At 43.1% G+C, this 102,948-nt stretch overlaps 3 protein-coding genes and 1 long non-coding RNA gene across 8 annotated transcripts; 3 read left to right on the forward strand and 1 right to left on the reverse strand.

Moving 5' to 3' along the window:
* Window positions 1-880: 880 nt before the first annotated feature.
* FAM13B (family with sequence similarity 13 member B) lies at window positions 881-53,032 on the reverse strand. 5 transcript variants are annotated; one of them, XM_064458374.1, is made up of 26 exons: window positions 50,805-52,409; window positions 43,840-43,960; window positions 42,283-42,449; window positions 41,128-41,318; window positions 40,456-40,668; window positions 35,766-35,940; window positions 34,998-35,142; window positions 32,208-32,365; window positions 25,447-25,488; window positions 24,294-24,449; window positions 21,521-21,656; window positions 21,260-21,283; window positions 17,611-17,678; window positions 16,784-16,838; window positions 16,234-16,381; window positions 13,600-13,665; window positions 12,310-12,520; window positions 10,416-10,545; window positions 9,851-9,932; window positions 9,345-9,574; window positions 8,924-9,007; window positions 7,656-7,751; window positions 5,202-5,285; window positions 4,933-5,105; window positions 4,405-4,506; window positions 881-3,209 (listed from the first exon to the last, which is right to left on the reverse strand). In XM_064458374.1, exons 4-26 carry the CDS (start codon window positions 41,282-41,284, stop codon window positions 3,086-3,088), a joined length of 2,859 nt encoding a protein of 952 aa, XP_064314444.1. In that variant the 5' UTR covers window positions 41,285-41,318; window positions 42,283-42,449; window positions 43,840-43,960; window positions 50,805-52,409; the 3' UTR covers window positions 881-3,085. The 5 variants fall into 5 exon arrangements, with proteins under 5 accessions (XP_064314444.1, XP_064314442.1, XP_064314443.1 ...); XM_064458372.1 differs by lacking the exons at window positions 43,840-43,960; window positions 50,805-52,409 and adding an exon at window positions 52,924-53,032; XM_064458373.1 differs by lacking the exon at window positions 43,840-43,960.
* Window positions 53,033-53,052: 20 nt separating this feature from the next.
* Window positions 53,053-56,964, forward strand: LOC135314655 (uncharacterized). The gene is made up of 3 exons (XR_010374155.1): window positions 53,053-53,142; window positions 53,666-54,787; window positions 56,602-56,964. It is a non-coding gene; the product is annotated as an uncharacterized LOC135314655 (long non-coding RNA).
* A 6,707-nt stretch (window positions 56,965-63,671) lies between these two features.
* LOC104050991 (thymosin beta 4 X-linked) lies at window positions 63,672-66,074 on the forward strand. The gene is made up of 3 exons (XM_009511945.2): window positions 63,672-63,717; window positions 64,623-64,730; window positions 65,743-66,074. Exons 2-3 carry the CDS (start codon window positions 64,631-64,633, stop codon window positions 65,778-65,780), a joined length of 138 nt encoding a protein of 45 aa, XP_009510240.1. The 5' UTR covers window positions 63,672-63,717; window positions 64,623-64,630; the 3' UTR covers window positions 65,781-66,074.
* A 14,791-nt stretch (window positions 66,075-80,865) lies between these two features.
* On the forward strand, window positions 80,866-84,253 carry WNT8A (Wnt family member 8A). The gene is made up of 6 exons (XM_064458111.1): window positions 80,866-80,936; window positions 81,026-81,059; window positions 81,274-81,412; window positions 82,248-82,373; window positions 82,499-82,641; window positions 83,690-84,253. Exons 1-6 carry the CDS (start codon window positions 80,866-80,868, stop codon window positions 84,251-84,253), a joined length of 1,077 nt encoding a protein of 358 aa, XP_064314181.1.
* Window positions 84,254-102,948: the final 18,695 nt, after the last annotated feature.

Genomic DNA, 102,948 nt, shown 5'->3' on the forward strand with positions numbered 1-102,948 from the left:
CGTGATCACAGGGAAGGTTATTCTGTCCCACCCTAAAGAACGCACTGACGCCTGCCTGCCTTGTCTCCTCTCCCTCACCTGCTCCCTCAACTTCCCAGTTTTTCTTCTTCCCATTTACCTGCACTGCCACACATCCACAAGCAGAGTCTCCACCTTCAGGAGTGCTTCTGTCCCCTGCCAGGCCTTAGGCTGAAGAAAGGCGGATTTACACAAAATACAACACAAGAGTCAGTGTGAGAGACCTCAGTCACTTTTCAAATGAACTTACACCAGTGTACTACAGAAAAAAAAAAATCTATTTGGTCCAGAGGAAAAGCATCCTCTTGTGTTCACAGAGGTGTGTGCAGTAACAGTGTTTTCTGGCCACAAACACAGCAGTAACTGCTGTGATACTGATTTTAAGGCTGAGAGATCATTATTGATGTAGTGACAATCAAATACTGCTCTCTAGCTGAAGGTGCATTCACTGGCAGTCAATTAATTAGCCCAGTAGTGGCTGATCAGCTCTCTGCCCCATCTACTCCCAGAGTTGCTGCTGCTGGACTCGGTTTGCTCCTGCATCACCACACAGCCGGCTGGCACCCCAGCAGCGGCCGAAGCACCACCATAAGCCAGGCTGTCAGTTCACCTTCCCGCTGTCTCTGCTGGGAGGCACAGTCTAAACAGGTAAAGTAAGGCTTAAACCGCTGTAGCTTCATCAAGGGCTGTCTCGGCACCTGCGCCACCGCCAGCGCTGGTGGCCCTGCTGGCAGGCTGCGGAATTCGGACCTGCCTCAGCAACACCCGGAAACTACAAAACCACACGGGAATAGCGAAGGACTCAGCAGCTGTTTTTAAGAGATGGCAGTGGAGGAAAAAAGCATGATGAGAAACAGAGATATATGACAATAAAGGTTAAGGTACTTTTATTATAAAAGTCTATACAATGAGCACCAGACATAGCAATGCAATTATATCTGGTTTAGTTATATATATTCCATATCTATATATCCATATAGATATATAGGTTTTGCTTTTACCAAAGTAAAACTGTTATATCACAAAATGCCTAGTCCTACCATTTATTTATTGCTCAACAAGGATGGCACAAAACACACTCAGCATAACTGTTGCCATGCTTATCTACTATACGGAATAAACAGCCAAACACTGCATAACAAACACAAAGCAGCTGTTAATTCTGAATTGGAACCAGTCTGATCACTCACTCACTTATAAAAATATTGGAATCATATAGATTTAAGCATTATAAAGGAGGAATATATTATTTAAAACATTTAAATAGTGCATATTGACATTTTGCATGTGGTATATAAAACACAAACATTCATGTACAACACTATACAGTACACATTAGTTTCAATGTTTGGATACACCCGTGTCTGCAGACTGATAGAAAAGTAACTGAAGTGTACATTGCACAATGGAACTGAATAAAATTGATAAATGGTCTCAAGACTAGTTTAACCTCATAATTCTCTAAGGTCCCAGATGATTTCGCAGTTAAAAAAAAGGCATACCACCAGTGCTCAATAGTTTTAGTGCTTTTTTTTTTCTGAATTCCAAAATTACATGCCTACAAGCAGAGTAAAACAAAACAAGAAGTATTCTACAGTACACAGATGAAATCTGAGCACTAAAAATCCTACTTCATATGCTTCATGACAGAACAGCAAGTCTATGAGGTTACGTGCTAGCCATTTCTTACGGTGTGAGAAAGTTCATTTTTGGTCTTCCATAAAGCAGTGTGAATAATAGCTATGTTGACATTAGCCAGTCATAGAAACATGCAGTGAGAGCAGGTGCATGCAAAACATGGCCACAATCAAACTGATACACTGAAGAGAAAAAAAAAAGTTGATAAAGCACCAGTCAAAATGAACACTTAGATTTTGCCAGATCAAAACCAGCTGCTGATGGCTGTTGCAGAGCATAAAACTAGTAGCTAAATCGTCATTCAGCACAGAAGATGTGATACTCAAACATTGTTTAGTTTCACCTCTGAAGCTAAATCATGCAAGGCCCATAAACTGTTTTGCTTACATCATAAGGGTTAGATAACCTATTTTTATTCTCCAACTGTAAAACAAAATCGTAATAAACAGCAGTAATTTTTTCACTCAAAACCAACAGTTCACCCTGCGGCGCGCATTAACTACACTGATTTTAGCCCTTGATACCATACTTATTTCAGGTATGGTGGAATTTTAACTGTCCTAATCCAGCTCTTTTCTGCTGGAGCTACGCAAGTCTGAGCGCCATCAGATTTCCCACACACCGAAATGTTCATTATGTTCCTCAAATCTTCCGGAAGTGGAGCTGCAGTATCCAATTCAGACAAAACACTATGTCAACCACTGGTTGATAAACAATAACCAATCAAATGATAAAATGAACAACAGTAACGTAAGTCCCGTAGGCAGCATGTGATATAACTTTGCAGTTTCCCAAGTTTTAAAAAGACACTAAGCAAGGTCACTTTCTGGTTTGTCCACTGTCATCTTTATCAAGGAGGAAACGTGACCGCTAATGAGCAAAATCCATAGCTGTTAATTATTACTGTGTTATAGGTGCAATTTAGAATACCAAAAATTAAAGTTGCTCCGCAGCAGTCCTTTGAAAGGAATTTCAGTCTGCTTTTTAAAATGTTCCAGGAGAAAGCTGTACATTTAATTTGCTGACTTTTTTCCCCCATAATAAAAAATAGGCAAGAGGAGTAGTTCAGTGTAGCATTATGATATTAATAATTTCTTCAATAATGCAAGAAGTCAGTAATAACAAAAGTCTCAAAGTTATTGAATGCTAAAAAAAGCTATGGTTGTTTTGGAACAAGATGGATGCATCTGTAATATAAAACTTTGATGGAAACTGTGTTTGCTAAGTTGGATAGAGCAGTCTCAACCTTAGAAATCTTACTTGCTCTCTAAACAGGACCTACTTACGCTTCAAACATGTTATAGTGGCACCACAATAAAGTGCACAAACTGGATTCTTTCAACAGTGCATGACAAATGAACACAAGCACCCAATAAGTACAGTGGTTGTATACGGAAACATGTTATTCAATGGTTTGGAGGAACATAATTTAAATTGATTTTGAAGAATCTTGTTTGCTGATAAGGACTTCTAACAGCCTAAGTTTGGCTTTAATTTTCTTGTACTCCCTGTACTCATCAAGCATCGGAACCCGATCTTCTTTCTGTACGTTCCTGTAAAAAGAAGCACACGTAAGTTTCAAGGAAATCCTCCCTACTGCAGCAAGTCAAACACTAAAGCAGCAACGTGCAGTTATCTTATGGCAGGAAAAAACACTTTGGCAGCTGGTTCACCAATAACAGACACATTGTTGTATTTTAGCTCCGTGTAGTTAAAATTGCCATCACCTAAAAAAATGAACAGAAAACCCAGCAGCATTTACACAGCACAACTGTTGCAGCGGTGTTTATAAATCATTCTCTTAAGTTCTTCTGGAGGTTTTAACAACAGGGTACAAAAACTTTAATTTCAGATCCTGTGTATACATTACAGAAAAATACAAATAAATTTAAGTCAATCTGCATTTTCACTGTATGTAGGCTGACCCACAAATCGACAGCAGAGAATTATTCTTATTTAAGACTGGACTGTAATAAGTTAATCTATTAATCACACTTATTTTTAAATCAACCTTTCGTTAACAACCTCATTATTTGCCATTAAAGTCGAAAGGAGTATGTCCCAAACTTAGCGAGTGCGTAATGAAGTTAGTGGAATTTGCGTAACTAACGGTCCAGGAGTTTCTAGTTAAGGAGAAATACAGTAGGAAGTATAGTTAGGTGAGAACATCTGCCAGTCAGGAAAGTGACTGGTGACCTCCTAGGAGTGGTTAGTTTTGTTCATGAGGCGATACACCTTGAAAAACCTATCACACAAAGGGCAGCAGTTCAATCAAATTCATAACATATATTCAAATAAGAAGCCTAAAAGAACTAAACAATACAGAGAAGAATAAAAATGATCAACCCTTTTATTAGTAAAGCAAATAACCACTGTCCAGACTGACCTACTGGGAACAAAGGACAAATAGGCAAACTTCCCTGCCCTATGTTAAAAACAGAGGGATAATCTGAGGGTTTTTTTAATATATAAAAAATAGTTTTTCGTAAGTATTTTAAAGTGCCAATTTTTTTAAATTAAAAAAATAACTTCTTCCATTTTCATTATTATGCTTTACAGACTGTAACAGAGGAAACAAAACTCAGCAGCAGGCTTCCTCCACTCTTAAAAGGACACAAGATTATCTCCTTCAGGAGATTATTCATAGTAGAGACCGAAACAGATCAGATTTCGTTCGGCAACATTGAAAAAAATACTTGGCTACAAAACGCGGCTGCTGTCCAGCATCTGGTTTTGTGCTAAACAAACCTTCCATTCTGCTGATAAAACTCCTCTTCAAATTCTCGTAATGTCTTACGTAGCTTCTTCTTTTCAGCTCTGGCTTTCCACAGTTGCTCCAGTAATTCAGGCCTAAAAATTTCAAGTGAGAGAAAAATACTGTTGGCCGTACAACTGAATTTAAATTCTTCAGAGCATACTCAAAAACAACTGAGCTAGCTGCGCCAATAATACACTTGTCTTGCTCATAAGGAATATGCTCTGTCCAATGGTGAAATATTGAGAACAAACTAGCAGTTAATATAAGGGCATACATTCTTCTGCTGTCTGCACAGCTCAAGTAAGGCCGAAGACGGTTTGGAAGATACTAAACAATTCACTGAATACAAAAAGATCTTTGTCAGACATGTCAGAGGGAAGAACGCTCATTCAAGCCAAACGTTTCCTGAGAAGTGCTGAACGCGTCGCTCCCTTCCGCCCAGCATCGTACATTTGGTATCATGACTGCAATAACTGCAACTTCTACAATAAAATTAGTCACTTCTTATTTTTACATACATAGAAGCAGCGCGGGTGCTTGACAGCCTAAGGTCCCGGGTCAGCTTCTCTTGACCATCTTCAACATCAGACTCAGAGTTTTCAACTGGGCTTAAAACAGACTGTGTTTGGACAGCACTTTTTAAGATATCGTTCAGGTCTGGAGACAAACCATCACTTTCCTCCTCTTCTTCCTGAAAGTCGAAGCAGAAATTCAAAACAAATATGAAATATTTCAGTTCCCTACTACAAGTGCTGGGAAGTATTTTTTGAAAATGCGCTGTACGCACCTTAATTTCTTCAAAAAAATGGGCAGTTTCACCTTCAATAATGGGCTGTAACATCTGCCCCCGCCTCTTGGTTGATGGCGACCCCTGCAATGTTTTAAATTTGTTTCATTATAGGCAATTAGACATTAAATGCTGCGTGTGGTAAGAATTTTGTTGAAGTTGTCTAATACCTAAAGGTATTTCTTCTTTCAGAAGGATAACAGGCTGCAAACATTCCTACAGAGCACAAACAAAATAACAATATAACCCAAAAAAGCTGAGATGCCCGAAGTGTCTTTGACATAGAAGTAAGTGTTGTAGCTTATAATTCATGTAAAAATATTCTTCTTTGGACTTAAAATAAAAAGCACTCACTCCACGTTCTGTAGAAAATCCATGAAGCGCAATAATATCTCTGAATTTCATTATCTACTCCTGCTCCTCCCAAACCAAACCACTAGGAGACTATAAAGTTACACAAGGCCAGAGCCATTTATTGTCTTCTGCCAGGCATACATCGGGAATAATACTGCCTGTTTCTTTTTCTAGACTGCTCTGAAGCCCTGCAATTGGAAGACCTACATAAGAGTTATCTGTTGCCACCCCAGTGTCAAGATCCTTTGAACTTCAGCCTAAATGGGCGCAACTGTGCTGCACAGGAATTGCTGTTAGCTGTCTGTTGCACACATGCAATTATGCCCTGCTCATCTGCACAGCATAAACAATTTCAACAGATGGTCTCTTTGAACAGGAGGAAGGTGGAACACGAAAGCCACACAGAGGATGGCCTGTCAAAAAATTCTAGCTCATGAGAAGTAAATAGTTTCCTGCTTCTTCGAACATTTCCATACAGGCTTCAGAGTATACAATTAGTATACCACGATGCCGTAAGAAAGATGTCATGGAAGCATGTGTCATATAAACCAAATAACAATTCTTGAACTACTTAGCACTGAACATGTCCTATCTAGAGAGCTCTACTTATCTGTCTTACAGGTTTCAAAAGCAGAGGCCCATGAAAACATTTTACAGGTGTTACCTATGGCACAGATTAGGAATTACGTTACCAAGATCTCTTCTGAATTTAAAATCCTTTTGGTTGGCTATTACCCATCCCTTTATTTCACAGCCAAAAAGAGCAACTATGATATAGTCATAAGGCTACTGATAACCATAGAATCATGGAATATATTGGGTGGGAAGGGACCTTTGAGGGTATCTAGCCCAACCCCACTGCAATGAGCAGGGACATCTTGAACTAGATACGGTTGCTCAGAGCCCCGTCCAACATCCCAGCTGAAGAGTCAGATTTTTGAGTCAAGAGATGGGATAAAATTCAAACTAGTCAAGGGCACCACCAATAACCTATGGCTCACCAGTCACAAAGAAATGCTTAGGCATTTAAGAGCAACCTGTGCTTATGGAGTTCAGAAAGGAATACTGACATCAAAGCCTTCAAGTTGCCCTTAAACTGAAATATGGATGCAATGTAAATAACATTTTCCTATAAAAGCAGCGGCCAAAAAATGTATGTGCAAGAAAGGAATGATGCTGAACTGGCCCTTTATCTCAACATACTTCAGCTTAAAGGGGATAGCTAAGGACTGTCAGAGTCAATGTAGACAGCCGATTAAGTTGCTGCTGAGTAAGCCGCTGCCTAGCTATGTTAATCTGGTAGAGAACTGTCTGTGTAAAGATTATCTCATGCCAGCTATGCAGTCCCTTCCTTCTAAAAAGGTCAAAAACCCAAATCTGTTTCGTTGCAAGTCTGGGTCAGCATGCAAGGTTTTGCCTACAGCTCGTGAAGAACACACACAGCCAGCTGGGTGTCACTCTGCAACTGTTTTACAGGTACTATAAACAAGGTTACATCGGCCTCCTTGCACAGTATGAAAACTTTTCTTCCTCATCTCTTACAAGACCAGAGAGAGGAAAGAAAAGAATAGAAAGGACTGCAAGTTAGAAGGAAATGAAGCGAAAATATGATGAAAAAGCGCAGATGTTGTACAGATGCTGCAGACATTGATAACATCTCACACTGGGGAAGCACGAAGGAATGAAATGATTCTCACGGGCATCCTATCACTCATGCCTCTGGTGACAGTAACCGGCAGCACAGAAGAGAGGCTTCCCTGCAACTGGTGTTACTATTCTTGGGAGGACTAAAAGTACAATATGTACTGTGGATCCATACCTAGCACAGTGACTTGGGAACATTTCAGCCACAGCAAGTTAGGACCGCATATTTACTTCCATTGGGAACCACTTACTTCCTAAGAGCCATCAAGGTCACAGACAACTTTGAACTGCTCTGCTCTCAGCAGTAAATCAAATGCCTCAAGTACAATGACAACATCATCATCTATCTTCCACAGGAAAGATTTATTTTATGGAACAGTTTTACTAGCTCTTCTCAAGGCAGCCTAGCAGTTCAAACGTGGAAAAAAGAACAGAAATAGCATTTGTTTTACTCACAAGAATAGGAGTAATGCTTGCTCTAGTTAACATTTGTTTTACAAGTCTGTATCTGTCATAAAGTGGCTTCACAATATGTCTTTCTTCTCTAGTAACCTAAAGGCAGAGAAACCACAGAATTAATTATACCAGTCACTCAGTAATATAAAAGCAAACAAAGCGGTATGCTTCTCATGCCAGGCCACGTACATTCCAATTAGGAACATAAAACTAGTTTAAACTGTGTGTATGAAATGGCGTTTACACAGGCAAAAGGGAATAAGTGGGTGCTTTTCCTCCTCTCTTTTCTCACCTTAATTCCCTATACTTTTCAGGAAGAAGTTTTAAAGACTTCCTAGAAGTTTGGGGAGCTTCAGTAGAAGTAAAGACCCATGGAAAAGAGAAAAAAGGGACCGAGAAGTGGGGGAGAAGATTTTGTGCTTTGCAGTGATGATGATTCTACAGAAATGACAGGGGGGAAAGAAAAAGATGAAACTGTAGAGACATTTTATCTGATATCTGACTTACTCTCAATTCTTGGCCTCTGTGTATTCTTAAAATAACAAATCTTAAAGACTATCTTGAACACTTACTGGCATTTTCTCCCTAAGAGGATCATAGAACCAGTGTCAGTATCTCCAAGACCATTATTCTTCCTTGGCTTTTAGACTGAAAGGCTTGTCAGATTTATACAGCAGCGCTGATTATAAAGCTAGTGTGCCAAGTCCAGAAGGAGACAGAACAGTAACGGGAAAGATATTGTGAGTGGACTAGTGATGCTGATCACTGTCCGAGATAAAAATCCAGAACTTTAGGCACTAATTGCTAGTCACTTAACCTAACTTCCATATTCCCAATTATTTAAGGTACATGCCAGATTTTGGGGAAAAAAAAGAAAAAAAAGGAAAAAAAGTGTCTTTTCATTTCTGTTTTTATGAAATCCAGAATAACATTTCAGGCATTTTCCCAGGAAATTCAATAGCGTCATTTATTTTTAAGATTTCTCATTGCTTCACAGACATATAAAGCACCAAATGTCGCCAATCACTGCAAACTCCAATAACCTCCTGACCTGTGGAAAATGGGCCTATTGATAAATAACTGTTTTTAGAAGTCAATGTAATAATTTCCCCTGATACCAACATGGAAACCAACAGATAACTGTTTTGGAGAAGGAAAAAACCACCAACCCCACACACCAGCATTAAATGCTGGTATTATTACTGCACGAGAGTTACTGTTGTCTGCGCAAACATGAACATAGTTTGAGGAAGTAAACCAAGTATTACCGGTCGTCCATGTTGACTTTCATAATACAGGAGGCTTTTCTGGAGAGATGTCTTCTCTTCTACCAAATGGTCTTTCGTCATTTTCTGTCAAAAGAATAATTCACATCTAATCAAACACAAGTCCCTTTAACAGTCTTCCTACATTATCAGCTACACAGGTGCCTTAGACATCCCACCTTCATCCATTTAAAGCTGTCCCCTATTGTCAGCACGTACTTTTAAATATTGTAGTAAGAGTGAGCAAGGAAAACATGGTTCATCTTGATCATTTCCCCATAGAGTCTGAAACGTGGGGGCTTTGTAAAGGTCTGCTAGTCATAGGCATAATTTTGTTGATAAAGTGATATCTGAAGTGCCTGACAGTGCTCTACTTGCCTCTGTTATTCTCTTAGAAACAGCCTATCCATAACCTTAAGCTTACTTTTATATCTTCTGGCAAACATCTCTCAACTCGTTTTTCCTTTAATCTTTTCAAAATTAGTTCAAGTGTAGCTTCCTTGGTCGGCTTCTTCTCTTTCTGCACAACCCGCATCTCATCTCCATTTTCTTCATCCTCTTGGTCAAGAGAGGAACCAAAGCTTTTTGGAAGAGTGTTACTTCGTGGACGTGTTTGAGGGATAAATTCTCCATCTGAGCTCCTCTGCTTTGCATCTGGAATGAGAAAAAATGCTCAGTCCAAGGTTTTAAAAGAAGTCACTTCTCAGTTCAACTACAAATAAAAGAGCATAACAGTTTGTAAGGGCAAAGTTTCTCTTCTAATGAACAGCAAACAAAGCCACAAGAAGAATTTTATTTTGATTTTTGAGTAGTTCAGAATCTAGAAGTGAAACATTTTTACTGCCCTGTGGAATTTTACTGGATGACTTGGCCATTTTAGTCAAGTAGGTAATTTGTGTTTGTAGAAAACCAGACTGTAGCACCCCTTACCTTTTATTTGCTTTCTCAATTTGGTAAGTTCAGTCATCCATTTTAAAACTTTTGGATTGGCTGCAATATCACTATAGGAGGGCTGAAAAGTAATACAAAGAAGATTTTATTAAAACAGACACACTAAAGTCTTGTTAATAAATATTTCTTTCAAGATTTGGTAGTATTTATGACAAATGTGGCAAATGTGACCCGTAACACGGATGCCACCCTTAGTACCAGATCAGATCTCAGTGCCAATGTAACAGACAACACTTGTGAAAATACACCGGAAGCAAGACATCAGAATTTGAACCAGAGTGGTAAGATGCTTCTGTCCCTCCATGCATCTCATACCCCCTCAGTCTCACTGCATAAATGTCACTGTCTGCCCTTTGGGCTTGGGCGTTACGGCCCGTTTCCTCGTACTGCTGTTTGTTGTTCAGTTCACTTTTGCAGACAGCAGCGTATAACAAAGTTACTCTCATTTGTGAGGCCACAGTTATTCAGTGACGAACCTACAAGAAGTACCTTAGCTCTACCATGCAGTCATTTGTCCTGAGTAAAAGCATAAGTGGTAACTTACCTTACTGTTTTTCTCTTTTTCAAATTGTTCCTCAAATTGCTTGATTTTTTTCTGCAATTTCTTGACAAGCTGATAAGGTGTCTTGTCTTCCCTTTTGTCATCTTTTGAGCTAAAGGATGCTCTTCGTGTTCTGTATAAAAAACATTTTTTAAATGTCATTTAAATAATTAAACAAGTAACTTGTATATTTGAGTAACAGATTACTAATTTCAGGTTTTTTTCTTCAGTTCATCACCCGTTCTTTTCAGGTTTTCAGTCAGCTATCTACTCACTGAATCAAAATGCTTTGACCTGCTGCCTTCAAAATGTGATTTTTTTTTCCCCTAATTTCAGTAAAACCCCTAACAGGAAAACAGCATTTGAAATTCAAGCGTAATAAACTAATGTACTGTTAATTACATTGTTATTAAAAGAGTTCAGATCTTTCTGGTGGCTAGGCTACTAGATACTCAGTACTTCTTAAAATTGGTCACAGAATAAAGCCTAGACTAGGAGCTACCACTGAGAAATCCTTACTGATTAGACAGCTCCGCTTAACTGTCTTAGGCAAGCTATCGGATACTTAGCTAAAAATCATCTACATACCATCTAATCTGTTGTCCTTAATATATTTCTAGAATATGTGATTCTGGTTTTGAATCATCTGTTGCACTTGTTCAGCTCCTTGACATTTGCTGCTTGTAAAAGCCTTTTTATTTCAAGACTGGCCATGAGAATTTTCTAGTACGCTTATTACACAAGGTGCCTGAAAGATCCCTCAACACAGCTAGTGACATCTACATAGTTCGAGATATTAGAAATACTAACCTAATAATCTACTAGCGTAGATCCTTATTAGTTTCAGAATAAGGAGAACAGCTACTACAATCAGCACTTTTCTGCAGGTCAGTCTTCTGCATCATTTTAACAGTACTTGTCAACTATCTTTTGCATCAATGAATCTATGTCAGACAGAGAATTGGAGGTTTTAAACTTGGTCTTTCCTGTTCGAGATTTTCTCATTTTTATGAGATTATTTCTTCCCTAACAAGCATGGATATTCTTCTTAAATTCCCTTTCATAGTAACAGTAGTAGACACTACGGGCCACGGGTTATTTACAGTGTTGGAGGGTCACACTCCCCGGCGTCTCACAAAACTTGCAGCTTGTTTAGTTGCACAACTAGAACAACAGAATCTAGAACTCTGCTTTCATACACTGGGTTAAATGGGCTCAATCCTCTAAATCTGCACAAGACCTGCATTGAGAACCCTACCTCTTCACTGTACTACTATCCCACGCCTCTCCCTCTATCAGCTGACACTTTCCTACAGCCCTTCTGAAAGAAAGCTTTCCACAGCCCAAACGGAGAATCTGCCCAGACCATTGCTGCACACTTTAGTTGCACACTCCCAGCTCTCTTTACTGGGAGTGGATAAAATGCTACGCAAAACAAATCCAAAATTATGCAACATGAAAACAGATAGCCATTCTACTGAAAAGAAGAAAAAATATTTCATAAAATCATAAACCAGCGGGAGTAAAGGCTGGTAAACAAAGGACATAAATGCTATCCTTCAGCCTAGGAAGTGCCATTAGAGCATGTTGTCAGAAGCCCTGACCAAACGCCAGAGAAATCTGTGCAAGCTTGCTCTATTTTTATATTCTTTCCCTCAGCATTGCCAGTGGCCACTTTGAGAGACAAAATACCATCCCAGATGAACCTCTGGTCTGACTCACTATGGCAGTTCCTGGGCAGGCAGAACAGCCAAACGGCCTTATAATGCTACATTTGACCTTGGTCTTCAATTAATTCATCTCATGAAAACCCATGAGCTTCTTAAACAGCTCTATTTTCATCCTGGCAGTGATATCTCCTGTCCCAACACCCAACAAATTGCATTAAAATACATACCTAACAAAAGAAAGTGCTTTGGATGAAGAATCTAACGTTTCTGGATCATGTAAAAAACGTTGACTTTGCCCAAAATCCAAACTACGATGTGACAATATTGGATGACAGTCCTCTTCCAACGGATGATTAGTCATCCTTCCAGCCTGCGGGGAAAGCTGAGCTTCTCCAGATTCACTGTCCTCCTGCCAAGATTTGAAAGCAGGAAATGGATCTAGAAGATAAAAAAGGGACACAAAATGGTACTTTTCTGTTAACAGAATTATAAACAAGAGTCAAAAGGAAACAAAAATGCGTACCCAATGCTTAGTCTTGTATGCTATAAAGGATGTGGTGTCACACACAAAGTGAAAAAAAACATTTAAATACATCAGAAAGCTACAAATTCTGTATTATAACAATTGAAAGAAAAAGGTACTGAAATGAAGTATGCACACTAGGATCCCTTTTTCAAAGTGTATCTTGGGAGTATGCACTTCCGAACAGTTCAACAGTGTAAGAGAGCCTTATTTATGTATCAGAAATCTGAAGTTAGAGAATATATTTGTTGTCCATTGCAATATTTTGCCGTGAAAATTAATTTTCATACCTTATGCATGTACTTTGAAAGATTGTCCTCTTGGTTTTGAAGAAGGTAAGCCTGACAATACCTCTTTAGGTACAATACCCATTTGCTTAAGTCTTTTTCAAGGAGTGTTGTTGGGTTTTTAAGTTTAAATTCATCCTGACACCACTGAGAAAAAGAGATTTCTTAATTTGTGGAAGGTGATTTCTTTTAGGCAGGGGATTCCAAAACAATCAAGTTTTTTAAATCCCTATAAACAGTCAGTTGCTAACATACCTTATGATTCTCAGATATGGTTTTCTTGCTGTCTAACAAAAAGCTGACATGGCCTTCCAAGCACTTCAATTTAAAATCCCACCCCCCTCTTCCTTTCAGAGATGCCTATATTTTCCAGTTCAAATCAGAAATTTGAAAACTGGGTTCAAAGTGTGCAGAACAACAATAAAATCCACAAAGTAATCTTTAAAAAAAATAACCCTTGTACCTGCTTTCCATTGTACATTTACTAAGTATTATTGGGGTTTTTCATTTTGTTTTTAAGCTATAATCTTGCCTGTTTACACAGTACAAGATACAAGAAGGGGACCTTTTAGAAAAAAGTAAACAAAAAAAAAATTGCAGATCAGAACATTCCCAAGATTAAGGGACAGCAGGTGAAGGGTTAGTTAGAAAGCAAACCATAAACTATCAAAAGGCAGATAACTGAACGTATGGCGAACCATACTTACCCTCCCCTTCTCTCTGCAGATGCATTGTTTTGAAATCAATGAGGGGAAAAGTGATAGGGCATGGCGCTAATAAAATGAAAAAGAATGGCAAAAATACTAAAGTGAACACACAGCACAGTCAGAACAAACTATACATAACATGTAAAGCAGGAAGATACAGTACCAGGGAAAAACACCCCATCTTTTGGGCCAGGCCCTGAGCACTCTCAGCTTCCAGGCAATTTCAATGGCAGGTAAGGATGCTCAGTCCTCAGCGAATTTGAACTTTTTACTGAAAAGGTTTACAAAGAACTGACACAGGAACAGTAAAGACTTAATTGTAGTTTAATAAGAGTCTCATGCATCCTCACATTAACAAAAGGCAAGTTGTAAGTATGTTTTTGCTCGCAGATTTTAAATAGAGATGGTGGTGATTTCCAAAAAGCAGGACAAATGCAGAAAACACACTCAGAAATAGAGATTAACTGATGTGCATTTTTGCCTTAAGCCAGCAAACATTTGACATTCATTTTCAAGAACTCTGTTGGCCAGAGGCCTTTAAGTTTCCATCACATAGGCTTTAATAACCCAAATCTTATAACAAGATTTGGACTGGTATAGGTTTCTTAACAAAGCCAATCTGCTTCAGTGGGATTCCACAAGGACTTGCAGTGCCTTGGAAGGCTGAGGTCCTAATAACCGTTCTAAACAGGACTGAAGAATATCCAAAGTTTAAACACTTTGCAATGAACTAACACCTCTTGCAAATATCATTATTTTACTACCAAGAAGCTTATAATATAAATTGACATACAGATATGCTTTCTTTTCAACGTAAGGGTCAAAGCTATTTGGGCAAGTAAAACCAAAACAACTTTTATGAGCAGATTTAAGGAAATAATGAAAATGGAAGCCACAAACCTTCTGAGAATACGTATTAAATCAGATTAACACAAATAGAGGATACAAGACATAATGTGCAACTAAGCAATTAATGTAAATAAAACACAGAACATAAGCAGGATTTTTTTTAATCTTTAGACAGAATTATTAACTTGGGCAACAAGAATGAAAACTGGACTCAGCGTCTTCGGATGCCTGCAGATCAACGTCTGTATGACATTACGTACTCTAAATGTACAGTCTGCTAGGGCTCAGGAAGGCCAACCAGCAAATATTTGACAAACCAAAGCCAGCTAAACACAAGTTGCAAACCTCATCATTTGTAAAAGGGTTAAAGGGGAAGTATGGATTCATGCAGGCACTTAGTTTGGAAACCAGTCAACACTGGTGACAAATTTGCAATAAGTTATCACCATTTGAGCTTCAGGACAAAGCTTTATGTGCTGACATGCTACAGCTATATGCTGCACTGTTAAACTACATACATCCCCAGTATACTTCACTAACTCTAGTATTTATAACACAGTGACTAGAAGTTAAGTGCCATCGTTCTTTGTTACCAGAGCCTTAGTATCATTTGACCATCACACTTACAGGCATCCCAAAGAATAGCTGTGACTGGAACAGCCTGTTGGAAGTTAAAACCTTGTCCCTGCATAGTAAATCTGTACTGTATCTACCACGTTGTATTTGCAAGTTTTTAAAATCGGAAACAAGTGTACTGTTGGTGGCAATTCACAGTGTTTTAGCAAACTATGTCACTTGCAATTTTTAAGGTGTGATGATTCAGAATAACACCACTAGGCAGAGGAAACAGGATATAAGGAACACATAAAAAGATAAGTCCTTTGAAAAGAAGATATTGACAAGAGTGTTTTGCTCTGTTTACAAAGGGGTTATGTTTTTATACAGGTAGAACACCAGTCTAAACAGTTATTACCAGACATTTAAGCAAAGTTCAGTAAAGTCACAAGCTTAGGGGCTTGCTAAACCTGGAAGGCCATGAAGAATAAGGTCACAAACATAAGGAATCCTGTCTGAGAAAAGACTATATTTCAAACATTTTGCTTTCTCAAAAATCCAAACAACGGAGGGAGAAGGGGCACAGAACTAATATCCATCTGCAAGTTTAACTTGTATTTGAAAATTTAGAGCTGTTTTAAGTTGTGAATGACGTGGAAACCAACACCTGATGTTTAAAATAAAACAATCAACAGATTTTTCAGAATAAACAAAATATAAATTGCTGTGTTTAGTACTTTAGTGATTTTAAGTCAAATTCAGCTAGTATTATAACTTCAGTAGCTTATATTAAAAAAAGCACCACAACAGAAAAAACCAACCCACACAAGACACAGCGTGAATATTAACTGAACGACTGTAGGTTTGGATGAGAGGCTCAGGGTCCTGGGAACCATACATAGTCTTCAAACAAAAAAGAAATAAAATAAGCAAAAACAAAGACCCCCACCAAACCTCTAGTGTAAAACTTGGGCTTTTTAACTTTCTTTACTTGCTGCTTTGACTATTTTTTCTTTACAGGTTTTTTGAGGTCCTTAATTAAATTGGAGATAGCCTGAAACAAGATAGGACCTATGTCATGACTTGGTCAATCTTACCATGTGTATAGGAACATACTATCCCAATTGAACTAAAGGAAAAAAGCATAAGTCGTCTGCTGCTTCTACTTTTTCAAATGTTTTATTTATCATTACCAGCTAACTATATTGTGAGCTGAAGGGTTAAAATTACCTTCCCATTTGTCACCATCAGATACATTCTTCAGATCTAGACGTGGTACTTGGACACCCAGAGCTTCCTCAGAAACATTAACGCTGCCATTCCCTGACACCTCTGAATCAGTATTTGCATTAAGATCACAAGTCTTGCTACTTGAATCCTGTATTTAAAGAACATACAGAACAATTTCATTAATATTTAGCAACTCGAAATCGGGTTACCTGATCAGTGCCAGTTTCAGCACTTCTGGAAATTTTCTAGGGAAAAAGGTATTCTTCTTTCCTAACTCAAGGGATTATAAACAAGCTCCCCCCACCAACAGTAGTCAATTATTTACATTACAGGATGTTCCTTACACGAGATGCATAAGTATAAGCTTGCTCTGCTGCCAAAAGTTTCTGTGAAGCAAGATGATATCTCTAACAGACGTTCTGCAAACCTTGCAGCAGGCCAACCAATATAAGATATTAAAAGCTAAATTTATTGTTTTTCTTCATATCTGTATTTCATGTAAGTTTATAAGATGCTGCGTATCGGTATATAAATGAAATCATAATCTTACCAGAAACATCTCTGAAGATATTCTATCATTGCCAACAAGCAATATACTATTTTGCCTAAAAAGAAGACAGACCTCATTATCATTTTAAATACAAGTTCTTAATGGACAATAAATACTATACATCCCCTTTACTTTGTATTCTTACACACCCTAGTCCAATTTTAACAGATACGCAATATATTTCCTTAAAGCGATAATTAATTCTGGGAAGCAAAAGTTACACTGCTTCCCCCCCACTTTTGTTCTTCACATCTTCTGGATGTGAATGGATTTTGGATGGAATTTCAAGCTGAAGCATGTAAACAACTGGACTTGAACCAAGCTGGAAATAAAAACAGCTCTGACCTTTATTCTCAAACTGGGACTAAGTATTTTAAAACTCAGTTCAACTCAAACTGAAATTTCAATCAGTGCTGAACTCAAACTGCACATGGACTTAAAAGTTTTCTGGCTAGTCATTATTACCAGCATTAATTCTTCAATCATTAAGAGCAATAAAATGTTCTTTTCTTTAAAATATTTTGGCACTTTTTCCTCTATTTCTCTTGCCCAGAACATAGAGTTGTTCATAAAAAAACATTATATATATCACATAGGCTTGTATTTATTTTCTCATTAAGCGCATCAAGTTCCATGCCTTTTATATCATCACCATAAAAAGGTAACTCCATCTTACCCTCTCTGTCTTCACATGTGGCAAGTTAATCATTCAGTTTCACCTCCCTTATGCTACACTGTGTTGTCACAGATCACCAGTTTGGTACACTTACTTTTCAAAACTGAAGTTACACATTCTGCCATGTAAGTGACAGAAGAAAAATACATACCTTTCACTATCATTTTCTTCATCAACATCTGCATCTTTATCACCTGGTTTCAGTAATACGTCTGCAGTCTGTTGGCAAAGAGTATGTTTAGGAGGATTTGGGAATCGCATTCTCAGCTGAAAACAGTTCTAATCATCACTGACCACAAAACACCGTCAAGAACTAAATGCACATATTTTTGTGGGGGGGTGGAAATGCTACTTTTTACCTATGCAATATTTTTACATCTGAAGTAAGGCCAATAACCAGGCGTTTTAATCACTAGAAGACAGTGACTTGTCATCTTCAGACAAACCTTTTTTATTATTTCTTTTAAAAATTAACACCACCAGTTCTACTGCAAATTGTCAGTCATAGCATGAAGTTTGGGGTGACTAAATCATGGCAGTAAGTATATCCTAGCCTCAAAAATAACTGAGTTGGATGTAGACTTGTGCTCAGCATATATGAAATGAAACAAGTCTGACAGACTTTCTAAAAGGAGCTACTAATCCCTGTTACTAAATAAAGCAGCAACAGAACTGGAAGGGGATGGAGAAATGCTGGCATTTCTATGACACCATCTCACAAAACAAGTTCTTCAGATTAATACATGTCGCTATTTTGTTCACTAGAAGCTGGCGCAGGAAGACTGACTACTTCAACCATCTACACCAAAGCCTCTTTCTGGGAGGGAGAAAGAATCTACACTTGATCTCTTCAAAAGGCATTTTATTTGGGGGAATATAAGGAAATTTAAATATAAAATATGTCATTAAAAAAAACCCCACAGATTACATCTGGTTTCAGACTTCAAGAAGTTCTCACAAATGATCTTTAAAATGTCTGAATATGAAGTTACCCAGAGAGTTCAAATATACATAACAGATGCTAGTTTTACACTGCTGACAGTAATATTCGCCCTCAGCAGATAAAACTCCATTTTTCTGTTTATGTTATTTCTGTCCTCAAGTCAAATTCCAATTCAGGGAAACAATTTTTTAATTACAGTGCATTTGTCATACTCCAGCAGACAATTTCCACCCTGGAGATGAGCTGTGCAAGTCTGGCATAGTCACACTTATTGTAGTTGTGGAAACAGCTGCTTCTGTTTCCATTTCAGACCCAAAGGAGAGCTCACGTGCCCATCTTTCCTTTCCTACAACCCTGCATGCGCCTCTCAAACTCCTTTCATATAGAAGAATCAGTATGTTTCCCTTTCACATCACCCCAAAAGATACAACTCTCCAGTAACATTTGAAGTGGTGTATTAACAAGAATGTAGAAACTAACATTGAAGAAACAAAACTGCATCCCAGAATGCCACCTTACCACTGACAGCAATGGACTGAAACTTAGCAAAAAGCAAGAGAGGCCAAGAATGACATCAGGTATGACAACAAAAGCGCATCGCTACATGACCACACACTCCCAAGCATCACATTCCTGTTTAAATTCTCAGTGTGGTAACGTCCTTGGAACTCCAAAGTGCACATACGCCATAAGAAGCCAAATTCACATTTTTCAGCTGTTCTTTGAAAACACTGAAACTGCACAAAATGCACTGAGGAGACACCAATTTGCAGCTTTTGTTTCTCCATCTACATTTGTATTTTCTGAGTTTCCATTTCTAAAGCTCAGCATATACTTTTAACTAGGAAGTCAGGAGGAAGTAAAGTGTTAGGTAATATGAGAAACTCGCTTTCTATTGCTTTTGAAGGCTTTCATTATCAAGAGACTGAAAACCTAAAACAATTCTACAAATACAAGACTACTTACAATAGTCAGAAAAGGACTTATTGTAGAAATATGGAACTCTACCCTGTACTTTCAACCCAGTTCTTGCAAACATAGTACTCCCCTGAACTGGATAAAATACCATCTAATTGCAAAACCATGTTTTGCGCATTTTCTGCTATTGGATACAAATCTAACAATTTTTTTATAACAAGATTTGGCACTAATGCATCGGGAAAGAACCTGGACAATCAATGCATTCTGTGAAATTTTGATTTACAGAATGGGATTCCAAACCTCTATGCGAGTTTAGTGGGAACAACTGAAAAATTTGGCTTGTTAGGTGATTCCAAAGAGTCATTTGGGATCCATGAAAGCAAACAGAAGGCTAGGAGAAGAATACATTACAACCGTGAAAAATGCTATGGCAACATTTTGTTTTAATAAGAACAGAGATTCCAGACAAGACTCACAGTTTCACTATGCTAAGGCATCCATTTCTATCTTTTCAAGTTCACAGACCCATTAAATGCTTCTAGTTAATTTAAGTCTACTAACAACAGGTTTGCTTATCTAGTTATCTTTCAGGAAACCCTCAGAAAGATTTATGGACTCACAGGCAAGAAGCTAAAAACCACTGCAGAAAGTTCTCTACACATGTATAGCAGATCTCTCTACCCACAGAATCCATCATTTAGATTTATGACAACACAAGTTTTACCAAATAAATAACAAACTATAGATTTGAGTTTTTCATTAGAAGTGCTTATTTAACAGCTGCCTGTGCACCATTTCATACAAAGTGGTAGAAACTGTATTCTCTTGCATATTACTGTTACAGTTGATTTCATTTTTGTCAGCACATATTTTACAGCATTGCTTGATCACATAAAGATACCCGGGATGAGAGACTGATGCCTGCTCACTAATAAAAAATGCTGGTACAGTTCAGGCCATCATTACAAATTCAGGCCATACATACTACAAACCTTCCCGTTTGATTGTATGTGAAGATCTAATAATTTGCAGCTCAAAGCAAAGCTGAGGGATGTTTGTTGTATAAGGCAAACAATTATTTCAGCCTTTACAGTTGCTACAATACCGTGCTTCCTTCAAACTGTACACCATACTTGCTTCTTTCAGTGAGATGAAGCTGTTCAATCCAAGCATAATATACAAAAGCAAACCAAAATTATACCTATTACACCTGATTATCCTGTGGTTTGTTGTTTATGTTTTCAGTTGCTTTTTGAACTTTAACAGCAACTTAAAGTATCATTAACATTGTTATTTTCTGAGCAAAACAGTTTTAAAAAAATACAACTAAATATTTTTACAAGCACGTTAGCATCATCTCCTAATACGTGCTCATGCAGCGCTCTAGACACATTTTTCTGCTTTGGAATACAAATAGGCAATCCTAATACTTTTCAAGATGACAATATTAAGTGTTGAACCTCCTCAGGAGGTCACAAGTCTAATTTTCTTTCATTTTTCTTTTGCTGAACACCTCAAGCGTAAGAATTCTAAGTGAACACACCAGTACAGAGGGACACGAGCTATCAGCACAGCAGAAGTCAAACATCTAAGCAAAAAGGTCCAAGGAGAAGTAACAGAACGTCTTTCAAGTAGAAAGGAGATGAAGATGTGTTGAAAAGAATGGGACATCTATGTCGAACACAGAAGAAACTTGAAACAGTGAGAAAAGGCTGTTAATAGCTAATCAGAAAACCACACCTTCCTAGCACAAGCAGAGTCAAGAGGCTGCAGAGTCTCAAGGTGACTGCTACTTCTACCCTTTCTTGATACAGTAAAAGGTGTGACTAACTGCAGGCTCTGCTACAATCGCAGCTCTACATCTGCTCCTCAGGAAGCATTTACTAATGCAGATGCTATTCTAACCAGTGCTATGCTTGCTGATACACTGACTTACCTGAGCAGAAGGAAGGGCTGGTACCTGTGAAATACCAATAGGAAAACATTAGTCAGGGTCCAAACAAGTTGCACCAAAGTACACAAAACTTCTCTGTGCTTGTCTACAAAATGTGCACAGCAGGGAAGGCGATTAATTGCACAGAGCATCAGCGCCGTGTAAGGCTACATCAGAGCTATCAGGAAAACCTGGATCTCTAAAGCACTTTGCTGAAGTCACAGCAATTTATGATTTCCATATACAGGAGGCTCTTGGTCTCACCTGAACGCTTTCTTCTTCCTCAGTTACAGTATCATGTTTCATAGCTTCACTGTCTAAATCAGTGCAAACCAATACTTCAGAGCAGTCTCCTGTGTTCTCACTGCTACCAGTGTCATTATCTTCAATAACATCGTTCCTAAAGGTAAGAGCAGAAAGACTTTAGCAACCTGTTGTTCCACCTTTAAAAGGAAAAAAACCACCACGCTTTTTTCCTTTTTCTTAAACGGCATCAAACATCAGGTTTAGTTTGTTTTTTTTCCCCAAAATTATTCTGACCAAAGATACTGGCAATATCTACAATTTCAATCACCTGTGGGGAAATTTAATTATTTATGTAGTTTATATATGCTTCTGAGGTCTTCTACAACAGTACGTGATAGACATGTTAAAATGTTTTTATTTGATTCTTGTACTAAGGGTCAGGCATACATCCCCCACTTGCTATGCTGACCTAAGGAATAAAAGTACCAGCAGACAGAAGCAATGATATATTGAAACTACCGCAGGTCGATGAAGCTGCTGTGGCTACCCTCCTCTAAACGTTGAGGCCAACTAGCATCACTACATTCCCCTCCAGTGAGAAATCCCATTATTTCTAACATTTAACGTTCCTATCGTTCACCTTAAGGCTTGTAATAGTACAACCAGATTAAAACTTATACCATATTTATGTCTGTGTATTCTTTACATGCCACCATCCCTGTTACCACATGATTCTGCAGTTCATCAAAAGCTTTTGACTTTGTCTTCCTTCTCCTTGCTTACAAAGAATTCCAAATTACTTTTAAAAATGCTCCTCCTCTATCAGATATATAGATACTCAACAGGATGGTTCAGAAATTAACACTAACTCTTTTTTCTTAATTTCGGCAATTATTTTTAGTTCTAAGAAATTTGGAGTGGATCACTGCATTTTTTAGTTATTCATCTAACTGTGTATTTGCCTTGTACATAGTCTCCTGGCAGCACTGCTTTAAAGGACCCAGATGACCTCTTTCAAGAATGCTATCATGTGTCCTCTATTACGGTCAATCCACAGTGGAACGATGATCAGAAGCATTTTAAATAGTCACTGTGCCAGAAAAGCATATTGGTTTCAAACCTGCAGTGATGGTACTTTTAGTCTCCGCTTCTGTGAAGTCAGCCAGCCTTTAAAGCCTTTATGCTGTAACTGAAGGAATCCAGCTACAACAGGTCTTTCAGGTGATTACCCACTTATAAATTACTTCAAAAACATTAAATCTCTAACAATAAAATTCAGTTTTAAGTGATCATTACCAGCAATGATTATTACTTTTATGAACAACCACCAATTTTAGTTTAACCTCTTGTCACAGGTAAGCCTTCTAAAAGCCGTCAAGATTGAACAATTTAGAGAACAGCATTCGAGTCTCTGAATACTTCACATATTTCAGGCTCTGAGCCACAAAGGAATTTAGGTATTGAAGACTTACTTAACTATACATTTTTGGAGTTTGGGTTTTAATTATGACCATTTATTTTTAAAAAAAGCCTCAGAACGTACCAGCTTCTCCATGCTGCTATAGCAATCACCACACCTATTACGTCGCAAGATTTATAACAAAAATAAAAGCTGATCAAATGTGCAAATAAACGTCACAGTGCTCATTCTATGCATTTTTAGCTGTTTTGTTGACACTGACAGCAAGAGCAGTAAAATAGCTATAGTGACGTGGAAAGATATGGTAAAGAAACAAACAGCACCTACAATAGCGATCACAGAATCACAGAACGGCAGGGGTTGGAAGGGCCCTCTGGAGATCATCCCGTCCCACCCCTGCTGGAGCAGGCACCCCCAGAGCAGGGGCACAGGGCCGCGTCCAGGCGGGGGGTGAACGTCTCCAGGGAAGGGACCCCACAGCCTCCCTGGGCAGCCTGTGCCCCTGCTCTGGCACCCGCACAGGGAAGGGGTTTGTCCTCATGTTCAGGGGGAGCTTCCCGTGTTCCACCTTGTGCCCGTTGCCCCTTGGCCTGGCGTTGGGCACCACTGAAAAGAGTCTGTCCCATCCTCTTGACACCCACACTTTAGGTATTTACATGCATTGATAAGATCCCCCCCTCAGTCTTCCCTTCTCCAGGCTGAACAAACCCAAACCCAGGTGTCTCAGCCTCTCCTCAGAAGAGAGATGCCCCAGTCCCCTGATCATCTTCGTAGCTCTCCACTGGACTCTCTCCAGTAGTTCCCTGTCTTTCTTGAACTGGGGAGCCCAGAACTGGACGCAGTGCTCCAGATGTGGTCTCACTAGGGCAGAGCAGAGGGGGAAGATAACCCCCCTCGCCCTGCTGGCCACACTCCTTTTAATGCATCCCAGGACACCGTTGGCCCCCTTGGCCCCAAGGGCCCGGTGCTGGCTCAGGGTCACCTCGCTGCCCCCCAGCACTGACAGGCCCTTCTCAGCAGAGCATGTTATGGTATGGTATACTTGTGTCATAAGTAGCATCAGTGAACCAGGAATGAAAGCACAGGGGTAGATTTAAGTCCTTGTTCTACTTGCACAGAATTCAGCAGTAAAGCAGTTATACTTCACAACATTTTTAGCTATAAGATCAACTGTAAATATTTGCTTCAAGGGCTGTTGATTACTGGCAAGTGATGGAAGCTGATTTGGCCTAACACATTAGATAAACTGAAGTTAATAGCAAGTCATAACTTTTGTTTTGGGTTGAGGTGGGGGACTGCAGTAGTTTGTTTTGGAAGAGTTAAGATACACAATCCTATGGAATCATTACAGATACAAAAAAAAAATCTTACTGGTTGTTAGATCCTTCCTCATCCCCGCTAGGATTTTTTGCTTCATCGTTACAGCCCAGTCTGTGTTGCTGTATATGTTTAAGGTCGTTATCTAAGCTGCTCTGCAGGTCGAAAAGGTGCTGTTCCACAGCTGCTCTAATTGTTCTTTCTAAAATACTAAAAAAAAAAGACAGAAAATTTGTATTAAGAACTCTCCTTTTCCATTGATCAACTATGCAGAAAGGCAGAGGTAAACTTTACATACGACAAGAATCTTTGATGACAAGTACTTCAAGGCAAAAAAGACTAACTTTTCCAAAAAGGCAGTGGAAATTACTGCACCTGCTGTCTTTTATTTCGTAAAGTTACATAAAGTATTATGAAGTCTATTAAGAGTATTTTAAGAGTAACCAACACATTACAATGACTTTGTTTTTAATAACTATACACAAAAACTTACAAAAGCCTAATATCTTAACATGACAGTAAAATCCTGTGTCTGTAACAGATCAGAGTCAATCTGGAGCAGGTACCACTCCAGCACAGCTGGCTATAACCCATCCTGAATGGGACTGTAATCTTAAAAGGCAAGAGCCAACAAACAGCAGAGACAATGAGCAAGTACCAGATGAAGGACACAGGATATACCTAAAGATACATCAAGAAAAAAACATCATTCTTTAAAAAACAGACTACTCTGTTGAGTGCTTCTTAGCCAGCTCATCCAAAAGACAGTTAGGCCTATTAAAAAATCCTCCCATAATAATCTTAAACTATTTTACCCCATTTTTAAGTCTGGAATTATGTATTTATTTTTTCCTCCACGCTTGTACACACAATTCCACTGAATTGTGCTCAATATTAACAACTAGAAGTGGTGCTAAAAATACAGTGTGAATGCTATCATAATCTTAAACACCTATGATGTATCTAAGTATAAAACCAAAGTGGTCTGGTATCTAGATTCTACCGTGCTGACTGCAGAAGCATGAGAGCACAACAACACTAAACACACATTAGGTTATTCCTGCCACAAGTGAAATACTTCTCACTAGAATATCTTCAATCATAACTGTAATCAAACTACTGCCATTTCTTTTTCTTGAAAGACGACATCTCCTCTTATGCATGTTCTAGTGACAGCACAATTCAAACATATTTTCATTATACTTACTCTGCAGAGGCTGGCAAGATACTTATGGGAGAGATATGAGCACTGCAATAAAGAATAAATAAGTTAATGCAACACAAAAACTTATCACACTAAAAAATCTTGAAGTCAACAGAAAGCAACTTAGAAAATAAAGACTGCATGTAATGTGGCTAATAAAAGTAGCATAAATATGTAAAGAAAACACTGATACGCAGCCCCTTTATTGTTTAGATGAAGAAATGTTAAAGAATGCCATCATAAGACAGGAAGTTGTAGAAGCAGCAATGCAGATTTCTGTCTGTCAGGAGCCAATACCCAGTATATTATGCATCTACAAACTCTCATATGAACAGTCTTCCCATGGAAAATACTAAACATTTTGTCTCCAAGGATTTCCTAACACCTTGCTTAAGAATGCATATTTTAACCTTGCTGCCTAAAGCAAATTCCAAATTACTCTGCTTTCGTCCACAGTTGCAATTCACAGATATTCTTCCTCGCTTGTCAGACTATTGCATAATTTTATTCTGCAACGTTCAACAGATCTGCAGCGCTCTCCAAGGACAGCTACATTTCAAGTGCAAGGCAGGTACCTTCCGGAGGTTTTGAGACACAAGCTAGCCATTTGTAAAACATTTGGAGATCTCCTAGCACAAGCCACTTCAGCCTAGGACATTAAACTCCCAGCATGGGTGGAAGGGTGGAAATCAGTGTAACTAACACAAGTAAGTTCAAGTAAGTTAACTCGTGTATGTGGTCCCTCTACTACTTCCCTTTAATATGATCAAAATTCTCTCATTCTGAACAGAATACTTGAAATTTAAACAAAGTGGCGGTAAATATGCTAAGAATGAAATAGAAGAAGAAAACTCTACTGTGAACAGGCAACTTACATATCTTAGAGGAAAAAAAAAATACTAACTTTATTTCAGCTAGAAGGTGGGGAGGGAGGTAGCCAAATGCTTTTTCTTCCTGTTATATATAGCTAAGCTCAAGAAGCTGAAAAGCAAAATTTTAGTCTCTCTACCATGCAACAACACTGTTGGCAGCCAAAGTTGATTTTAAATATTGTTTTCATGAATGCACAAAGTAAACTCTGAAATACGAGGGAGCTTGCCACTCTGCTGGAGAACTGAACAGGTACTACCCCTGCAAGATAGTTGACTGACACTATCCTTGCTTACACAAAAAAACCCCTACCAACCAAACTGTAAACAGTCTCTCTGCTTACCCAAGGACAGTTTTAACACAGCAAGGAATATCTTGGTTAGACCTTATCAAGTTTATTAAGTAGTTCCACCAACACAGAGGTAAGATAATTAGACCACCTCGAGCAGACTTCCTATCTTTTCCTTCCTCTAAGCAGAATGAAACACAAGCAATAAAGGACTTTCAATTAAACACTAGCCGATAAGGAACATGTTTTAAGTATTTATTTTAAAATAATTATGCCCTTTTGCCTTAGACAAGTTGTACTGGGCCATTATCAGAGTGCACTGTATTTAAACACCACCATTTAACAACTGAACAAGCAGGTGCTCACAGAAGTTTGAGGTTTGGGGGTTTTTGGGTTTTGTTTGTTTGTTTTAATTGGAAACTTGATTTTGAATCAAGCTCATTTTATGATTTGTGTGTTTGTTTGCCTAGGTGAAAAACCAGAGCAGATCTATTCCAAATGCTTTGACAGAAGCAACAGCTCTGAACTACTATTTCAAAATAGACATTGCCACATAGCTTTGGAAAATTAAAACACCTGATGTAGAAGCTAGATCTTGTAGCCACTAATTTCAAAGCTGCTGGATCAAACAACTGAAGGTGAACACACTGACATTTCAGGTTTTTCTTTCAAACAAAAGGGTAAGAAAAAGTTTACAGTTTAAGATATTTACATTTCATTGATATTTCTGTGCACAGAAGTTCAGCATAGCCCTATGACTTGTACTTAGGTTTCTGGAAAACAGGTCATGTTTTGATAATATTTGAAATAAAAAATGAAGATGTGAAGCTGTGAATAAGTTCAGCTTCACAAACAAGACGAGAGAAGCATAAGCAAAAATCTCAGCAAAACAAAGAGTTCAAAACACAAAAAATGTAGTTTTAAGTATCTGATCTCAGTATTTTCAGTAAGTTCTACAAAAGTTGCATTAGAAAAGGTATGCTTACATCCTAAAGGCACTAATACATAATTGTGTACATTGAAATCAATTTACTATTAAAACAGTCACTTCTAGGACAAATTGGAGGCAAAAAAAGTCAATCGGAACACAGAACACTGCAACACTAGGTGTAAAAGAGAAAAAAATTCAGTCAAGGGCACAAGTACAAATACTATTTATAGGAAACTGTTGGCCTGGAATCCTTTTATTCTACCACTTGAGACAATGAGGAACTGTGTCAAGAGTGAGGAGAATCGAACTCAACTCCAAAGAATCCAAAAGATTTCAGACATGGTTCACAACAAAATTTTCCATCTTATTGCATAACCTTCAGCCCCCAGTGTAGGATCGTTCACCAGCGCTTTTATTAAACACCTTTAGGGGCATTAGAGGTACTCAGCAAAAGATGTGCATAAATCAGCAGTATTACAAAGCCTGAACAATCCTCTTACTATGTAAAGAATATCTGACATCTTCAACTAATCACTTCAGCAATTAAGCACTTCTTGAAAGAAATGTGTCAATCGCTCCTAGCTGAATATACAACTTCCAAACCAAAGTACCACAGTTCAAGGATACTTTTTAAAAGCTGTAATTTATGCTGCTACACAGAGCCTTAATGCAGCATGACACAGCAAGACACAGAAAGGTAAACATCTTTGTTTCATAATGCTAACCCACTCCCGAAGATCCCCTTTGCACTGTTTCCCTGTCCATAAAAAGTCCCGGTAAAAACAAACCTTGAGATAGAAAAATACAATAACTAGAGACAAAACATTTCAAAGTTTTCTTCGGTAATTTATGACTGTACAGAGTCTTATTTCTTGTTAAAAAAACCCACAGTTGTAACATTATTTCATTTCACAATATCTCCAAAATACATTTAATCTCACATAAATTAAGTCTTATTTGCAATCATATCAAAGCAACATTTTTCTTTCACATATTTACCTGTGCAGCAGAACCTTACAGGCCATTCTGATTATTTTTGCTATCCCAAATGAGCACTTCATATAAAAATGCTTCATTTGAAAAAGAGCAAAGCGTGATGTTGGCTGCTGGTTATGCATACTGCTTGCTGGGATTCAATGGCTGCTTGTCAGACAGTACTTCTGGAGTGCTGCACTAAACCCTGCAGTCTAAATAGAAATAGACTGCAACATGAGGTCACTCCTGACAATAAGCTGCCCAATCAACACTTGAAAGCTTTCCTAACATGTTGTCCACAGATTTTCTAGGATGGAAGTAGGGACAAGTATTTGGATGTTGAAGAAAGCGCTGAACTAAAGCAATAATCTATGCTCTAGCAATTCAGGCAGTTGTTGTATTTGGTTAGCCTTACTATATATGTGCATTTTGTCTCACTTTGTTGCTGTTAATATTATTGCTTCTCTCTCACTGATCAAAGCTAATTAAAACAAGAAAGGGTTAACAAGAATATCACACAAGCAGTGAGGAGCTCGCCCTTGTCACTGCATTTAATACAGGCAAAGCAAACGGTTTACAGAACTTACCACTTGTCATATCTCATATTTTTACACATGTAATTTTGAAAAGCCCGAAGAATATATCAAGAGTTTTTATATTAGGCTTTTGACTGACAATATTTGAGATGAACTGCAAAAAGTAAAGCAAATACCGCTTGGCAAAGCACAGTGATGAAAAATTTGGAACAATGACAGAGAAGGATTCTAAAGTGATTATTTCAACAGCACGTCTTAAAAGTCAGCTGCAATGCTGAGTCAGTAATTCTTTTCTCCAAAAGTCAGAACAGCAAAACCAAAACAACCGAGGTGAAAAGGCTTCTGATAATGGAAAATATGGTTTCCTTTACATACATGATGTCCATTTATGTGCAACACGTGGTCCCTGATTGGGTAACGGGCTTAAAGATCACTCAACAGGTTTATTTTAAATACCATTTTCAAGCAGTCACTAAATCAAACTGCATTAATGATTATCCACATTCTCACCAGATCTCTAACTCAAAGTCAAATTAACACCATGCAGTGCATGAAGGTCACGTTTCGGGAACAACAAACAGCGCAAGTAAAGAAAAAAGCAGTGTGCAAGATTATAATCAAGTTATAGCCCAAATAGCTAGAAGGAAGGTCATATACCCCATCGTATGAATCAAGATAATCAATCTTTAGCATACAGAACATGCAACCTCAGCATTTTTTTCCTTCCCTCCACAGAGACACCAAAAATACAGATATTTGGTTCCCAAAATTTGACAACAGCAAAGAGGCAACAAAACTCCAGGTTAAGCAACTGCAAGAATCACATTTAAGATCTATTTCTCCCCCTCTTCCCTTTATAAGCTCCTGCAGGCCCTATGTCAAGCCAAACATCCCAATAAACCTGCATTAACATTTGTTTTTCATTAAATTTTTTTAATATCAAGAAGTCAAAACCAAAAAAGGCCATTAAATGCATACTATGAAAGCCTTTAAGTTTGGAAAAATATTTACAGTATTTATGTGGTTAAAAAATTAATAAAGCATACTGTCTCATTCTCTGTAATTTATTTTTTTAAATATTTCCTGCAGTTGTTCTGGTTTTACTGTCAAAATTCTCTTTCTTCTTCTATAGGATTCCTCCTTATCCTTCACCACAAATTATGTAAAATGCCAACCATAATTAATGCCTATTAATTTTTAATTAACCCTAAACACTGAGTAAAAATGTTTCTCTCTTCAGGCTATCAAATTTAAACTCTCAAACATGTTGAGTTTGTCACTACTGCTGCATTTACTCATTGGACAAGCAACTAAATACCTGTGAATAGTTAAATTGCTTTAAAACTTTAATTGGAAGAAGGAACACTTGTGTAGAAATTCTAATGGCAGCAACTTTTTTTTAAAATTTAACTCAAAAATTAAGCAGCTCTATTGCTGACAAGGATAATTAACTATTAAAATATATTTTAAAGTATGAAACAGAATTGTGTTTCCCTCATTATTTTATGTTTTACAAATTCTTGTAATGAAGTAGAAGGAAATGTGCAGCCAAGCAGCTGAACACATTTCAACCTGAAATCCACATTCTTGAGACTACTCAGTCTTAGACAGTAACCTTAGTTGTGATTTCCCCCGCATTTCTTCTGCTTTTAGTCACACTTATAGATCCTTCCTCAGCCCTCCCTACGAGTTCTTACATGCAATGCCCATACCTAACACATGCTGCAGAGCTACGGTAACTATAATACAAGTCAAGCAGCATTTAAAATTAAGACTTGTGTACTACAAGCAAGTAAAACATAAACCTGTGTATAACAAGCAAGTGCAAAGAAGCTCTCAGAAGGAAGTACCATTTAAGTTAATGCCTCTCCTTTACGAGGACTGGTCTTAAAAGCTGACTCCCACTCCAACGCTCCTGCCTGTATTACACTTTGCAACTTCCAAACTAGCTCACAGCTCTCCACCAGCAGAGCCTTTCCAAACAGATACCTCTACAGAGTCTGGCTCTTACACAGGTAAGACACATCCCTCCAGCTTCAGCAGCCGCTAGACCTGTTTCGACAACGTGAGACCTCAGCTTCCTATGCCTTCTTCTAATAACTTTTTTCTAAAAAGCAGTTAACAAATTAAACCTCAGTTTGTGCAAAGGTGCCAGTCACGTCACCCCCACGGTGATCCAACAAACACACACCAGCCTCCATGATAAACTTAGCTGGCAGTTTAAATTAATGAGGAAGGCTCTTCAGGTGTTTTACAAATATATTAGCAAGTCAACTTTCACAAAACAGGGTATCCAGAGCCTTCATTTCAATGCAAATTAAGGAGACTTTCTGGACCCTCAAATCAAGTTTTTCTGCAAGCAACCCATTCTACAAAGTCTCACATATAACCTTACAAAATGCCATCCTTTAAGTGCTCAAAATTTCCTCCACATTGCTCCTACTAAAGGCTTTTCTAGAACACCTAAATTTCAACCTAAAAAACCCCCCACATTAATGGCCAGTATTATCCCACCTGCTCTCCACTATCCCTTTGGTCATATACAGTTCCCTCTTTATCCCTGGGTGTTTTCTCTAGCATATTTTCAGGAAGTAACAACACCTAGAGTCTTCATCACAATTGTTTATTAAATATACTGCACTCTAGTGACATAAGAAAGCACTTTCCTCATTTAACACCTGACCAAACTGGGCATAAAAAAAACCCTGGATAAACAAATCCTCACAGGTTTAGAAATTAATTAGGGTCACGTAAGGTCATTACTGCTCAATAGCACATGACAAGGAATAGTCCTATGATTTCCCACTGAAAAAAAGTCGTGTAAAGATGGCACAGAATGGGTTTGCATCTACCAATATTCAGATTCTTTTTATGTTTCTGCTGTAAAATTTACTGTTCATATACCACTTTACACTTTCACTAAAATATGTCCTTTTTCCCTTTCTCTGCATAAATCACCATAGTTGATCCTAAGTAGCTTCTACAGGCATTCCTCTTCTCAATTCAGGAACATTTTATCCCATATTTTACTACTACAAGAACTGCAACTACTTCTACAGCCTCAGTTTGTAGACACCACCATTCATCTCAAAAGCCTGGCAGCTTCTCCCTCTCAGACTATACTTCAAACCTTAAATCCAACTCCAAGGCAGAAACAAGTTACCTTGTTGACGCTGCAACACTCCTGGAATCAGAGACACTCCCTGTCATATCTAGATGCACCACAGCTGGCCTTTCAACGGGTTTCTCTGTGCCATCTTCTGGAAGTTCTTCAGACTGCTCAAGCTTTACATCTTCCTCCTCTTCCAAGAGATCATTTATCTAATAAAAAGATGTATTTGCAGTTAATGGCTTGAAAAGTTGGCCCAAAGAATTAAAAGAGCATGAGAGGTATGAAACCAACATACTTGTAATTTTTCAATTTGAGAAAAACAGGCACATTATACTTGCTTTTATGTAAAACCATACATTCCACATCATAAAAAACCCTACATAACCCTTTTGAAACATTGGACAAGAACTGGAAAGAGAAGCACCTTTGATGCAGTAAATAAACACAAGCAGAATCAAAAAAACAACAAAATCCCAGCCACACTGGCATCAGGAGGCACAGAACCTTTCTTCCTCTACGTAGAAAACAGGGACAGATAATTCTCCTCTGTTCCACAGGTAGCCTTATTCATACATGAGAAGCATTTTGAAACCCTTTTATGGAAGGCAATGTAGAAGTCTAAGAATCCAATCTTTCAACATACTGACTGAATACTTACAGTGGCAAACGTAAGACCAAGGGCTTTGAAAAGTTTCTGTGAAGCTCCTTGTCTGTTCTTGTTTCTTTGTTTCCAAAGACAGAACATATTTTTACTTTAGCAGGGAAATGTAGCCAGTTTAAAAACTAAAGCAGTATAGCCAACTGCCGTTTCAATACAGCCACCTGCATTTTTTAAAAAGCAACTATCTAAAACATGAAAAGGTAAACATAAAGTTGTGATTTGCGAAACTACTCTGTGATGGATTACTGATCTCCCAGACTTGCAAACCCAAGAATGAAAGTATCAGCAGTAGCCTCAAGAAAGTATGCTTTATAATAGCTGCCACACGAGTATAAAACAAAACCACTGAACTAACAAAAATTGAAACTCTTAAAGTTTAAGACTACACAGAAGGCAGAGAGGAGGTATGTATTTAAGAGGGGTGTGACATGTTATATGGCACTACGTTCAGGGCAAGAAACGTATTTACCCCCGACTCCCCTCTGTAATTGCAAGAGGATGTGCCAGTGAAGCAAGGGCAAGCCCGCCTGGGCACTCTGTGCCAGTGGGGCTGCGCCCAGGGCGGCCAGCAGCCCTCCTGCACCCCACCGCACCAGCCCGGGAGGGAGCAGGACCCAGCAGAAGTGCACTGTTGACATCTGGTGGAGACACCACGAAATTAAAAGGACACCCCACCAGGCCTCAAACTTAGGGAAAATACAAACAAAACCACACACCACACAGACTGTTATGCTTAGGAAACCCTTTTGCTACAACATACAGTGACCCACAGGCAAGTTGGTAATTTCAAAGCATGACAGCACAGAGCCACTAACCGTACTTTAAAGAGCAGCCATCCAACCTTAGGCGCTAGCCCTCGGCCTCCAGCTGCAAAAGTTACAGCCCAGCTTTTTTAACAGCTTCCTGCAAGCAGCAGGGCTGTGTCAGCTCTCAGTGCTAGACATATTCTTGCAAAGAGCTAAAGAGCAAACACTGCAGAGCTGCAGCACTTTGCCTGAAGAGCTAGCAGAGCAGAAGCTGCTCAATCCAGAACTTGCTGCCCACGCTTGGCAGACCAGACCAATGGGAGAGGTATCTACTGCAGTGAAGAGGAGGCAACCAGCTGCCCTAGTACTTGCTTTACCTGTCTTACTAGAGGAGGGGTTCATGGGATAGTTAGGCTTTAAAAACTCAGTATTTCTTGTTACCTACCTTAGCAACTGCTGGTTATTTACTTTTTTCCCCTCTTTAAAGAAATACGTAATTTCTTAAGCCAACTGAATATGAGAAAATTCAGCTTATAGTTTTCCGTATTTCTGAGGAAGAGTTTGAGCCAAGATTTTAATAATAATTCATTGACCTGGCTTTAATGATACAAGAAGTACTACTCCTGTGCATTATCACTTATATAACAGCACTTGTTAGAATTAAAACTATTTCCCAACAGAAGGTTGTATCATAATACCATGCTTTCATTTCCCTAACAACTATCCATCTCTATTTATCCAAGCATGACATGGTATTTTACTTCACAAAGTTAAATTTGTTGTGAGGAAAGGCAGAAGAATGATAATGGATACTATCAGTCACTCAGACAGATGAATCTGCCAATGCTGGCAGTTGAATACTAGGACCCAGAGTATTTCTATTCTACTCAACTTACTTTCTCTGATTTCATCACTTTTCCCCACTAACGTCAAGATGATATTTTGAAGTCTTAGAATCAGAAACACCATTCAAAAATTTTGGCATAGGGAAACACCACTGATAACATCATCAAGTGGAGTACGAGACCCTGCATGTTTCTGTAAGACACACCTAGCAATACTATCGACCAAGACCAACAACAGTGTGGTTCTGCCCTCACTTAAAAAACAGTTCTCCATTACCTAAAAAAAGGTAATTAAAAAGCTATGCTGTTTATATAGCATAACACCATCTATGTTGGGCAGGTTATCATTGTTGGTTTAGTTCCTGTGTGTTTTTCTACATAGCATAGCTATACTTCCTACAAAGCAACAATTTCACAAGTATACCTATATTAAGAAACTGCATTTAAGGAAATACCAGGTTTTGTCAGTTTGCAAGAAGCCACTGAAAGTTATACTAGAGAAAATTATATTTCAGCAAACCTTTCATAAACATAAATGGGTATAAGAGATACTTAAGTGATAACATATTGCCATTTAAAATATTCTTACCTGCTCAGTTATTGAGCTTAAATCATTAGTAGATGAAAAATCTTCCTCTTCATTTTCAAAGAATTCATAGTAGTTCTCCAGAAGTCCCGCCATTATTCTGCTAACTATTTCTTGTTCTTTCAGATCCTCCACATCTGTGTATATGCTAAAGATTTCAACACTGGTTTAGTTTAAAAATTTAAATCCAATTGTTTCTGCAAAGAACTATGAATGACTTCTATGACTAAGGGCTACACTTCACCCCATTATCCCTAATCCATTCTGAACACAAAGAACTGAGCGTGCCTTCACACTGATGCGTTATACAGCTTTATACTAGTTCATATTTAAAAATGATGAAGTAACAAACTATTTAGTCAATTAACTTTTTGTGAGGAGTATTTAAAATTCAAGTATTTTCCTGCTGAAAGGAAACACCGGTATATGTTTGACTTTAACAGCTTTCTCCCAGAACCACTTTCCTGCCACAAATAGTAATCTTATACACTATCTCTAAAAAATTCAAACCTCAGTATAATTACAGTAATGCAACGATCAGATCAGTAGTTTCAAATGCCACAGCTCAAAGACAAGCTCTTGTTTAAATCCAAGCCAAAATTTTAAGACAAAACTGGGAGTGGGGGTGTGTGTGGGGGAACAGAAAGATATTGCCCAAAACATATCATGTACTTGCTACTGTTACTCATGGACTAGGAAAGTCTTTATACTACTGATGTACACTGTAAAATTCACATGAAAACACTACATGAACTTTCATAACTAACTTACTGAAAAACATCCGGGCCAAAGACTGCAGCTAAAGAACTTGCCGACCAAATTTCTTCATGATGCGATGCTACGTTAGCTAAAAATTTACACAGAAACTTCAACAAACTGTAATTAACAGGTGGAAGCTGCTGCAAGAGGAACCTCAACTTTCTTCCAAATTCATCTTCATTATAATCTGAAAAAATGGAATAAAAATATTTTAATCAAAGAAATAAAATATCTGCTTTTCACATTTGATATCTATCAACTTTTTTACTCTGACAGCAGTTAGTTACTTCTGAACTACAACCAATTTGGTCAGAGCACAGCCCAAAATGTCAGAGTTTTACTTGCATTTGTTTGGTCTGAGATTCTCATACTAAATTTCTCCATGGAAGAAACACCCCAAAAAACCCACCCCAAACCCAGAAACTGAAGCATCCAGCCCACATATCTGAAGGGTATTTACAGTGGTAGTACTTCATAACAATCTATCTGTCCCATCTTCTCATTTCAGTCTCTAGATTAGTGTCTTCCTCTCTGATCTTTCCAAGAGAGGCTGATAACTCATTCTGTCATTCTTCTTCAGTGATGTCAGGTTTGGAGGGGTGGTGACAAGGCAGGGGAACACAACCAAAAGAACCCTCCCCAGTATTGTTTCCATACCACAGTACCATCAGATTACTTTCCCTAATAAATTAAACTATAAATTTAATTTCTTCTATGAAGCAGAATTTGATAACCGTTTAGGTTATTTCCACCATATTCCCCTCTGCAAGTCCAATCAGTAGTTTTCACCATGTTTTCCCTACTTAAGGCTCATCACACTTCTGATTTCACAGGGCTACCTCTTCCGAGCCCCTTCATTTTACCACTGTTACATAACAGCTGCTTCGCAGAAGAGCTCCAGAGACAGCAACAGGTCCAGAGACACCAAGCTAACTTAAGCGCTAGTTAAATTCTCCCTATTTCAGACAAGCTACTCTAATACTTTTTCCCTCCACAAGCATCCCATTCTCAACACTCTACTTGCTTTTGTAATACTTAACTGATGAATACAAGCAATCCCAATGCAATCATATTAACACATACTTAGCCTGAAGCTTGCCAATTCATTTTCAGACTGAAAAAGGGTCACCATAAAACTTCCTCATTTTCATCCCGCATTTAACTGTATCCATCAAATTATCTCCCCATAAGTCTTATTTGTTACATTATCAGCCTTATAAGCAACAAGGTTCAGACTTTACAACTGTTCATACCTAACAGAGAAATTCCATATAAAGGAAAAGAAACATCAAGAGAGCAAAACGGGAGGAAATTTGATACTAACAGCCCTCCCCTTCTTTCTGAGACATTTTAAAACTCTTCTCAGACCAGTTCGAAAGGGAAGAGGGTGTTTGAATATGATGAGCAGTCACTCTGCCTCTCTAGATGAGAGAGCTGAGACACCCTAGTCCTTAATATCAAATGAAAGAAGTGAGTTAATTCCCTGTTGTCTGTGTACAGTAATACCAAACAGTGACTGTGCAGGACTTCATTTGCTCAGACACAGTCAACATCTACAGTATTTGAATACAGGTGACTAGGTACAGAAAAAATAGTTCTCTCACAGTAATACAATAAAATTCATATAATGCTGTTCGTTTTTATTCTAGAAATGTGTTTAGGAGCAGGAAAAGAGAAGTTGAAGATTTTCACAAAGTAGACCTTCAAAAAAGAGAGTAATGGGCAACAGTCAGACCACCTTGTACAGACATGAGTAGATGTTTTGTTTAACCAATCTGTCCTAAAATTTAGGTTCTAAACAACACCCAGAGATCTCAAATGAGAACATCCTTACCTGTACCTGAAGTCCTCTGACAATAAACCATGGATACACACTTCTGGGACATATGGCCTAGGGCACTGGGGTCAAATTCACACTTCAATTACTAAACTAACTTGCCGTTGAGGAACCACTATAGGCATGCACGGAACAAGCCTCAAAAGAGGTATGTAGGCCGCACCTTGTTGTATACTGTCATGGTTTTGGCTGGGATAGAGTTAATTCACTGTAGCTGCCATAGTGCTGTGCTTTGGACTTAGTATGAAAACAATGTTGATAACACACCGATGTTTTAGTTGTTGCTAAGCAGTGCTTACACTAGTCAAGGACTCTTCAGCCTCCCACGCGCTGCTGGGTGCACAAGAAGCCGGGTGGGGAGGGGGCACAGCTGAGACAGCTGATCCAAACTGGCCAAGGGGATATTCCATATCATGTAACGTCATGCCCAGTGTATTAACTGGGGGGGCCTGGCCGGGGGAAGCAGCGATCGCACGGGGGACTGGCAGTGTCAGTCGTCAGGTGGTGAGCGGTTGCATCACTTGTGGTCTGTTTGGTTTTTTCCCCCCTCCCCAGGCTTTGTGTCTCTCTCTCACTATTTTCATATTATTATTATTATTACTATTTTAATTATTAAACTGTTCTTATTTCAACCCACGAGTTTTCTTACTTTCGTTCTTCCGATTCTCTCCGCCAACCCACTGCGGTGGGGGCAGCGAGCAAGCGGCTCAGTGATGCTTAGTTGCTAACTGGGGCTAAACCACAAGTTGTTCTGAGACCTAAGCTTAACCTAACAATACCGAAGGCCTGCTAAAGAGGGAAAATACAAGAAGTAACGTAAGGATCCAAACTTACTACAGCCTTCTGCATTTCTGTAAGCAATTCCTCCGCCTAAAATGCAGCTGATATTCTGATTCTGGAAATTAACTGAGATATGTCTATCAGACAGTCAAAATATCAAAAGCCAAAACCTGAGTAGAGGAAACTGAAACTCTAATTTTAGTATCAGGAAGCAATGTTTAAAGGTTTGTGTGTTTTGTTTTCCTTGGTACAGATAGCTTTAAATCTTTCTGAAATCACTTTATTTTACACATTTAAAAAGAAAGTGAAGACAATAAGCTGAAAGTTTAAGTGAAGTTTCTTTGTATATTTAAAGGAGAACTAAATCGGGATTTCCATGCCGAAGAACAGCTCCTTTCCAAAAACAACCCATATGAAAATCCTTCCACAGTCATCTGTTCAAAGATGGAAAAAACCCAATTTTCACACTATATTTTAGAAGTCACAGAAGGGAATGACACTGTCACACCAAGTGAGTATAACTCAATCCCATTTCCAGTCCTGAGAGATAACATTGCAAATCAAGGTGTATAGCAGTATTAGCTGAGCGACCAGCAGCATTCTGCATTACTGTCTTAATCCTTTTGTTATTTAACACTTTTTTTTTCAGGAGGAAAAAAAACCCCAAACAACAGTTTACTAGCTACTTAGATCCAACAAACCATGACATTAGCAACACAAACCATATAGCAGATATATCACTAATGAAATTCCCTGTCCACTTCAATTTCACATGACAAAATAAACAAACAGAACTTCAGCCTTAAATAAGCTTCTCTGATCAGCAGCTTCCAAAAATTGTTTCCAGCAGAGGACTGTTTTTAGTGCCTCGCACATTAGCCTCCAGCCTCTGCTCACCAGCTATCCAGATAACCACCCCACATCCACAGTTTCAGGATATACCTAGGCTACCTAGGGAGGAAAATGAAGCAGCTTCACACTGCTGCAGATGACCCTCCAGTTCAGCACTTGGTAAATACAGCATATGAAAACTACGCTGTACGCACTCATCCTAAAACCAATTCCCACTCACAACAAACAGGACTACCATGAGGGTTATCAAGTTCTTGTCAGGAATAAATTCAACAACAGAATTAAAATCAAACAGAAACTCGCACCTTACAAAGCAAAATGAGCCCAGCTCTTGGAGAGAAGTACAAACTGATACTGGAAAATGAGTTAACACTTCCGAAGAGTGACAGCCAGCAAAACCATCGGTTATGTCACAGGGCTCAGAACTCCAACATCAACACACCCTTTAAGGACGTTACTAACGTAGTGCTGCAAGGCAAGTGGTTTTACTAGCCCAGTTACAAATCAACTCCAACACCACTCAGCACAGCAGAGGCTAAAAGACCCAGGAGAGTGGATACAGATAGACAAGTTGGGAATTCATAAAGAAAATACTGTGCCAGCATATGGGTGTCAGTTTGAAAGGGAAAGGTTTTGCAGTATACAAAAAACATACTTAGCAACAATACACTGATGACAGAGTTGGTTTTTTCCTCCTACAAATTAATTTTAAACTGAAAAAATCCACAGTGGGAGAGCAAATATGACATGAGCATAGGGCCCGAGATCTCTTCTCTAGTATACAAAATCTTTTAAATGCCATGGAAGCATAGGCAGGGTAAGTGAAATTCAGAGGAAATAAGAGAAAAGCAGACAAAAGCATTCCCTAGCACTTTTAAGGCATCAGTGGTGAGAAACTGTCAAACAACTTTGATTCCAGCGGCTTTGACCAGCGTCCCAGTATTCACACAAGAACGTGGAATATTCAGAACTGATCAGCATGATATGACAGCTTCGCTATTTTCCTGCATGATGGATAAACTGTGTCTTTGAACCCAGACTGAGTTTCCTAAAAGAAGACCTATTTATTTGGGTTTTGTGCCAAGAACAGGTGTATTTGAACATCTCCTGATACACACATTATTACACAGAAGACCAAAGACACCGTAGTGCCACTACAAATCTCACTTTAATACCATTTTTTACCCTTAAAATAATAAAATAAAAACACTGAATCAAAAATAATAATATTACCTTGAGAAAGTTGCATCAAATGTATGTGCAAACTGCCTGGGATAACTGGCTCTGGAAGTTCTTGAAGAAAAAATCTAAGAAGGCTAATAGCTGAGGGTACATCTGCTTCTTTAACCAGGTCCACATCTTCTCCATTATCATATCGTTGCCGAAGCCACTCCACTGTCTCAGCATTCCCATTGACTTGAAAAAGTCCTTCTTGTTCCAGACCCCCTGAGTTAGAAAGAAGTTGTAGAAATAAACTTTTAGACCTAGTATGGACAATATATCAGGAAATACTGATAATCGGGTATGCACGATTCACATACTGAATGAAAGACTTTCTGGACAACGGTTCTGCAGGACTTCCAGCAGTCCTCTTCCCAGCAAACACATTCTTATGCCCAGCTAACAATTCAATAATAAGGTAAATGTTAGCAGTACCTTAACCACACCATTTCCTATGAAGAACCCTACTGAGCTGGCAGCATTAGTGTTAGCAAGAAAACAGTGAAAAATCAAACATAAGAGAAAGAGTAAAGGAAGAAAGTGTATCACAAAAAAACACCCAACCCAAATCACATCCAATTAAATATAAGTAACTTAAGAAAATGAATACTCCTCAAAAAACATGACCTATTCTGTAGGAATAACCACTATATATCATTTAAAGTACAGCAAGATAATACATACCATGTTCCTCAATATAGTCCACGACATGGCGGACTATGAATGGAACCTCATTGTCTGGTTGCCCTTCTTGCTGCAGCTCATCAAGTGGAATTCCAAATATTTTGTTAGCAAGAACAGAGTTGCAGTTACTCAAGGAAGGGGAGGAGCTCTTCCTCATATCTTTTTGCAGCCAAAAATCAAAGCTGTCTTTTCTGTCAAATAAAAGGAATTAAAACCAAAAATCATACTTCACTGTACACTGTTGAATGCATTGTTCTGTACTACAATGAGTTTTAATTACCTAACGCAAATACTCTCCAGTCCCTCTCAAATCAGTTGACTGATTTAATGAAAAGTTCTGTAAAGACTCCAAACACAGCTAACTAGATACATTACTACTACTGAGGTGTTCTGTTCAATCTTCAGCAGAGGACCGAGATGAACATATAGAACAGCAAAGGAAATTCAGAAAATTCTAGATACAACATTGGTACTTAAGTTCTAAGGTACCTTGGGAAAGCCAGATTCTTCAGTACATTTTTCTGACAGTATTTATCAGTCAGGCTTTGAAAATCCAACACAAAAGCCTCTCAAGAGGCAATGAAATTAGTGGATCATACCAAAGGAAAAGCCCAAGTTTTAGTTACATGAAATGATTAAGTATTTTGTGATACACAACTGCACTGCAATCAGCTTCTAATATATTTGGCATTTTCTGGTCTACACAATAAAGCTTTCAACACCTGCAACATATTAAAAAATTTACTAAACGTAAAACCCCCAAAACTAGTTTCTAGATGCTCTATCATGCAGAAGCTCAAGCTTTACTTGCAAGCCTGCTTGATAAAGGATATAGATAGATAACAAAGGTATTAACAAAGGCAGCATACGTCACTCAGTTAAACTGTTATCCTGTCAAAACCCAAATATTTCTTCTAGCAAAGAAAAACCTGTCCTTTCAGAATAAATAAAGAAAAAATACCTGCTGAAATGCAAGCAATCACTTTCATACAGGATGGCAAATAGAACATGAAAGTACATACTGTTAGTCGAAGCACTGCACCCAAGCTTAATTCTCCATTTACTCATGGATTGATAAATTCTAATAGATGAGACACTGAAATCCATACCCCCTTTTTTTTCAATAGCCCAAGTAAAGTAGTTTGAGAAACCTACCTCAGAGTACTTAAACAGCCGAGTTTGAAAAACGTTTTCTGCGCCAGCTGCCCTCACTGACCAAGTATTCTTTTGTCATTTATGGTTGTTTAAGATTATGGCAAAAGATCAGCCTGTAGTTCCTCATTGAAGAATAGCAGAACTCGATCAGTACTTCAGCAGTTAATCTGAAAATAAGGAAAATATTATTAAACCTTTACGTTTTCAACAGTTTTAAACTTGGTCACAAGTCTAAACATTGTGTTTGAGGAATTCTCCTTGTCAAATCATCAGTTTCTGGTTCAGAACATGAAAGCATAAAGACCACATCGGCATGGCTCACAGGAGAGCATGCAAAAAAGCAAACCCCCTTTTCCACTTAGGAGTTAACCGAACTTAAAGCAAAAGTTAGCATGGGACATCTAAGCCTTAACAAATAGGAAATAATTTTCAGACTCATTCATTCTTCTTCCAAAGAATCACAAAGGGCTAAGTAGGTTAGATGGAAGCATTTTATAGTATCTACTATACTAAAACATGTAACAGCTATAAAATTTTTAGAAGGATCTCAGGCACTGGTTTAACACACCATCTTTAAATAGCACGACCAAACCCAAAGCTCTAAGAAACAGAGAGTCAACCAGTTTTCAGTGGTACAGATAACTTTTTCTAGAAAATTCATTATTATTATTAACTTATGATTAGTGTTATTAACATTAACTATGATTATTAACTGCCAGTTCAAAGTCCAAGCAATCATCAGATCTGGATACAAAAAGCAACTTCCTCCAAATCAGATTCCCTAGAACCATTCACATTTTTGCCACTTTTTAGAATCCCAATCATCTGCACATTTTTCATGTTCTCAGCTCTCAAAACAGCTACAAACCACAGCAATAGCCTTTTTGGTTTTCTGTGGTACTAAAAATTTAAATTGCAGCTTCATGACCCAGTGGGGCTGATCTGATGTCCAGACACAGTTCAAAGGGTCACCCCAGTACCTTGATCTCCCCCATTACCTGTTCAAATTAAACTCAATCAGCTGTAACAAGGCAAAACTAGCTTGTGACATACACATAAACATACACATAAACACACAAACACAACACACATCACCTAGAACTAGAAAATAAAAAGGCTCTCCCTGGCTTTAAAGTGCATGTACTGAAACCTTCTGTTTCATAATTTGAGAACAATATGAGAATTCAGCTTACAGACTTGAGAAAAGTATCTTCCCTCTCTTTGTTCCCCGACATTGGCTCTTGCTTCTATTCCCCATCAGAACAAATCAACTTCACTTTCAAAGTCCTGACCAACCTGCTACTCTCATTTCAGTACCAAAATGCCTGTCCATTCATCAGCCTATGACACCACGAATCCAGAGTCCTTCCAATAGTTTGAATAAATAACGTTTTCCTGCTCCCAGTCCTCCCCAAACTGCACCCACATGTTAAGGGAGCTCTATACAAGGCTGCTTCATCATCCTCAAAATTTTCTTGCACTGAGGCCTAGAGGAAAAAAAATATTTCAGGCTTAAAAGTGTTTAAATCTTTGTCTATTGATGTAAGCAATACTGACCAATATTCTTTCCTGTTCTTTGTCATCTGTTTCTGTCTATTGTCTTGTATTACACAAAGGTTGTAAATCTGTTGTGTCTTGCACAAGTGGATCCTGGTCTGAGACCAGGACATCACATGAGCTGACAACATAAAAAGCGGGGTTATAGCCCAGTCAACAGGCTTGGCTTTTTTTTTTTTAACCAATCATTCTCACATCTGTCATTGTGCATTCTTCGTAAATAAAAGATCCTGCCAGATTTCAACAGTGAAGCAGTCGCAATTCATTACTCTCCTATAATTTATGAAGACACTGACCAGTCATTTTTCTTATTGTTTTGGTATATTAAGTGATAGTCAACATAGTCTTTGCATGCAAGTAGATTTTAATCAATCCCAATACATCATGCAATTTTTAGACTGTGTGCATCTTCATATTTTATTTTCTCAAGTTCTACCAAAGTCAGCCTACCCACGATGAACCAGAAGGACTCATGTTAGCCAACTGTGGGGTTAATGGCAGCTGGGAAAAAATCTTTGATGGATCTGCCACAATGCTTCAGGCTGCCTTGCTAAAACAAACAAACCAACCTTCAAAACAAACATCACCTAATAAAAAGAGCAAATTAGAAGCAACCACTTCTTTATAATTCAGCACCAAATGAACGGATCTTGAGGTCCAGCTTTCTTAGCAAAGATAACTTTGTGCTTAGTTAGCTGACATAAATGCATAGCCATTTTTACCAGGCGCTGCAGACAAATAGGCCACCTAAACATTAATTTCATTCAGGAGATATGAAAAAAAGAAAAAAGACAGAATTCTATTTTAACTAGCTTGGCAATGTAACAACACAGCTGAAACAGCCCAGTTGTCTCATTGTTAGAGCAAAACCAGATTTACAACCCAAGCTTACACTTTAAACAAAGTTTTATATGGCTTACCATCACTGAGAAGAACGAGGGAAAGCCCAAGTTTCACCCTCCCAGATACACACATCCTTATATATACACACTTCAATATATCATCATACGCACCAGTTGTTTTCTGAGCATTTAAGTCTTTTGCCTTTTAGCACAGGCTTTGGTGTAATCTTCACAGGCTGTGGTAAAATGCATGTTATTTACCACATCTAGAAAAAGCTAGAAACTTTTTCTTGAAGTTATCTGACTTCCAGGGAGTTTTATTTCCTGTTATTTCTGACATTGTAAAACTGAAGGATAGGCTCAGAAACTGTTAATAATTAAATATTATATCTCTACTTTTTATATTGATCAACAGCTTTCCCAATTGCCCTCCTGTGACTCCAGATGTACACCTGTCACAGACACATATGAAAACGTGAATATGAAACAAAATACTTAGCCTTTGGAACTATTTCTCGAGTCTTTTACAAACATTAAGCAATATTGTGGGGGGTTTAATTTTTTTTTTTTTGCCATGATCAAACATCTCAGAAACAGGAGCTGATCTGTTCAGTCAACTATTCCTACTTTTGTCCGTATTATCCTGACCCTTTTGAACACGTGCCTCCCCCTCCCAATTTCACAACACACATGCTTCGCAAGTCCAACCAAGAGAAACACAAGAGGGGAAAAAAACCCAGCACCAAAGCAAAAGCCAACTAACTTGTGCTTATTATAAATATTCTGGTTGCATTTTTATCAATCGATCTTCCTCCCCTGTTGTTACAAACATTTACAAAGGTTCCCTAAGCTACAATAATGTTTTATAAAACTACAGAAAACTAAAAATACACCTTACTGTGACCCATATTATACCACAATTTTAGAAAAGGCTGAAAAATTACCCATACTATGTATGTAAGTATGTATATACCCATACTATGTAACATCTTGAGCCCAAGCATCTTAAATGAGGGTAAAACAGAGTTTCATTATGTACTGGGCATTTCAGTGCTATCATTTGTTATTTAAAAAAATCTGGGTTTTGGGGGGTTTGGTTTGGGGTTTGGTGTTGGTTTTTTTTTAAATAAGACAAGTACTTTCATAGAGTCTGCTGGGAAAACAGCACCACGAGTTTCATTTTGCCATCATAATAGCATTCACTTTCTTGGCAACTAAAGAAGTATTCACACCCACATATGAAATGCCACTAAAGAAAACACAGAATACATGGCTAACTTAATATTTGAGAAATACATATGTAAGTTTAGACTTAAATTGAGTTCAGCTTTTACATTACCGGCCGAACTACAAATATATGGGTGCCATTTTAAATTAAAGTCCCCAGGGCTCTACCTTTGTTTTCTTAAAACAAAGGAATGAAACAACAGAAAGTAAAAAAAAAAGTCTACAAACTGAAACTGTGCCATAGGAATGAAAACATTAATTCTGCATGTAGAATTTCTGCCACAAGTCTCAACTATTTAAGCAATTCTTTTATTTGCTTGTTGTATCTAGCAAAAAATTCGTAACGCCTGTGAAGCCAAAACTGAAGCTAACAGTGACTGCCATTCTGCTCTGGTTTTAATTTTTTTTTGTGTGTGTGTGTAATTAGGAGACATCATCAGTGATTTTTTTGTAACATATGAAAAGTAAAAGCTAAATGTAAGATTTTTAGATAGAGATAAAGTATGTCTTAAAGGGCAGCAAAATCACTTGTCCCTACTTCTCAGGAAATACACCTCAAGTTTAGACTTTGGCTTTTTCAGTCCACAGTGCTGTTCTCTTTGCTCTTAAGTTTTATCACGATAAAAGGAAACAGATTTTTTTTTCCCCCATGTAATATCATGATTGTAACAGCTGACACTAATTGAGGATTTTAATGTCATTTGTATACTCAAATTACTGTTAGCACTCCCAATGGAGGACATGCTTTTGGGCAGAAGAGCCTTTGCTCATCTGATTTTCAGCTTTTATTCAGCTAACAAGCAAAAATAGAGTATTTTGCTCATTTGAATTAATCCGGTCAATATTGAAAATATGGCCAGGTTGGGGCAGGGGACACAGGTTCAAGGAAAATTAAGAAAAATTAAAAAACCCACAAAACCCAAACAAACTGAAAAAAACCCACCCCAAGCTTTAAGCAAACAAACAGAGCACTACCACAAACTCAGGACACAGAAAAGGGCAAACAATATTTGTCTCAAGAGCATAGCTAAAAGCATGCAGAGCTGTGCAAGTTCTTGGATATGAAGAGATACAGAATATCCTCCATGTAAAAAGAATAATAAATTTTAGAGCTATGTTTAAGTACTCACTAATACATCTGAGTAGTCAAAACAAAAATTATTTAAAGAAATAAGTTTTAAAACTAGCAAGATTAGCTTAAAATAGATTCTTAAAGCAAGATTTCCTCTTTTTGACTGTCAGGGAAATCAGCTATCACAAGGCATTTTAGTCAAGTCTGGATTAGGTTCAGGAATTATTTTAAATTTAACAGGCTGGTCTTCTTAAGAATACATTCCCCATCCCCATAAAGACATAATGTTTTTAAAATAAGAGTAACTACAGAATTTAACTTGCAGTGTTGACGGAAACCATGTTAGAATAAATGTCTTCTCAAGGAGATGCGACTTTCCTGCTCCCCTCCTTTCTCAGTACAGTTATTAACTCTTCACTGACATGTTTGCTTTCTGGTTAAACAGGAATCAAAAGGAAACAAGCTTATTGCAGTCTTGCACACAATTACAAAAGGAGTCGGAAGAAGCACGCAACACCAGCTCTTTAGTGAATAAGCTCGTTACTTGCATGTGCGAGCCTTCACATGTGAACTCGCGCACACGCACGCGACCTCAACTAAATTAGCTGAAATTCTCCATCATCTGCCAGTAGCACTTCTGAGATAGCCTCAGGAAATACTCAACTGACAAAACACCGGTTATACTGACAAAGCAAATACAACGTTTAGTAGAATGCAGTTGTAATGCTATTTTTGTTTCCTGGAAATGCAGTAGCAAGCCTTCTAATTTACAAATTAGAACAATTAAGATTAAGCCTTTATGTCCTTACCATGGAAGAAAGCAACAAAACAACTCATGAAAGCTCCTCAAAAAAAAGATATTACTAAAACTGACAGAATTCTGGATTTTATTTTTAAAATTTACAAGCCGAGAAACCATAGTATTTATTAGTATTTACTTTCCAGTCATTAGTCTACAATTTCAGCTGACAGAACTCAGTTACATGTTCACTGAAAAAGCCCATCATCAAATACAGATCTTCACGAGAGGCATATCTAACATCCAGAAGAGTGAACAAGCTTCAGTTAGACTAAATGCAAAATTGAGGGGAAAAAGCCCTACAAAACTTAAAATTTTAAGCAGCAAAATAAATGTTTAGCAATTATATTGCAATAACATCAGTAAAGCATCAAATACAGTGACAGATTTAAGCAACATTCCAAAAAATTTTACATTCTGAAAGAGCAAGCTGAGAGATCGCCGAAATCTGCTAGCTGATTTTCAAGTGTTTTGATATGCCAAGATAACATTTTATATTCACTTACTAGATAAAATCCAAAGGCTTTTTAACAGCATTACAGCAACTCATAGTCCTTCTACAACTATATTGTCGCAAGAGGAATTAAATAAAACCATCAGCGATACCAGGAAAAAAAGTAGATGTTTGCTCGCTGCCTCACACCCACCACTGAACACTGCCAGATTTGCTCTCAGCTGCTGCTGCCAATGCACATGTGCAGAATCATAAAGAAACTTCCTGCTCGCACAGATCCCATCACATTCTTAACAACGGTAGTTAATAAATAAAAAGGCTTTTGTATCTGGTATAGCAGCTAATTATATTCATCCTACTTGCCTCCCCCCAAAGTAAAGCTGTACTCCACTAACCACAAACGTGTAACTGCCACTACATCAGATAATACAGAACTTAAGTGCAATGGCATCATAGAAGTGCAGTAAAGTAACAGACAGGAAGAAATTATCAGTAAAACTATGCAATTTGAGAGGTTCACGTTATAAAACCAAAGTAGTTTAAATCGTCACTGCTGTTAAGACAGACTTTGGAACAGAAGTCAAGCTACCTCAGACACCAAAAAAGCAAACTATAAATATATAATGCACTTAATTTATTATACATAAGTTATCCTATTACATACATTTACCACCAGCTTGTTTCTCCCCCTCCCAAACAGGTAGGCAGAAATACACGTTGGAACTCAAAAACGTTACTGAAGGTAATATATAGCCCATTCGCTACAGGAACACTGCCTCTGTCATAACGATGACCACGTGCCACCAAAATAAAGGCCAGTCTTAGCATCCCCACTGAAGGAGCAAGGCATTTCAATGAAGAGTTCAATTCTGTAGCAATGACTCTTTGAATTGCAGGGGAAAGGCGGGGGGTGGGGGGGACAAAAAAGAAAAAAAAATAAAAGAAAAAAAGAGGGGACTGCTAATGAGGTCTCCTCCACAACCAATTCCTGTTGCTACTTGATCATGACCAAATTTGAAGACACCACCAGAAATCACAAGGTTAGAAGTTACATTGTAGACTAAAATTAAGTAACCTGATTACATTAAAAGAGTGACAAGCCAACAAAAGATTTAATGAAATGTGAAGTTGAGCAAAAAAGGGAAAAAACCTTTCAAATATACACGCTAAAAAAGAGTACAAAGGAAGAAAGAACCACATTCATAAGATTCCAGCTCCCATCGTTTCAATTTTGTCCAAGTATTATTATCCTACACAGCTGAGCACAAATTCTAATCCTGAACACACTGCAGGGAACATTGAACAGAAGAGACATATGAAGAGAACAGCTAGCAAGACTGGAACCAGGACAATCAATTCAGGGTTCCCACCAGACACTGGTCTGATCGAGCAGCTGCCCCACCCAAATGTCCTTACAAATGTCCAGACAGTGGAGAAAATAAACAATTTAAACCTCTCAATATAAAAAAGCCTCTGCAACCACAGTCTTTGTTACAAGCCATTTGAACACAAACATAATGCAGTATCTCTATTTTAAGCTCAAGTTTGTCATATTATTATTCTTCTAAGACAAATATACAGGGTAAAATTTCACACAATCACAGGTGAGAAACCGTAAGAGCAGAATTGTTTGTTACTATCACAACAGAGCTACTCATTTCACTGTAATCAGAATATGGTCCTAGATTCAGCTGCAAAATGTTACCCTTTCCTTGTACTGAATGACTCCACCCATATGTTGCAAACATAGCAGGTTTTCGGCACCACAATCACCTTCTAAACTATGTTTTTCAAGACCTCAAAACAAATCAGCTCCGAAAAAAAAATAAAAACCCAGCTGGTAGAAGATGCAGTAACAAATATCTGATCCTTTAGGCTGTAAGAACAGTAAGAATACAAAGAATTCATCTGAATTGACTGAACTTTCACAAATCCCAACAGTTGGCTATGAAGCCAGTACAAAGCTACGAAGCCAAATCTGAATTTGCTAAAGCCTTGAGACAGCTAGTCATTACTCTCAAAGTTTTTGCAGGTAAAACTTATAACTTACAGAAAATAACAGTAAAAGACTCAAAAATTAATTGCCCAATTTTACTAACTTTCCAGGGAGCAATGCCAAATTCTTGTATTCTTTGTCTGAATACAATTTTGACATGAGACACACAGCCTTCTCTGCTGAGTAACCGATCTATCAGTCACTTTAAAAACTGCATGACAAGTAACAAACCTCCCTCTTTCAGAGCCCGTCATACAGGATTTAATGTTCCTTCAATTCTGTATCTCCTCCTCAGATGTTCTGGATAAAGTGTTATTTTTTTGGTTCCTAAGTAACAGTCATCACATTGGAAATGATTAATAAATATATAACTGGGTCTGCAATACAAGAAAAAAAGATTAAAAGGTTTACCATCTCTCATCCTCACAGATCCAAATACTGAACTGACCTGCAAGATGTCAATTCACACTCATCCCAATAGCTGCTAGATTTCTGTTTTGTGTGCTAGCATGGCAGCAAAAAATTATCTGGTGTTACACACAGAATTTAAGGACAACTTGAAGGCATTCTCTTACCAACATCACTTCCTCTTCTTTAGGCTGCAGCTTCTTTGGAGGCAGACAGTGGGGAGGACCAAAGCAACGACAAAAAAAAACCCAACTAAATCCAGCCTAAAAAAATCACCTCAGACTGGGCAGGTTTTACTCACTTTCTAATGAGCCCTAGAAAAGGGCATCACTGCTGAGCTATAAACATTTGACCAGAGATCAAAAGGTTGAGTATTTGAAAAGGAAAAAAAAAAACCCACCACAAAAAGCCTTCACACACAGAAAGCAGGGAGTTTCACAAAACTTAACCAATGCCTGCTCCAAATGCATGGAATATTTCTTCAGCCTCACCCGCTTTTGCAAACATGCCATTACGTACATTAGAAATAAAAGCTTCACTGCTTGCACAGGTCTCATATTATGAGCCACACATGACAAACGCTAAATTAAGTCTTTTAATGAGCTGTTAGAAGGTCCTCGAATGTTAAAAGCAGCGCATACAGCAAGAGCCTGAACTGACTAACGCTGAGGAGCTGAAAACTACCATTTGCCAAACTCGGATGTTTTGACATGTTGTCCACATCAAAATTTGCAAGCATTAGAAATTATCAGGAGCTCCTCCTAGTCAACTTTTTAAAATGCAACCACGAAACACTCTACTTGATTGATTTTTCTATAATAATACTGTAAATTTCCAGTTTGATGCTTTCAAAACATTGAGATATTTGATTCATTGTTGTAATGCTGTCAAGACAAGCAAAGGATCCCTATGGTGCTAGACGATACACAAAATACAGTCAGCAAATAAAAAAAGATTCTGCATACCTTCAAATCTATGCAAAAAACATGTAAAGCAATTTACAGGTAATGAGCAGTAAAAAAAAAGAAACAAGACAGAAAAACAGACTAATAAGACAGTTGAATTTGTTATAGGCCAACAAACTAGCTTTTTCTTTTTTTTCTTTTTTATGCTGAAACATCAAACCACACAGAAGACAGAAATACTTCAAACCTAAAGGCTAATCCAGTTCAACAAATTATTCCAAAGTCACATACTAACTATTCCAGCCCTGAGGATACTCAGGAATACCTGCCTTTAAAAAAAAAAAAAAAAAAAAAAACACCAAAAAAACCCCAAACAACTGGGTAGGTCTTGATATATTCAGCCTCTTTTTTTTTTTAAACAGGCAAGAAGGATCAACTGGTATTTACTTTCTTCATTCATGAGCTTTTTTTCCCCTGCCTTGAGCCTGACAGCAGCAAGAAATTTTGTAAATATTTAAAAATGCAGCCAGCCCGAAGAACTCAAGAGTAAGGGAGCTGCGTATTACTAGTTCAAGTTGCAGTGTTTGGTTGCAGTATTTTTTTGCTGAGGTTTTTTGGTTTCTCTTTCTAAACCTAGAAGAAGTACCCTAAGACTAGAGCATCTCATGTTAAAGCAACTTTTTGGTAGCAAGAAGCATTTATGCCCAAATGTTTAAATCCCTAAGGAGCTTCCAAGAACAATGGAAACCCACACTAACAGACTCCTCAGAAGATACGTTGGGTCACAGGCCAGAGCATTAAGTCCATAACCCAGCATTCTTAATGTTAGCATTGCCTTCGTATTCGTGGAGGATTAGTGACTACCCTTCTTTAACTTCTGGCACCAACTTTGCTGGCAGGGAGCTGCTAGGCTAACGCTGTCAGCGCGCCAAGTCCCATCGCAGGGGGCGACAAGGCTGATGCACCGTGGGAGGAGGGAACAGGCTCGGCAGACAACTCCGCTGGAGGAGCCAAGAAATCCCTGCTGGCTGTCAGGGCTGCCTCGAAGCTCCTGCTGACACAAGTGCAACCTGGGAAACGAACGCACCACTTGACAGCTCCCTCCCGGAGGCTCTAGCAACTTCTGCACCACGCAGCCCTGCCGCACGCCCGGCCCGGCCCTGCCACCTCCACCGCCCGGACGAGGAAGTTCCCGCCCCCCTCTTATCACCGCCGGTCCCAGAAGGTTCCTAAAGCCAGACGTGACCCCCCCGCCCCACAAGCCGCCCCCGAAGCGGGGACCCCGGACCGGGCCGCCCCCGCCGCCGAGGGGCCGCCGCCCCCCCCCGACCCGGCCCGCGCAGCCCCGCACGCCGCGCATGCGCCCCGCAGCCCCTCTCACCGTTGCCGGGTGACTCGCCCTCCCCGCCGTCCTCAGCACCAGCAGCAGGTTCCTCCGCCTCTTCCTACCCCGGGGGCCGGCGCGGGCCTCTCCTCGCCGCTCCGCTCTCCTCGCAGGCCTCCCTCCCACCCTCCCTCGGCCGCCGCCGCTCCCGCCGCGCTGCCGCCGCCCCGGGCGCCGTCCGTCCCCACAGCCGCTCCGCCGCTCGAGCGCGCCTCCGTGAGCCGGGAGGGGGGGGGCGAGGGATGGGGGGGTCCCCAACGGTAGCGGCAGCAACTAGCGGAAGTGACGCGCTGACTGACAGGTGCAGCGCGCGCCCCCTCCCTCAGGGTCACGTGCTGCGGGGAGGGGTCCCCGGTGGCGGCGGGGCGGGGCGGGGCGTACTGAGGGGAGGCGGGTCCCGCCCTCGGTAGGGGGTCCCGCCCTCAGTAGGGGGTCCCGCCCTCGGTAGGGGCTCGCGCCACCAGCGCGGCTAAGGGGAGAGGGCTCACACCCCCGGTAGGGGCTGAGGGGAACGGGCTCCCCCCCTCGGTAGGGGGTCCCTCAGGCCCCGGGCAAGAACACACACACCACCCCCACCGAGGAAGGGGGCCGGGGGCAGCTTGGCGGGGCCGCCGCCCCTTAGGGCTCCGGGCTGCCCGGCTGTGGGAGCCTCAACCACCGCCACGCCGCAGCCGGGAACAACGAGCGACGAATGAATGACCCAGGGGTTAACTTTTTTTCCTCTTGCTCTTAACCTTAGGGTGACTGAGCCACCTGCCTGCCGCAGCCGGCGCGGGCTCAGGGGTGACCACGGCCGTCAGGGTCACCGTGCAGGTTCCCGCTCCGCTACAGTTTTGCATTTCTCATAACTATTAAAATGCTTCTTGTAAACTTTCTGAATTAAAGCTTCGCTCCCAAACGTTCCCCAAGCCCAAGCACGCCAGAAGTAACGAAGTGCCCTTTGACAAAGAGCTAATGCGTTTTGAAATACAAAATTTAGCACCCTTAAACTAAGTTAGCATAAGTTAGTGAGGAGATGCAAGCTTACACCAGAAGTGTTAAAAGCCGTGCCTGACAGTCTGCAGTTCCCACATGCCACGTTGAAACTACAACAGCTTTTTCTGTCATGCGGTGCCAGCAGCCATAGGTGGTGGGTTTAATAAAGCATTTAAGGAAATTTGGATTTAGCTAGTAAAAAATCCTCTGGAGAAAAGCTTTTCTTCCTGTGAAAAACTGACAAAAGAATATATGAAAGGAAAAATACTATAGAAGTAGGATGGGATTAATTGAAACTTATGTATTGCCAATAGCTGGGAGGGTTTTGTTTCAGGTTTTCTAACATGGATTCTGAATTTTATCTGGAGATACATTTATAAGACTCATTAAGAGGTTTTACATTTAGAATCTGAAGAAGGGAGAGTCACAATCCCACAGTAAATTAGCCTGGTTTTAATCAGATCTAAAACTATATTTTCCTGCTTGAAACTGATTTGGTATCATTAGGAAGTACCGCACAAAGACAATAAAATGCGGAGGGTCAGGCGAAGCAACCTCTCTGGAGGTCTGTATTTGCTGTAGGTCTGCTTCCACAGCAGATTTCCCCACTTGAACAGCTAATAAAATATCCTCGCCATCAGGATGAGGTTTCTGAATTTGTATTTTGTATACATAGCTGTGTTCTTTCTGATTCATTTAGCCTCATCAACAAAATAAAGATACTGAATCAGAACAAGCTGGCAATTTTGTTGATGAAACATGGGAGGGAGCGGACTCCAGCTGGCTCTTCAGCAGATACGTTGGCCAGTTGACAGGAATAAAACTGCAAGAAACCTGACACAGAAAACACACGCGGCGAGAGGAGACAGACAGCAGAGGCAGGCAGGTAGGCAGGCGCTGCATAGCACCTGTTCGCTGGTTGCGAGTCCAAGACAGTGTCTTCCCTCCTCTGAACTGGCTCTGAGTACGCCATTTCGTGCCAGCTTATCCTACCTCCTTTCAAATGCTTCCAATGTTCCTTGCAGGGGGCAGACATATGCAGTCCCAGGCTGCCATTTTAGTCTTTTCTGCTCACTTTGTGTTCTTGCTGCCGATTTCTGAAAGGTTGAGGAGAACCTGGGAGTCCTGGTGCTTTAGCCACTTTTTCTAAGGTAGTAAATATAGAGGGAAAGGAGGCAACAACTTCATGAGCAGCTGCGTGGTTACACCCCCAAAACACAGGTATTGAAGGCATCTGCTGCTCATATCACTGCTAAAAATTACAGTGGAGCAATGTAGTAGCTGTCCCCATCCATGTTCCACTATCTCAGGGCACAGCTCAAATTCTGTGGTAGCATTTTGTAACTCTCCCGCTTACATGGTACGCAGACCGCCCCCCAGCTCAGCCAGCCAGCCCGGTTTCAGCAGCCTAGACAAGACAGCGTGGAGTCGCACAGGCTCGTTTACCCGCTCCGAACCCGCCGGCACACGCAGAGCAGCCCCAGCGCAAGCAGGGGTTGTGCAGGTGCGTGGCTACAGTCCCACCGTGTGATGCAGAACTGTCACCCACACGTCATGGCATATGACGATGCCCTGCCTCGCGAGGAGTCAGTGGCAAGGTTGCAGCGTGGGGCTGCACACAAGAAGGGCCCATTCCCCAGCTGCTGCACAGCTCCAGGAGCTTTGCAGGTGCATCTGGTCAGCATCTGGCTCCAAGGACCAAAGAGCCAGAGTGCCGCGGCATCCCTGTCTCATCAGTAAATCCATGTTGGGGGCCACACCATGAAGGGTGAGCCATTTCTGTAGCTCAGTGTCTTATGTTACAAGACCAACTAAGTTGCTCAGCCTAAAAGTTGTGCAGAGATTCAGCTGCTAGGTGCTCACAAAGAAACTCAGTAGATCTGAAATGATTACTAGCATAATTCCCTTGTTTTCAGGAAGAGCTATTCATAATCAGAAGTCATTATTACTGGTATATGTGGCAGAAGACCTGGAGCCACATTTCCTTCATGGGTCCCCAATGTCAGTCCTGACCTAGTAAAACTTTAGACTAAGTATTCTCTCAACACTTCAGTTTCCAATTAAGTCTAGTTCCAGCAACAGCCCTGCATTACTCCTCATCAGAAATTGAAGCAAATGAAACAAAAATAGCCCTATCCCAACTGTGCTCACTGTTGCACGAGGCTTAGTACAAACTGAGCTAGAGCACTCCAGAACTTAGATCAATTTTGCAATGCCATCCAACCCTTTGCAGGTTGATAGCCTGCAATGCAATTCTTTACCTTCATGCTGGGTGATTACCTTCTAGAAGGAAATGGAAATCTGATGCATAGCAAAGCAAGACTCTGCTGTAATACCCGTATGTTACATGCCAACAGTTTTTACTCGGGGGGAAATTATCCATGTGTCAGCAAAGTATTTGCTTTTAGTTTTAATTGTCTGTCTACAAATAAATTATTTTATATCCTCCTATGGACCTGGAAGCGCTCAATTTTTGTCTTAATGGATCCTATTGATACCTTGCAAAAATATTGACAATCTTGAGTCCTTTCAACACCAAAGAAGAATTGGCAAACAGTAACACTTTCCAGCTGGTTGCTCTGCAAAATGCTTTCCTCTCCTGCATATTTCATCCGGAAACAGAGGCGTCCCCAGACGGAGTCTTTACTTTGTTCCTCTTTTCCAGCATTATAATCTTTTCTAACAAACACTTTGTTTCAGGATGCCCAGCACAAGACACTTGGCCATGTTGAACACCCATAACTCTCCACAGAGGCTCTCGATTCAGCAAGTATCCAGTTTTTCTGACTCACGATGTCCAAAAGGGCATCTGAGAATCAAAGTTCATTTTTAAAGCTTTGCCCTGTATTAAGAAATGAAGCTTCACAACACTCAAGCAAACAGGTGGAAGAATCTACTTTATGGAAACAGAAACCATTCAGCTTTTCAAAGACTGTTTGCCATTACTAGACACATATGTATGGATTTTTTAAAACTGAATTCAGTATCAAAGGCACATGTTCTACGCAAATGTCAGACATTTTTACTCATTTTTCTACCAGAGTTCTGTGATTAAAACAAACATTTACTGCAAAAGATTTTTTTTTCCTGCCTTTGAATACTTTTTAGATCTGAATCTTGGGTTTGGAACATCTGTCCTTAAAGTAGAGATCTAGGAATATGGGGCAAATGTGGCTTTTAAGGCTTGTTCATGTTTTAATTGCATGATTGCAGACTTAACAGGAGATAATTCCTCCCTTCTTGAAATTCAAGACATTGAAAGGTTAATTCAATCTTCTCAGTTCCATTTCCTTCCTTCTGTTCCCCTTCCCACACTCCCCCCCCCCATCTGTAGACAGCAGAGTTATTTGAATTTTATGCAAGCTAGTATTCATCCAAAGGGAAAAAATCAGTCAATGTATGCATCAGACAAGCAAAAATTACGATGTTGCACACTTTCGTTTTTCACTTCCTAGTTTCTTTTCTCCGCATTCACCAGTTTGGGTTGTGGACGGACATGAACTCATGCCCTAAAGCTGGTTTCCACTGAAAAGAAAGCTTGAATGTCCCCATCCTTTTTGAATTCCTGTCCTTTGCGCTCACAAGGATCTATTCTTGAGCTAACGTGGTGCTTTTACCTTGAGCTGGGGAAAGGCTACAGTGGGAGTTAGCACAATTTGTCTGCTGCCAACACAATCGCTCTCTGCTGCTCCCATGTTATTTCATGGTGTGGTCGCTCACACTCAAAGTGTGCGAACTCCAGGGGAAGCAGTTTGAGCGTACAGAGCTCAAGTTAACCCTGTTATGAAGACTTAGCCTTAAGAAGACTGCAGCTGATTTTTGCACTTTATAGATATTTACAAGAAAAAAGCTAAGGAAGTAGTCATTGAAAACATTCTAGTTCAGTCAGGTTCTGAAGAGATAGGGGTTCACTTCACATGCTGCAAGAGGAAAATCGTCACTTCTTTTTTCTACATTTTAGAGAAGAAAAATAGCATTTAACATAATACACTTACAGGTTTCGTTTGAACAGGCAGAAGTTAACAAATGTGAAACATAACTGTTGGTCTTGTAGACAGTATGTAATATCTATGTGTTTGGCTTAGTCTGTATAACAAGCTTATAAAATTGGAAAATGATTTTTGGAAAAGATGATGTATGAATCCCTTCAAGTAGAAATACAGGCTTTTACTCTGGAAATTGCTTGCAGAGATCAGCTAGAAAAGACATGTAGCTGCCTAGTCTGTTCCTCTGCTTCAGCAGCCTCGTTTCCTCAAGCAGCTGAAAAACTTCAGGGTTTATCTCCTTTTCCCCAAAACATAAAACACGCTTAAGCTGCCAGGAGGTCCCAGGCTATTGCAGGTGGGGTGATTTGGCAGCACAAAGAGAAGTGATCGTTAGGCACCCACCAAAACTACATCCACAGCTCTGTCCCCCAAAAGTCAAGGATACCACGCCTTGTTTCTACCCCAGCACAATGTGGATTGTAACAACAGACCCACCTATTGTCCTTTTTCCTCTGGACAAAAAGAAAATCGGAAGTTAATATCAAGTTAGCAGACCTCTGGGTTTTACCACCTTATCTTTGATTATGTTGGTTATCTATTTGCTGCACACAGGGTGCCACAATTTAATCTTCATAAGGAACAGTGATTTTACTTTTGTTTAAAGCAAAGAGAGTGAGGACTCCAACAGTGGATCCCTCCACTGCCGCACTGCGAAGAGCCATGTTTGAGCACGCTCCCAACGCTCACCCAAGACTTCTCTGTCTTACTGTTTCCCCAAGAGCTGCTGCTTGCAAGAGATGCTTCTGTCCAGAGACAGAAAGGAGAGAGAGAAAAAAAAGACTGTTGGTAAAGACTGGAAGTCGTGTTAAATTACTGTTTCTAGACCAGTATTCATCACAACCTGTCATGTGCTCTATAGCATATTAACTACTGTGACTAATCTATCACATACTTCTTTCCCCACCCCGCCTTTGGGGGAGAAGCATGTGCACGGACATTTTGTATTAATTTTTTTTTTCCTTTCATAATGCACACACGTGTCACCGTGTTTTGCTAGAAAAGGCCAGGCCGAAGGCAAGTACTTTATGCTGGAAGACATAGTTTTGGGTCAGTTCTGGAGAAAGTTCTGTTGCAAGAATCTCCATCTGGCTCAAATTCTAAAAATTCACCCCCATACCAAGTTTTATAAGACCAAAAAAGAGGGAGAGAGGAAATTTCCACTCCCACTAGCTTATGTTTTCTCTTTTTGCTCTTTGCTGCAATGGGACTCCTAGTACAGACTGCCTAAACTCCAGAGCTATTTGGAAAACAGGGGCTTGGCAAAAATAGGCCAAACAGGACTATCTACAACTCACCTCTCCTCTCCCCTCATTCTCTGTACGCACCTACCTTTAAGGCTCAATGGTCTCGGTGAAGAAAATGAAACACCTTAGGTGATGATAAAACATACAGTAGAAGACAAGGGTTGAGTATTTACACACTAGCAGTGCAGCACTACAGCAGACACCCTGCCAAAGAGAGATCATTGCCTTCCTCACTCCCCCAGGATTCATTGTCTCTTAGCCTGGGAACCTGTCTCCGTTCCCAAACATGGATATTTTTTTTGGCAGCAAGACGGAACAAAAGGCACAAAGAGAACTTAGAAAACCCTTGCAGTGAAGCTGTAGTCTTTTTTTATTATTATTTTCTGTTCCCCTAAGGATGGGAAACCTTCTAAGGGTAGCTTATAATGCGCCCAATCCTGCTACCTTTCTGGAAGGTGCTCAATGCTCTTAGGGACCCAAATAAATTAGGGTGCTTGCAGATTCCTGCCCAGCTTTTGACCTTAAAAAACTAATCCCCTACCTTTAGCACCAAAAATACCACAACATTTTGAAAATGAAATCACTGTTATATTTGAGTGGGTGTGTTATTTCGAGACAGCACTAATGTGATTATAAAATCGGTTGTCAGCTTATTGGCTCAGCTACAGACACTGATCTGCTCGAGCGTCTGTTCCTCTAACCGGCTGCTCTCATTAGGGTGCTTTGTCCCTCCTCAACTTCATATAGAAATAGATGCGATCTGATTCCTACTGTTCCACCAAAGAGAAAGAAACCCCTTCTTCTTGCAGTTGTCCACCTAGTCTCCATGAAACTTGGCATTTCCAGAACACCTCTTGTGCCAATCCCCCCAGCCCATGAAACACTATAGCCTTTACATATATATATGTGTGTGCGTGTGTGTATATATTTATATGTATATATGTCCCTGCAGCCGCAGCCCCAGACCCGCGCGGGCTGGGCTCACTGCTTCCAAGCAGCAACAGCCAAGGGCAAAAGCTGAGCCGCAGCGGGCTTCAGACCTCCCAGCCTCACTCTTCAGACCCCCCTCTGACTTCTTCTTTGCACCTGAGCTCCCTTTAATCATTTCCTCTTTGGTATTACTACAGCCTCATCGCAAGTGTTTGTCTTCCCGTTTCTCTGTGCGTGTCTGACAGACACTCGGTGGCTCGCACTGCCAGGCACAGTTTAATGGTGTCAGTGGCAGGTGACTCACTGGTATCAGAGGTGTCAGTCCTGCCAGGTTTGACTCAGCCCTTCATCCTTTGGCAGCAGACTGACATAAAGCAGATTGAAATAAAATGCAATTTCCATTGTATCTGAGGCAGCTTTTCAGACATGGCCATACCAATATAGCTTTACATGCTTTATGTGTATAGGGTCTGTAAAGATCCTATAGTTTGCTTGCTCCACTCGCTTGCTGGTTTTTCTCAGTTCTGTATGCTGGATCATTTGCTGCCTCTGTGCACCCCGAAGGCCGTTGTGGTTCATTGCTACCACAGTCATCCGAAGGCCAAGTAAATGCTGTGTTCCCCTTACTGAAGGTGGTGACTTGGAAATCCTGCCATTAAAAACCTGACAAATAACTGCTTTGCTGCTTGTATAGCAAAAATATCTCAGTTCCCAGTAAACTTCCATGACCAGCCTCAACGCACTGTGCAATGCCCTCAGGCCAAACTCCAAACTTTCCATATGAAAATTACATACAGCTGTGTGTCCTGCACGGAGTATGTAAACATGAGGCTTGAGCTGTGTTTGACCACAGTACCGTACTTACAAGCTACAGAAACTTGAGAGGCACTTTATGTAATGGTCAAGATGTTTGTTGTGGAGATCAGTATCTACTGATTTCAACTGAGACTGAGAACATGTAATTTCTCATCATTATTTTACGTGGTCTAACACCATTGCACATTCCTCAGAAACCCAACCCAATATCAATTAAAAACCTGATCATCTCCAGCCTAAAAACCCAAACAACTCACCCCAAACTGTTATTAATACTAGGTAGGCCTGACAATAAATTGGGCAAGTAAAATGGTGGTGGTGAAAACACAAGTGTGCCCACCCTGTCTTAGCATGTTTAGGGAAGTCTGAGCTCAGCAGAAGATGCTGGGGGCCAGGCCCATGACTGTACACAGAAAACCAGAAGTGAGATTCTTCTCCTTCGCTGTCCTGAACACTTTGTTTCCTCTCTATATCTGAGAGAATTTGCACCAGTCTAAAAGTTTAGGATTTTTTTCCCCTTATAATCTCTTGTCAGATAAGAATTCTGTTACCTGTAAAAACAGGCAAATATTTTAAAAACTGAAACTTATGAGCTGCATGAATTCCTTAATCATTCGGATTGCGTTTGAAAGTCTTCTGATCTTCTGACCTTCTAAATCTGGTGTCCAGCCTAACAAGGAGTGATTAATGCTCACTCTTTAAACAGCCACTAAGATTTTCAGTGCCAAATCTCAGCTATGACTTACACCAAATATTCACCCAGCAGCTGCCTTCCTGCTTGTTCCCAGGGGGTTTCAGTCAAGAACACAGCATCTATTTTTGACAATTGGTTGGAGCAGGGGATTGGAAGCAAGGGAACCGAGTCCAGATGCTAACGTGACTGGCACGCACACACATTGGTTTTGCATGGACAGTCAGTGCAGACGCGGAGGTAACCAGCCAGTCTGCACAAGTCAACTGAGCTTTTAGCATAACGAAAATGTAGCTGCATTAGTGCCAGGACAATTTTAGGTCCAGAAGCAACACAGCCAGGTTTGCACAGAGCCAAGCTCTGTGGGACCCAGACCATCCCTTTGGAGCTCCAGCTGAAGTGTTACGCACATTTCTCCGCCACTACAGTACTCCGTTCTCCTTTACCTCAAATCCTGCAGACACGGCCACAGAGAAAACCCGCTCTGAGCCTGCTGTTCACCAAGGCATGCAGCAACCCCTGCACTCTCTGAAGATACAGCAAATGGGATGGATAAATGAAAGAATCACTGGGTACACAGCACCTTCCCAGGGCTCTCAATCAGCAGTGAGACAGCTCTGTCTCTCTGAGCTCATTGTCCAGGTTCCCTTTATAGGCGGTACAGAAACCTGCATACTCCTAGGACACAATTAATTTCATCCCAAGTTAGTTGCCTCCTTATTGACTATCACAGAGTCTAGACAAGTGATTCAGATGGAGACATCCAAAGTTACACAAGAGGAACCCCACGCTAGCATCTAGGAGGATGCGCACGGCCCTTCCCTCCCAAACCCGAGGGCCTTGAAAAAGGATTCTCCAAGTAGTTTTGTGCTGCAAAGCGGGAGGCATAGCTGGAGCCATGTCACAGACACAGGGATGTCCGCAGTCCTCGAGAGCAGTGGCTCGAGAGGGTTGGTGCAGGTAGTGTTCACACACTGCACAATCTTGTCTCTGTTCAGTTTCTCATCTAATACGAAACACATCTTGCAAATAAATGCAAGAGCTATTGGCCATTTTTTTAGAGAAACATTAAGGTTGGAAAACACCTTTAAGATCATTGAGTCCAACGTAAGCTGAACATTGCCAGATCCACCACTAAACCATGTCCCTAAGTGCCACATCTACAGGTCTTTTAAATACCTCCAGGGGTGGTGACTCAACCACTTCCCTTTTAAAGTTTTTTCCTGAAATTACATTGCTCGGTGCCTACAGTGCATCCTCCCTTCGCTGCAACTGAAGAGGTTCCCTGCAAGCAGGTCCTGTGTGGTCCATGCCATCGGGAGAGGTGGATTACAGGGAACGGCCACGCAAGCAGGACAGGCGAATGTGGCTTCTTGCAAAGTGAAGGCAGGAAGGTTGGCTGTGGGCAGCTGCCCGGTCTGGCTTGCAGAGCCGCACGCTGTCGGGCCGAGGGAGGTACCCGCAAGGAGGTTTGTAGCTGCCAAAATGGAAGCAAATGAAAGATTCATTGTTCTTCCTTTCAGGACACATTCCCAGACGCCAGCGTGGTGCTCAGGCTGTGCTTATCTCAGATTTGGCCCTCGGCTGCGGCAGTTGTACCACGACTGTGAGTAGAGTCCTCCTGAGCCCTGAGCATGTGCTACTGCCAGCCTGGGCGGGTGGGGGACGATCCCCAGGCGCTTCGCTGAATGCACCTAAAATCTCCCCACAGACTGCAGCACCAGCCCTTAAATGAACCCCAAACCTCGCATTAACTCTGAACCTCAGCACTGTGAAAGAAGGGCAGGAAAGGAAACTTAAATATTATTGTCTTGGTAAACGAGGAGAAAAGAAAAAAGGAAAAAAAAAAACCAAGATGTATTTCGGCACTTTTCCATGTCAGTTTTCCCATTCCCTTCCCTTGTGCACTTTCTGCAGCAGCAATCTGTCCTTTCCCTAAACGCTGAGCAATCCCAGCACTAAACTAATCAATATTAATAGCGATGGGCTCTGGCGGGGGGAGGAGAGGAGAGGAGGGATTACCCTGACCTTTTTCAACTCACACTGCCTCAGACGGCCACCAAGCAGCTGAGGAGAGAGCAGCCAGACGGTAATGCCATGTGGTTTTAGTAGCTTTTCATTTTAATTTTTTTTTCCTGTGAATATTTACTTCTGTTGCCTCAGTGTAGATAGCAATGAAGTCTGATTGTCTTCAGGAAGGAAAAAAAATATAATTATATCAGCCATCTCCGGGCCAAACCTTGACTTGATGGGAAACTCCACTGAAATCGGTGGAATAACGCCCAGGCTGGATTTTAACTTGAATTTCTATTAAAAACAGGAATTGGGTTAAGGAAGTTTTGACAGGTGAAGTGTTGAATGCCGGGGTGCTTTGTGAATTTCTCTTATAATAGGGTATAATCAAAGCCATTGAGCGTGCGACTGGGATATTGAGTGCGAGAGCAAACAAAGGGCTGGGTGAACCGGTCCTCTATTGTTAAGCGCAAGTGTCCACAGCAGCTCATGCAGATACAAGGGTATGTATGCGCTCAGGACAGGGTGCTCAGAATTAAAGGCAAATCCTATTAACTGAAACAAAATCATAATTGAAGCTCTCTGTTCATATTGGATTTGGGGTTTATTGTAGACTTTCTGGTTAGCAGCATTCCTTAAAATAGAGGTTTACGTCAGGAGGCACCGTGGATTACTGGCAATTAATGCATTGTCTTTTCTTTACTGAGATATTCTTCTTTCCATGTTCAAAATATGATTTTTAGAAATTTAATCTGAGAAATCTAGATAAAATTCTGTTTATGCCTTTCCTCCTTTTCTCTGAAAGAGCCAAGCCTCAGGGAGAGGTCCCAGATTAAGGTGTTAGATTGGGGTGGGGGGGGTGAATGAACATTTTTATTGTATTTTCAAATTTTTTCTTTCAAGCAGAAAATGCTTTGCAGATGGCTGATATCACAGCACTAGCTAATGAAGCCACGGGTGTGTTTTTCCTTCCTTTGTCAGGACCCATCATGTCCGACAAACCAGATTTTGCAGAAATTGAAACATTTGACAAGACCAAGCTGAAGAAGACAGAAACCAGAGAGAAAAATCCATTGCCCACTAAAGAAAGTAAGTGCTTATGAGGCTATTTGAACTACGAGTAGCAAGGGCACAAATCTGTATTGCAGTTCATATGCAAAATGAATACTAATCGTAGGATTACAGGCTCAAACTCATCCCTGACTTTAACTGGGGATAATACTAAGACCTGTACTCTATGCTGGGCTTCCAAGGATACGAGTAGTTATAACCAATGGTGCATTTTGTCTGGAAAATCCTTTCTGATGGGATTGCTCTTACGTCTGCTAAAAGCAAGAGCAGTTTTTTCTGCTGGTTGCAGGTAACAGGATCAAACTGTTTGTAATTACCACGTTACCAGCCCCTTTGGAGGCGCAGATGCACAGGGGAACCCTTGCACACCCCTGGCAGACCAGGCAGCGTCCCCAGAAGGTGCCTGGGCTCAGGATTTAACCTGTTACCAGGCAGATGGAGCTGCTGCCCCCCACTGGTACCTGCTGTCAGCCCGGACCAGGACAGCTCCAGGCACCTGCTCTGGGAATAAGGCAGCAAGAGAAACCCATCATCCTCCTCATCTGACAGGCAATCTTCCTTAGCAAAGCACCCCTGGGCTTTTCTTGTCTTCTCCCGTACATGCATTGTGTGCAGGCAGCCAGACAAGGGTCGTGATTCACATTCGACTTTGGATGTGAAGATGGCATTTCTCTGCATTTGGACCAGACGTTGAGAGTGGTTTCCTTCAGAAGAGTATCACTAACCATTTGGATGTGTCAGTACCAACAGCCATAGGGACGTGCTGTCCCTCAACACAAGATACCTGGTTTTTCCCCTTTTTTTATCCCTCCTAATGCTAAAGCTGTAAATATGAGAGGAGTTTTGCACATCATGAACTGCACCCTGCTAGCTACACAGACGTGGGAACAGGCTGGCATTTCTAGGGTGGCCAAAGAAAGCAAGTGGGGACTTATCATCCCCTGGCTTTAAGAAAAACTGTAGAAATCTGTATCCTGCAGAATCATAATGTTTATTGATGATGTTTTTGTTTCCTCTGTTTCTCTGGCAGCTATTGAACAGGAAAAGCAAAGTGAAAGCACAGCCTGAGCATAAAATTGAAGATGTGACTGCTGCTTCTTCAGTGGGGTTTTGGCTTCCAAGTTGGGTTGTTTTGTTTTGTCGTCCCCCACCATGTTTGTTGCCCATTTATTTTAGCAAACATTTGCTCATTTAATATTCCCTGGGGAAGAAGTTTGTTTTGTGTTTGTTAAACAAGATACTATGTATTTGTGTTCTTAAAACTGTAATTCCGAGTTCTGTATCAACCTCATTACTTGCCAAAAAAAGCAATTTGCATAAAAATTGTTTTCCTAAACCTCACAATAAACAGGTTTCTTCTGATCAGCTGTCGTTGAGCCTTGCAGAAATAGGGTTTACACTGCAACTTTTACTAGCATCCTCCTCACTTTGCTTGTGTTGCTGGAACATCTAGAGAGCACGGCCGGGTTGGGAAGTTGCCCCAGGCACCGACAGGTCCCCACAGCCAGCACACAGCCCATCGCCATCAGCACGTGCACCCGTATTCTGCAGAGCCCCTCAGCCCCACATGGCACCCACCCCCAGGCACCCCCCAACTGCCTTCACAGCTGCCTGGAAACTTCACTCCCTTTCCCTGTCTTGCTCAGAAGTGTGTTTCAGGGGAACTCTGAGGGGCAAATTTTGATTGCTAGTAGCTCCTAAGCTTTTAAAACCCCAGCTTGGCAGCAGGCATAAGACAGGAAGCTGCTGGCCTGCTTCAGTCCTGTCCAAGAGGTCTCAGAGACAAGTACCCCCTTACAAATTCCATGCAATATTGATGGCTGGGCTGAGGAAATACTCAAATTAGCATCTCAGATGGGAGAAGGGCTGCAGCACCCCCCCCCAGAGCTTTTTTCTCTCCTTAGCCTGCCAAGGTCCAACCAACCTTGGGACAACTGCAGCACACATTGTGTTTGGCCCATCTAATACCAACCAATATAGGAATGCGGGAAGGTGGGAGAAGGAAAGAAAAATTATTATTACACTGATTTTCTGGAATGAGAGACAGACCTTCAGCAGCACAGGGTCATAGGACACAAACCATCAAAGGAAGCAAGGACTCCCTAAAATCTTCATTACTGGTGGTGCAATAACATCCCCAGTGGTCTGCAAAGGGTTTGGCAAAAATAGACTCTGGTACCAGCTCAGGGACTCTCAATTAGGTGGTATCACGTTATCTCTGGAATTAATTTGCAATCATGTTAGAAAAACAAGTGCTTATTCTGGGAAGATAAACTGCTGTCCCTGGAGCTTTGGTTTGATCCTACTTGCACTGTGAAATAGGAATAATTCTGTATACTTCAACGGGGTTACTCTGGGCTTATACCTGCATAATGCAAGGCAGAAACTGTTCTACAGGCTTCAGAAAACAGAAATGAATGGCTGGGGTGGTATTTAGAAAGCTCTAATTTGCATAAGGGTTGCTTGACACTTGACATTTAATGTGAATAGTCAGAACTGTAATTAAACAGCAGCAGTGTAGCCACAAAATGGGTGACTTCTGGCGGCAACAAAAAGTAAACAGAGGAGGCCAAGAGACCAAGGGAAAACATGTGGCATGAAGGACTAGTGATTTCAGTTACAGCTTCCTTAACGTCAGGGGTATTCAAGGGCCAAGACTGCTATTTCAATCACTACTCAGCAGTTCAACATTGCTGCTGTTTTCTTTGCATGACCAAGGTTTTTTTGCACATTCTCCTTTGAGAACCTCATTTCCCTTGGCACCTGACTAAGGGGGATTCTTAAGAGTCTGCTGGATTTATTAATATCATTTTTATTTAAAGGGTGAAGAATGTGAAAGGTTGAGCAACAAAGAAAACAGTGTTATTTTCTTTGTGGCTCATGCCCTCCCCTCACCCACACACACTTTGAGGTCAAAGAGCCTTTGACAGTATTTAATTATCTACTTTGATGATAGTTCCTTCACGGAGAGAGCATTCAGAGACAGCACTTAGAGCAACAACACCTACTGGAAACTCATACAGCTAATACCATTCAACCAGATTACCCATTACTTTTCCACAGGGTGACTTTTAAGCACCGTATTGCACTCAGCGGGTAAGCCCGCAGACTAGACTTTCTCCATGTTTTTGCCAGGAGACAGCACTTTGTTCCACGTGACGCCCTCCCTCCTTCTCTGCCAGTTCAGAGCATCTGCCAACTGGCTCAGCACAGTAAGCTGTAAATCACCAAAAACCACTCTGGCACAACTGAGCCAGTGGCCGGTGTCCGTGCCCCCAAGTTCTCCCAGAAACTCAAGGTCTGGGCTGTGTCCTCAAACCTGCACTTTGCAGGAGGAAGGGAAGGAAGGTCTGGCCAGAGCAAGGAAACAGAGATACTCTCCTCTCGTGTTTGCACGGATACAAAGGATTAGCAGTGTGGCTCTAAGGAGTGATGTGAGAGATCAGAGCACTGCCTACAGCTCTGGAGCAACCAAATTTGTTCAAGCACTGGCTCAGAGCTGCTCCTGGTGCCGCTGCAAGGCTCACTCTGCCCCCATGAAGCCTCCCCCGATTTAGCTGTTTGCATTTAAAACCTGACACCATAAACCCAAAGCCTCAGCGCTTTTATTCACATGTCTCACCCCACTGAAAAGGCTACATAGACGAGAAACACTTTAGCCAAATTGCCTACCCCTGGATTGACTGCAAAAGCTGTTGAGCTACAGCAGAGTATGCAGCAGCTGTACACCAGGAAAAACTCCTCAGGGTTAAAGGCCAGCTCTTCTCACCCTCCACCCTCCTGCCCCAGGTGGAACAAGGCCCTGTGGCAGAGCTTGGAGACTGTTTCGTTCACCATTAGCAATTAAGAGAGGCTCAAAGTTAAAGACATGTAGTTACAGTACCCTTATTTGAGAAGCATCCCTCTCTGCTGCTGTGTGAAACCACTTCAGCCCAGGAACTGGATCATGAGATTAAAATTAGTCAGAGCAGGGAGAGGTCTGGCTCCCTGTTATCTTAATCAGAAAGCATTACAGCCCTTATCTATGGGGCAAGCTGGGGACACAGACCAGGAAGCTGCTCATCATTTAAGGCCAAGACAGTGAATTTTCATCGTTCCAGTCATTTTACTAAGGAAATATTTGTTCCTGCCACTGGAAGGGAGCTAGGAGACAGACAAGCCAAACCAAACACTTTGCCCACACCTAGGAAACACCTTCTGGGCATTAACCAGCTCCTGACCTTTGCTCGCTGGCAGGGCATCCTCCAGCCCTGAGGCTCACAGCCTCTCTCCAGGAGTCAGGGTCCTTCCCCAGCCTCCGTGATGGCGGGCAGCTGAACCGCAGGCAACTTCATCAGCAAACTCAACCAGCTCCACCTGGGAAATTTAAATATTTTTGCCAATTAGCAACAGCCTTTTGCTGTTACAGTCCTTTACATAACAAGGTGTTACCTTGCAACTTCTCCAAAGGAAAAACACCTGCCGTGCTAATCCAGTTACAACCAAAAAATCATTCTATGCAGATAACCACCTGCTTTCTTGGCATTGCCATGAAGCCAATCTTGCCCGGGACAGGACCGGCCCTCTCGGGGTCCTGGCTGAGTCCACCTGCCCCTGTAAGTCATCTCTAATCATGCTGCACAGCCGCAGTGAGCCCCGGCTGAGCAGAGGAAATCTGCATTCCTGTTGTTATTATACAGAAGTTAGTTAATTTAATAAATCTTGTTAGGCAGTTGTTTGATAACAGTGAAAGCCAGGGAGGACAAACCCTGAGCCTAGCTTTCCTAAGAAAAGGGCACGTGTGAGTTACATCTCAGCTGGAGCCCAGATAAACCCCCTGGAGACCCTGCTGATCCCAGCTCGGATACCACAGACCAAGTCTCAAAGCACATGTGGGTTTTTTTCTCCAAATATGTTTCGGGGCCCTCTCTTATTTGGATCATTAGCCCCGTGGTTGCTGGGGCATCTCACAGCGAGTCTTTAGGTCCAGCTCTGCAGCGATGAGGGCAATCAGCTTTACCTGGGTGGCTGGTTTACCGTAACAAAAGCAGAGATGCCCATGCAAGGCCAAGGCTGGAGAAGTCTTAGCTTTGGGGAAACACCTTTGTGTGTTTCTGCTCTGCTCTTGGTGGTGCTTCTAACTCAGCAGGGACCTCTCCTACTAAGTGAAGAACAGGGAAAGAGACAAGGGGGAGATGTGAGGGAGCACAAGATCAGCATGTTGAGCCCAGGGGTCTAAGCTGTGGCTGCGTGGGAATAAGGAGGTCGGGGGCCAGGACCAAAGCCGGGGAGGTGCCCACAGCAGCAGAAACTAAAGGCAGAAGAGGCCAGGGTGGCCCTTGTGTCTCTGCCCAGCTCGTCTGTTGTTTTTCCAAAAACACAGGGTGAAAACAATAGTCTTTTAAAAAGCACTAACCTTCTGGTGCCAAGCTGGGGGAGCCTCCCACACCACACACAGGCAAACAACGCCGCTGTGTCCTCCCAGAGCCAGGGCATGGGCAGCCAGCCCCGGCTGTTCCACCTGCTCCCACCCAACAGGTCCGTGGGTCCCCAGCAAGCTCCGGCCGTCCCAACCTGATCCTGGGCACCGAGACGTGTCCCGGCAGCAAAACCTGCCCAGCCTTGAATGTGAAACGCGGTGTGGGGACCGTGGGGCTGAGCCAGAGTATGTGGGAGCAGGTGTGTGCGTGTGCGGGGGTGTTTCTCCAGCTCAAACCCAACGCCGCTCAAACTGACAGCAGGGTAAGCTCTCGTTTCATCTTCTGCGGCGGGTATCTGTGCTGGGAAAGGTGGCTCCGTGTGCTTTCTGTCTTGTCAGAAGAGCTGGCTTGGGAAGGAACAGTTGCTGGGGATGGTTCGCACACATTTTGTATGCTGTGCTGACAACAGCTCTTGACAACTCCTACCATCAATTGCAAATCTCCCAATGCTTCATGTTTGCTTCAAGGACTGGCTCCAGAATTCATTCAATCAATGGGGAATCAGGAAAATAGGGTGCGGAGTGGGGAGCAAAAAGGTGTTTCTAGCTGCTGTGGTCAGAGACATGAGAAAATGGGGTCTTTTACGGCTCCAGCAGTAAGCACTAAACGAAAAGAATGAGATTTTTTAAAATAAAACAACAATCTCAGGAATTTTAAGCTGGTCTCGTGAATTTAGAGGCAAACTCACTATTGAAATTTTTGGATTTGGCATAGTTGCAACAAGCAGGGAAGAAAAAAATGATGTGTGACTCTAAGTGGGTGTTTTCAAACAGCATCTTGTTTGGGGAAAATAATCCCTCTTGGTCTGCTTTGTTTTCTCGTGATGCTGGAAATAATTCTCCTCCTTAGAGGGAAGAATTGGGTTTTTCTTTTTCTGTCTCACCATGGGATCTACCCAGGTCATGCCTGACCATGGCTGGTCCCCCCATCCCTGCTAGCACCAGAGTCACCACCTCGAAGTGATAAACAAACACATGTGCGCGTCCTGTATCACACGTTTCGTTTAGCAATGAAGAAATCAGCCATGAGGCTCCTTGGGGGACGGCATACCCTTTAGATGCTGAGCCCAAGGGCAGGGGATGGAGGCAGGAGGGATGCCCTGGGGCAGCAGCATTGCTCCTGGGACCCTCCTCTCCAGGAAGCAGGAGTAGCAATAGCTAATAGTGCTGTAATAGCTCCATAATGGCTTTATAATAGCTCCAGCCTCCCCACCACTCCCCCTCACTTGTACTGTTTTATTTCTGTCCTGTCCAGGCTCCTGTTTCAGCAGGAGCTGGGTACCGGAGCCCGTGGTGCTGCTTCGTGCCAGCTCCGGCCACCAGCCGATGTGTATCAGCTCCGGCACAGACCTCACCTGGTACCGGCAAGGGTGGAAAGGATTGAGGGCGTTCAGAGGGAGGAGGCGTCGAGCAACTTCTGTGCCAGGTGCAGTTCTCCCACGTTGGCAGACATCCCCGGTAATGCTGATGACTTTGGTGGCATTAATCCAGATGAGTTGGGGGCAGCTAAAATGATATTAGCCTGGGCGCAGGAAGGCTGCGGGCGACACTGGAGAATTGCTCTTGCCCACCCAATGCTCCCCACATCTTGGTCATGTAGCAAAGGGAGGTGTTTGCTCTACAGAGGGCTTCAGAGCGGGGAAAACCTGGAGGAAACTGCTCCCAGTGTGAGTGAGTGGGGATTTGCTGTGACCGTATGGTAAACACGGGCCTGCCCAGACATCCCCTGGCTGTGGGGCAGCCCCGGACTGTCACGGTACGGCGCGGTGCTCCCTCCCAGGAGCGTGCTGCCCCGCTTGGGTCTGCACTGGCATCGCCTCTTCTAACGCTCCCATCTGAAAATCATTGCACCTCTGTTTTAACATACTTCTGGCACCATTTTATTGTCCTGCTGCTTTAACTTCCCAAGCGTGACGCACACAGCCGGGGGTCCAATTTAATTTTTATTTCTCTTTTAATGTGTTTCAAAAATACCCAGGGAATTGGAAATGTCAGGACACTGGCATGGCTGTATCAGCCGCAGGAATCTGCCTCCCTCTTCAAAATAGATAATTGAAGACTATTTCAAACGGGAGCTGCCTCGACATGTGCATTGGCTCCTCACGGCACTGGCCCTGGCTTCATTTATTTCCTAGCTGTACAAAGCATTAATAAAGCTTTAACTTACCTGATTTTCTAAACTTCATGTCTAAAGCATTCAGTGGGACACAGCCAAGGAGGAAATAAAAAAGGTTAACCTAAAATAGCACTCAGTATTCACAATGGGCTAAAAAAATATAAATCCCAGAGCCATGCTCAAATGGGAGGGATGCTGTTTCCCTCTGTAAAGCTGGGGTAAATGCACCAACCGGCAACGCCCGCTGGTGACCTTGATCTCTGCGTCAGGGTGCACCAAGCCCCTGGGGAGGGGGGTCCTGCTTCAGGGGACCATGCCACACTCAGACCCCTCGGAAAGGCGATTTATTGAGCCTCGAGATTAACACCCCCGGGTGCTGCCAACCAAATAGGAACAAAAACACCCATGGGATCCGGGCTGAGCTTTCTCGCAGACACCGGGTGCCTACTGCCGGACCTGCCAGTGCTCAGGACTGGCAGCACCCAGCTCACCCTGCGGTTAATGTATAGTAACGGTGCCAACTGCACCGTGGGGGATTTAAGCAAGGCAGGCTGCCAGGGAGGTGAACCAGGCAGGATTTAGGAAACCTGTGCTCTGGGCCTCTCCCCTTGAGCAAGTCTCATCATCTCATTACACTTGGGTTTCACCACGCGTGAATCTGGAGTGGTGATACCAGCCACCTTCGTGTGCAAGAGGCACCTGGGCAGCCTCCCTCCTGTTCGCACAGGCAGCAGAAGTCCGGTGCAACGCAGAGTCCCCGAACACGGTCTCTGTTATTTCCAAATAGTTGTGTGCAGATAAGCTTTCCTAGCCCTGAGAGGCCATTTTGCTAAAATGCAGCTCCTCCTCACACCGAGCGTGGCCAGACGAACCGCAGAGCCACAACGCAGCTATTTTTCATTACCCATACAGCCCCGAAAGACCCGGGGACAGGCCAGCCAACCTGAGCAACGAGCATCAAAAAATGACTGGAGGTTGTTCTCCAGGCGGGATCGCTGGGCGCTTTCATCAGCTGCCGCTTAAGCTACTCAGACGCGGGGACTTTGCAAGCCTGTCCCATCCGTACGTGCCCACAGGCCACCCAAGTGCCAGCTGTGTCCTAGCCTTGCTTTGCCACCAGGCACGGGTGGGTGCTGGGATGGGCCAGGATGGGTGTGCGGTGCGGGGACGTCCCACAGGGGGGAGCCTCGTCCCCAGCCTGCGGGGACACTGCCTGGGGACACTGTCCCAAGCATCCCCACCACAGGCATCCTTGCCAGCCACTGCACCCTCCACTCACGCTATGCTGATCAAACACCATTGTGTTTGATCCCGCATTGCAGGTTTTGCTTCTTTTCCATGAATTAACAGATGCAAAATATGCTGTTTTCATGCTCAAAGGGCCTGAGCAAAGCTCCCTCCGAAACTACCACAGTTCAGGTTTTCAGAGCTGGTTTGGGATTTAGGGAGGGAATACGGTCAAGGAAATCTGTTCTCAAAGGAGAAAAATACATCCCACAGAGGGTCCTAAGGGGTCTCCATGCCTGAAGGACACTGACAAGGTGGATCAGTGGGGAACCAGATCCCCACCTTTCATGTTCCCATCAGGTCAACTTTAAACCAAACAGTAAAGGCCTAAAACTGATTTAGTAAAGCCAGAGACCTTGCCATGGGTTGTCACTTTGCTATGAACTCAGGTAACACTGGAGACGTCTCCTCCCACCTCAAAAGAATAATAAATGCATGGTAGTGCCTTCACCCGCAGACTGATTAAAGCATATATATGAACATGACATCAATGCCCCGCTCCATAAGAAATGGAAATACACAGCTCGATGCCTGTGAAAAGACAGGCAAGGCACGAAGACCTTCCTTGGGCGGGGAGAGAAGAGCAAAGTGCAGGAGCCATGGTGGGCAGCATGGGGGGGAGAAAGCCCCTGAGCAGTGCAGGTTCCCCAGTGCCTTCTTGGGTCAAAACAGGTGGCAGAAGCAAGTTTTCTCCTCACTTTATTTTTCCCAAGGAGACTTAAAGTGCTTTTAAAGTTACCCTCCAGCCCAGGATCCCCCAGAGGAAGCCTCGGCTTTTCTACTCAGAATCGCCTCCACCCAAAGAAATAAAGATGACTTTTAAGAAAATATTCATAGCTCAAATCACCGTTTTCTTCTGTGAGTCTCAAAACTTCCCACACTCGGTGTGCCAGACACAGCCACCACCATCACGCACGACCTTCAGCTCAGAAATTAAGATCTGTTCCCCGTGACATGAAGCGGATGGGGGACAGGAGGGGTGACAGAGCCACAGCAGGGAAGGGGCAGCGCAAGGAACCACGCTGGGAAAGGCTGGGGAGCACCACATGAGCCAGGTTGTAATCAGTTAATTTAACTCAAGTTTGGCCAGGAATGATTAAGAAGGAGGTGATAATTTTCCTCCATATCAAGTGCCCAATCTCTTCCTGGACAGCTTTTATCTGCTGAGGTGACACATCGCCAGGACAGAGATCTGTTCCCCTCATGCAGATGTGCAGGCAGTAACCTATCTGCTGCACTAACACCGTTTTGCATAACACTTCCTTTAAAGAAGGAGAGAAAAACAAAACACTTGTCCCTACTTTATAACGCTGCTGTGTAAACAGCCCTGTAGGCTTTGAAGGACACACCTAAAGGAGGCAGGTGAGGTGAGGCTGATCAGGCCATGGAGCTGCCTCTCCAGGGCCAACCTGGCAGCTGGGTCTTCTTGAGAGTTGCTGAAACCTGGAGGTTAATCTAAACCCGGGCATTTTACTCTGCTCCACTTTTTGGAGCAGCTCAGGACACGGCAGGACCAAGTTCAGACATGCCATTGCCCACAAGTAGCTTTGCATCGGCTTTGGATGCTGCGGAGATGGAGGCACAGATTGGAAACTCAGCCAGGACGGACAAACAGCCTTTTTCCAGGGGTAGATGCTCAGCAAGGAAAAGTTTTGCTCCACTGGAAGGGCCAGGAAGGTTTGGGGCAGGAGATGTGACTTCCCCCTGCAGTGCAGAGGGGATGCCGCTGCCTGCACCTCCGCAGAGCGACGTGCCAGAGCCTTTATCGAGACATTTGACTCTGCAGGGTCATCTGCTCATTGCCCCCACGCTGGGAGGGCAAGGGAGCTGCCTTTGGGGCTTTGGAAATGGGTGAGGGCAGGGAGACAGAGGCTTAGGAGGGGAGTAGGGAAGTCACTGGAGCAAAAAGATAGTGGAAAAGTATAGCTTTGAAACATGCAATGCAAAACCAGGGGAAGGAAGGGGAAGAAATGCCCTTTATCTGCTTGCAAGTGAAATAGCCTTGTTCTTTCCATGAGCAACATCCCATCTTGGCTCCTGGGCTGAAGCTGTCGTCTCAAACACTCATGTGAGCTTCTGCTCTGGCAGGCCCGCAGCTCACCCGCACCTCCACCGCAGCAGTGCCCACAGCCTTCCCCAGACAGTTTGGCCAGGGGCTGCAGCCTCCCCAGCTCACCCGAGCCGACACGCAGCCGTCCCAGCCAGACAAGCTGCTCGTCTCCATGCCCCAGTGCTGGGGGACGGTGGCTGGGATCCAGGGCTGGCAGTGCCGCATGGGAATGTGGGGATCAACAAGTGGCTTTCCCCAGGGGAACACCCATAGGGTGTTCGCAGGGTGAACACCCCTCTCCAGCTGCTGTCCCTGAGAGCAGAGGAGCAGACAATCGGGCTGGAAGGACCCCAATCCATCACCCAGCCCATCCCCCAATGCCACAACAGGGCTGTGCTCACCCATCTCAACCCTGATGCATGACGGGTCCACAGCAAATTAAATCCCCCCCTTGAACCCCTTGCTCTGCCTCTTGCTGATGGAAAAAAGAGGCTTTTCCTCCCTCATTTGCTGCTTCTTCTCTTTTCTAGCCCAAACCTGACATCCTGTGCACACAGGCCCAGGAGCTCTGTGATGCTCTGGGGCCATTTCTACGATCCCCATTAATGCTCTTCCTGAATCACCTTGGCTTGGCAGCCCTTGCTGGGAAACATCCTTGTCCCCAGCTAACTTGTGGCTGGAAAAAACAGAATTTGGGTTTTTTGCTTCCTGAAATCAAAAGACATAAAGGCCAAACTGTGCAACCTGGAGCCTCCTGTGGTCCTGGTTTTTGGCATCCTGCTGGTCCTGTATTCTATTCCAGGATGTGTTTCCTTCAGTAGCAGAGCCTCTTACCTTGGACTTGCTCGTTCCTGCCCTCTCTGAAGAAGTTTGCTCCTTGCCCCATCACGCTGTACATGAGGCTGTGTTGGGAATCAGGATTAAAAGACAGAGAAACCAGCTGCATTGGTACAACTGAGGGGGGCAAACTGCTGTAGGGAAGCAGGAGGCAGGAACCCCTTGAGATAGTTTTGTCACGAGGAAAGCACCTAAACCATCACAGTTGGACGTTTTAACCTTGTTTTTAGTGAACATCGGGCCACTTCTAACTGTGTGCCGGAATAGGAATGAAGAGGACTAAGCTGGTGGGATAGGTGTGGCATAAAACCTGATCTCTGCTTCACCTCCATCCTCAATTACTCTTCATTAATCAAAACACATTCATTATACAGGCAAAAATCCCACCAGCGTCGCTGGGTCCAGGGCTGGGGTCCTGCTGGGAACCACAGCAGTCCGTGAGGGACCAGGCAGAGCAACGGGGACCTGTTTTCCCCAATAAAATTGGGAAGACAAAAATAACCCAATTCCTGCATAGAGCTGAGCATGCAGGAGGATTGCACTGTGGCAGCAGTCCTCTGCGATGGAGTATTTTGAAGGAAAGGGACAGGTCCCCTTTGCTGAGCGCTGGCTGCGTACAGACCAGGGACACAGCATCACCCACGGGGGCTTGGGTGGCTTCCCAGGGTGAGTGGTGCGGCAGAGCACCATAAAACATCCTCCACCTCGCCAGCGAGGGGGTAGCTTTCTAATTACCCAGGTGGATTTTTATTGTAACGAAGCCAGCAATGCAGGATTTGACGCTAGGGGTCTGAATGTGTCACCTGCCAAGGGCAATTTAGCAAGTGGTCTGTACTTTATTTTCCTGTTGTCCACAGCCATGGGGCTCGCTGCCCTGAAAGCCAAGAGCCCTTCCCTGAGGGGCCTGCTGCCCATCAGAGTGTGTGGCACTTATATAAACCTATTTATCTCATCTCTGCCTTCTTTTAAATCCCTTATTCTGATGTGAAGAGGGTTTTATGGGTGCATGGGGCTGTATATACTATTACTACCTCTTGACTCAGGGCAGATAACAAAATATTTTAGGATTTCAGTTGTCCCAGGAAAAGCACTGGCTGTTTGGTCGTGTAGCAAGAAAATAAGAAACAAAGCATCAACATTTTATCATTAACGCCAAGGGGCTCCAGCTGACACTCAGGACACCGCTTTCCAAACAGCCTGCCCTGCAACAGCGCGAGGAGCCAAGGCAAACTCCGGCGGTGCCACCGCGCCAGGCGGCTGCCGGCTCACTTGGAGGTCTCAGGCTGCCCAGAACGACTGACAGTTTTCTGCATAATGGGGTAAATTCAACAGAACTTCCCTTTCAGGTGTTTTTTTTTCCCCATCCAAGACCAAACCAAAAGCAAGTTTCTAGGCAGCGGGAAAACCAAAGTGAAACTCCTTCAGCATCATTTCACAGATGGGACCTACGGCTCAGGTGACCCAGGCTGCGACCTGCAGGCTCTTCCCAGGGGTGAGGGGCAGCTCCAGCCCCGCTGCAGCCCTCCTGAGCCGCACATGCCCTGCGATGTACGGAGCAAAGCACCAGAATCAGCTTCCGAACAGCTACGCCCAGTCCAGTTCTCCACTGATTTACCCTGAGATCATAAGACCACCCAGTTCTGTGCCTCAGTTTACCCAACTGTAAAACAGAGACAGCTATATTTAATCTGCTTTACTGCAAGGATGTTGCATGAAGCCCTTTAGAAGTGCAAAATGTATTAACGCAGCAGGACCAAAGTCTGCTTTTGCCTAAGGTGGGAAAGTCCAGTGGTGATACAGCTGGGATCGCTGCAGTCCCGTCAGGATGGATAAGCCCACAGAAGTGCTGGCTCCCACTCACTGGGAGTGAGCTGTAAATGCAGGAAAAAACTGCAGCAAAAAACTGCAGCAGCGTGGAAAGGCTTGTCCCAGCACGCTGCTTTGTTTGCTGACAGCTAGTGTAAGTGACAGCGTTGCCAGTGACTTTTAAGATCCCTGTGACTTTAATTGGAAGGGACATTTTTAATAGCCCAGGCAAATAGCTGTGTGATCCTGCCAACTGCAGCGACTGCTCGCAGCAGAGCTTCACGCCCAGAGATGCTGTTATTCTTCTGGCGTGTGATAGGAATATCATGTGTGAACTGACATAGCAGAGACGCCAACATTTTTTTAGCTGTACAAGCTCTCTCATACAAGAGAAAAAAAACCCAAAAACATCAATATGCCCCCAGGCCCAGCCAGACACAAACCCAAAAATGACCTGTGTGCATATAGAAAATGCGCAGCAGATTTCCAAACCGTATGCATGGGCTTTAATCAATGAACTTCACTGATACACGGGTAACACTTTATTCGCAGTAATTGTCCTTTTCCAGCTCTAACAAGTAGGATCTGTTCGGGATGGTAATGATTAAAATGCTGACTCACAGAGGGTTTTGCCATGCTGGCGGGTCTACACCAGCTTTGTGCTCACTTGGAAGGTATTTTGCATCCCTGCTTTTCAACCAATCTGCAATTTTAATCCTCCGGCTGCAAACAGTTGTTTGTGGCTTTGCCCAACTGACTCCAGGTTTCCCTTCTGCAGGTCTCCAGGGACACAGTTCCCTCGCTCTCTAACATGCTGATGGGCAGCGGGACAGGGAGAGTCCCGGTGCTTTCTGCAGCCAGGAACAGCGAGAAGCTTGCCTGCTCCTGGGCAGGAGGGAGAGGAGTGACAGCCCCCCACCTGCCTGGGACCTGAGCGGATAGAGCTGCGCTTCAGCCAGCCGGCGCTGTGACATGTAAAACCATAGGGCAGGTTGCTGGCTTTGCAATGGTCTCTTGCATTTCATGGCAAGACAGCAAAGTGCTTCACAAATGTGTTTAAAGCACAGCCTCCTACCTGACCGCAGTGGCACTGGCTGCGGCTGCTCCCCCAGCTGCAAAGGTGGGGTTTATCCCATTGTGGCCCCTTTTGCTCATGGCACAGCCCCCCGGTGCTGCGTGCGGTGCAGTCCTGTTCCCTTGAACCTCACATTTGCAGCCCCTTGTGAGTCCCCTTGCAGTAGCAGTGATTAACCCCAGGAGACGGCCGTACCCGGGGGTCAGCCGGGGAACTGAGAGGAGGAGGAGGGCAGCACCTCTGCCCTGCCATGGAGCCAGCGCCGGGCAGATGCTGCGCCCCTGTGCCACGGGGCAGTGCCTGGCGGAGCCGGGGGGCTGCTTGGCACTGCTGGCACAGCACGGCACAGTACTGCTTTTGGGCTAAGAACCCACAATTCTGCCCCACTCAGCAGGCAGAATCCCTGCCCAGGGTGAACCAGCCCCCAGTCGGGACCATTCAGCCACAGGAAAACAGACCAAGAAGTTTCCATGAACACCATCCTGCTGTTGCACCATCCACAGCATTACAGCTCTTTACAGCCCTTAATATCGGCCGTAACTATTAAGAGGCTTTTTTGGGTTTCCTCTGATAAGGATTTTCCTTTCCTGAGCACAGCTGATGGCTCGGCAGTGGCGGAGGCCCCTCGCTCGTCTCAGGGGGTACGAGCAGCGCTCCTGCCTGCGGAGCCAGCAAGCAGCCGTGCTTTTGCTGCAGCAGCCTTCACCGTAGGGAAATTGCTAACCCCAGAAAACTGTTCCCCTAATTACAGCGTTGGAGCATGGAGCAAACCACATAAATGATTCACACAGTGTTCCCAAGCTGCAGCCGCGTAAATTAGAGAGATTTCCAAACACTCCCGAGCTGTGCACACTGTTATCAGGATGGAAATGCAGAAACTTTCATCATCATAAAGAGGCGAGGAGGGAAAAAAGCCCGGCCGCTAAACGCATCACTTCAAATCAAGAAGACCTGGGAGGTCTATCCCCTATAGATCTTTACAGAACGGTTGTTAAAACTCCTCGGGGAGTTCTCATAGGAGGGAGCAGGCAGATAGCAGGGGAACTATAGAAATGCATCAGCTTGTTATTTCGGAGGGACGCAGGGACTGAGCCTCCGCTGGCAAGCACAGGATGAAAAGGAGAAGCCAAGCAGACTTGGGGCCAAGAGAAAGGGATGGCTGGCAGTGGGGAAGAGAGTTAAAAGTGTCCCATTGTTAGGGAAGTTTGCTCTCCTTCAGACCATCCCGCTCCCAGGGACACCGCGCCGCCTTTTGAAGTGCAACCTTAGGCGGTTCCTTGTCACCCATTGGAGCGGGAGCTTTTTTACCACATTAAGTCATTGGGTAGCAAATGAATGGGGGGTTTTGACTATTCACAACTTCACCTTATAAATATCAGGGTTGCAGATTCCCGCAGCTTTCCTCCATCCCAATAGCTCACCTTGGGAAGGAGCGGAGGGAGGCGGCCCTGCTCACTCGGGGACCTGCGGTGCGGAGAGCTACGGATCAGCGAAAGGGATCCAACCCCGCTCCTTGTGACAGCCATGAAGAGAAGCACCTTCCTCATCCTCTCCATCACGGCGGTCTATGGCGCCGTTCTCCATGCAGCAGCATGGTAGGGTCCAACTCAGTGGAAAGGACGTTTTTTAGGGATGCTCTTCAGCCTGTGGTAAACTGTGATTCATTTTCTTTTCTTTGTTTCAGGTCTGTGAATAACTTTCTGATGACAGGACCTAAGGTAATTTAACACATAGGCTGTCAGGAATTTAAGTAGAGCAATTTTGTTTTGCAAATGGGAAATAGTTCTTTTCCAAGGAACCAGACTTCCTGGAGCATATCATCTCCAAGTCCTGCCGAGTAATGAGGGAAAGGACTCGCAACCCATTTCTGTCTGTTTTCGTTGATAAATGGTAAAACACGGTGGGTTTTAACCCCGCTGTTTCCCATGCCAGGCTTACCTGACGTACTCCAGCAGCGTGGCGGCCGGGGCGCACAGCGGGATGGAGGAGTGCAAGTTCCAGTTCGGGTGGGAGCGCTGGAACTGTCCCGAGAGCGCCCTGCAGCTCTCCACCCACAACCGGCTCCGCAGCGGTGAGTGCGCCTTTACCTGCTGGCACCAGCATCCCCATCCCGGGATACCTTTGGGTACGAGCTGGGATACCCTCTGGAGAGAGCTGGGGCTGCCAATTAAACTGAGCGATGGAGAAGGGGTTGTGTGTCCCAAATATCATGGTTGTTTTTCTCCATCTGTATTAACTGGATGTAATAAATAGCGCTGAGATTTTTCTAGATCCCAGGCTCTCTCTGGATCTCCATCCGTGCTAGGCTAGAGCTTGGTCCTTCCCGCAGCGCTGCTCCTTGGGGTTGCTCCTGCCACTTTGTGTGCAGCATCCCAGGAGTGCAATGCTAGAGGCACCTGAGCGTGCAACGGGGAGAAACGCAGGAGAGATGAAGAGAGAAACCAGAGACACGCACTAAGAAATCATCTTCATAAGAAAGTGGTGGATGTATTTGAACGCTGACTGCTTCCACAAGCAGAAATCTCTTTTTTTTCCCCAGAGCAGCATCACAATTTGAATGTTATGAAAGCCAAAAAAGACACTGAATTAGAACTGCAGGTGCAGACAGCTGTTAGCACAGGTTCAACCACCGACTGAAACAAGATCAATGACAATTTTCCCCAGCAGGCAAGATTGAAGCATGAAGCAGGAAAGGACAGAGACAAACCAAGTACCAGGTGAAGCAAGTGATAACCAACCTTATCCAGAGCAGGACCCGGGCATTACCTTACGATCCTGCTGTTGCCAAGAAACTCCATCTCACACATGGACACCTGCACAGTATTATACCAAGTTGCTGAAACCCTTGTTGCCAGGACCAGTGTCTATGTTTGTATGTGACAGCTTTTTTTTCCTCTTCCCCCCAGCTACCCGGGAAACATCCTTTGTACACGCCATCAGCTCGGCCGGTGTCATGTACACCCTCACCAGGAACTGCAGCATGGGAGACTTCGAGAGCTGCGGCTGCGACGACTCCAGGAACGGCCGTGTCGGTGAGCTGCCATACCAAGACAGGCTGACGTTGTTTCTCCATCCCCACACGCATCCCCCTCTGGATTTCAGGGCAGAATTTGGCCCGGCGGGACAGTTCTGTGCTTAGAGTGCATCTGTCTTGCAGGTGGCCGAGGCTGGGTCTGGGGAGGATGCAGCGACAACGTGGAGTTTGGGGAGAGGATTTCCAAGCTCTTTGTGGATGCTTTGGAAACAGGGCACGATACCCGTGCGCTGATTAACCTGCACAACAATGAAGTCGGGAGACTTGTAAGTAAAATGTAATAAAATAATAATAATAACAATAGTAATGTCTATATTGAAAACAAAATCCAAGAGTCTGGTAAGCTGCTCAGGTCCCCATCTCCAGCCCCCTGTGACAATATAGGCTCTGTAGTGTTTGCACGGGGGAAAAATACAGCCGGAATCTGGCCCTAAACTGAACACAAGGAACTGCAGTAAGAGCTGTTCCCACTTCCAGCTTCCGCAGCTGCGTGTAACGCAGTTAACTACTAGCACACACCAGTTATTCAGAAATGCGCAGGTTTTTTACTCACCTAGTGCTTGTCTGGTCTGTAAAACAAAGCAAGAACCACCTTACTTTCTTGCAATACGCATTTCCAAGCCATTTGGCCGGGGAAGCCAGATGTGAGCTGGCCCTGCTCGCAAGCCAGCCGCCAGGCTCGCCCCCCACTCCCCACCTGGGCCGGCGGAGGCTTTCAGCATCTTGCCAAACCTCCTTGTTTGTGAAAACAAGGACGGCAACACTTAACATACCTATCTCATAGGGTGTGTCAAGGCTTAATCTCACATAGATACCAGTGATTGAGACCTTATAAATACCAGAGGGAGATAGGTAGATAATATCTGTGAAGTGCTTCCCTGGAGGAGATGCAGAGAGGGTGGGTATGATTATTCTGAAGCAGTTTCACACGTTTTGAATGAAACTTCTGAGATGGATGGTGGGTTGATGCTCTGATGAGCGAGGTGAGCTGCAGACTAGAACAGCATGAGAAGGGCACGACCAGACAAATGTGCTTTTTCTTCTCTTTCCTGAAGAAACAGCTCCTGCAAGGCCTGGAGACAATAGTTTGTGCCCACTTGTTATCTCTGTCCTTTTCATTAGTGAAGAGGGACAGATGTTTTCCAGAAACTGAAATAAGAGCTTCGGCTCATGTCTTTGAAGGGCCCAAAGTCATGCCCAGCACGAGCCACTTTTGACCCATTGCCCCCGGAATTAGAAGTGCTGTAGAGCCTGGTTTGGGGATTTAAATAATGATGCTCTGACACTCCTAATTTATCCACCTTTTCCACCAAGGCTGTGAAAGCCACGATGAAGCGAGCCTGCAAGTGCCATGGGGTGTCAGGCAGCTGCAGCATCCAGACCTGCTGGCTCCAGCTCGCTGAGTTTCGTGAGATTGGGAACTACCTGAAGATAAAATATGACCAAGCCCACAAGCTGGAGATGGACAAGAGACGGATGAGAGCTGGCAACAGCGCCGACAGCCGTGGAGCCACGGCAGAGACCTTCCACCACGTCCACCCCACGGAGCTCGTCTTCCTGGAGGACTCTCCCGACTACTGCACGAGGAACGCCAGCCTGGGCCACCACGGCACCGAGGGCCGCGAGTGCCTCCAGACCGGCAAGAACCTCTCGCAATGGGAGAAGAGGAGCTGCCGGCGGCTGTGCACCGAGTGCGGTCTCCGCGTGGAGGAGAGGAGGACGGAGGTGGTGGCCAGCTGCAACTGCAAGTTCCACTGGTGCTGCACGGTGCGGTGCGAGCAGTGCCGGCAGCTGGTGGCCAAGCACTTCTGCGCCCGCCGCGACACCACCGCCGTCCCCAACCACATCAAGCGGAGGAACAAGGGCCATAAGAGATAGAGGGCAGCCATGGTGCCCGAGGAGGACGCTTTGGTGTCCCCACGCTCAGCAGCCAGCAGCAGAGCTGGGATGGGAAGGAGCGTCCCCGGGGAGCTGTGGGGTCCGGAGGGCTGAGCGGGGCATCGCACAAGGTGATGGGGCCTCCTGCGGCTGATGCTGTGAGATGAGGAAGCACAAGGCGCAGGCGCTGAGGGAGCACAGTCCTTCTTGCTTCCATGTTTTTTCCTCACTATTTACCAGCAGCTTCTTTCTTTTGGGGAGTCACTTTATTTCTGTGTTGGACAGAGGAAAGAATTTAACTTTTTCAGTCGGCTCAGCCCCTTGCACCACATCCAGCAGGTCAGCGGTGGGGCTCCAGCCCCACGGCAAGCAAGGGGGGGACAGGCGCCGGTGGCCTAAAGTGGGCCTCACTGGGTGGCTCCATCCCAGCACCCCCGGCCCAGCAGGTCACGCACAGCAACTGCTCAGCAGTATTTCTAGTGGAGAACTTTATGCACTTTCTCATGTGAGAGGCGGTTTTGCAGCGTCGCAGTGTGTATTACAATGACTGGAGCTTTTTGAGGGCTTTGATATTTTTCAAGCCAGTGTTTACAGATTTCATATCTTCCCCCTCCCCTTTTTATATTGATACCAGAATCCTTGCCCCAAATGGACAGTAGCTTCATGTATTTGTACTGGATGAAATTAAGCTGTTTACAATTCCTATACCTTTTTTTTTTTTTATTAGCAGATAAGAATTCAGAATTCTTTATGCCTAACGTTGTTTATTAATAAGTTGTATTATTGCTTAGCACAATCTATTTTCTCTATATATTTTGAAGATATCCCTAAAGAGTTAGATTTTGGACTGTATTTTGCAATAAACACCACAATAAAAAGGATTGGCTTTTTCCTTTCTGGCTTCCTAGCAGTATGACTTCACATGCAAAAGCATCCCTTTCTGTGTAAAGCCCAGCACTTCCACCATTTCTCATCGTTAATCCAACAGCCACTGAAGCCAGCGAGAAGGTTTTTCTCCTAGACCTCAACAAAAGTTGGCTGCAGCCTTCAGTCCCCAGAGGGTTTGCTTTAATACCTATCACTGTAATATCTAACCTTTTTCAAGTGCTGAGTATGCAGGCACTGCCTGGCTAAAGCCAGTTTTGAAGCTCCCGATGCCTCTTTAATTTGCCTAGGCCCGACATCCCCCAGACAATGTGAGGCTGCCCCGCTTTGATGTGGAAAGCGAGTGCAAAATTCTTGGAGGCACGAGAGGAACCCTTTGAACTGGGGGCAGGAGAGAAAACTTGGGGACGGTTGTGAATGTGTCTGCAGGTTCCCTGCTGCTCTGGGTGCGGGGAGGGCAGGAGGGGACACGCGCCGGCTGCTGCCGTCCCAGGCGGGTCTGGCCCTTCTCCTGGCTTCTCCAGGGCTGGATTGCTCCTAGGAGTCACGGCAGTGCTCCAGAGGGAGCCAGGGCTGTGCCACTGCCTGCACCCATGACGCAGGGGCAAGGGATGCTTTACCAGGTTTACGTTCCAGCCAGGGGAGGAGGAGAGACAAGTGAAAAAAAAGCCAAGAACAACAAACCAATAAACAAACAAACCAACCCAAAACACAAAAGTTCTGCCAGCACATTGCGCCCGCACTACAAATGCTTTGATGCTGTTGTATCCGGGTATCCCTACAGCTCCTAGTGCAAACACAGCCCCGACACACACTTGAGCCAAATCAGGAAGCTCAAGGTGTAAAACATGCAAGTCGGGAAGCACCACTGACTTCCATGCATTTATTTTTGCAAAGAGCAGTTTCATTACAGCTAGAAGGGCTATGCCAGCGGGCCATCCATTTGGGGGCCTTGTTTGCTGCCTTTGGAGTAGCTAATTCTAAAATTTCCGTAATTAATAGGCCACACCACCAAAGCAAGAAACTCCACGATTTTCAGCGTTGCTGCAACAGCGTTTACAACCCATCAAAAGTTAGGCTGAACTGGTAATGATAAAAAAAAACAAACAAACCAAACCTCTTTCCTGCATCTCATACACTGGCTGGCTTGTCTGCACAGAAACGCAGGCTCTATTTTCGTAATACCTGCTGTGGTTGCCTGGACTGCTGCTGCCCCACCGAGGTGCCCTGGGCCAGCACTCAGCAGCACCAGCCCCACGCCTGCGCAGTGCCACGAGCTGTGGGCACAACATGCTGCCAAAATCCCACGGGGCCACAAAATGAGGTTACACAGAGCACAGGGCAGCTGCTGCTGATGTGCACCCAGAGGAGGGAAACAGTATTTCACCAGGATAACTCCCATGCACAAAAAACCATCTTGCTGTATACCACGGTTAATAAACTGCACAGGTAAATGCTGGGAGATGAGGACTCTCCATGAGCGGGCATGTTCAGGACATGCTGTGTATCTTACACATCTCTCTGCAGCACCTTTTCAAACTAACATGACTGCAGTGGCATGAAGTGACGTGAAGTGGCAGGTTTGCAAGTGCCCACAGCATCAGACCAGATATCTGTCCCATGCAGGGACAGGGAAAGGGGTTGCAGAGAGGAGCAGAGATGCCACGGCCAGGACTGATCCTTCTCCTGCTGAACCCTCCCATTCTCCCCGACCAGCAGCCAGGGGCTCGCTGAGCCAGCACTCATATCCACTGCATTGCATTTAAATGCTGGAGATGAACTGTACTTGCTTGAATTTGTCTAACTGCTTTTTTTTTTTTTTAATCCATTTATATTTCTGGCACCCAAACTATCTAAAGCAACAAGCATATCTTATGCAAAAGCCAGAGACTAAATGCAAATTGAAGTGAACTCAAGAGAAAGTTACATACCATCCCATGAAACAAATTTCCATTCTTTTTATAGCTCACAGAGACAATACCGAGCGTGAACAAATACAAAAGACAACTCTATGGCTTAGAGCTGCACCTTGCCAGAGATATTACAGTCCTGGAGAAGCTGAAGCTCTCTCATCCTCCCCCTTGTTGCTCGGATACAAGAGTCATCAATTCTCACTACATTCACTACAAAACAATAGAAATTCAGGACCATCTTAATCCATCACAGCACTGTCAGGGAGCCCCGACACCCCTGCCCACTGGTACTCGCTTTTGGTAACAACACACACAGAAATGCCACGTGCACGGCGTGGTACAGGGTAGCAAACCCCGAAGCTGCCTGTGCGACGCGACCCATCAGGCTGATTTCATCATTTCAGCGGTGATTTTACCTGGACAGCCAGCTCCTGCACAACAGTTTTCAAAATAACAACGCCCAGCAAAGTCACGTCATCTGCCACTTGGAAAGGCTCATTCTCTAACCACAACCAAAGAGCATTGGAAGGGAGTGATGGTGACTCCAAACCTGAATGTATTTACTCATGGTTACCCAAAGTCAAGTCCAATTTGTAACACAGATCCCAAACACCTGTAACTCACTGCTGGCTTGGAGGAAGGGATGGACTGGCCCTATAAACCCTTGAGGAGGAACCTGACTGCTGTCCTGCAGTAATAGTAATGATCCTAATTACAATGAAAAAGTAAAAACCTTAATTGGGGCCAGATACTGTATGAACTCAAACCAAAATCCTGCTGCCTGGCCCTGAAGAGCAGTCAGCACTGCTTCTCCCCTTCAGGGCCGAAGGCTCCTCGCAGCGCTGGGGCGCAGAGAGGGATGCAGAGGACCTGTGCCGGCGACGCCCTGGAGCAGGCACACCACACTGAACCCCTGAGTGGGGGCTTCGGGCAGGGCTGCGGAGCTGCTGGGACAGTCCTGGAGCAGCACCTCTGTGTTTGAGCAGGCTCTGCCAGAGCTGCAGCCCACGGAGCACAGCCATTGCTGTGGAAGGGTAACCTATGTGATAAGAAAGCTGCGGGACAGCAGCTGGATTGGCCTGAAATCACCATTGGCTTTGTGCAGGTTTCCCACTACCTTTCCAGCAGTGTATCTGTGCCTTTATTTTCAGAAAGGACTAGTTTATATTCCATTTTTAATGAGAAAGGGAAACATTTGCTAAATGAAGAAATAATACAGTCCAGCTATAGCATTAGCACAGACCAGTGCTGGTCTATTCAGAGCTGCCTGCTCAGCTATTGATAGGATTTCAGAAAGTCAGTGTTGGGATGCTTGTACCAGGATAACGGCCCAGGCGAAGCCTGCAAGCTTTCCTGGACCTTCCCATCTAACCCAGGATCACCACTGACACCATCTCACCTCTTGCCCCTTGGCTGTGCTGCCGTGCAGGCGCCCATCACGGTGCCTTCACCAGGAGCCATGGCGAGTGCTCGACAGCTGCAGCGGCCACCCGCTCACCAGCTTTTCTTCTTGTTTCTTCTTCCTAGTAGGTGGAAATGCCCCCACAGCCTAATTCCCCTTGAGGCAGGGAAACGCGCCTGGCTCCGCACACGGTGTTGGCTAGGGTGACCTCCATCGCTGCCTGGAGGAAATGTGAAGCCCAGGTGCACACCACGCCAGCACGCTATTGATAGGGACAGAGCGCACGTCCTGGGGAGCGCCGTTCACACGGAGGCAGGCGAGCAATCACGTTCATCTAGGCAGCGGCAGTGCAGACCTCGGAGCCGCCGGTACAGGCTGAGGATGTCACCCAGCACAGAAGTTGGATCCATGCTGTTGCTTTTCCTCCCTCTCCCAGAAGAGTGCAGGGATGGCTCTGATGGAGAATTTACACTGTGATTGTTGGCCGTGTGCCTCATCGGCCTCCCACTGCAGGCTGGCAGGGACCTTTGTGCTCGGAGGGTGATGTGCCGTGGGGAGCGATACCTGCCCCAGCCCCCCAACAGGTCATGTTGCTCTACAGTGACTGTCAGCAACCTGAGAATTGCATTTCTGTAATTGACAAAGTGTTTTGCTCTTGCCTACAGAGGAGCAGGACGTCTGTGCGATATAGCGACAAGTCCGAGAGGGAAACCGAGCCGGGAAGGCTATGCACTGACGAGCCACATGCATGGATGGTCTTTGCAAAGCGGTTTGTAGAGGGATGAATTCTGGCCTAGCACTGCTCCTCCCCACCCCAGCTGGAGGCTGTGCCCTCCCCTGACACCCCACAGCAGCCCTCCTTTACCCCAGCCTGCTTCACTTCAGCTGTTAAACTCCTTGCCTGGTGGATTACCTTTAATTTATGCCACCAGTGCCCTTTCATGGATTATAATTCTGTATGAGATGTTTGTGCTGTATCCTCCCCCCATATTAAAGTGTCAGGAGTATATCCCCAGGCCATCCATCTTCAACACTTCCGCATGGGCTTGGCAATTCTCTGACATGAATATTATGGCTCTCCATGCAGAGTCTCCATCACTCAAGCTGACAAGTGTTAGAATCTCCTCTCTTGAACAGGGTAAGCGACCTTTTCATATGCAGCGTAGATTCCCGGTCACGCTGCATCTGGTGCAGTGAAACCAGTGAGTGCCAGCAATTCCCTAAAGTCTTAAAAAACAAGTCACATGTCCTTTTCGACTTGCAAAACCAACCCTTAGCATGACAAAGTTAAAGGGCCTTAATCAGCCCCTGGTTAGCCCCTGCTAGTGCCAGTCCCTTAGAGGAGGATGAAAAAGCATCTGTGTGGTGCCTTCTGCAGGATTTATTGACGGGGATTTTGCAGGGAAAGATGGAGAATTTGGGCATCTGACTTGCTGGAGTGTATAGGAAAGATTTTTGTGACCTTTTAGTGACTTTGAAATGTCAACTCTGATCTTAAGCAACACTCCTTTTTTAAAGTGAGGTGCTTTAAGTTAGATCCCTAAACCCCACCAGCCTGATTTTCAAAGCTGCTAAGCACCTGGGCTTCCCACAGTGCTTGCAGGAGCTTCCCTCTACCGGTGCCTTGTGAGAAGCAGAGGGAGGCAACAACCCTTAAAAGCCCTTCCAGGTGAGACCTTCACAGCTGTGCTGCCATGGGGACACTCCAGTCCATGTTGCCTGACAGAAGTGGGATCCTCTGGAACCGAGCTGCACAGTGACTCAAGTTAAATCCCTCCTGGAAAATTCCCACATTACCCCAAGTCTTTGGTTAAACTGGTGCCTTAGTTGTTTTTCTTCTCTAGAGAGCAACGGGACTTCCATAGCAGCTTCGCCACCTTCCCCCTACACAGCTCCCCGTGGTGGCTCATCGCCAGCACAGCGCAACAGAAACTTGTTAACACCTTTTCAGTTCAGTCTTATTAAAGTTAAGGCAATTAACAGCTTCACTATTTACAAAACAAATCCTCTTTGTAACACCTGAGAAAAAGAGTTACAAGTGTTTCCCAAACATTTCTCAGCTGGGGAGGACAGCTACAATAACTCTACAGGGAATTGTTGCATCCACTCTCCCTGGCTGGCCAGGAGAAGTCCTCATTTACCGTGAAGTCACACTGTGCTTCCATCCAGGAGGCCTGAGCAGCAAGCACTGGTCTGCTGAGAAAGTTTCTTATCCAAGGGTTATTCCAAGGGGAAAGAGGTGTACAGGGAGCCAGGGTGTGAATCAATTGTCCACCCGCTGGTCCTTACTTCTGACCGGTCACGTGTGCTGATGCACAAGAGCCGCTTGTGGGTAAGGCAGGTTGTTCCCCTCCAAAGACGTCTCCACGGGTGGCTGGCGGGGAGCGGGTAACGTACGGCAGATTTACACCTCTGCGGAGGGATTCACAGCTTTTTTTTTTCCCCGCCTCTTTTTTCTGGTTCCCTGCTCTCTCCTAGGATACATCCCGTGCCCCCACTTTGCAAATCACTGCCCTGGCTTACAGTGCAGTAAATGCCCCCTTTTCAAACAAGCCCCAAGGAGATGAGCAATATAACAGAAGACTGATGGATTAGAGACAATCAAATAAATGTAACTTGCAATGTACTTTCAAAATTAATTCCTTCCTCCTCTTTTCCTCTCCCATCCCGCCCTCCTTTCCTCCAAACACACACAGTGGCCCATAATTTCTGAACAAGAGAGGTGACATGGTTCCCTAACTAAGCTATTACTTGGGTGCAGAGGTGACTGCTGGGACCGCTTCACACAAGAGCACTCCCAGCCAAAGTGGACCAGGTCCAAACACTTCTGGAGTTTAGAAAAGACCCTGTCTAAAGCCTATATCATGTCTCAGACCCAAAGTCATCCCTTCCAGAGGGCCTGAAATGCAGCAGGGAAAGGAAGGAGTTGGTGGTAGCTCCCAGTGCAGCAAGGAGCAGAGACTGATGGCTACAGCCAGGAAAAGTTCACCAAATGCAGTTAGGATGCAAAGAAGACTAGCAATCCTGTGGGACAGAGTGGGCCAGGGCCAGAAAATGAAAGAGAATATGTCTAAATCTGTTGTAGAAGGGGAAGGTAGGGGTTTACAAGCAGGGCATGATGAGAAATAGAGAGATCTCGAGTAGTATTTTAGCTTTTCTTTTCTTTCTCTCTGTAGTCTTTCTTCAGTGTCCTTTGCAACATTAATCGAAGCCACTTGTGGTCACATCCAGGAGAGAATAGCTCGTCAGGGGACATAGGACCACAGAGCCTGGACAGTATACGGCCCTTAATTTCCTCCTCTGATGCTTTGAATAGCTCATGGGATGCCATAAAAGATGATAATGACGAGGTCAGTGGAAAGACTGTAAAACAGTGGGGAGAGACACAAGCGTTACCTCACTTGGGCTCAAACTCGGGCCGTGCACAGACTGAGTTTGCTGGTTGCAGGCTCTTCTGCTTGGGGCAGTGGCTGCACTCCACATCCCACCATACAGCCTGGCTGCTAGTGCTCCAAACTGCGCTGTGATGAGTTACATGGTCTGAAATATTGGGCTGTGAATTCGGTGAGAATCCTGTCATTGATTTAGATCAAGCCTGACAGTTTGGTTGGGCACTGACAAGGATGAGGACAACAGTTCTCACGTTTCTTCCCAATTCCACAGACTCTTCTAATTCACAACACTATAGCTCCTGGCCTGACTCTTCTAGAGGATAATCCGTCAAGAATATGGCTGACAGCTTTGAACACAGTAATTTCTCTTTCTCTCCCTTTTGCCCAGTGCCCTGAAGCTAAACCTACTCTGACCCAGCTCTCCACTCCCAATCCTGCCAGGCAGACACTTCTGCTGGCCAGCTGCCATCAGCTACGATAGGGACAAGGCACCTCCTCCCTATCACTAAGTGGATTTCAAAGGCAATAAGCAAGAGAATAATTAAATTAACTCAGTCCCGAATACCTCCCGAAGTGCCGAGCATTCCCAGCATTGCAGCAGCACCGCAGGTGTCAGGAGAGCAGGTAATACCAGTCGGTGGCAGGCTGCAAATGTGGCTCTGGGGGACATCTCTGCTGGAGCGGGAGCACCAGTGGCAGCTGATCCCGGACAGGAGCACTGGGAAGAGACTCCCAGGATGGCTTGCTTGAGTCAGCTCAGGTCCAGGAGTAAAACAGCTACATTTATACTTTGATGTGCTTAAGTTAATAAGCCTTATCGCAGGGCAAACACAGTTTACTTCCCAGCTTAAACTACTTTACCCTCCGTTTCTTGTCTCATGGGCTTTCCCCGAGCGCGGTGCCGGGGCTATCATTTCAGGTAGCAGTCTCAGTTTCTGTTTTACCACACAGCCTACTGTTTAAATTTCCTCTGAAACATCTATACGCCTTTGGCAGCAGCACATTCTTTTTTTTTTTCCCCATCTACTACAGCCTGCAAGACTTGAATCCAAATTTGAGACTGCCCATGATTCGGGAGCGATCAGGTCACAGCCTTTGCTCAGCTCCAGCTCCATCTCCAACGTGTGCATGGGGAGCCTGGGCAGGCTCTGACCAGGATTAGTGGCAGGGCAGAGGACATCCCCTCTGCAGAGCTTTATCTTACCAATCGCCAGAGGTCACAAATCACCATCCGGTGCCTTTCAAGCAGTTGAGAACACTAAATTGTACCTCTTGTATCCAGACACCATCCAATCTCCCAGGGCCAGGCACAGTACGTTGATAAGGAGATAGCGTAAATGGTCAAACAGGATGGAGACCAAAATTCACAATTTCCTCTGCTTTAACCTAACAAGTGCCGTATCTGTGGGACAGTCTTATTTAGGTCATTTTAAATTCTCTCACTTTCTGAAGGGGGCTGCTCTGGCCAAGGATTTGCCAGGATTCTGCTTCAGTGGAGAGGATCTCAGATTTCATGTGAAACTAAATACAGGCTGCTTTGTACATTTTCAGCACAAATTTAATTACAGCTATGATCAAATAAGTATTTGGGAAGGGTAACAAATAGTGCTGTGAAGGGAACTAAGAGTGGCAAGCGGCACCTTCCAGCAGGAAGCCCAGCGGAGTTTTAAACCCCAGATGGCCTTTGGGGCACTTTTACTTTCTCTGTTCTGTGAAGAAGATGTAATTAATTTCCACATCACCATAATTTGGTCAGTATCGTATTAACCACCCTGCCTCGTAACCAGGCTATCCACTGGCAAAAATTCTTTAACTCATTCCCTTGAAACTTGACTGTAGGAGGACACTGACCTCACCCAAGGGAACTATTTTCCTGGGGACTTTTTCTAGCACTAAAAACACAGTTACATCTTGGTAGGCTATTAAATCCACATGTGAAAATAAACTCTACTGTCATCTTGTGCATGCAGTTCAGCTTCCTTTTAAGGAGATACAAATGCATTGGAGCATCCCATTAAAGCAATTTACATGTCTTGCTTTATTTTCCCAGACAGGCCATTCCTTCCTTGGAGATTACTGCCTTTTGGGGAAACACATCAACTAAGGAGACATGGAATAACAGACCTGTCCTTCAGATGCTACTCCCTGGAACAAACGCCACCCTGGCCCGTGTTTTGAACAACGGGCAGCTTTGCACGCTGACCTCTTCAGCCGAGACACTTATTTTTCATGGCCACATGGTGATGGGGGGAAAAAAAAATTAAGGGCCAAAGGCTGGAAAAATGAAAGCAGAAAGCAGTGAAGCACTGCTGAGATAAGGAAATCAGTGCTCACAGGGCACAAGGAGACTGGCTGGAGAGACGTGCCCTGCAGGATCTACATTCGGCAGCAATTTGTCACTGGGGTCGCAGATATCTGGGAAGCAAAGGGGGAAGAGCTGCAGTGGCAGATCCGCTCCCCAGGTTTAGCCCAGCATTGTCCTCTGCTCTGTCGAGTGAAAGTCCATCAATCATCATTCAGCAGCTATCTAATGATGGAGGGGCTTCTCCACAAGCACTCGGCTTCTAGAAATGTCTACAGCTCACCCATCTCACCAGTGCGTAGCTGCTTCTGTGATGGACCAAAGACATATCCTTATGTTCTGAGAAGGGAAGACACACACACTCATCTACTTGCTGCCAGACATGGATTCTCAAGACAGCTAAATAAAGCAAACTAGAAAAGGACTAATGGTGAAAAACAAGAAAAATCCTTAAAAAAAGAGGTTTGGATGTGCTGGTCATCCTTCTTATTCCAATGGTGTCCGTACAGCTGTCGACACAGAGGCTTTCAGCCTGTTCCTCAGAGGTCTGACGGCTAATCCACCCACCAGTCCTCGAGGAAGAGACGCTCCAGAGATTTCATCTGGATTAGAAATAGTCCTCACTGCCTAATCACAGCATAGCCAGTAAGACAGCACTTTATGGTCCCAGCTGCTGCTGCTATGGCGTGTTTTCCTTTGCAGGTCACACTGTGGCAAATTACAAAGTGTTCTTTTGCCGAAATGCCCTCAGGGGTATTTATATTTAAGAAAAACTCCAGGTTGCACAGATCAGGTAGGTGACGATGTGCGGTTTCTACATTTCAAGTTTTTAATGTGTTTTTTTTTTTCCTAAACATCCAGCATTTCTTGATGGCATTAATACTTTTTTTTTCTTTTTTGCACAAGAGGAAACTGTTTCCAGCAGAAGACAATTTCTGACCAACTCCACCGCAGGCCTGCAGTGCACAACATGCAAATGGTACCTCTGCAAATATGCAAGCAGCTGGGGAAAAAGGTGAGTAATGCAGTTGCTTGGCAAAGAATCGCAGCAGCCTGTATTCTCACTTAGAAATTTTAGAATGCACTTGCTGTGATGCAAGATGTCACAGCCGGCCACAGGCATGGAGTCACCTGCTGCTGGCTTCTTGCTCCTCTGCCCCACCAGCAAAAAGGCTTTGGGAACACTGACAGGTCACCTGGAAGCACCTCCAGGCTGTGGATAGGTTGGATGACCTTTTCGCAACTGTAATTTTGTCCTTCTTAGGATGCCAAAAGAATTTTACATCCTCAGATCTGGCCTCAGTCTCCCATTATCTCCAAACATCCCAAGCAACACGTTCAACTTCCTGGCTGATGGTCCGGAGGAGCAAACAATCTGCTTCCCAGGCTCTGCCACATGGGATGGTGGAGAAAAACAGATGCATTCTGTTTTGGCAGTGGTACATGTTTTCGTATTACTTTGCCGCTATGTTTATTTCCATTGATTTTTTTATTTTAAAGTACTTGTTCAAAACGCTACACATAGCCAGTATACTTAAAACCACTCCTTCCGCATTAATCATGTAAGAGGAATAAAATATTTTGTGCTGATACTTGCACTGGAGAGCCCCTTTCTCCTAGGGAGTAGTGCACTCCCTGACACCGGACACCTGGACCAAGCCCGTTGTTGTGCCAGGCTTGGACATCTCAGGGAAGGATGTAGAAGAGAAGGCTGTAAGAAAACGAGCAAATTTATGGGTCCTGAAATGGCAAAGATGAATGTATTGATTGGGCCTGAAGGGATGTAAGAAAAAAAGACTACTTCTTTCCTGCAGGGCAAACATTAGAACTAAGAGGCCTAAGCCAAAAGCAGAGCCTATGGAGCAGTGATTGCTTCATTTAATTCATAAGCCAAGTTTAACTACTTTAGCAGAAAAAAAACCCCAACACCAAACAAAAAAAAAAAAACAAAAACAACAACAAAAAAGAACCCAGGCTTAGAAACGGTTTTCAAAGTGTTTCAGACAAGGAGAAAAGCCCTATCCACTGCAGTGGGAAGTCAAGTAAACTTACAGTGTGGCCGGCAAGCCAGACAGCTGTTACAGAAGTCAGGAAAAGTCAAGCCTAGAATAAAACACGCCATCAGCTGTTCACATGGGCACAGCACCCTTTATGCGCGGTGCACCACGTTTCCTCCACAGCGAAGGTGTAGATACCTTCTCAGGAAATTGTCTCTGTACTTTCAGTCATTCAAGAAAGCAATAGCTCTCTGAAACTAGAGAGTGAGGCCAAAAATTTCTTGATTTCCACAAAGGAAAGTCAGGTGTAACAGCACCAATGGCAAGGACAGGACTGTCCAGTCTATGTGGTGACTTAGACTACCCTAAGCAGCCTCTCTCCACTGGAACCTTGCTTAAAAGACTCCCCATCTCTTCTCTCTCTAAATTAGCCGTACTAATTTAGCTGAACGGGTTAATTGTGACTCATCTTATTATTTCTTCCAAAGAAAAGATCCAGAAAGTTACCACATTCCCCTTAGGTGTCTGCACCCCCTGCTGTGGCCTGAACTTAAGACACCAGAGGAGCTGCAATATTAGCTGCACGGGAATGTTTTGGTTTTCCCTTGCAAAACAGGACCATCTCTCCAAGTGTGAATGTGCTTCAGTTACCAAAATATACTTGAGAGGGGGAAAAAAAAGGAATTTTCCTTCTTTTTTTTTATTTAGCTAAAGATTTTTTTATTGAAAGCAAACAGAAAAGAGCATGCCTCAACATGTCCCCCTCGCACTATACACCAAGGTGAGAAACAGCTTTTGGAAGGCAATTTTTTTCTGTAAAGATTAAACAAATTCCCATCAGCAACCTGCCACCTCCAGGCCAGTGTGCAAATCCCACGACCTCCGTGAGCAGAAACAATTTAATGTTGCACATGCATGTACATAAAAGACACGTTATATTTCTGGAGAACCCACCTGGTACCAGGAATTGCTATTTCACATGCACAGGTGGGTTAGTACTTACAGTGGCTTCTGAAAATTCTTTTGTGTTTAAACTTTCTCAACTATACGGAAGAAAATCTATAGAAGAATAGCTAATTAATAGTAGGTGACAATGAAATCATTTGTTTTCATTGGAACTGGATAGATAAAGATCCAATTTCTTGTAGTACAAGGGAGTGAAAATCAAAAGCTGCCAGTTTATACTGTCAAGACATTACGTTCTCAGGTCCTACCCAAACTGACATAATAGCATTCACCTCAATAGAATTACACCAGATTACAGTACCTAAGGACATGGCCCAACATCATCTTCTGCAGTAGATCTATAAAAGCACACATAAAACTGTCCATTTAATTTAAAATATATACTTTGCCTTACATCATATCTCTCGCATCATCTGACGAAGGTCACATCAACCGTACCCAGAAAAAAAGCAGTTGGAGGGGGGAAAAAAAAAAGGTAGAAAATTTAATTGTTCACTAATCTTTGCTCTCTCTGTCCAGGCCAGTCCTGCCTACACACACCTGCAGTCATCACTGAGCTGTGCAGAGTTCAGTGAGAATATCTGCGAGGTGTAGGCATAGGGAAACACTTTATTTCAGTGTTGCAGGAACAGAGGAAGACACAGGCAGCTGAAGCTGCGTTTGCAGAGAAGGGGAACACGCCTGTCCTCATGTGGCCTCTTCTCTACCTGTTCCTTTGTTCTGCAGCACCAAAGGATGGTGTAAGTGGTGTAAGTAACCACTTTGTGGCTTCCGCTTGAATAATTGCCTTTAGTGGCTGTAGACAGCAACACAAAGTAGAAAACAAAACAGCTGGAGATGCCGCTAGAGCAGAGAAACAGAGATCCTCCTGGTCACAGACTCATCTGTACCGCAGGAGCCGAGTTAGTCCAGCCTCAGAGCTGCACTCCAAACCGGCCAGTTCAATACAGCCAGACGTGATATTGGAACTATGCTGGCTCTGCTCATTTCCACTTCCACAGATGAAGCATGGTTTATTCTTCACTACAGCTCCCCAGCCTTCCTCTCCCTCAGCTGTGTTATGGAAAAGTTTTCTTAGGAGTATTTTCACTTGAAATGTTGTTTTGGCTTCAGTTTATCCCCACTAAACTGAATTTACATGTAATTATTACTGCAATGCCTTAGTAAGAGACATGCTAAAATACCACATTTCCTTTACTGTAAGACATTCTTATAACATGTTAGACCAATTGATTCTTTAAAGTTATTCTGCAATACATATTAATTTTAAAATAAGTCTTGGCTGGACTGAAAGAAAACTGTCCACTAATTTCTGATCGCTGATTTAGGAAGTCCAGAAGTCATTAACAGACTTGTAACAGACGTTACTACAGCGATAGCAGCTTTCTCCATTAAAATACTATGTCACACACAGAGAAATTCTCTACGCATATTCAGGTAACAGTCAGTGCCTCCAAAGAAACATTTCAAAACATGATACGACAAATGATCCAAGTGCCAAACGACTGGCAAACCTCGAGAACACAGGTGTTAAACTCCCCATTCCTAAGCACAAGTAGGTACTTAAACACGCAGACCCCAGCAGAGCCTATGCAGTAACCATCTGTTTGTGCAATTACCCCTATTTCCACTCCAAAGTCTAGTGCAGGCAGCAAGTGCATGAGCACTAATGCTGTAAGAAACGGACTGTTCAGCCTAGCAGTCTGTCAGGTATTCGATGATCACGTGACTATTTGCCCATATTCAGCTGGAAAAATTGAGATGTTAGGCATGTGGAAGGCTGGTGGTCAAGCCTGAATTCAGAGTTTGGTAGACTTGTATTCTGTTCCAAAAATGCCAGCGAAGAGGCTTCCTCCACACGGACTCAGAGGACATTGGATTGGGCTACAGTTCCAGTACATGGTGCCACGTCTCCTTAACTACAAGCAGGCACTTTTTAATTGAAGAGATACTCTGATATGCAGCTCAGCTGGAACTAAAGAGAGTTGGGTTTTATTCTTGACCCTGCTGCTGCTCCAAAGGCTGACCTGAGGAGTGTAATTTCAATTCTCTGTCCCTGACCCTCACACTTGTACCATTTGTGTACTGTTAGTTCCTTTGGACAGCATTCCCTCACCTACCAAGGAGAGATGTTATAAAGATACCAGGTATCGTTATTAAAACTACATTTACAGATTAAAATTGTTAATTCCAGAAAAATCCGCACAGTCTTAAAAAGGAACATTGTGCAGAGAATGAGCAACTGGTAAAGATACCTCATGGCTGCTTTGTAGTGTGGTGACATTCTTTGCCATACGTAATGACGAATTAACAGGACTAAGTTTGGGGAATGCCTCGACACTGAGTCAGCTCTCAGGTGAAGCAAGATTTTATTGCAGTTCATTAAAAAAAGGCAATAAAAGGCTTAAGAACCATCACAGATCCCAACTACACACGAAGCTAATAATCAGTATGATAAACTATCATTTACATGAATAGGAAATTGAATGGACATTTCATTTCCTACACCTTTGTTGCTCCAATTCAATTGCACTGATGGTGCTATTCAGGGAAGCCAGCGTGGTGCCTGTTTACAAGAGAACTTTGCAAAACAAAGACAGTCACGGTCAAAACTTTGCTGGTCAATTCAGTATATTTACATGGAAGACTTCTGAAGGAAAAAAGGTATCCTGAAATAGCCTCATGGGATAGTTTAGCTGGAAGCGGTAAGTAGCAGGGAATGATCTCGTGGCTACCTAGAGGTATGGTGGCCACAGGAAAAAAGCATCTGGTTTTCAAAGAGAGGCTGATCAAACTTTCCTCGTCCAGGCAAAAATACCACTGCACAACTCCCTTAGCAGAATGGCTAATGACGAAGCGTTCTGCATGCAGAAACCAGTATTGTCCAAACCCGGCCCCAGAGAAAGCTGGCACAAACTCCTAGCTTTCGATAGGAGCAGAGAATGTGCCAAGCCAATGCTGACAATACCTTTCAGACATTTGTATAACGTACCAGCTGAGCAGCTTTCAGAAATGATCCGTTTTTCCTTCTTTCTTTTAACTAAGAGACTGGAATTGCTCCAGATTTACAATGAAGCAAACTGAAAGCACAGTTGGAACCACTGTTTTTAAGACCTTGCTATACCATAACTTTTCATGGTTCAGTTGCTAAATTACACATTATAAAAATAAGTAAGTGCAATTGAGAGACTGCGTTAATCTCAGAAGTTTAAACATCTCTCTGTAATGACTGCTTTTATAGTGGCCCATAGTAAAGTACTTTACGGGGCACGCAGGAGGTTTATCTGCATGCGTACGTTAAATACTCCTGGGAGTTTTCTCACAGAGAGAGATGAGGCCTGACACAAAACTAAATACGTACAAAACATGGCCGTCATTCACACCGCAACAGGAATGCCGCCCAGTAAGAAAAAACTTTACAACACCTGAAAGAGATAAGAACCGATAGCCAGCATAGCAATAAGATGTTACTTTTGGAAGTGCAGAATTTCCTAACCTGAATCTGTGCAGATTCTGGAAACATAACAAAAAAACCAACTGTCCCCTTGCAAGGAAATGAGAGCTTAGTCACTGACTATAAATAGATTATAAAGAAGCATGGGTGGTTTGCAGAGCAGTTTAGTAAAGCCAAGAGTATTTAGAGCCAAATTAGGTTCTTGTACATAAAAATTCCCTGGAATTTACGGTGAGTTCATATGTGATTGCTCTCCCAGGCAGTCTGGCGCTGACAGACTGCACCAAACTGCCTTTCGCAATTCTCTCTAGTAATCCAGATTGCCTCAGAGATCCCAGGTGAGAATACTTTAAAATAAAGTAAACATGACAGTAAAAAGTTGCCTAGATGGTACCAGTGTCTTTTGTTTTGTTTTAAATAATCACGCTTCAGAGCAGTGCCGCAGCTAAGCAAGAGTGAGTCAGTCAGGTGTTCTCAGGGGACAAAACACAACGCCATACAAGACAAATGTAAGCATACCCAGCACGCCACTACATGAAGTACTTTGTATGAAGGCATCACCTCCCTCAGCTGTAAAACACTCAGAAGCAGTAAACTGAAGCGAATTCTTAATCCTTCAGTCTTATCATTATTAGAGTATCATTCACCCACTTGTCTGCAAGCTGCCTTCTTCTCCCACGGACTGCTTAGTCTTACAACAATGCCTCATTTCTGGCTCAGAAGACCAACAATAGGCTCCCCCCTGAGCTTATGGCAGCATCTCCATGATCACTTGGCAGGAGACAGCATAACAATAATTTGACAGGCATCCTCCCAAGGATGCTGAACATATCAGTCATGCTGCTGACACACTCCACACCCAGAGGAGCTCATCCAGACTATGGAAGGTTTCTAGGTACGGGCAGCTGCTCCTGATGGAGCAAAGCTGGTTTCTTCTGTTTCACCAACAGCAGAAAAAGAAAGTATCTATTTCCAGTGAAGGTCGTTGCAACGTTGCCATGCTGGTTGGACCAAAGTCTGCTCGAGTAAAGCAAAGCAGCAGGTAATCAGTAGAGAGGACTGAAGACCTACTTCTAGTCCAAGAATCTACTGACTGGCAACTAAAAGGAAATAGTACTGCAAAAACAATTGCAAGTTACCTTTTTCCAACAAAATAAAAATAATCACTCTTCAGATTTTTTTAAAGAGGAAATTGAAAACTACAGTATTTTCGCCACAGTATTTTCTGAGGATGCACTGTTGTCAGGTAGCACCACAAATGACCAATATTTACTGTCCAGAATATGAATTTTCTTGATCTGACTGCTCCAACTTAACAAATTAACTATGAACCTTGTGTCTTTACATAGAATCTGTCATTCTAATCTGGCACTAAAAAAAAGTAAGAGTTTGAGTCACTCCTTCCCTTCATATAGTGCCATGAGACAAACGTCCATGAGTTTATCATCGATGTACCAATCTTGATTAGACAGCTGTTGTTTAAAGGACAGTCAAGATTAACAGCTTGAACGAAGGAAGACAGACAAACCCTCTGTCCTTTTCCTACGTGAGAAAGACAAGGGTTTGCAGGTGTCCATGTAACACTTTTTTTTTTGCATAAAGTTGCTGAGCAAAAGTCCTAAGCTCTGAACAGCAACTCATTTCTGAAGCTCGGCATGCTGGAATGCTCTGGCTTACATAGGCAATGGAGAACTGGCTTTGACTGAGGTTTCTGCCATCTTTCAAGTATGTTGAAGGCTCTTGGCGGTTTAACTGCTCTTAAAGATAATAAATCCCTTATGAGACAGGAAGGCTGAACAATCATATACTTCAGACTAACTCAATCTGTATAGTTCCAAGAATAACTTCCAGTGCAGGTGATAGCAAGCACAGGATAAGCAAAGTGCCAGGAGAAAGTCTGTTGCAAAAACAGAATTATGGGAAACAGGCTGAACTGCTGGTTTTATGGACATAGCTCTATTCCAGCACTCAGGCAGTAAAACTAAAATGAACTCCCTCAAAGTTAAAAATACCCAATAAAACTCAATAGGCAAGGTAATTATTTTGGCTCAACAGAGGGAGAAGACAGGTCACTTGTTCCCAGAGAGTAGCTTACCTTGCTGACACCAAGTACTAAGACATCTTTCAGTTAATCTGTTTTTTCCAAAGCTACGTTTTCTGTGATATGGATTTATAACACTGGCCAAGCGTACACCACTCTGGGCCAAATAAAACCCTAAAGACCAAAAGAAACATAAGCACCATGTCCTCAAACAGGCTCTCCTGTAGTGTCACAGCTCCCCCAGGGGACCAGGCTGGCTGTCCATTTTACATTGCCTGCACTGACCATGTGCCCACGCCACACTTACTAACACAGGCTCCTCAGGAACTCAGCTGGGAGATTT

The sequence above is a fragment of the Phalacrocorax carbo genome, chromosome 8, assembly GCF_963921805.1.
Source record: "Phalacrocorax carbo chromosome 8, bPhaCar2.1, whole genome shotgun sequence".
In the NCBI taxonomy this organism is placed as follows: Eukaryota; Metazoa; Chordata; class Aves; order Suliformes; family Phalacrocoracidae; genus Phalacrocorax; species Phalacrocorax carbo.

Bases quoted from the DNA above. Each gene is read 5' to 3' on its own strand.
- FAM13B (XM_064458372.1), bottom strand. From the start codon at position 41,284: ATGAGGAAGAGCTCCTCCCCTTCCTTGAGTAACTGCAACTCTGTTCTT. The intron at 40,669-41,127 runs GTATGTATTATC...TTTCTAACTCAG, and splicing joins GGACTATATTGAGGAACATG to GGGGTCTGGAACAAGAAGGA. The intron at 4,507-4,932 runs GTATGTAAAAAT...TGAAATTTTTAG, and splicing joins AGCACCCGCGCTGCTTCTAT to GCCTGAATTACTGGAGCAAC.
- LOC104050991 (XM_009511945.2), top strand. From the start codon at position 64,631: ATGTCCGACAAACCAGATTTTGCAGAAATTGAAACATTTGACAAGACC. The intron at 64,731-65,742 runs GTAAGTGCTTAT...TTTCTCTGGCAG, and splicing joins TCCATTGCCCACTAAAGAAA to CTATTGAACAGGAAAAGCAA.
- WNT8A (XM_064458111.1), top strand. From the start codon at position 80,866: ATGAAGAGAAGCACCTTCCTCATCCTCTCCATCACGGCGGTCTATGGC. The intron at 80,937-81,025 runs GTAGGGTCCAAC...TCTTTGTTTCAG, and splicing joins GTTCTCCATGCAGCAGCATG to GTCTGTGAATAACTTTCTGA. The intron at 82,642-83,689 runs GTAAGTAAAATG...TTTTCCACCAAG, and splicing joins ACAATGAAGTCGGGAGACTT to GCTGTGAAAGCCACGATGAA.